Source organism: Sapajus apella, unplaced genomic scaffold (assembly GCF_009761245.1).
Source record: "Sapajus apella isolate SASKATOON/1434 unplaced genomic scaffold, GSC_monkey_1.0 scaffold2, whole genome shotgun sequence".
NCBI lineage: Eukaryota > Metazoa > Chordata > Mammalia > Primates > Cebidae > Sapajus > Sapajus apella.
The window spans coordinates 7,598,387-7,742,565 of record NW_022436942.1 but is presented as its reverse complement, the minus strand read 5'-3'; the positions used below and the strand labels follow the sequence as shown (position 1 = coordinate 7,742,565).

General features: G+C 36.2%; 3 protein-coding genes across 6 annotated transcripts in view; 2 read left to right on the top strand and 1 right to left on the bottom strand.

The window, feature by feature from the left end:
- The window catches only part of LOC116557966 (solute carrier organic anion transporter family member 1B3-like), a 61,982-nt gene extending 29,372 nt beyond the window's left edge, over positions 1-32,610 (top strand). The window contains exons 9-13 of the mRNA XM_032287787.1: positions 456-621; positions 2,787-2,971; positions 11,081-11,145; positions 14,224-14,341; positions 31,991-32,610. Of these exons, the coding sequence (XP_032143678.1) occupies positions 456-621; positions 2,787-2,971; positions 11,081-11,145; positions 14,224-14,341; positions 31,991-32,141 (685 nt within the window). The 3' untranslated portion in view covers positions 32,142-32,610. The remainder of the gene's footprint in view (positions 1-455; positions 622-2,786; positions 2,972-11,080; positions 11,146-14,223; positions 14,342-31,990) is intronic.
- A 13,828-nt stretch (positions 32,611-46,438) lies between these two features.
- On the bottom strand, positions 46,439-107,008 carry SLCO1A2 (solute carrier organic anion transporter family member 1A2). 4 transcript variants are annotated; one of them, XM_032287748.1, is made up of 15 exons: positions 106,873-107,008; positions 106,633-106,754; positions 94,917-95,058; positions 89,740-89,872; positions 82,891-82,997; positions 80,422-80,568; positions 77,009-77,107; positions 76,229-76,450; positions 73,608-73,772; positions 71,445-71,640; positions 69,927-70,092; positions 68,824-68,996; positions 56,114-56,178; positions 55,454-55,571; positions 46,439-51,609 (listed from the first exon to the last, which is right to left on the bottom strand). In XM_032287748.1, exons 2-15 carry the CDS (start codon positions 106,690-106,692, stop codon positions 51,390-51,392), a joined length of 2,013 nt encoding a protein of 670 aa, XP_032143639.1. In that variant the 5' UTR covers positions 106,693-106,754; positions 106,873-107,008; the 3' UTR covers positions 46,439-51,389. The 4 variants fall into 4 exon arrangements, with proteins under 4 accessions (XP_032143639.1, XP_032143658.1, XP_032143649.1 ...); XM_032287767.1 differs by lacking the exons at positions 106,633-106,754; positions 106,873-107,008 and adding exons at positions 98,812-98,960; positions 99,471-99,651; XM_032287758.1 differs by lacking the exons at positions 106,633-106,754; positions 106,873-107,008 and adding an exon at positions 99,471-99,651.
- Positions 107,009-127,086: 20,078 nt separating this feature from the next.
- Positions 127,087-133,521, top strand: IAPP (islet amyloid polypeptide). The gene is made up of 4 exons (XM_032287736.1): positions 127,087-127,257; positions 127,583-127,677; positions 132,286-132,614; positions 132,929-133,521. Exons 2-3 carry the CDS (start codon positions 127,598-127,600, stop codon positions 132,473-132,475), a joined length of 270 nt encoding a protein of 89 aa, XP_032143627.1. The 5' UTR covers positions 127,087-127,257; positions 127,583-127,597; the 3' UTR covers positions 132,476-132,614; positions 132,929-133,521.
- Positions 133,522-144,179: the final 10,658 nt, after the last annotated feature.

Sequence of the window (144,179 nt, the reverse complement as noted above, 5' to 3'; positions counted from 1 at the left end):
TTAAATAAAAGTTTTTTAATTCGACTCCAATAAAAATTATTAACACTCTCACAGAACTTTATAGTGAGCTTGGAGGAACCTCAGTCTAATGCCATTACCTTAATGAGTAGAAACTGAGTCTTGGAAAAACAAAGTTACTTTTCTACTATAAAATTTTTCATAAAATCATAAAGACCTCTTGTCTAAGTCTTTGATTTCTTTCCTAAGTTTTACTTTTTCTAGGTCGTAAGTCATGTTTTAGTAAAGAGAATTAAAAGTAAATAAATATTTTAAAATTTGCCATTTTGGCATCATCAAATCAAATTTCTCTTTCTAATTAAAGAACAAGTCTTTTTTTATTCTCTTTTTTCCTCTTCTCTTCCCTCCTCCATTTCCAGTCTCCCTCTTCTCCTCCTTCTTTACTTCCTTTTTTTCTTTTTCTCTGTTTTTGATATATGTCTATCATATATTTCCAGAAATAATCCGGGAGCATCTCATTTAGAAGTACCACTTTCTTATTGCAACTCAGAATGCAATTGTGATGAAAGTCAGTGGGAACCAGTCTGTGGGAACAATGGAATAACTTACCAGTCACCTTGTTTAGCAGGATGTAAATCTTCAAGTGGTAATAAAAACCCTATAGTGAGTATTAGTTTCTGCTTTTTCTCCTCTGCTTAATCAAAACTCATAGATTTGATTTAATAATTACTTATAAAATTGTTCTATAACTAGGTCGCCTACAAAAAGATAAAAGAAAAAGATTCCAATATTATCTGTCAATTTGATGGTTATCATGCTGTATAAACAAAACTTCATATAAAATTCTGTTTAGGACACAGATTTTTCTGTTATTTGAATTCTAATTTGAGATTATTCTACTTTTTTTCTTGAGATTATAAGAATATGTTCTGTTAGAATTTGAATGCATTTAGGATCACTAACAAGTATCCGATTTTACTAAAGAATATGCCTTTGATTAATTTTGAATTACTTTATCGTTTGGAAGTTGGGGGAAAGTCCTGGGTCAACCTATTGTCAGCACTATCTACTTTACTAGGACAACAATCTATATACAGACTGATGAGTTAAACTAGGGCTGTGGCTTTTGAATTTCCAAGAAATTAAAGTTTCATGCTCACTTGAATGCCCAATTCTCGATTTCCTCATTTGATTTTCCCACAGCTGACACTTCTCTTACCCAGGATAATTTACTATCCTGCTCAACTCTTCCCAACACATCCCATAAAAATGCCATTTCTTTCCTCACTTAAAAGCTTTCTTTACATTCTTTACATTGGGCAAATGTCTGGTTTTCCCCCAATATCCTGGCTAATTGTAAACAGTTAGGAGTGAGGTATAATGTTTCCCATACCACCGATTACCTCAACATTTTGCAAAGTTGGTTAGCTATTTCCCAGGCCCTTTTACTAATACCAACACTGGCAATATAGTCAGGTATGATTATAGCTCTCTGCCAGACATTTCTGTGTTTGATTTTCAAAAGTTTTCCATCTTTCTCTTGCCTTTTGTTCTACCAATTGTGTTATGGAAAGACATGAAGAATAAAGCACCCTAGGATCTTTGAAGACAGGCCACAACTTTCATATGTTTACACAAAATGACCCAATCAAAGACTTTACTGAAAAGCCCACATCTCACATTCATGGCTATAGTGTCTTTCAGGAAGGGTGCCCCATTTAATCCATAGTTTCACTTTGCCTACTAGTGAAAGGCCAGAAAGAGACATGGTATTAGAATACTGAAGAGTACTATCTCTGTCATGAAGATATTATCTTGGCAATGATTATACACCATCTGGGGGCTACTGCAAAGTTCTTTTACTAAATTCTTAGTAATAAAACATCACTTCTTAAAATAATGTTCTCTGTCTCAAAATTTGGTTTTATTGGGCAATATGCTTGTTCCATAAAAGACTCCTGAAATTATTCCTAGTCAAAAAAAATTTAAAAAGGTAAAAAAAGTAAGCTTAGTAGAACCATACAGTTTTAAATTATTTTACAATTTCTCCTTCAGTAATTAGTCTTCAGCACTTATAGGTTCAAGGTGAACTTTCCTTAAACTGGTTTAGCCTAGAATCAGACGGAATTTATTAAAGCCACTTACCTAGAAACACTGCCCAGTTAAATCTCTCAAATCATTTGTTGCTAAGTTTTCCTCTTCTGTGTTCTAACCATGAGTCAGAGCATTCTATTGTGTTGAACCTCTCCTGTAAAAACATCATTACTTTTATCTCATTATAGTCCTGGATGTTGTTTACCTATTAAAATAGAATTCCAGTAGCTCTACCTAGCTTTATCAGCTCTGGACTCTGCCCCATTCTTGAGGGTGGCCCAGGTTCCAGATTTTGATCCCCGCTAAACTGCTATAATTTCTAGATTCTTTGAATAATCCTTCCTCAGGGCATGTCCCTGATACTTAATAGAGACTGCTAAAAAGGAAAAAGTGTATTGAGAAGTAAAAGAGGGTGAAAAAAATATTTAAAACAATTTATGTTAACGAAAAATAAATAGTTTCAGACACTAATTCCTTCAATTTGGTAATTTTTAAATAAAGGATGAATTGGATGTTAATAATGAATTAAACTTTCTTGTATAGAAAGGAATCTAGGAAAATATTTTGCTCTTCATCTATTAACTGTATTTTTAGAATTTTTGACTCTAAATACTTTAGTTTTAATGAATGTGAATTTTTAAAAATATAATGGGATATATTTATAGTCCCATTGTGTCTGAAAATGCATTTCAAATTAGCACTGAAGTGTAATAATTCCAAAACTATTGTTTTAGGTGTTTTATGACTGTCCTTGTGTGGAGGTGCCTGGTCTCAGGAGCAGAAATTACTCGGCCTCTTTGGGTGAATGCCCAAGAAGTGACGCTTGTGCAAGGAAATTTTACATTTATATTATAATGCAAGCTTTGATTTACTTTTTCTTTGGACTTGGAGGCCCCTCGAATATTATTCTGACTGTTAGGTAAGACTTTTGAAAACATTTTCATATATAGCCAACTACAAACACACCTAATGATATACATATTCTTCCACAATAATTGACAACTCAAATTTATATTTTGTTACATTTTAACTTTCTGAGAATGAGGTGTTTTTTTTTTTTTTTCCTATGACTGTGGTCCTTCAATGCCATAATTAATAATTTTGCTTCTGGATTCCATATTTTCTTTTTTTTTTTTTCTTTTTTTTTTTTTTGAGACGGAGTTTCACTCATGTTACCCAGGCTGGAGTGCAATGGCGCGATCTCGGCTCACCGCAACCTCCGCCTCCTGGGTTCAGGCAATTCTCCTGCCTCAGCCTCCTGAGTAGCTGGGATTACAGGCACGCACCACCATGCCCAGCTAATTTTTTGTATTTTTAGTAGAGACGGGGTATCACCATGTTGACCAGGATGGTCTCGATCTCTTGACCTCGTGATACACCCGCCTCGGCCTCCCAAAGTGCTGGGATTACAGGCTTGAGCCACCGCGCCCGGCTCCATATTTTCTTTACTTACTAAGAATTTAAGACACAGACTGATGATTGCCTCAATTGTAGAAGAACCTTTGTATGATTCTAAAAGAACATTTAATTTTTAGTTATTTTCCATCCTAATAAAGCAGTCATGGTAAATCATCTATTGATCTCATTGGAATAAAATATTTGGGAACTGTAAATGTAATCTTTAGTCTATAATGAAATTTCAAAACTTTTAATCCACCTACAGCATGGCTTTTGACCTAGTCTCTCGTAATTCTCCTACAGACTAAAAAAAAAAAAATACATGAAAATAATTTATTCCTGTCTTTATTCATTAGATACATATTTACATAAGATATCATGCTTAATGAAGAAGAATTTCTTAGTGAATAAAATGAATTAGGTACTTATTATCATACAGCTTAGAAAATGACAGGAAAGACTGACATAAAACAAATATACTTTAAATCAAACCCAGAATTAGAAATTGTTCTCAGTCCTCATGAAGAGAAAATGTGTTACTAAAGGAAATAAAAAGGAAAAGCTAAACTGAGAATGAGGCGAAGGGTTGTACAGGAGAGGACTCAGAGAGTACATCTCAAAAGAAGTGACATTTAATCTAAAGGTCTAAAGAAAAGTTAGCCAAATGAAGGGATTTCAGGGAGAGGGTCCAGGCAGGAAAGAGCTAGTATGTTTGAGAAATAAAAAGGTTCACTGAAACATATTGAGACAAGTGTAGCACAAGATAAGAATGGAGAGTTAGTGACCAAGTTGATCATTCAATCACCTAAAAACTAGAAACATATAAAAACGTGCATGTATATCTTCAAAAAAGTACATGAATAAGTGTGTTGACCTGGGTTAATGTCTAATTATTACTTTTAAAACCAACATAGTTGATCACATGTTCACTGTCAGCTAACAGCATGACATCATAGGGGGAAAAAAACCAAAAGTGTTTTAACTTTTGTTAAAATGTATATAGACTTGTAAACTGAGTTTACAGTTGTTTAAATTTAACTCTGCCCTCAGATCTTATCAAATTACTCATACTAATCTATTTTACAGATATAACTTCACCTACATATAAAATATTGTCTACTCAAAAGGAGAATGTTTTATACTTGCCAAATTACAGATTTATTAACTTACAGAAAATCACCTCAAAACTCTTTACTAATTTGCATCTCACCAGGTTTTAGGATCTTAATTTATACTATTTCATGGGACAAAAAGCGTTTAAAAAAAACGCTTGTGTGTGTTCATTGCAGCACTATTCACAATAACAAAGACATGAAATCAACCTAAATGCCCATCTAGGGTAGAGTAGGTAAAAAAAATGTAGTACATATACACCATGGAATACTATTCAGCTTTAAAAAAGAATGACATTATGCCCTTTACAGGAAAATGGATGGAGCTGGAGGTCATTATCCTTAGCGAATTAATGCAGGAACAAAAAAAACAAATACTGCATATTCTGTTTATAAGCAGGAGCTAAATAATGGGAACACATAGACACATAAGAAGGAGACAAAAGACATCGGGGCCTATCAGAGGGTGGAGGTTGAGAGGAAGGAGAAGATCAGGAAAAATAACAAATGGGTAGTAGGCTTAATATCTAGGTGATGAAATATTCTATACAACAAACACCAATGACGCAAATTTACCTATATAACAAACTTGCACATATACCTCTGAACTTAAAATAAAAGTTAAAAATATATATATTGGCAAGAAAAAATATAAAAAAGAAAAAACACTGTTTCATTATTTATAATAGTTATATTTTATTTTTTAAGAAAGTAATTGTCACTTCTCAAAAACATCAATTATTAATCTCTCAACAGCCTTTGATTTTATTGAAAGAAAATTTATGAAACTGACTATAGAACAAAAATATAAACTTTGGTCTACTTATGATTTTAATAAGTAGACCAAATTTAATAATAACAAACACTGTTAAGTCATTGTTAAAACAAGACTACATAGGAGGGAAGACATTTCCTTATTATATATTCATACGTGTCAGGTACAGTTCTATGTACTGAGGATGCCCCTGTGAAAAAAGGTGATAGAACTTCACTAGCTTCCCTGTGGGGATAGGGAATGGGGGAGTGGATGGGTGTAGGAGAACCAACAGAGAAGCAAGTAAATATATAAAATAAGTAATTGTGAAACACTAGAAAAAAATAAATTACAGTAAGAAAAGAAAAAAGTGGGATAGGTAAGAGACACTAGTTCAGATATTGTACATTGGAAGTCCTTTGATGAAGACATGAAGAGTGAAGGGACAAACCATGCTAAATAAGGACAGGGAAGAACAATCTAGTTAAGACAGGGCAAAGACAAAAGCCCTGGTGTAGAGCATACTCCACATGTATAATACAAGGTCAGAAAAAAGTGTATGAGGAAGAGAGAGAGAGAAAATGTACAGCGAGAGAGCTGGAATGGTCCAGATCATATGGGTCACAGGAAAGACACTGGAGTTTATTCTAAATGTGTTGAGAAGCCCCAGGGGCATTAAGCATTAGCATTGCATAGCTGACTTACCTAACTAGATCCCTCTGACTGTGCATGGAGTATGTTCTGGGAAGATAATGAAATCAGAAAAAACAGAGGCTTTGATTCTTTTTCACAATATGAGGGCTTGAATGAGGATGCAGTGTTAGAATGTAAAGTGATTTGGGTTCCGGTCTTCATTTTATTTTGTTTTTTAATGTAAAGCCAATAAGGTTTGCTGATAGGTTGAATGTAGCATTTGAAAAAGAGAAAGGATGATCCCAGGGTTCTGGCTGTATTCTGGAAGGATGGTGGTACTATTGAACAAAACGGGAAACACTAAGGAAGAATAGGTTGCAGCAAGTGGAGAAGCAAGAATTTGTTCTATCTCCAAAAATCTGAGCTGTCTTCTGGATATCTAACAATGCCACATATGCAATCCAACATTCAGGACAAAGTTTGAAGCCACAAACATGCATTTCAGACTGAGAAATATACAGATGGTATTTACATCCATGGAATTAATGAGATCTTCTAGGGACGGAGTACAGCCAGAAACAAGATCCTAGGACCAAGAGTCAGCCACTCTAAGTTTAGAGATCAATAGTATAAGGAAAAATCAATGAAGAAAATTGCAAAGGAGTTCCTATGGGAAAAACTAGGAATGGGGAGTGTCCCCAAAGCCTAATTAACCATATATCAAGAAGGAAGGAGAAGCAATTGCTTCAAGGGTTGCTGAGAGCTTACAGGAGTTAGAGACTAGAAAGTGACCATTGGGTGTCATTATGTGCTGGTCACTTAACCTAAACAAAAGTAGTGCATGAAGATGAGAGATGGGAAAAAGGCTGTTTGGTAAGGAATCGAGAAAATGCAAGAAGGGAAAGTGCAAACAGCCAGTATGGAAAATTCTTTTCAGGAAAAGTGTTATGAAAAGAAGCAGAGAAATGGTATGGTAGCTGGAAGGGTTGTGGCATCAAAAGTTATGTTTATATCTAATTCTAGATATAATAGCATGCTTGCATACTGATAAGATTTATCAGGTAGAGAAAAAGGCACTTGTTAACCCAGGAGAGAAGTGGAGCAATTAAAGAATAAGATGCAGAGAGATTTAAACAAGGACAGTCAGTTTTATACTCTGTAGTAGAAGGGAAGGTTTTCTGTGTGGGTAAAAGGCAAGTAAATGTGTAGCAGTAGTGGTGCAAGAGTATTTAAATTATTTTGTAATTGCTTGTATTTTCTCTATTAAATAAAAAGCATGATAATCAGCTGTGAATAGGGCAGAAGAAAAGAAAGAGGTGGGATGAGATCAGGACACATGAACTAGCAATCTTGAAGACTGGAAGAATATAATGACTGGGAAAATGTACCAGTAAACTACGTATTGCGGAATTGCCCTGGAGCCCCCCTGAATGTTCATGCTTAGAACTTAAAGGGAGTCCTGTCAGCATGCTTGAATTATTTTCTCCTGCAATGTAGCTTTTTGTATATAGGTACAGAAGAAGCAGAGGGTTAGAGGAAAGCCTTTTTGTTTGTTTAGAACAATAAAGGATGAAACGGGAAAAAAGCACTGGATATATTCAGAAGAGTAGCTATAATGAGAGATCACGTTGAGAAAGGAAGTGAAGGGGTGAAACTACAGATAGCCTGTGAATAGTCGGAGGAATCAAGGGCCTGAAGAGCTATATGGGGCTGAGGATTGTTGCAGCAGGTGTATTAAAGGGAGTAAATTTTAAAGTTAGGAGGTGGTTATAAGGACAGTGATGCTCAAAATGTAGAATTTCAAGTGTGTTCTGATGGGCTGACTATGGGTGGAACAGGTAAGATTTCCAGAGAAGAGGTCAAGACACTGGAAGGCCAGAGCACTGGGAGAATGATCTGCATGGATATTGAAACAATAACAAAAAGTGGTGGAAATTTTGACAAAAATGATAGAGACCTTCTAATAAAAATCGTCAGAGATTGGTGGGAGTGGTGATGTGCCTATCCATAGTTAGTTATGTTCAACAGAAAGGTTAGAGTATGGTATATTAGGGTGGTACACCTCTTCCGGGAATCTAGAGGTCTTTTCAGAGGAGGGACTCAGGTATGGAAGTGGTAAAAAATGATCAAGAAGGACAACTACATTTCAGGCCCAGTAATACACAGGATATAGGAGGAAAACAGACCTCACTTAAGATAGTTGCATGGAAAGAGAGTCATTGGGAGATAGGCTTTGTTTACAGCAAAAATATGAAAAGATTGTAAAGAATGTAAATGTAAAGATTTTGCTGGTAACAGACATGAGTTTCCTTAAGCAAAATAGAAGGCTTAAGTGACATGAAAGAAGTGGAGGAGTGAGTGGAATTAAGGGATATACTAAACCACCTGGGATGACACCTTGGTATCCACAGCTGTCTCAAAATCTTGGAATCTTGCTGTTTACAGAGGTGTGGGTATCATGTAAGCTCATGACTAACAAAATGTTAATCTTAAATGGCCCTAAAGAGGGCAGTGTTTTAAAACTTTTTAAAAATTTACATTTCAATGATCTGGCTTAGCTATGGAATGACTTAGAGCTTTTCTTCCATCTTTTGCAAACAATAAGAAAAGCATTCTGTATCTCTATTGCCTATTGATAGGCTTTTATTAGGTCTAACTGGGAATCGTCTCAAGAAACAGCAGGTTCTGATGAGTTATTGTCATTAATGATGATAACAGAGAATCCATTTTAATTACATCTGTTGTATTAAGAATATATTTTTCAATAATTAAATGAAATAGCTTATTTAGCTTCACAGAGTGCTTTAGTGATGAATTCAGCCTGTGAGAGGCCTATCAAAATACAGAGCTGCTCAATATCACATGTAAAGCAGGAGTCACATTACAATGATAAATATCTTACATTATAATGATATATGGGTGTGTGCATGTGAGTGAGCAGGTGAGTATGAGCATGCGGGGAGTAGTGTAAGTGTGCATGCATGTGAATGCAGAAGGGAGTGTGTGTGATTGTTGTTGTACATGTATGTTACTATATCACACGCATCCATCATTTCCACTGAATTGTTGAAGAATTTAAGCCAACTTTTAGGAAAATATTATCTCTATCTGCAAGTCCCCCAAATTCTTCTGCATGATAATCTTTTCCCTGGGCAAAATTCAAGTTGACAACAAATGTCAGCTTGCCTGTTTTGTGTGTAATGCAGACAGGGTACAGCCACCATTGAAAATCAATTACAATGAAATATACATGTCAGCCACTTGTCAGAGAACAGAACCAGGAATGAACTGAAATCTCTCCCTACCCAAAATCTCCCTTGAGAGAGACCTCAATAGATAAGGTAACTTATTCCTGATAATTTCCTCATAACAATCTCCTTATGAAAGAAACTTCCTTAAATAGTAGGCATGGCTTCACTGTCTTCATTGCCCTCGACGGGGCTAGCAAAGTGTTGCTGTCCTGTGCAAAAGCAGAGCTAAAATACTTTCCTTTTTATTTATTTATTTATTTTTGTCTCCTAATAAATAACTGTATGTTTAACTTTTATTATGTTTAACTTAATGTTTGCTCCTTTTAATATTATAAGTGCTTTTGAAAGCTTTTGGGAACCTTAATAAATGGTAGCTCTTCTACAAGATTTAAGGGGAAATTACATGTAAATAAAATTGAGGTTTACAGTGTTAGCTCATCATGTTAATTTTTCATAACTTTCAATACTAATCTCATACATATAAGTATTATTATCCTCACTTAGCAAACAAGGAAACTGAGGCTAAGAAAGGTTAAATCACTTACTTCTAGTCACTCAGTTGAGAGGAAGTATCATTTATCTCTTTATGCTGAAGAACATGACTAGCATAGCATCTCCTAGGAGGTGCTTAGTAACTGTTGAATGATTACAGCTAATTAGTTCTGAAAATAAAATAGTCATCTAGTTTTATTTCATCAGTTAATATTGAATTAACTGATGAAAAGATGTTTTCAGGGGAAAAACATCTTTTCATCAGTTAATTCAATATTTCAGTAAAAATGGAATTTTGAATCTTGGTCATTCTCCCTACCCCAAACCATCCCCTCCACTACTGCACTATTATTTCATTTCACTTGGTAGGTGTTATGTTATCACGGCAATGGTAGCAACATTCATTGAACACAGAAAAACAAAATAGTGGAAATAGCTTTCTAAATGCAGGAGTGAGTGAATTTCTAAGCAAGAGTATAAATGTGTTCCTGGCCTGTCACAGTGGCTCATGCCTGTAATCCCAGCACATTGGGAGGCTAAGGTGGGTGGATCACCTGAGGTCAGGAGTTCGAGACCAGCCTGGCTAACATGGTGAAACCCCATTTCTACTAAAAATACAAAAAATTAACTGGATGTGGTGGCATGCATCTGTAATCCCAGTTACTCAGGAGACTGAAGCAGGAGAATTGCTTGAACCCAGCAGGCAGAGGTTGCAGTGAGCCGAGATTGAACCATTGCGCTCCAGCTTAGGCAACAAGAGCAAAACTCCATCTCAAAAAATAAAATAAAATAAAATAAAATAAAATAAAAGTGTTCCTTACTTTTAAGATGGCAGTGATACATTAGACACTAGAATACAGAAAACATGTTTGACTCCTCTGGATATATTGTGTTATTTATGAATCATATTAGCAAGCTTTTTCATTAACATTGATAACAGAAATAAGGTGGTAAAAAGAGGTCTGCTAAGATCTATCCTCAGAACAAATATCTGATCTTTTCATATGAGCTATAAGGACTGATAGCTATCAGAGTATAAGATATGAGCTATCAGGACTGAATAAACCACACAAAATCTGTTAATTTAATGGACATAGAAAACCTGTTCTGAACTTTCTCATAGGATTTTCATAAGGACCAAATGTGAAAATATTCATTAAACTGTCTTGAAATCATTATGCGTTCAACAAAGAAGAAAGTAATAATTATTATTTATCATTCTAGTGTCTGCCTTTTAAAACAACTGATAATATAACTTTAAATAATGTGGGCCATTCACTTGAGGGATTTTATTCTATCATGAAGACAAATGATACTGAGAAATGTTTTGATGCTTAGTTTAATATTTTAATAATATTTAATATTTCTTTGCCTTTATTTTATTTCAGGCTTGTTCAACCTGAATTGAAATCACTTGCAGTGGGTTTCCATACAATGTTGTTACGATCAGTAGGTATGATGAATACATAGACCATAAATTTGAGATATAAATATTCTTCTCAAAGATTAAAGACCCTAATTAATTTTCAATTATGAGAAAGTTAAAGGAATAAGTAAGATTCATTATTTTTTGCGATCTATGAAAATAAGAAGAGACAGGGAAATTGTGACTTAAAATAGTATTTTAATTGTTAATTCTAGTTCAAGCCTATCTGTTAAGACTAAGGAATTATCTTACTTTTATCACAGTCTCTCTTAATAAAAAACCACCAAAAGACAGGTGGTTCTCCAAGTTTCCTTCTTTCAGAAAGTTACAAATATTTATTCCAGGTAGGTAGAGTGGAGGACCTTCCTTCTAAACTGAAACATTATTCAGGGAAGGCCTAAAGCACCTTGGGAGGCCTGGGAATCTGGCCAGGCTGAGGTTGTACCAAACAACAGGAGCTGACATTAACTGTGCCACTTTACACTGCCTGGTCCTGTAAGGCTGGGCAGCTAAGCTTTAGCAGCAGTTAATGCAAAAGGAAATGAGAACTCAGACTCTATAACTGGTGATTTTTGATTAAAAGAGCATTCTGAATAAAGGAAAGCTAAAGAATCGTGTTTCCGTTGGCAAAGAGTAAGAATGTAGACTCTAAAGGCTAAAGGTTTATTTGTAAATATTTTAAAGTGATGAGAAAAATGTTTAGGCTATTACTACCTTCCTTGCCGTTTACCATTTTTAGCACACTGATGCCTGTTATTGTTAAGCAATATGTAGCCTAATCCTTATGAATGCTCCTTTGTAAGGACTGTAAATGTTATGTGCTTATTCCCGGGAAGTAGGAAAAGGGTATCATTCATCTAGGGATTGGGACTGATCCTGGCAACCTTTGACAGCAGAAGGAAAAGAACATGGGAGGGGTCGATTTCTGGAAACTTCACGAGTAAAGGAAAAAAGTATAACTCTATGGCCAAATTACAGTGGAGAAGTTGTTCAAGTAGTATATTTGATGAGAAGTTCACAAATCCTCAAAGGTTAAAAGAAAAAGAAATATAAAGAAAATAGGCGAGAGGAGATGAAGATGCTGTAGGGGTCCACTGGTTCTCTTCCCAGTATTCCCTTTTCTGTGTCTCTGATCACCAGCCTCTGTATATCCTGGCAGTTCTCTACCTCCAGATTAAATGGAGATACCTCACTCCTAGAAGCTGAGCCACAGAAGCTGAAAATAGAATCTGGGTAGTTAGGAGTCCTTATGATATGTGGAAATGACAGTAGGAGCAATATATTTGGCAATATGAAATAGAAAAAAATGAATTTTGCCATTCAAATTCTGATGCTATTTTGATGTGCTCAGTATATGGCACAACAGACTCTAAATGCTTCTATGGGAAAAATACACACTGAGTACCAAACTTCCAATTCACAAATAATTGTCTTGAATACAATATATTTGTAAATTGTGGAAGGCCTATAATGTATTAAACTCAAAGAGTTATTTATAAAATTGTTTATGAGAAGTTTTTAAATTGCAGTAGTAAATTGTTGGCATATATTTTTCATTTTCTAAAAGACGACTGTGATTTTTGATACCAGCAAATTTCTCACTCATTTTCTTAGTACCAGTTTTCCTCATATTCAATGGCCTCAATTCTTTGTCATTCTAAGATTTCTCATTCTCAGAGTGAGAAAAGTAAAAGTACTGTTAAAAGTACATGGAATTAGTAAAATTGTGATATATGGATCACTATGATTTTTATGTGACAAAATAAAATTATTCATCACAACACAAAAAAAGAACAAAATAAAGTCATGAATATTTCAGTGCTACTATCTGAAGGACAGGTCTTATGTCACTAAAATTTTGATAAGATTACCTATGGTAGGCCAGGTGGGATGGCTTGCACCTATAATCCCAGCACTTTGGGAGGCCAAAGCGGATGGATCACCTGAGGTCAGGAGTTCAAGACCAGCCTGGCCAACATGGCAAAACCCTGTCTCTACTAAAAATACAAAAATTAGCCAAGCATAATGGCACATTCCTGTAATCCCAGCTATTCGGGAGGCTGAGGCAGGAGAATCACTTGAACCAGGAAGTGGAGGTTGCAGTGAGCTGAAATTGCAACACTGCACTCTAGCCTGTGTGTTGGAGTGAGACTCCATCTCAGGGAAAAAAAAAAATACCTATGCTTAGAACCAGGAGTCGATCCCAGAGTTTATTAAAGTAGTATTAGGAGCAGATGGACACTTCTACCATAAACAACACATGTGTTCCTGAAAAGCCCCACTTTTGCAAAATAATGCACTACAAATAAAAATTGACTAAAAGATTGAACACTAAAAACGTATGCATTATTGTGATCAGAACAATGATGAGAACTAACAAATAAAATTTAGCACCATAGTCCCTAACTTGGAAAGCTTTGGTTGCTTCAGCGGTATTTAGAAATCTGCAAAATCAGTAGTGAGAAAATGCTGGATTATAGGCACAAATGACACCAAGAAGGGGGATGTAGAGCTGTGAGCCCAAAAAGAAGTATAACTTGCCAAGAGCTAACCAATCTCTGAATCTGGGCCCGTGCTTCTCTGGGGATGGGGTGCTGGTGGGAGAACTCATATTTTAATTTTCTTAAAATAGTGTTGAAAAAAGTCTTGCCTTTACAGCCTTTAAGCTGAGAATGTTTTGCTTTTAACATAAAGATATACTTCTCCCCAGTTCCAGCTTTCCTTGCCTAAGTAACATCCCGTATGAAACAATATAACATTCTTGTTTTACTAACAACATTCTTCTTTTAACTAATCAGATTGAAGCTAATTGTTATTGTAAGAAGAACAGGCACACAATGTACAGGCACATAATGCTTCTTCTTCCCTATATGTATAAAGAGGAAAGCATAGATAAAAGATGTCTATAACATTACTATATGATTTGGAACTTTGAGATTCCTTATAATCTTGATTCTTGGGCAGATTTAGGCCAAAACAGTAGAAGAATCCTCCAAAATAACTTTGGAGGATAACTTTTACTTTATCCATTATGAATCAATGTGAAATATTATCCAGACATATTTGAAATATGTTATTGTATTGACATCTTCTCTTCTGTTGCAGGAGGACTTCTAGCTCCAATATATTTTGGTGCTCTGATTGATAGAACATGCATGAAGTGGTCCTCCGATAGCTGTGGGAGACAAGGGTCTTGTAGGATATATAATTCCACATTATTTGGGTAAGTTGTCATAAATATATTTCATTAACTTTTTTCCTTTGCCTTATTAGTTTCTAAGAACATAATTATCAGTATGTAATAATATTAATGATAGACACCATTGAATGAACACTAAATTTTGTATTTAATATTTTACCAGGCAATCATTGTATCTCATTTTAATACTCATAGAAAATGTAGGAAATTGATATTGTCTTCTTTTTCTGTGTTTTTCTAGAGAAGCCAGAGGCAATTAAATGTGTGTGTGTGTATATATATATATGTGTGTACACACATGCATACATGTATATACATATATACACACACACACATTCAATTGCCTCTGACTTCTCTTGAAAAACACAGAATGACCAGCTGGAGCCTGGTCATAAGTCAATGAGGAAAAAAGGGAGAAAATATTTCTACACTCTTCTATTCGTAGGGAAAGATATTCTATGAGTGTCATGAAGATGGATGGTCATCTGGAAAGAAAAAAAGCTGAAATTATACCATCCTCTTAAATAAAGTTGATTCCAAATTTATACATTGACAAAATATATACATTTAAATGTGATGTTATTAGAATAAGTCATAGTAGAATTTCTTCTAATTATCTAGTAAGCAGAAATATGTTTGTAAATATGACCCAAATGCCCAAGGCCATGATAGAAAAAAAATGATAAAATAGTTTTAAAACTCTGCATCTCAAAACTTATTTTGCTTAAAGTTTAAAACCAAAAGATAAAATAGAAGAAGAATTTGTAACTCGTAACAAAGACACAGGCAAATGGCCTAAGTATATACAGAGCCATTAAAAATCAGCAAAAACAACATCAAATGCTAGTAAGTTTACGAAGCAATAGAAATTCTCTGTCATTGTTTGTAGGAATGTGAATGGGATAGTCATATTGAAGACAGACTGGAAGTTTCCTAGAAAGCAAAACATAGTCTTATTATATGATTAAGTAATTGTGTTTCTTGGTATTTACCTACATTATTTGGAAACGTACACACAAAAACCTGAATTTCTATGAAAAAATGGTAGCAATCAAGATGTTCTTCAGTAGTAATTAATAATTACATCATGGAGAATTTCTCTTTTTATTCTCTTAACAGAGTCTTACTCAGAAAAGTTTTTTATTTTAAGTCCTGCTTATTAATTACTTCTTTCATGAATTGTATCTTTGGTGTTACATCAAAAATGATAACCAAATTCTAGGTCATCTAGATTTTCTCCCATGTTATCTTCCAGAAATTTTACAGTTTTGTGTTATACATTTTGGTTCATGGTTCATTTTGAGCTAATTTTTGTGTAAAGGCTGCATCTAGATCCATTCTTTCGGATGTGGATGTTTAGTTGTTACAGCACTAGTTGTTGAAAAGACTATACTTTCTCCATTGAATTGCCTTTGTTCTTTATTAAAGATCAGTTGACTGTAATTAAATGAGTCTACTTCTGGGCTCTCTATTCTGTCCCGTTCATTGATTTGTCCATTATTTCACCAAAATCACATTGCCTTAATTCCTGTAGCTTTTTAGTAAGTCTTGAGGTCAGGTGGTGGCAGTCCTGTTACTTTGTTCTATTTAAGTATCGTTCTGGCCTCTTTTGCCTCTTCACATAAGCTTTAAAATTAGTTTGTCAATATCCACAAAATAACTTACTGGGATTTTGATTGGGATTTGGCTTGAATATATAGCTCAAGTTGAGAGGAACTGACATCTTAATAATATTAAGTCTTCCTATACTGTATATGAACATGATATATCTCTTTATTTAGTTCTTCTTTGATTTCATTCATCAGTTTTGTAGTTATCTGCATATCACTATTATACATACTTTATTAGGTTGATACCCAACCATTTCATTTCTGGGGGTGCCAATGTAAATGATAATGTGCTTTTAATTTCAAATTCCAGTTATTCGTTGCTGATATCTAAGAAAACATTTCACTTTTGTATATTAGCCTTATCTCTTGCAGCCTTGCTATAATTGCTTACTAGTTTTATTTTTTTGGAGCTCTTTGTCTTCTTAAAAATGTTGTGTTCTTAAAAAATTTTTTTTAAATAGCATAGCCAGAATTTTGCATATCAGGTTGAAAAACAGCGGTGAGAAAAGACGTTCTGCCTTGTTCCCAACATTAGTGGAAAAGCTTTGATTTCCTCACCATTAAGTATGATGTTAGGTGTGGGTTTGTGCCAGACATTTTTTATCAAGTTGAGGAAGTTCTCCTCTTTCTAGTTTAATGAGAGTTTTTATCATAAATGGTGTTTGATTTTGTCAAATGCATTTTCTGAAGCTATTGAGGTAATTCTGTGATTTTGTTCTTCTTTAGCCTGTTAATGAAATAAATCATATAATTGATTTTTGAAAGTTGAAACAGCCTTGCAAACCTAAAATAAAGCCCTCTTGGTTATGGTGTTTAACATCCTTTATACATTGTTAGATTCAATTTGCTATTTTTGATAGTTTCTGCATCTATATTCATGAGCAATATTGAGAAATATTTGTCTGTAGTTTTCTTGTAATGTCATTGTCTGGTATGGGGATTAGGGTAATAATAGCTTTGTAGAATAAGACAAAATATTTCTACTGCTTCTATCCTTTTAAAGAGATTGTAAGGTATTGATATAATTCTTTCTTAAGTGTTTGATAGAGCTCACCAGTGAACCCATCTTGTTTTGGGGCTTTCTTTTTTTTTTTTTTTTTTTTTTTTTAAGATGGAGTTTCACTCATGTTACCCAGGCCAGAGTGCAATGGCGCGATCTCGGCTCACCGCAACCTCCGCCTCCTGGGTTCAGGCAATTCTCCTGCCTCAGCCTCCTGAGTAGCTGGGATTACAGGCACGCACCACCATGCCCAGCTAATTTTTTTTTGTATTTTTTTTTTAGTAGAGACGGGGTTTCACCATGTTGACCAGGATGGCCTTGATCTCTTGACCTCGTGATCCACCCGCCTCGGCCTCCCAAAGTGCTGGGATTACAGGCTTGAGCCACTGCGCCCGGCGGGGCTTTCTTTTCTAGAAGGTTATTAATTATAGATTAATTATTTTAATAGATGTAGACCTATTCAGATTGTCTATTTACTTTTTTTTTTTTTTTTTTTGAGGTGAAGTCGTACTCTATTGCCCAAGCTGGAGTGCAGTGGTGCAATCTCGGCTCACTGCAGCCTCTGCCTCCCAGGTTCAAGTGGTTCTCCTGCCTCAGCCTCCCAAATAGCTGGGACTACAGGCATGCACCACTATGCCTGGCCAATTTTTGTATTTTTATTAGAGACAGGGTTTCATTGTGTTGGTCAGGCTGGTCTTCAACTCCTGACCTCGTGATCTGCCCACCTTGGCCTCCCAAAGTGCTGGGATGACAGGCATGCACCACTGTGCATCTATTTAATCGTGTGAATTTGAGTAGATTGTATCTTTTAGGGAATTGGGCTATTTCATCAGATTATCAAAATTGTGGGCATAGTATTGTTCATATTAATAATATTCCTATTTGATCCCTTTAATATCTGTAAGACTTGCAGTAATGTTTCTTCCTTCATTTCTATTATTAGTAATTTGTGTCCTATTTTTTATCTTAGCCTGGCAGAAGGCTCATCAATTTTGCTGATCTTTTGAAAGGAACAGCTTTTGGTTTTGTTTATTTTCTCTGTTGATATCCTCTTTATAATTTCGCTGATTTCTGTTCTAACATTTTTCATTTATTCTGCTTCCTTTAGATTTTAATTGCTATTTTAATTTTAGTTTCCTAAAGTAAAAGCTTAGATTATTGATTTTTTCCTTTCTAATATGCATTAATGCCATATGTTTTCCTCTAAGTCCTGCTTTTGCTGCATCTCACAAATTTAGATGCTACATTTTAATTTTCATTTAAATTTTTCATAAAATTTCCACTTTGCCCCATATGTTATTTAGAAGTGTTTTGTTTAATCTTCACATATTTTGAGATTTTCCAATTATCTTCCTGTTATTGACTTCTAGTTTAATTCCACTGTGGTCTGAGGGCAGACATTATATAATTTCTATTCTTGGAAATTTTCTCAGTTATGTTTCATATCCCAGAATGTGGTCTATCTTAGTGAATATTTCATAAGAGCTTGAGAAGAATGTGTATTCTGTTGTTGTTAAATGAAGTAGCCTACATTACTTAGTAATGTAGACATTCCTAAGTAATATCCATTACTTAGGATTGGTGATGTTATTTAGTCCAACTATGTCCTTACTGATTTTTGGCTGTTGGATCTGTTCATTTTCAATACAGGATTATTGAAGTCTCCAACCATGTGTATTTATATATAGTAATTCCTCATATATTATCATTGATAGGTTCTTAAAAAGTGACTTTAAGCAAAACAACATCCTGTATGCCATAGGAACTTATCAATTAGTCTATGGTAAAATTGGTTTTCTTATGTGGAATGCTACTCCACCTAAAGTCACAGTTTTCAATAACCTATTGACAAGATTAAGTGAGAACTTACTGTATTTCTCCTTGCAGTTCTATCATTTTGTTTCTTCATGTATTTTGACACACTACTTTTAGGTGCTTACATGTTGAGAATTGTTAAAAAAAAAAAAAAGAATTAGAGATGCTAAAAATATTACAAATTTCAAATATGCTTAATACTGACTTTCCAACCAGCTCAACATTATGATGTTAGATATTTGTATTTGTGAAGAAATTACGCAGTTTGATGGTGATCCTTAAATTCAGGAAATAAAAATAGTCATTATTAAAAAAAAAAAAAAGAATTGTTATGCTTTTTTAATGATAATAGAAGAATAAACTATTTTATTATTATAAGTCCCTTTTTTAATCCCTGATAACTTTCCTTGCTTTGAAGTCTGCTGTGTTTGAAATTAATATAGTTACTTCCCATTTCTTTTTATTAGTGTAAGCGTGGTATATCCTCAATCCAGTTACTTTAAATTCTAATTTAAAGTAACTATTTCTAATTTAAAGTAACTATAGGTATAAACTGTACATATTCTACCAAAAAATCACTTTAAATTTAAAGTACCTTTATATTTAAAGTGAGATTTCTAGACTACATATAGTTTGTTTTTTTATCCCCTAGCAATTTTAGTTTTTTAGTTAGAACATATAGATTACTGACATTAAAAATGGCTACTGTTGTAGTTGGATGAATATTAACCATATTTATTACTATTTTCTGTTTGTTGTCCTTTGATCCTGTTTTTGTCATCCACTGTGACATACAATGATTTTACATAATAATTATAACTATTAATAACATACAATGTTATATCAGAATTATAGGAGTCTTTTATAATTTTGGAACACATACCAATGACAGATTTATACAAATACAGCCCAAAGAAAGCCAAACACCGTTTCACATTTCTTAATGCTTCCTGTTTTATTTTTATACAAAATAAGCCAAATGTCACTGTTGTATTAGTGCATTATTGATGTCAAAACCAATTCTTAATAACCTTATAGATAAATGTATCCAATCTTAATCAGTTTGACAATAGGCAAGATGTTACAAACCTTTTATAACCCTTTACAAATTTTGCTAAAGAGTAGATCATAAGCATGTATTTGCTCTAAGAAAGCATGTATTTGCTCTAAGAAAAAACCTGTTTTGCTTTTATTCCAATGTTTGATTTACAGAAAAACCGAATAATACCCCATTAACTTTAGCCAATATCCATATAGAGTATCTTACAATTGATTGTTTTAACCTTCCACAACTTGTTCAAACCTTTAGATTTTTCCTATCTAACTTAAAACAATCCTTTAACCTTTTAATCTAGACAAGAAAAAATTCAGATTCCCATGACTTCTTATAATTTTTGTTACCAAAAACATTTCAGCTTGTGTGTTAAACTGTTTATCCAGTAGTCTCAATTACATGTTAACTCTTAGCAACTTTTATTTTTGGTTAAAACCTTGGTAAGTTCTGGATTTTAATTATGGACTAGGTGTGGAGCCTAGCCTAGGACACACCAGGCAGAAGTGCAGATAAGGGCTGACTCTCCAGCATAGCTAGGGCACGTGGCTAACTCCACATGTCCCCAGCCCTTATCTAGAATCTAATGTCTCCAAGGTAGGTAAATTGAACAATTTTCAAAAGTCAAAGAAGCAGTTTTTGACCTTAAAGCATTTAGCAAACTTAATATCTGACCTTCATAATTTAGACCAAATGTCTTTATTTTACCAATAATCTTTAAAACTGTTTTTATTTTCCAAAGATTACTTAAGTTACATGAACTAAAAGGCATTACACTTTTTCCTTTTCTGACAAAATATTTCACGTAAGCTGTTATTATTTTAAACCAATTAATTAAAGGCCTTTTATATTACACACACATAATACATATAAGTACCTTGACAGAGATAAAAGATTATCCCCTAAGCCTGGAATTGAACCCTGAACCCAGGCCACCATTATGATGGCAGAGACCAAGAGAAAGTACTGCAATGTGGTTACACAGTCAAGCTCCCAAGGACATGACTGACTAGTTTGATGGCCTGTCTTGAAAAACAGGCTTACAGGTGTCCTAAGCCCATGTTCTATTATAAGGTACCCCTCGTTATGATAGAACAATACAGAAAGAAACACAAAGCATACCAAATTCTCTAGAGCTCAAGATTAGCCTCGTAAATCCTTTTTTCCCATTAATTAAAACTTTATAGGAGATAAACAATGATTTTTACCATTGATTCAACTGGTTTGCACAGAGAGAAAGATAGATTGAGAGAAAGAGAGAGAGAGAATGGTCAGAAGTCTGACAGGTAAGAAGTTCTTACATTTTTGCCAGCATGCCAGGCTTCTGGGTTCCCTTTCCCTTAGCAGCCTTAGTGACCCGGCTGGCTGCACCACAGCCCTGGGGGCCAAGCCACATCACAAAGGAAAACTATCTTTTTCTCGTCTGGTCAGAGCAAAATATGTGTGACAAAACAGACATTAGCCACTCTGCTTAGTACCCAATGTTAAATCCAGCAAGGCTCAAACTTGCCCCTAGTTGGGCCACGTTATTATCAATCCAACCTCTGACCAGGAGTTTTGACGTGTGGTCTCTGGGCAAGATGTTCACCTTGAGTAATGGGCAAGATAAGAAAGGGAAAGGAGCAAAAGGAAAGCATTGCCTGTGGTAGGGTGGGGAAGGTGAGTCACTCCCCACCCTACCAGAAAAAGACTCACTCATTGCAGTGATACTGAAAAGTTCAGGCAGCTGCTGTTGGGAAGGGACTCCTTCTAGCAGTCTTAACAGCTCTCAAGTTTCCCCTTTTAGGGAGGAAAAAGCTCCCTGTGTCCTACAATCCTGCACATGCCTAACCCTGTCACCTGCAGCCATCAGCAGAGAGTGAAAGGCAGATTATTCCACAAAGAATATTATGAAGAGACCCCCAAACAGGCTTCGTTTGAGCAACGTGGCTGTATATTCACTTGGGTGCGGGTGGGCTGAGTCCAAAAAGAAAGTCAGCAAAGGGTGGAGGAATAGGAGTTGTTTTTTTTAGGTTTAGGGTAAGCAGTGAAAAGTTACAGAATTTACAGTTTAGGGCAGTTTTTGCAAGCTGGGAGGGGGTCATAGGGTCTGGAGTCACAAGGTTGACCAAGGTCGTTTACAAAGTCCAATTGCCTTATCAACTGAGGCGGGAATAAGGAACAAAAGAAGAATGTCTCAAGTTAATTGGGCACCTCAGGGGTTGATCATTCTTCCTCTTTTCATGGTCTTCCAGTTACTTCAGATTTATAATTCCAGGAGGCCATCCAGAGGCATACATGCCGGTCACGGGTGTTGCCGTGGTGTCCATTGCACCATCTGTCAGCCTAAAAGACTTTACATTCCTGTCTTTTTATATTAGTAATATAAAGAAAAAAGAAGTAAAGAGTGGAGGGCAGTGGAATATTAGGAAGGCCGGCACAGAGGGGTGATGGGGCAATGTTTCTCAGGGCTTCTTTGAGTGGGATAGGAGGCAGCGTGGAAACCTAAAATGGAAAACAAGTTAGACTGCCAGGAGATCTTGGGGCTGGGGATGATATTGTGGGGTTGTTAGAAGGAGCATTTGTTGTATCAACTGATTGGTTATTGGTCGTATATGATTTTGTAGGAATTGAGAGATTAATTAGAAAACACAGGGTCCAAATAAGAGAAAGAGAAAGATAGGTATCAGAGGACTAAGGACTGGAAGAAGCTATGACACTTAGAGAGTGTCCAGCCAGTCCAGCCAGGTCCAGAATAACCATTTGCCTGATTAGTGAGCTTTTGGCTCTATCTTTTAATTTATTGATGACATCATATACAAGGCCAGACTGGTTCACATAAAAACAACATTCCTTATTTAGGAATAGGCAAAGACCTCCTTTTTCTGCAGCCAGTAAATCAAGACCACTGCAGTTTTGAAGGATAAATGTAGCTAGGGAATTTACTTGAGCTTGAAGAAGGGATAGCGATTGAGTTAATTCTGCAATGCTAGCAGAGAAATCATTAGAGCGGCGATGGAAGGTGATGATTGAAGTGGTAAGGCCTGCTATGCCTGTGCTGAGTGCAGTAGTAATTCCTAACCCGACAAATAAGGGGACCGATGGAATGACCCAATGTGTCATGTCGGGATCTCAGAAGGAACAGGGAGGCTTTTGTCTCCATTGGCAAACTGAATTCTTGGAGTCAGGAAAACTAGGGTATAAGTGCCTGTCCAGTTGATAGGAAGGCAGGTGTAAAAAGAAGAACCACAGAGGAAAAAAAAGTCCTTGGCTTAGAAAGAACTGGAAGTGTAAACTGAAAAGGTGAGGCGAGAAAGTCTTCTAAGGGGCTGGGGCTTTGAACCCAAATACCAAAGGATCCAGCAAGGGCCACGGCTGTTAAAGGTTGTAGTGGGATTTGATAGGGTAACTGTGTGGAGGGAGAGCTTTCGTTTTCATGCTGTTTGAGGAAGCATGTGGCATCTATAAGTAACCACTCACTTTAATTAACAAGATTGGGTATGAGCAGAGAATAGGAGTGAGAGTAAGAGTGAGTATAAAAGAAAAGCAGAGGACTTCATCAGGGTGGAAGAACTGGAGAGTCCCCTGCCACTGAAGATTATCCACTCTAACAGAGAATTAAGGGTGGCAGCCTGAGGGTAAAACCATGAAATATCAGCTATAATTTCCTGGGGGAAAAGTGTAAATCTGTAACTTAAACAAAAGCAGAGCATATAAAAATAAATGAGTACAGTGAATTTGAGCACAAGTAGACAAAAAACAATAGAAGCAGACACTTTCTGAGGTGTGCTTTAAGTAGCAGAGGTGACTGCATTAAATACTGGTGTTAGGAAAAAGATGCCTAGTGAAAATAAAAGGGATGTTAGGTTTATATAGGGTTACTCTTCCACTTTGGGGATATGAGTGAGTTTCAGAGAAGTGGGGAAGAGTACTTGTGACTTCCAGGAGGAGGTGGAGGAGTCAGGCTGATTGTCTGACGGACACAGCTTTATCCTGGAATGATGGACCCACTGGTGTTTTCATTTGGCCAGGTATCTGGAGTGGGTAAGAGGATATTAGCAGCCTGGCAGATTTCATGTGTGGCCTGTTGGGGAACTGGAATATAGTCACTAAGACTTGTGTCTGGAATGTTAGGCCCAAGAAGAAAGGTGTGGTCATATAGGAGTTCAAAGGGGCTGTGCCCTGTGGGTTATTTAGGACTGGCTCGAATCCTGAGTCCTCTGCAGTGGATAACTCTGGCCTTGGCTGGGAGGAGAGCAGCCTTAAGGAGGGCCTTTATTAAGTGAGCACTGATAATAGAGGACCCCTGTGTGGGGAGAAAATCTTTTTCTGCCCATATGGCAGCATGGTGGTGTAGGATATGGAAGGCGTATTTAGAGTCAATATGGATATTAACATGTAATCCTTTGGCAAGAGTAAGAGCATGGGTTAAGGCAATCAGTTCAACTTGCTGAGAAGTGGTAGAAGAGGGGAATGTGGCAGCCTCAGTAACTGATGAGTGGGATAAAACAGCATAGCCAGCTTTGGCCAGTGCCAACTGACTGGGCTTGGAGGAACTGCCATCAATAAACCATTGATAAACCACATTCCCCTCTTCCACGGCTTCTCAGCAAGCCTGAGTCTGGAATAGAAAAATGAGAAATATGGGGAAACAGGGAGGATGCCATATGGATTATGGAGATACAGTCATGGGGTTCAGGGTTTGTGTTGGGTATTAAGTGAGAGGCTGGATTGAAGTCAGGACCTACAGCAATAGTTACTGTGAGGTTCTCAATGAATAGTGAATAAAGTTGGAGAAGGCGAGAGGCAGAAAGTATGTGTGTAAGGTGTGAAGAGGAAACTAAACTTTGGAGGTTGTGAGAGCTGTAAAGTGTAAGTGGGGCATAGCCTGTGATTTTGAGAGATTCTAGGAGTATAAGGACAGCAGCTGCTGCCATGCATACGCATGAGGGTCAGCCCAGGACTTTGAGGTTTAGTTGTTTGAATAAAAAGACTACAACCTGAGGGCCCGCCTCCTGTGTAAGAATTCTGGTGGTGTAACTTTTTATTTCTGCTATGTAGAAAGAGAAGGGTTGAGAGGAGTTGGGGAGTGCTAAAGTGGGAGCAGTATCTTAAGCCTTTTTTAGAGAACGAAGGAATAATAGGGGAAGGATTTTTGGTCTATGGGATCAGATAGGTTTCTTTTGTAGGTCTTGGACTAGTTTGTAGGATTTGTCTGGTCTTTGGACAGGTAGGATAAGGGAACAAATTTGCGCTTTGGAAGGGGATATGAGATACCCCTTTGAGTATAGATGCTGAAGAAGCAGAAGGGTGAATTAAAAGGCCATGTTGTAATACACAGGTGATAACAGGCTTTTAAAGCCTGTTGTGGGATGGGGTACTGGCACTGGGCTGGGTAAGGGTGGTTAGGTTTTAAGGGGATAATGAGGAGTGAGTGACTTGTAGAAAGGGATGGGGAGGTGGTGTCCCACACCCTAGGGTTAAGGTAGGGGGACATATGGGGAGCTATTGAGGGAGGTACAGGTACAGGGATGAGGACAACAATGAGGTGTGGCTGTACCCCAGAAATAGTTAAGGAGGCAGACAATTTTGTTAGGATATCTTGGCCTAACAGGGAAACTGGACAAATGGGGATGATTAGGAAAGAATGTAGAAAGGGGTGCTGGCCTAATTGACACCAGACTTGGGGAGTTTTGAGAGGCCTGGAAGCCTTGCCATCAATTTCCACAATACTTATGGATGTCAAGGTGACATGTCCTTGAAAAGAAGGCAGTGTGGAGTGAGTGACCCCTGTGTTAATAAAGAAGGGAATGGACTTACCCTCCGCCATAAGAGTTACCTGAAGTTTGTTGTCTGTGACGATCCAGGGGGCCTCTGAGATGTTCAGGCAGTGTCAGTCTTTAGCCGCCAAGCTGAGGAGATCTGGGAAGAATCAGTCTAGGAGCTTTGGGTTGGAACTCCAGGAACTCTGGGAGTAGCCATGTGAGTCAGACAGTTTGACTTCCAGTGGGGGCCCACACAGACAGGGCAGGACTTAGGAGGAATCCCAGGCTATGGACATTCCTTGGCCCACTGGCCAGGTTTCCAACGCTTGAAGCAAGATGGGGTAGGGGTGGCTGGACACGGCAGTCTGGGAGCTTTGAAGTCTTTATGAGCCAGTAGTGTGGCTGGGGTTTGTCTTACGACAGAGGCAAGCATCTGTAGTTCTGAGATGCACTGTCACTGGGTAGCTTCTTACCTATTATTGAACACCTTGAAGGCAAGGTTGATTAATTCCTGTTGTGGGGTTTGACAGCCAGATTTTAATTTCTGTAGCTTTTTTAATGTCAGGGGCTGATTCGGTGATAAAATGCATATTAAGCATTCTTTAGGGGTGAGAGTAGAAGTAAGGATGACATTTAAGTCACTCCAAGTGTGATTATTGAACTGGGTTAAGTATTGGAACTCTTGTATCTATTTAGTAGGATCTGATGAAAAGGAGCCTAACTGTTGGCTAATCTGGGAAAGGTCAGATAAAAAGAAAGGAATGTGCACCCTAACTATGCCTTTAGCTCCACTGTCTCTTGAAGGGGAAATTGTTGGGCAGGGGCGGAGGAGTTAGCCACAGGACTAAACTGTAAGCCTGACTGGGTATGAAGTCAGGACATGACAGAAGAGGCATAAAGAGGTCGGCTGTGGGCAGAGGAAGAGGAGGGAGACTTTGCATGGGTGGTTAGAGTGTGGATTAGGGTCTGGTTCGGACAGGCAGGGAGGAGAAAGGTCAGAAGGGTTGATGGATAAGGAGGACTTTGGGTCACTGGCAGAGGCAGGAGGGGTGGACAGAAGGGAAAGAAGGAAAATTTGGGATGATTACATTTAGAGCAGAGATTAGGGAGGAATTGGAGTGTGTAAAAATGCCTGGACATAGGTAATTTCAGACCATTTGCCCATTTTACAACAAAAGTTTTCTAGATCCTGCAGGATAAAAAAATCAAAGGTACCATTTTCTGGCCATTTAGACCCATTGTCAAGTTTATATTGTGGCCAGGTGATATTGCAGAAGAAAATAAGATGCTCAGGTTTTAGGTCAGGTGATAGCTGGAGGGCTTTGAGATTTTTTCAGAATGCAGGCTAAGGGACAGGAGGGAGGAATGGAGGGCGGGAGATTGCCCATAGTTTAAGAAGAGTGGGGGAGACAAAGTGAATGCATGACCAAGCATCTTATAAGGCGTCCCAGACTAACCTTTGTCTGAACCTAGGGTGAATTGGTCAAAGGGGCTATCCCTCGTGTTGACCGTCACCTACGAGTATGAGTGAGTGACCAGAGCAGATGTCTCTGCAATGATCAGTCACCAAGGGGAGACTGTCTTCCCAGTTCCATGACCTATGTAGGTTTTTTTCCGGTCATGAACCTCATGAAAGTCTTGTCCTTCTTGTCTCTACTGAAAGGAAGAGGAAAATAAAACTGAAAGGAGAAGGTTGACAGGTAGTGAGAAGAGCTAAAGAAGAGAGTTGAGGCAAACTCCTTACCTGATCTGAGAATGGTGAGCGGAAGTGTGGGCTGGTCTGATGAGCCTAGGTCATAGTTAGGTCTCTTCATAGAGGGAGAGCAGGGACAGGGGGCTGGTGTTCCCGACGGAGTACCCCTGTCCTGGTTTTTGGCACCAAATGTTAAAACACACACTCTGAATGAAGAGACCCCCAAACAGGCTTTGTGTGAGCAGCATGGCTGTTTATTCATCCGGGTGTGGCAGGCTGAGTCAGAAGAGTCAGTGAAAGGCAGAGGAATAGGAGTTGGTTTTGTAGGTTTGGGGTAGGCAGTGGAAAGTTACAGAAGTTACAGTTTAGGGCGGTCTTTGCAAGCTGGGAGGGGTTCATAGGGTCTGGAGTCAGGAGGTTGACCAAGGTTGGTTACAAAGTCGAATTGTCTTATTAATTGAGGCAGGAACAAGGGACAATGGAAGAATATTTCAAGTTAAGTAGGAGCCACAGGGGTTCATCATTCTTTTTCTTTTCATGGTCTTCCAGTTATTTCAGATTTTCTAATTCCAGGAGTCCATCAGAGGTATATGTGAGGGTCACAGGGGTTACCATGGCATCCATGGCACTGTCAGTCAGCCTAAAAGACCTTAGCAGGTTCAAACAATTCTTCTGCCTCAGCCTCTCAAGTAGCTGGATTACAGGTGTGTGCCACCATACCCAGCTAATTTGTGAATTTTTAGTGGAGGCAAAGTTTCACCATGTTGGTCAGGATGGTCTTGATCTCTTGACTTCATGTTCTGCCTGCCCTGGCCTCCCAAAGTGCTGGGATTACAGACATGAGCCACTGTACCTGGCCAACCCTCTCTGTCTTAGAAGAGACTCTAACCCCTCTAAGTTGGACCTCTAACCAGATCCCATTCTTTACCTGGATATATGCACCACACTTACCCAAAGTCAGCCAACTGGTGTGTGCAGATAATTTTCCTTTGGGTCTGGGGTGTCTTCAGTATTGTCCCTTAAGGGTTCACCAGAAAGATGTTTCAGGACCCCACCATTTACCCAAAGGTAGCCACTGGGTTGAAGGCTTTTTCACTATAGTTCTTCTGTGGTCACCAAAATGATGTTACAGGACTCCACCACTTAACCAAAGTTAGTCTTTGGGTCAGGGATCCTTACAATGGTCCCTCATGGTCGCCAAAAGGATGTTACAAGAAAGGGGTCCTGATCCAGACCCCAAGAGAGTTCTTGGATCTCACACAAGAAAGAATTCAGGGTGAGTCCGTAGAGTAAAGTGAAAGCAAGTTTATTAAGGAAGTAAAGGAATAAAAGAATGGCTGCTCCATGGACAGAGCAGCACACTTTTATGGTTGCACACTTTTATGGTTATTTCTTGATGATATGCTAAACAAGGGGCATTCATGCCTTCCATTTTTAGATCATATAGGGTAACTTCCTGATGTTGCTATGGCATTGTAAACTGTCTTGATGCAGATGAGAGTGTAGTCATGAGGACAACCAGAGGTCACTCTCGCCATCTTGGTTTTGGTGGGATTTAGCCAGATTCTTTACTGTAACCTGTTTTTTCAGCAAGGCCTTTATGACCTGTATCTTGTGCTGACCTCCCATCTCATCCTGTGACTTAGAATGCCTTAACCATTTGGGAATGCAGCCCAGTAGATTTCAGCCTTATTTTAGCTAGCTCCTGTTCAAGATAGAGTTGTTCTGGTTCACGTGCCTCTGGCAATATGAAACTCATCTCCTTCTACTTATGTGTCTCAGAAACAATTTATTTACTCTCAAGATGCAATGATAGTAGATGCATTAGGTAAACATTACCATTCAAAAAAAAAAAAAAAGAGAGAGAGAGAAATTAGACTAAAGAAAGGGGGCAGTAGGCCTCATACAAGTCTGAAACCCATCAAGGTAGTCATTAAAATTCAAAGCTCCTAAATAATCTTGGACTCCATATCCAGTATCCATGGGACACTGGTGCAAGGGGTGGGGTCCCAAAAACTTGGGTGGCTCCATCCCATGGTTTTGTAGGGTGTAGACCCATGGCTGTTCGCATGGATTGGAATTGAGTGCCTGAGGCCTTTTCAGGTACAGAGTGCAAGCTGCCAGTGTATCTACTATTCTTGGGTCTGGAGGATGGCAGCTCCTTTCTGCAGACCCCAGTGGGGACTCTGTGTCAGGGCTCCAACCCCACATTTTCTAGCACTGCCCTAATAGAGTATCTTGGTGGGGTCTCTGCCACTGTGTCAGGCTTCTACCTGAGCAACAAGCTTTAAGATATATCCTCTGAAATCTAGGGAGAAGCTGCCAATCCTCCTTCACACTTTCATTCTGTGTACTCGAAGACTTAATGCCACAAGGAAGCCATCAAGGCTTATAGCTTATGCCCTCTGGAGTGGCAGCTGGTGCTGTACCTGGGGCCCTTTGAGCTGTGACTATAGCTGGAAGAGTTAGAATTCAGGGAGCAGTGTCCCAAGGTTGTGCAAAGCAGCAGCATCCTGGGCCTGGCCGCTGAAACCATTCTTCCCTCCTGGCCTCTGGGACTGTGACAGGAGTGGTTGCCTAGAAAATCTCTGAAATACCATGGTCTTTCTCCCACTGTAATGGATATTAGCACTTGGCTTCCTTTTAGTCATGCTAACATCTTTAGCAAGTGGTTGCTCCACAGCCTGCTTGGATTCTTTCTTGATCACAGCTCCAGGCTGTGAGTTTTCTAAATGTTGTGCTCTGCTTCACGTTCATATATAAGTTCTAACTTCAAGTTGTTTCTTTGCTCTTGCAACTGACTGGAGGCTGTCAGATGCAGCCACATCACTTGTTGAACACTTTGCTGCTAGAATTTTCTTTTCTGCCAGATACACTAGGTTCTTACTGTTAAGTTCAATCTTCCACAAATTCCCAGAGCAAAGACACAATGCAACCAAGCTCTTTGCTATGGCATAACAAGGGTGACTCTTGCCCTTCTTATTTCCATCTGAGACCTCATGAGCCTAGCCTTCACTTTCATATGTCTATTATGTAACTATTAGTAGCTTGGTCACAATCATTTAAACACTCTCTAAGAATTTCCAAACGTTTCCTCATCTTTCTGTCTTCTTCTTCTAAGCCCTCTAAACTCAACCTCTGCCTGTTTCCAGGTTCCAAAGTTGCTTCCACATTCTAAAGCAATGTCCTTCTTGGTACCGATTTTCTGTATCCATTCATTTGCATTGCCGTACAGAGTTACCTGAGGCTGGGTAATTTACAAATAAGTTTAATTGGCTCACGGTTCTGAAGGCTTTACAGGAAGCACAGTACTGTCACCTACTTCTGGTGAGACCTCAGGAAGCTTACTATCATGGCAGTAGGCAACTAGGAGCTAGCATATCACACTGAGGGAGCCGAAGCAAGAGAGAAAGAAGGGGGAGGCTCCAGACTTTTAAACAAGCAGATATTATGTGAACCGAATGAGAATTTGCTTATCACCAAGAGGATAGTGCTATACCATTCATGAGAGATCCACCCTTAAGATCCAATCACCTCCCACCAGGCCCCAACTCCAACTTTGGGAATCACATTTAAACATGAGATTTGGAAGGGACAAACATCCAAACCATATCACATGGTTTCAAAAGAGCAGTCTGGTATAATTCTTTGCTCTTCTATGAGTAAGATTTGTTCTTCTTTCTGGTTTTCTTTTCTTTTCTGTTGTTTGAAAATAATATATGTATACATAGTTCTTCTAGGATATATTATTTTTGGTATTTACTGAGCACCTAGATCTGTGGTTTAGTGTCGGATACTAATTTTTAAAAAAATCTCAGTAATTATTGTTTCAAATATTTCTTTTCTATTCTCTCTTCCTCTTCTAGTCTTTTCATTACACATGTTTATGTAGTTATTCCAAAGTTCTTGGATATTCTGGTTTGTTTGGGGTTTTTTTAGTCTTATTTCTCTGCTTTTCAATTTGGGAGATTTCTATTGAGACATCCTCCAACTTTGATATTCTTTCTTGTGTTCTGTGTACTGAGATGTCAATTAAAGGCATTTTTTATTCATGCTATAGGGTATTAATACTTAGCATGTCTCTGGTTCACATAATTTTTTACCTTTCTGTTTACATTGATAATCCTTTCTTGTATACTTCTATTTATCCATTATAGCCCTTAACGTATTAATCATAGTTGTTTTAAATTCCTGTTTCAAGAATTCCATCATCCCTGATACATCTCAGTCGTCTTGTAAGGAATGCTCATTCTACTCAAACTGTATTTCTTTTGCCTTTTAGTATGACTTGTAACTTTTTCTTGACAGCTAGGCATAATGTGTTTCGTAAAAGGAATGGCTAAAAAAACCCATTATTAATGTTGTGTAGAATGCAGAAGAAGAGACATTGTTCTATATGATTAGGTCTGAGTGTTTTAGTGAGATTGTACCACTGGACTGTGAACTTTAAATGTTTCTCACTGTCACTCCCACTCTCCCCATTTGGAGGGTCAGGATGACTTGATGGGACTGGAATTGCTTATTTTTCTACTTCCACTAGGAAGAGTAGACACAGCTGGAGTTTAGTTTCTATGGCATAATAATATTTTTAAATAATTAAAAACTTATGCACATGGAAAATAATCACTAGAATTGGCATCTTAAAATTTGTATGTATAATTTCAGGTTTTTCTCCTTTAAGTGCAGCGTAATGGAAACAAACATTATAGGTGATTCTACACAATTTAAAATTATAATCTTTTTTTTTTCTCTTTTTACAGATGGTTCTACTACAGCTTGACTGTAGGCTTAATATTCCTAGCACTTGTCCTACAGATTATATTAATTTATGCCATGAAGAAAAAATATCAAGAAAAAGAGACCAGCTTTTCTGAAAATGGAAGAAAAGTAATACATGAAGCAAACCTCTAATTCATGAATAACAATGCACATTTTGTCCCTTCAGCTGAAGCAGTGAAACATGTAATTAAGTGGAGAAAAAAAAAAAAAAACGTTTCTGCTATTGTGTTTCAAACCAGCATTGTGTTGATTCAGTAATAAGATATTAGTTTTGAGCCGTTCCTGGTCCTTTTACTGATGATGGAATTTTTTCTCATTCTTTACTTATGATGGAACAATAAATCAGCCTTTGAATTTATAATAAAATGAACAATCAATGTGAACACAGAAGTACCTCATTGTTAGTGTATAGCTCTGCATTTCTTGTTAAGATTAAAATATACGATTCATACAACTTTAAAGTGAGAGGCATAGTTATTATGTAATAGAATAAAAAGTATTTGTTCAGGTAATTTAACTCTTAATAAAACCAGTGACTAGAATATGAGTAAAAGTACAAAAGGAGGAGATAGATTAATAGGCTAAATAAGGAGAAAAGTCTAATGTCTTTTGTTAAAAACTAGTTTGGACCATATTACTTAGGCCTGAAATCTAGCCTTGATGTGTACTATAATTATAGTACGTAAATATGTGACCATCAAAGGCATTCTTTATTCGTGTTACAGTGTATTGATATTCAGATGTCTCTTTTGTTTGTATAATTTTTTACCTTTCTGTTTACATTCCCCATCCTTTCTACTATATTTCTGTACATATAGTATACAAATATATGTACTATAATTATATATATTCATGTTAAATCAATGATTTCACAGGCTTTATTAATTTATAAATTGAAATTATATTAAGGTTAAGTAAATTTAAAATATATTAAATACTGCTGAAGAAATATAGATATTCAAATATTTGCAACCTATGATTTTCAGACATGTTACAGTATTTTATTTTTTTTGAGATGGAGTCTCACTCTGTCACCCAGGCTGGAGTGCAGTGGTGTGATCTTGGCTCACTGCAACCTCCACCTCCGAGGTTCAAGTGATTCTCCTGCCTCAGCCTCCCAAGTAGCTGGGACTACAGGCACGCACCACCATGCCCAGCTAATTTTTGTATTTTCAGTAGAGATGGGGTTTCACCATGCTGGCCAGGCTGGTCTCAAACTACTGACCTTGTGACAGGGAACAAAGCATTCTTTCTAGTGGCAAGAAACAGGCTCTGATGCGTTTATCTACTGCAGCTGGAACATGTCCTTAAGGCACAGGTCACTCGTGCTATTGTCTGTGGTTCAGAAGCAACTTAAGTGGTCTTCCACCATAGGGAATGCCAGATATTTCTTTCCCTTGTGCCAGTAAACCGCCAGCCTCCAGCAATGTGCATCACTGCCAACACCAGTATGTCACAGTGCTATAGATATTTTGTTTATGACCAGTTCCTTTAAGGCCAGTTTATGCCAGGCATAGGGCCTGTTACCAGCACACTATTTTACTCTCAACTTTTGAGATTTTTTTTTAGATTTCACATATGAATAACATTATATAGTATTTGTGTTTCTGTACCTGGCTTCTTTCACTTAGCTAAGGCTCATCTAAGCAAATGGCTCATCTCCAGGTAAATGACATGATTTCATCTTATTTAGTGGCTGAATACTCTTCCATTGTTTATGTATATCAAAGTTTCTATATCTATTTCTTCATTATCATTTGTTTCAAGAAATTTTTCATTTTCCATCTTAATGTTTTTATTGACTGTCGTCCTATTCTTGGAGGCTGGGCAAGCTAATCTTGAATTAATTCCCTGCATGCTCCTAATCCTGAACTATTGTTGCAATTTTCTATTACCTATCAGCTACTCTAGTAAATCAAAACACATTGTACCTAGAACACTGAATGTTAGAGCTAAGAAGACTTTAGAGATTATAAATCCCTTCCTTTATTATATTTGTCCCAAATAAAGTATAAATTGCTTAAAGGCACACAATAACTCTGGACTGATCCTACATCAACCATTAGTTCCAAAGGCTTCCTGGATGTTGGGGCAGGCCTTAGCCTAAAGCTGGTTTCCTGAAAACAAGTATAGTAACTATACCACCAATTCAAAAGATGACAGCAAGACTTGTCTGAAATTTGTTTCATTTAATAAAATTTTCTTGAGTCCCTCTTAAAGAAAGTGAAAATTTGTAGGATACATAAAGTCTGTCATGGAACTCATAATTTAATGAGAGCAAAAAATTCAATGTATTCAACATTTATGAAACCCTAGTCACTGGGAAAAGTTTTTGATGTATGAATTAGTACAAACGTCTCAGAATGTCTCCTTATAATTTCCAGGGGTTCCTGGGACTTTATCAAAGGGTCCACAAATTTTACTCTATTTTTACAATAATATTAAGACATTATTTACCTTTAAATTTCATTCTCTCAGAATATAGTGATATCAACTAAGGTTACACAATGTTATTATAGATGGTTAGTAATATTCGTGCTTATATATTTCTGTTTATTAAACATTTCTTAGTATTAGTACAGTCAACATCAATGTCTACAATTCACTTAAACAATAAACCTTTGGGGACGTCAATACTTGTTAAGAGTCTGAAGGACTCCTGAGAACAAGGTTTGAGAATTGCCCTAATTTTTCTTCCAAAAAAATCCCTGTGAGATCAACATTACCATCTATGACTTACAAATGGCAAAAGTGATTTTAGAAAGAATAGTCATGTTGCCAGGCGATAGAAGATCTACTGTGAACACAGGTGTGACTGATTGCAATGTCTGGACTGGCTCATTTTCTTAGTCCATTTGCGCTGCTATCACAAAGTGCTGGATAGTTTATAAATATCCAGAAACTTATTTATCACGCTTCTGGAGGCTAGAACATCCAAGACCAAAGTGCTGGCAGATTGGTGTCTGGGAAGGGCCTATTTCCTAGTTCATTGATAGTCTCTATTCTCTGTGTCCAGACATCATGGACAGGACAAGGAGTCAGTAATTCCCTCCATGAGGACTCACCCTCATTAACTAATCACCTTCTGAAGGCCCCATTAATTCTTGATTGCATTAATCAAGTAGGAGATTAGATTACAATATATGAATTTGGGAGTACACAAACACTCAGACCATAGCAATCATTAGCCATTTTGTTTGACCAGTTTCAGTGTTATGGTTTTAAGCAGAATAAGGTGTTAGATGTTTTTTAATAAAATTATTGATAATGTCTTTTCTGAATATCAAATATACTTCTTTTATGCTTCACCTAAATTACCTGCCCATTCAAACAGAAAACATTAGTCTTCGGTTATTATCAAACATTTACAAAGACGAAAGGATAAATCTTCAAGCAGAAAATTAATCTTACAAATAATACATTTTATAATTTTAGCCATTATAAAATTTTGTTTTGTAATTTATAACAATATTATGAAGTAAATCAGTATAAAGTACATTGTAATCTTGCTTTCAAAGTGTACAGGGCTTTTAGAGCCTTTTTCAGGTAATTGAACGTTTTTTGAGTTTTTATTCCACAGAGGCTCTGCTTTAAACTGCAATGAATTCTTTTCTAACGTAGTATATTAGTCCATCCTTGCCCTGCTATAAAGAAATGCCTGAGCCTGGGTAATTTATAAAGGAAAGAGGTTTAATTAACTCATAATTTCGCATGGCTAGGAAGGCCTCAGGAAACTTAAACTCATGGCAGAAGGTGAAGTAGAAACAGGCACCTTCTTCACAAGGTGGCAGGAGTGCGTGAGTTCGAGAATAAGGAAGAGCCACATTTTGATACCTTCAGTTCCCATGAAAACTCTCCATTTTTAGGAAAACAGCATGAGGAAAACCACCCCTATGATCCAGTCACCTCCACCTGGTTCCTCCCTTGAGACATGGGGATTACAATTCAAGATGAAATTTGGGTGGGGACACAGAATCAAACTATATCATGTAGTTAAAATACACATTTTAAATTTCAACCTAGTTAAATAACATTAATGGATTCATAGAACTTTATAATGAGCTTGGAGAAACCTCAGTCTAATACCATTAACTTACTGAAGAGAAACTAAGTCTCAGAAAAATGAAGTGACTTATGTAATGTGAAGGTTCTTCATAGAATTATAAAGACCTCATGTCAAGGTCTTACCTAACCTCTTTGCTTTCTTTTTACTTTTTCTAGCTTATAAGTTATGTCTTGGTAACGATGGAAAATAAAATGTGAGTAAATAAATTAAAAATTACCAGTTTGGTATCAACAAATTAAATTTCTCTGTATAATTAAAGAAAAACCCTTTCTCTTATTTCTCCTTTCTTATCCTCTTCTATTCCTTTCTTTTCTACTTCCTCCTCCCCTCTCCTTTTCTCCTTCTCCTCTCTTTCCTTTTTCTTCTCCTCTTTTTTTCCTTCTCTTTCTCTCTTTTTGATATATGTCTATCAGTGTTTTCAGAAATAATTCAGTGGCATCTCATACAGATGTACCACTTGCTTAACACAACTCAGATTGCTATTGTGATGAAACTCAATGGGAACTAGTCTGTGGGAACAATGGAATAACTTACCTGTCACCTTGTCTAGCAGATGCAAATCTTCATATGGTAATAAAAAGCCTACAGTATTCATTTTTACTTTCTCTCTTCTCCTTAATCAAAACCACAGATTTAACAATTTCTTACCAAATCTGTCTATAACTAAAGTTTCTATTATAAAGATTTTTTTAAAGGTTTCTAATATTATCTGTCATTTTAATGGCTGTGCTGTTGTATGAACAAATCCTCATATAAAATCCTACTTAGGACACAATCATAGTTTTCTGCTTTTTGAATTCTAATTTGAGATGACCCCACCTTTTTTCCTTAAAATTGCAAGAACATAGCCTTTTGAAAGTTGAATGCATTTAGAATCTCTAAGGATCACATCATTTGATTGAAGTATATGATTTCCATTAAATTGTAACTACTTTATCCTTTAGACGTTAAGGGAAAGTCCTGAGTTAATTCATTGTCAGTTCTACCTACCTTACCAGGACAATAACATATTTGCTATGTTTATATAAATTCCGATGTGTTTAGCTCTGGGCTCACTACTTATTTGACTTGCCAGGAAATGACTCAAGACTTATGCTCACTCTACTGCCCATGATTTCCTATTTTAATTTCTCCAAAGCTGGCACTTTTCTTACCAAGGATAATGAGTATCTTGCTTACCTATTGCCAACATATCCTGTAGGAATCCTGTATATTTCTTCACTCAAATTTTTTCTATCATGTGAACCATGGGTTTTTTTTTCCAATATCCTGGGTAAGTCCCAATAGTTGAGGATAAGACATGGTGTTCTCCATACCTCTATTCCCCTCTACATCTCACAAAGTAGGGTAACCATTTCCCAGGATGTTTTACTATTACCAACATGAGTGGTATAGTTAGCTATGATTATTACTCTCCACCACGCCAATCTATGTTTGATTTTCAAGCTTTTAGCATCTTTCCCTTGTCCATTGTTCTACCAATTGTATTATGAAAAAGCATGGAAATCTTTGAAGAATAAAGCATCTTAAGCTCTTTGAAGATAGGACACAACTTCCATAAACTTACACAAATATGGCCCAAAGACTACAGTGTCCATTAGGAAAGGTGCCCATTTAATCCATGGTCCCACGTTGCCTGCTAGTGAAGGCCTGAAAGAGACATGATATTAGAAACCTAAATAGAACTCTGTCTACTATGAAGACATCATCCTCCTCATACCAGCAATGATTATACCATCCTAGGGCTACTGCAATGTTCCTCTAATAAATCCTCAGTAATAAAACATCTTTTCTTAAAATAATGTTCTCTGTATCAAAGTGTGGTTTTATTGGCCAATATGCTTGCTTCAGAAATATTTTTCCATATTTTTCCAAGTTAAAAATAAGTTTAAAAAAACTTTAAAAAGTAAGCTTGCTAGCACCATACAAATATGAATTTAATTTTTTTTTTTTTTACAATTTCTACCTTAGTAATTAGTCTTTAACACTCATAGGTTTGAGATGAACTTCCCTTTAACTCTAGTTTAGCTAGAGTCCAAACAGAATTTATTGAAGCCACCTACCTACATGCACTGGCTGATTAAATCTCTCAAATCACTTGGTCTTTGTCTTCTATGTTCTAACCATTAGTCAGGGCATTCTGTTGGACTGAGTCTGTGGTAATAATATAATCTATTTTATTATCTGTAATTATGGTATTGGGTATTAAAATAGCACTCCTGTTTGGCTCTATTTTGTTCTGGACTTACTGCCATTCTCAAGGGTGGCTTTAGTTCCAGAATTTGATCCCTTCTAAACTACTATATTTTCTGGATTCTTTGGATGAAGAAACTATTCTGTCGGTTGCTGGTTCACTCTAATGATTGTTTCTTTTACTGTACAGAAGCTCTGGAGTTTAATTAGGTCCCATTTGTCTATTTTGGCTGTTGTTTCCAATGATTTTTGTATTTTAATCATGAAGTCCTTGCCTATGCCTATGTCCTGAATGGTTTTGCCTAGGTTTTCTTCTAGGGTTTTTATGGTGTTAGGTCTTATGTTTAAGTCTTTAATCCATCTGGAGTTAATTTTAGTGTATATAAACACGTTGTCTGTTTACTCTATTGATAGTTTCTTTTGCTGTGCAGAAGCTCTTTAGTTTAGTTAGATCCCATTTCTCAATTTTTGCTTTTGTTGCAATCGCTTTTGACATCTTTGTTGTGAAATCTTTGCCTGTACCTATGTCTTGAATGGTATTTCCCAGGTTTTCTTCGAGGATTTTTATAGTTTTGGGTTTTACATTTAAATATTTATTCCATCTTCAGTTAATTTTTGTATAACATATAGGGAAAGATCCAGTTTCAGTTTTATGCATATGGCTAGCCAGTTCTCCCAGCATCATTTATTAAATAGGGAAGCCTTTCCCCATTGCTTGTTTTTGTCAGGTTAATCAAAGATCAGGTGGGTTTAGAGGTGCAGTCTTATTTATAGGTTCTCTATTCTGTTCTATTGTTCTGTGTGTCTATTTTTGTACCCGTATTATTCTGTTTCGGTTTTTGTAGCTTTGTAGTACAGTTTGAAGTTGGGAAATTTGATGCCTCTAGCTTTGTTCTTTTTTGCTTAGGATTTCCTTGGCTATTTGGGCTCCTTTTGGTTTCAGATAAATTTTACAATATTTTTTGCTAATTTTATAAAGAATGTCAATGGTAGTTTAATGTGAATAGCATTGAATTCATAAATTGCTTCGGGAAGTATGGCCATATTAACAATATTGATGCTTTCTATCTATGAGCATGGAATGACTTTCCATGTGTTGGTGTCCTCTCTGATTTCTTTGAGTAGTGGTTTGTAGTTCTCCTTGGAGAGGTCCTTCGCTTCCCTTGTTAGCTATATTCTTAGGTATTTTATTGTTTATGTGGCAATTGTGAATGGCAGTTCATTTGTGATTTGACTTTCAGCTTGCTTGCTTGTCGGTGTATAGGAATGCTAGTGATTTTTGCACATTGATTTTGTATCCTGACCCTTTGCTGAAGTTGCTTATCAGTTTAATAAGCTTTTGGGCTGAGATAATGGGGTTTTCTAGATAAAGAACCATGTCATCTGCAAGCAAAAATTATTTGACTTCCTCTCTTCCTATTTGAATATCCTTTATTTATTTTTCTTGCTTGATTGCCCTGGCCAGAACTTCTAATACTATGTTCAATAGGAGTGGTGAGAGAAAGCATCCTTATCTTGTGCTGGCTTTCAAGGAGAATGCTTCCAGATTCTTCCCATTCAGTATGATATCTGCTGTATGTTTGTCATAGATGGCTCTTATTATTTTGAGGTACATTCCTTCAACATCTAGTTTATTGAGATGTTAACAAGAAGAGACTTTGAGTCTTATCAATGACCTTTTCTGCATCTACTGAGATAATCATGTGGTTTTTGTCTTTAGTTCTGTTTATATGATGAATCACCTTTGTTGATTTGCATATGTTGAACCAACCTTGCAACCCATGGATGAAACCAACTTGATTGTGGTGGATACACTTTTTGATGTGCTGTTGGATTCAGTTTGCAAGTATTTTGTTGAAGATTTTTGCTTCCAGAATTCTTATGGTTTTCTACATAAAAAATAATATCATCTATGAACAGATAATTTCACTTCTTACTTTCTGACTTGGATGCTCTTTATTTCTTTTTCTTGTTGCATTGCTCTGGTTAAAACTTTCCACTATGTTTAATAAACATAGTAAAAGCAGGCATCCTTGCTATTTTCCTGATCTTAGAGAAAAAAATTTCAGTCTTCCATTATTGAATATGATGATTGCTATGAGCTTTTCATATATGGCTTTTATTATGTTGAAGTAGTTTCCATTTTCTCTAGGGTGTTGAATTTCTTTATCATGAAAGTGTGCTGAATTTTGTCAAATATTTTATTCTGCATCAGTTAAGATGTCCATGTGTTTTTTTTTCTTTATTCTGTTAATGTGGTGTGTGTGTGTGTGTGTGTGTGTGTGTGTGTGTGTGTGTGTGTGTGTTTCATCAGTTTCCCTATGTCGAACTATCTTTGCATTCCCAGAATAAATCCCACTTGGTTATGGTTTATAATCATTTTAATATTAAATGCTGATAAATTTTCTTTGCTAGTATTTTGTTAAGGATTTTTGACTTAATGTTCATAAAGGTCATTGGTCTTTAGTTTTCTTTGCTTGTAGTGTTTTTGTCTGGCTTTGCTAGCATAGAATGAGTTAGAACGTGTTTTCTTCTTCAACTTTTTGGAAAAGTTTTGGAAGTAGTAATGTTAGTTCTTTAAATGTTTGGTAAATTCACTAGTGAGCCCATCACGTCCAAGGTTTTTCTTCACTTAAATATTTTTGATTACTGATTTATTTGTCTTACTAGTTATAGATCAATTCACATTTTCTATTTCCTCATAAGTTGGTCTTGATGAGTTTTGTTTGTCTAGAAATTTGTTCATTTCATCTAGAATATCCAATTTGTTATTGTGCAACTGTTCATAGTACTTTCTTATAATCTTTTTTATTTCTGTAAAATTAGTATTAATACTAATGTCTTCACCTTCATTTCTGATTTTAGCAATCTAAGCCTGCTCTCTGTTTTTCCATGTCCATGTGGATAAAGCATTATCGTTTTTTTTTTTTTTAATTCTCAAAGAATCAACTTTTGGTTTAATTGATTTCTTCTCAACTTATGCATTGTTGGTCTAATTTTTATTATTATTTTTTCATCTAGCTATGGGTTTAGTTTTTTTTTTTCTTTTTCTTGTTTTTTAAGTTGTAAAGTGAGATTGTTAGTTTAAAATGTTTTTAAATGTAAAATTTTACAGCTATATATTTCCCCTTATTATTGCTTTCACAGCATTTCATACATTTTTACATATTGTGTTTTTGTTTTAATTTTTCTCTAAGTATTTTCTAATTGTTGTTAAAACATTTAATTGATCTATTTGTTGTTTAAGAGTATGTTGCCTAATTTCTACAAATTTATAAATTTTCCAACCTTTCCTCTGTTACTGATTTTGACTTCATCTTGTTGTCATTGGAGAAGATACTTTGTATGATGTCAATCATTTTAAATCTGCTGAGACTTAGTTTGTGGTATAACATACGTTCTGTCCTGGAATATGTCTCATGTGCACTTAAGAAAAATATGTATGTTGTTCACTAGAAGAAAACGTAGGCAAAACCATCCAGGACATAGGCGTAGGCAATGACTTCATGACTAAAACACTAAAAGAAATGGCAATAAAAGCCAAGATAGACAAATAGGATCTAATTAAAATTCAGAGCTCCTGTACAGTGAAAGAAACCATCGTTAGAGTGAACCGGCCATCAACAGAATGGGAAAAAATTTTTGCAGTCTACCCATCTGATAAAGGGCTAATATCCAGAATCTACAAAGAACTAAAACAGATTTACAAGAAAATAAACAAACAACCACATTCAAAAGTGGGCAAAGGATATGGACAGACACTTTTCAAAAGAAGACATATATGAAGCCAACAAACATATGAAAAATGCTCATCATAACTGGTCATTAGAGAAATGCAAATCAAAACCATATTGTGATACCACCTTGAGATACCACCTCATGCCAGTTAGAATGGCAATCATTAAAAAAATCTGGAGACAACAGATGCTGGAGAGGATGTGGAGAAATAGGAACACTCTTACATAGTTGGTGGGAGTGTAAATTAGTTCAACCATTGTGGAAGACAGTGTGGCAATTTCTCAAGAATCTAGAAATAGAAATTCCATTTGACCCAGCAATCCTATTACTGGGTATATACCCAAAGAACTATAAATCATTCTACTATAAAGACACATGCACACATATGTTCATTGCAGCCCTGTTTACAATAGTAAAGACCTGGAACCAACCAAAGTGCCCATCAATGATAGACTGGACAAAGAAAATGTGGGACATATACACCATGGAATATTATGCAGCCATAAAAAACGAGTTCGTGTTCTTTATAGGGACTTGGATGAATCTGGAAACCATCATTCTCAGCAAACTGACACAAGAACAGAAAACCAAACACCACATGTTCTAACTCATAGGTGGATGTTGAACAATGAGAACACATGGACTCAGGGAGAGGAGCATCACACACTGGGGACAGTTTGACGGGGGGTACGGGAGGGACAGTGGAGGGTGGGAAGGGTGGGGAAGTTGGGGAGGGATAAGATGGGGAGAAATGATGGATATAGTGTGCACCTATGCAACAACCCTGCATGACCTGCACATGTACCCCAGAACCTAAAGTAAAACAAAAAAAAAAGAAAAATATGTATATTGTTATTAGAGTATTCTGTATATATGTTAGATGTAGTTGATTTATTACATTGTTTAAGTTCCCTGTTTCCTTCTATATCCTCTGTCTGGTCATTCTAACCATTATCAAGAGTGGGGTATTGAAGTCTCCAACTATTATTGTAGAATAGTCTATTTCTCCATTCAATTTTATCCAAAGTTTTTGTTTCATATATATCGATGATCTTCTATTAGGTGTGTAACAATTTATAATTGTTAATCTTGCTGTATTGAACCTTTTATTAGTATAAAATGTCTTTCATCTTTTTAAATCTTTTTTTAAAAATTAATAGTCTATTTATTCTCATAGTATAGCCATCCCTGCTCTCTTTTGGTTATTGTTTACCTATTACTCACTTCCAGTCTATTTTTATCTTTGCATCTTAAGTGAGTTTTTTGTAGACAACATGCAGTTGGTTCAATTTCTTAAATCCATTCTGCCAATCTCTGTCTTTTGACTGGAGAATTTAATCTATTTAAATTTAAAGTAATTACTGATCAGGAGAGACTCACTTCTGTCATTTTGCTATTTGTTTAACATGGTTTTCTACCTTGTTTTTTTGTCCCTCCTTTTCTGAATTACTGTCTTCTTTTGTGTTTAACTTTTTAGTAATGACATATTTATATTTCTTTCTCACTTCTTTTTCTGTGTAGATTTTTGGTGTGGTTACTATGGGGATTACATTTAAAATCTTAAAATTATAACAGTTTAATTTGAATTTATGCCAATTTAACTTCAATAACACACACATCTCGGCTCTTTCACAGCTTCATCCCCAACTCTTTTTGTTATTGACATCACAAAATTACATCCTTATTCATTGTGTACACTGTGTGCCCAAAACATAAACTAATAATTCTTTCTTTCTTTCTTTCTTTCTTTCTTTTTTTTGAGACAAGGTCTGGCTCTATCATCCAGACTGGAGTGCAGTGGCAAAATCTCAGCTCACTGAAACCCATGCCTCCTGGACTCAAGCTATCCTCCACTTCAGCCTTCTGAGTAGCTGGAACCCTAGGTGTGCACTGACATTCTCAGCTAATTTCTGTGTTTTTTGTAGAGACAGGGTTTTGCCATGTTTCCCGGGATGATTTCAAACTCATAAGCTCAAGTGATCCACCCACCTCAGCCTCTCAAAGTGCTAGGATTACAGGTGTAAGCCACCTCATTCTGGCCAATAATTCTTTTGAATACATTAATTTTTAAAATTTCATATAAAACAAAATGTGGAGTTACAAATCAAAATGTAAATATAATTTTTGTATAGTATTAGTCTCTTAAATAACGTAGAAAATTAAAAATGGAGTTACAAACCATTGTTATAATAATGCTAGCTTTTATGAGTGCCCATATGTTTACCTTTATTGAGATCTTTATTTCTTTGTACGGCTTCAACTTAGTGTCCAGTATCTTTTCATTTCACCCTACAAGACTCCTGTGAGCATTTCTTTCAGGGAAGGTCTAGAGTTAATGAACTTGCTCAGCTTTTGTTTATCTAGGAATGTCTTAATTTCTCCTTCACTTCTAAAGGATGATTTTACCAGAAGTAAAATTATCAGTTGACAGGTTGATTTTTTTTTTTTTCTCTCTCTCTTAGCATTTTGAATATACTGGCCCACCGCCTTCCTGCCTCCAAAGTTGCTGGTGAGAAATCTGCTGTTAATCTCACTGAGGATCCCTGATACCTGATGAGTCACTTCTGTCTTGCTGCTCTTAAATGTTCTCTTTGTCTTTCAAAAGACAAAGTATGGACCTCTTTTGGTTCATCTTACTTGGAGTTTTTAAGCTTGGATGTTTATATTCATATCATTAATCAAATTTGGGGAATTTTCAGCTACTTTTTCTTTGAATATTCTCTCTTCCCCTTCCTCTCACTCTTCTCCTTCTTGGATTTCCATAATGTGTATGGTCTATTAAATGGTTTCCTACAAGACCATTAGGATCTCTTTACTTTTTCTCAATCTTCTACTCTTCTGTTTCTCAGACTCCATAATTTCCATTTTCCTGTCTTTAAGTGTACTGATTCTTCAGCCTGCTTGAACCTGTCTTTGAATCCCTCTAGTAAATTTTTCATTCCAGAGTTTGTATTTTCAGCTTCATAAATGTTTCTTTTCGAGTGTTCTGTTTCTTTGTTGATATTTCCATTTTGTTTGTACATCATTTTCTTGACTTTCTCCACCTCTTTCTTTAGCATATTTAAGAGAATTGTTTTAAGATCTTCCATCAGGTCTTTCCCAGGAACACTCCTGTTGATTTATTTTCTTCCTTTGTATAGGCCATACTTTTCTGTTTCTTTATATGCCTTGTGACCTTTTGTTGGAAGCTGGACATTTGAATCTAAAAAATATGCTAACTCTAGAAATCAGATATTTCCTTTTTTAGGGTTTGCTGTTGTTGTTTTTAATACTTATATGCTACCTCTGTGCCCGGGATCAGCATAAAGTGTAAACTTGACATCACTGGTCTTTTCTTAGCCTATGTCTTTCCCTGGCCATGTACAGTCCCTTTCTAATTTTTCTTGTACGTACAGTTGCTGTTGAATATCTTAGTCTTTAATGTCTGGCTCTCAAAAGGGAAAAAATAAAGAAATTAAAGGAGGAAAGGTGGTGCTGACTCTTTAAATCCTCTGGAAATGACTTCAATTGATGAGGAAGGGGATTGCAACAATGAGGCAAGGTACAAAAACAATGGCTGCCCATTTCTGTGTTTGCATCTTTGTGGTTAGAAGCAGCAATCCGCATTCTGAGAACAGCTATCTGAACTGTGAAGAACAGGATGATTTTGCCCACCCAGGCCTTCACACACTGCATGCAAGCTGCTCCTGGAACAAGTGCTCAGCTGCTTGTCATGGAACTGGCAGTGGGAGATGGCTGGTTGCTGCTCTGCTAAGGGCTGAAATTGACCAAAATTAATGTCTAAGCCTTCCCCTGGAAATTGTAGGCCTTTAATAGGCTCCAGAGTTTCAAAATAGTTACATAAGACATAATCTTCCAATGAATTTGTTGTCTAAGTGGGGAGACAGATTTCTGGTGCTCCCTACTCTGCTATCCTTCCAGAATCCTCTAGGATAAATTACTTTTACATAGAAAATTATTTTTGGAAGCTTTGTCTACGTTACAATAAAAATAGAAACAAAACCTTGCATTTTTATTGTCTTCAAAGTACTTTATACATTTCTTTATTTTTCTCCCCTTCTTTCTTTCTTCCTATATTCTCTCCCTCCTCCCTTCTGTTCTTCCTTCAAAGCTAATTTAGTGCTTTTTCAGTTTGGGGAACTTTTACATTTGGTGAATTAACCATTTAATTCCTCCAACTCTGTCTACTCAGTCAGCCTTTGACCATTTTCCTGTTAACCCTTTCATTGCAAGAAAGTGGATGATGAGATTAATTGCTGAGTGAGGTTAGCTATTAACATTGCAGTCAGGTTTCCCATGTTCTCTCCAGCCTTTCTCCCTTTGAAGGAGGGGAGACACTGAGATAGATGAAAGTGGAGAATATTTTTGTGACCTCTAGGGAAGAGAAGAAAAGAAGGGATGTGGAAGAGAGAAGATATGATTAAGCCAATGTACATTGTTAAGAAATTTATTTGCAATTCTTTTTTGTGTGTGTTCATTTGTTAAACAACATCATTCCTTAGATAAAAAAGCAATCTTACAGGAATATGCAATAGTGTCTCACACAGAAATGACTCCAAAGCTCTCCTTGAAACGTTGTCCTTTTGGATTTCATGGCCTTTCTTAAGGGTAAGAAGACACCAATAAAAAGGCCTCTGAAAACAGGATCATTTGATCATTACTAACTCTACAGGAATATTTACAACAGTAAGACTGTGAAGTTGTGGAGTCTAGAGGGGAAGGGGCAGAGATGTGCAGGGATGAGGGGGATGGTGACAATGGAGGCACTGCCCATCTTAATGATGCAGATTGGTTTGGGGGCATGGAGGTGGGTCCGAACAGGAGGATATGAGAGGAGGGATGGCAGAATTTTATCTGAAGGCTTTCACATGGAGGGAAGCTTTGTATGGTAGCTCTGTTGTATTAAGATAAACACCAATTGTATGAGGATAATAGGCATTCTAGTGCTTCACCAACTGGGGGTCGGTCACATTATTTCCTAATGAGCTCATGTGTTTTTCCACAGGTTGTTTTCACCTGCTACCATGACAGACTGCTCCAGACCCGCTCATCCTTTTGTTTCCCACATCCTATTTCAGTGCAAGGCCTCATTTCCATGAGACTCTGGGAGAACAGCATGCATTCTGGGCAGGGTGGGACACAGTGACGGGGTGGAGGGTGGTCTGGCTGCGAAGTCAGGAGATGGATTCCAGGTTTGAAGATGGACTGCAGCTGGATGCATTGATGGTGTAAGGCCAGAAAGTAGAAGATGTTCACTGTGTTTGAGTCACAGGGGATGCCTGCTGAAGGAGCCCTCTGCACAGGACTGTGTTTACCAATCATCTGCCCTTGATCCTCAAGTTTGTTCCCCCAAGCTAGACACTTTTAAACACTGGTGTAGTTTCTCCATGTTGGGAAGTCTTCTCCTGGCTAAGGGCTCGGGAGGATTTCCTCAAGGGGGCCTGAAACCTGTACTCTCTAGTTCCTTGGCAAGCAAACAAGAGCTTAGCCTAGTGCCTGGTTGCCTCTTTTTTCTTTCCCCCTTGGTAATAAATTTGAGGGATCTAAAAATGCCAGAACAAGAATTCTCCAGGCTCAGTAAATAAGAACCATTCTGTCAATTTCTGCATTTTCCCATATAGAAATTATACTCTCTTAACATCTACAACCTCTTCCACTCAGAGCTTTCTCTGGTAATGACCTTGGTTGAAGGAGCACGAGTGATTTTTAGATGATTAATGTTTACTCAGTGTATGATTTATGCCAGAAGTGGCATAGTACCCTTTCTGGAAGGGCTACAGAGTCAAATTATTTACATTCTGAAAATTGGGGTGTATGAGAGAACCCACAAAGAGGGGTTCACCTATGAATCAGCCAGTATCTGATCTAAAAGCTCTGGTTACATAACATTCTGGTTACACATTTCGAGCTTTTGTTTAGCTACTTAGTTTTTGTCTTGTCTTCTTTATTGTTAGTAGAGACATAAGAGGATTTTCATGGAAAATCTCAGCTCTGACTCTACTCAGTGTTAAACTGATTTGTTATTCTTAGTATATTTATTCAGCTGCAATCCCTAGTGTCTTTCCAGAGACTAATTAAAAGGCTTTTCTAATATACCAGAAAGACCAAGGGTCTTTATCACCTCATGTGCCGTGACTCAAATTTCTTAAAATCATTTGAGAAGTTAATGATTTTAGGAGGAGGAGTATCTTCTCAGTATTTATTTCATAAAAATAATAGTTTTTGATGGCACTATTTCCACACAAGGAAGTCATTCTGGTTCTGTCTCCACGTCTGCCTACATAATGATCGCCCTTGGGAGAAGGAAAAGTCTCTTATGTGGAGCTCAACCCCAGCCCTTGAACCTTAAGGGTGTGCATGTTCTGGGGTGTTCCAGCATCTCCCCAACAATGGGAGATCTAGCAGAAATCCATTTACCTGGTATAATGCTAACTGACTCCACAAAGCAACATTTCATTGCTTTGAAATAAAAAATTAATTAATTAAGATAAAACCGTAAGTGGCTTAACACAAAGAAACTGTGTAAGCATCTATAAATACAGGTTAATTTTTGAATTATACATAATATATTAAACCACTGTTTTTAGTTTCATTAACTTTATACTCCCCACAATATTAAGTAAGAGAATTACTGACTCGACTACTCACTACCTGTTCTCTTTTTTCGCTTCTTCATGTCTGTCTGCTATGCCATTATCTCTACCCTCGTGTGGGTAGTACAAGTGCTCAGAATAAGAACTGACTCCCAGGCTTCATGTATGCCAACAACAGAGATCACGAGGGATCCCAAAGCACTCCCAATACTCACTTTCACTGACCTGTTTTCCCCCACTAAGAAGTGTCTAAGGAGAACCCTACGCTTTCAGAGTAAAATTCCATCTCCTCCATGAGGGCATAAAAGTGAGGCCAAGGTACTAAGTCGACATCCATGTCTCTCTGAGCCTGTGATGCTCCATTGAGGGAGTTCAAGTGGATAAATTGTGCACAAAGTAAGACTCAGCTTCCTCAGATCACCTCAAATCTATCAAAGGGGATGATGAATGGGCCTCAGGAGTTTGAGTTAGTTTTTGCTTATTCAGTTTTCCTCCATGACAAGGGGTCACCAGGGAGCCCAGTCACCGCTTCCCCAATTTTGACACTCATGGTCTCACCAACACTATCTGCCTTGAATCCATAAGAACTGACCTCATTATGTCCTCTGCCCCCATTTATGTCAGTCACCTAAATAACCACAGAATTCCAAGCTATCTCTCATTCCCCTTCTTCTAATTTCCATAAGTCTAACCTCTGTATACCTCCTATTCTATACTTTTTATCTCAGATTCCAGTTCATAAATGAGCATTCTCTTCACTGTTACACACTCAGCAAAATCTGATTCCCCTGAAACCTGCTCATGCAGTGGCTGTTAACTTTTTCTTGCTGCCCTATGAATATAGGTAAGTCCTTTCTCCTCATTTTAGTTTCCAGACCATTCTCCTCACTTCCTCCCAGCACAAAGAAAATGGCTCCAAATTTTATGTCATCAAATCTTAATACAATACCTCACTGCTGCAGTCATACCTACATCAAAGTTAAACTCCCCCTTTCCAATGATTTTAATTCCTCTCTCTTGTTTCAAGGTCAGTCTTAGCTTGAACCATGGTTGTTTTTAATATGCCCAGAGATGAAGTCTCAAACTTCATGAAACTGAAACTGAAATTTTCATTCTTCCCTCTAAACCTGTTCCAAACAGTCTTTCTCATCTCAGTTAAACACATAGGTTCGGTCCTAGCCTTTCTATTAGCTCCCAGTGAGATTACACATGCAAGTATCCACAGCCCTGTGAAAATGCTCTCTGATTATCAGAACATGAGGAGCAATTATCAAGCACGCATATGCAGCTCAAAACACTTTGCTTAGCCACGCCGGCTTTCTTGTTTCATATGACGCATCCAATCATTTGGGAAATCATATTAACCTGTAAAGCATCTATACAAAGTCTTTCAATTAACTGGCCTGCTTTCTGTCCAGCTACCAACACACACTCTGAACTGGCAACTGTTTCATACCTCCATTCCAGTCTCCTTCTAGGCGCATTCTGTATTCCAGCTTCCTCCATTCTGTTCTATCCCTGCAGACACTCTCATTCCATTTACAGTACACATAAATAACCATAGCATATTAACACCCACTTCTCCCACCCTTCCTTACTCCAGTCTCTTCATCCAATAGGGATTTATGTCATTCTTATATATTGACGGTCATTTCAGCAGGAGGGAGAATAAAGAGTAGACAAACAGAAATTTGTCTGTTCATTCTACTCTCTTTTACCAGAAGCCCTATATTAATCAGCAAGTCTTCTACATCTAAAATCCTTCAATTTTTAATTTTATCCATAATTTACAAAATAATAATATGAGTAGATTTAGCTTTCAATATTTATCTTAGCCTTTATTAACCTCGGTTTCATAACAGAAGCTGCTTTTTTGAAGTTTTATTGTCTAAGATTATTTTTGGAAAATTAATGTTTGTGTTCTACCTTAGGACACAATGGGTGGAAGAAACATTGGTCTAAAGAGTCCTGAATCTGAGAAAGTGGTTCTTTGACAATATCTGACATTACAAATGGCCTTTAAGAGCTGGAGTTTTTATAATACTGGCCTTTCATCCTTTGATTCAGACACTTGTTTTTAAGAAAGATTTTAGTCCCCAGGTTTGAATTGCTGAAAAAAATCCAACAATCTTTGCCTCATGATTTTTAATAACCTGATTAAGTTTGTCAGTATTCTGTACAAATTGAGCAAATGTATAACATGAGTAATAAAGAAGAGAAAAAAATTGAAAGCAGGAGGGTATATTTATGAGTAATCTATCATATGAGTCATGTCTAGAATGAATGAGAAGAGTTAAAGAACAATTTCTAAATAGAATAAGAAGATCTAGGCTTCTCTCAAATGGAAGTGATAAACTTGAATAAAATAGTTAAATCTTGACATAAGCAGAACAAGAATTTAAGCATCTGAATAATTCCAATATCAAGGCAGAGATTCAATGGAATTAAACAGGCTTTCATAACAGAAAATTTTTAGAACTATTTGGAAAAGATGTAGGAAGTACACCCTTACTTTGCATGAATTAAAGAAATTGCTGTTTCAACATAAAAATAAAGCTGGCTGTAAGGATCTTCTTTAGGGAGTTGTTATAGATGTTCCTCCTAAGAAAACTCGTGTCATTGATACCTTAGAAATATCATTAGTGAATATGTTATTATTTTGAGTTAAGACATTTTTTTGAGGTTCTTAAAGACAAGAAAAAGTTATCTATAGTACCTCTACTAATTTTTGAAACAATTAAGTTGTATAGCATGTTCTCCAATTCTGAAAAAAGTAATATAATAGGGCAATTACAATTTAGTTTTCAATTCATCGTCATTCAAAATCATGGACTTTTGGTATATATCTTTGCACTCATTTTCCTTTCCTTTGACTTTTGTCTCTATAAGCTCAGTTCCTGAAGAGACATTTTTACCAGGTAGATGACACTTCCTCAAAAGAATAAGGATGATTAATCCTGGAATAAAGCTTGATCCTCTTAGTGCTGCCGGCAATCCAAGGTAGATGTATCTATTTTTTAAAAGTTAAAACATATTAAATATTACATAGGCAGTGTGGTTAGTGCAAAGTAACTTTGTATATCTTTATATTTTACTCTGAAAATAAAAGCAGCTGATTGTTTTGTATGTTGATCTTATATAAGCGGGTTTGCTAAATTCTCTTATTAATTTCAATATTTATTAAAATGTTTTTTTTTCTAAATTTCTCATTGAGAAAATCCAAATTTATTTTCGCCTTTCCTAATGTTTTGTTATTGTTGTTATTACTATTTTTCCATTGAATAGGATCTTCACCTTAAAATTAATACTGATAGTGATAGCAGTTTTATTTTAGTATTTAATAAGAATGCTTCCAAAGAATGATCATGAATTATAATAGATACTTTTGTGAGAGTTTCTTTAGATGATCTTGATCAGATTAAAGAAGTTCTTTGCCATTATGAGAGTGCTCAAAGTTTGAGTCATGAATGTGAATAATGTCACCAAATAACTTTTCTGCTTGTAGCTGGAAGAGTATCCAAGGTTTTTCTACCTTTATTGTGTTTATAGCATCTATTACTCCAATAGTTTTTCTGACGTTGAATTATCCTTACATGCTTAAAATAAACCCTATTTGTAATTTTTATACATTATTAGATTCAATTTGTCAATTTTTATGTAGAATTTTTTTCATGTGTAAGATTAGCCTACAAATTTTTGTTTTGTACTGAACTTGTTCAGTGTGATTATTAAGATTGTACTAGCTTTGTGAAATGAATTACCAAGTATTCCCTTTTTCTGATTCTCACAATAACTTGTATAATTTAGGAATCATCAGTTCATTGTAGGTTTTATCAGACTTTCCTGAAAAACATCTGAACTTGGTGCCTTTGGAGGCTGAGCATTTTCGACAGATTTACATTTTTAAGTAACTATAAAAATATTTATGTTTCTATAGATTTATAATAAAATCTGGTAATATATGATTGTCTAGAAAATTATCTATTTAATATGTTTCTAAATTGTTATATCTAAAATCCCTATGTAAGTATTATAATATCTGTACTTATATTACCTTTTTCATCCTCAATGATGTTTTATTCATGCCTTTTCTCTTTATTTGCCTTTCCACAGTATTGTTGTTAGTAATATCTTTTCGCCTTTACAAAAACATAGCTCTTTACTTTCTGACTCCATGGCGTGTTGTCTATTTATTAATTTCTGCTTCTTATTTTTATCTTTCTACTTCTAAAATTTTCTTTTATGAAACATTACTAGAATTCAGAAAAAAAAATGAACACCAGTGACTGAATTTAAGGTCTACTGTAATCCATTATAACCTTATTTTAACTTAACTGGTTCCATTTGTAAATGCTCTATTTCCAAATAAGGTCACATTGTGAAGTTCTGAGTGAATATTAAATTTTGAGAAACACTAAACCCTGTAACAGGTGTTTTACCTCATCAATTGGATTAAAGCATTGAATCTGGATTTAGTCTCTTGACTTAGAGGTACCTTATTCTCCCTTTGGAAGGTGATATCAGAAACCACTGTCCATTTCTTCTTGGAATTTTATAAATTTTTGTTTTGTATATTTGAAGTTATGTTGATAGATTTACATAGGTTCATAATTTTTCTATATTCTTTGAAGTGTTTTCCTTTTTTTTTTTTTTTTCCTGAGACGGAGTTTTGCTCGTTACCCAGGCTGGAGTGCAATGGCGCGATCTCGGCTCACCACAACCTCCGCCTCCTGGGTTCAGGCAATTCTCCTGCCTCAGCCTCCTGAGTAGCTGGGATTACAGGCACGCACCACCATGCCCAGCTAATGTTTTGTATTTTTAGTAGAGACGGGGTTTCACCATGTTGACGAGGATAGTCTCGATCTCTCGACCTCGTGATCCACCCTCCTCAGCCTCCCAAAGTGCTGGGATTACAGGCGTGAGCCACCGCGCCCGGCCATGTTTTCCTTTTATTATTAAGTAATATCCCTGTTTAACTCCATTAGTTTTTTTCCCTTTAACTTATAGTTTGTTTAAATCATTAATATAACTGCAGAAGTTGATTTAGTACGTTTCTGGTAAATCTTTTAAAAACTTTTCTCCAATCATTTTATATCTTTGATCTGTCTCTTATAAACAACATGTAGTTCAAATTTTGAAAAGTCCGATGTAAAAATTACTAACTTTTAACAAACAAGTTTAACCAATTTGCAAAACCACTTAGGCTTATTTTTTAACTTATGTGGAGTTTTTTTTCTCATGCATTACCACTACTGCATCTTCTTCCCTTCTACTGGTTGGAATAAATCTAGTTAATCATCCTCACATTTTTCGTAAAATTTAAAGGTAATCAATAGTTTGTTCTCAAGAATTATAAAACAATCTGAGATTTTACTTCCTTTGTAAGCTAACAGGCTAGACTGCCACAGTTTCCTGGATGCTAACAGAAGATACAGGACCCATAGGTCAGGGACAAAGGACTTTTTTTAGTCACAACACAGCAGTCAGCACAAGCTTCATGTTCAGGCTGGTTTTCCTTACCCCCCCAAGTCCTAAAGACAGAGCAAGAACCAGGTAAACGTTGTACACACAGTGGATTTGGGCCACAGTTAGGAAGTCCTGAGTTTAGAAAGTCCCATCTTTTAAATGGGCTTCAAAAAAATCTGCCCAAACTTTGCCCCAAAGGGAGACATTTTCTTATCATCATGAACAGCAAACTACCTGCCCTCTGTCCTTCTGAGAGACACTATATCTTCCAAGGTCATTTATGGTTCCAACGTCCTTGAAAATATAGTCCAGAAAAAAAAAGCTCTCAGTACCCCTGCTAACAAGAAAAGCAGAGATGTGGGGGTCCATAGAGAATTGTCTACCAACAATATTTCCCCTTTATTTATAGAATATTTACCTTCTGGTAGATTTTCTCATGAATACACCACTTCATCGACCATTCTAATTGGTCTAACTGACAGAGAATGGAACCAAGTCTGTTTAGTGTCTCCAGCACCATTTAATTCAGAATCCAAGCAGCAGAACCAGGCCAACCCTCAATAGTGACCCTTAGGGTTCCTCAACTGTTGTAGAAATCCACTGCATACACAACATGTAGCTGAGCTTGCCTCCACATCACTCCTGGGGAGCTCCGGGGAAAAGGGGGATAGATGCAAGGATGTCTGCTCTTCCCATACCTCCTGACACATGTCCTTTTGCTGATCAAGACAAAGATCTTAGAATGCTTTAAGCAATGCTAAATTGTTTTAAGAATAAAGTAGCTTTATTATTGCCCCATCAAGAGAAGCTAATTCATATTTAAACAAAACTCAAATTTCCTAATGAAAGAGTACATGAAAATAGAAATAACGAAAAGTTTTATTCAAAATTCGATTTGTATTTACCGAAGGAAAAAAAAAAAAGGCATTAGGAGACATGAAGATGATTGCTTCAGCAAAATTTAAAGAGGGAGAAAAATATGATTTTGGAGACCAGAGACTGGTGGTGAGAGGAAGTGAGGCTTCAGACCCATAAAATCATGCAGGATAAAACAAAGAGGCTATAGAAAGTAATATAATTTGGATAGGTATCGGCGTACCACCATTACCTTCAATATTGTGTTGATTGTTCAGAAATTAACAAACAACTTTTGAAAGCCACGGTTAGGGAAAACATGTGTGCTTATATTGACCAAGCACGTGAGAAATAATGAGAAAACAGAATTCTAGTATGCAAATACGGAATGGAGATGCAACATCAGTATCTCTTCTGGAAATAAATATAAAAGTGTTCTTTTCACTTGACAAAGAAAAAGTTAGATATGCTTGGGTCTGCATTATGCACAGCCTATGCTTATAAAACAATTTTAAACAAATTATTATCTTTACCTGAAGGTGGCAGAATCATATATTCTGCATGCCCCTGACTCACCACATTTCAAAGTTCCCCAATGTAAACATGTGGAGTCCATTAAAACACCAAAATATATAGGTGCAGGAATGCCAGCTACAATTAACAGAGAAAGAAAAATCTATCAACAGGAATTAAGCTACTTGATTTACTTGGAAATATTTCAGTTTTCTTTATTTGCACTGCAAAGTTTAATAAAACATAAATCTAATGGTCTAATGAGTTACTTTTACTGTAAAATTTCCAAATTACTAAAAGATAAGTTATACTATGGTTAAAATGCAACATAATCATTAGTAGAGTAAAACATTGAATTAAAGATTCTGAGCTTCATATGTTTTCTTAAATGTTTTGGGCCAATTATATGTACATTTTATTTTGGCAGAGCATTTTCTTTCATTTTATTTTCAAATCTTCAAACAGAAAAATAGTGTAATTAAGGTCAGATAGGGCCTTTTCAAGTAAAAGAAATTCTCTCTGTGTGTACTTCATTCTCATAATATTTATAACATGCTTTTTGCAAACAGAAGGGACATTTGCTAGACTGTTTTTCTGAAATAATTATCTCATTTACTTAGTATTTAATATTGGTCTGATAGAACATTGCAAAAACAAAACAAAAAAAAAACTATTTTTACCAAATACTCTTGTGCAAAATGTATGCAATCCCACACCGAGGGACTTCTCTTCAGATTTGATACACCTGAAAAGTAAATAAGTTTGTAACTAAAAGAAAAATAAAGGTTTAAAATTACCATAATGTCTCAAATGGGCCGGTTGTAAGCTAGTCACACATAATAAACATTCAAAATTTTACTTTCATGCTCACTTATTGGTTATGCAGGGCTTTATTATCTAGCTGGTAGCCTACACAGAAGCCCATTTCTGGTCAGTAGCACTTTATCCATCACTTTTTCTTATTAATTAATACCTGGTTTAGTGGCCGAGCACGGTGGCTCACGCCTGTAATCCCAGCACTTTGGGAAGCCAAAGCGGATGGATCACCTGAGGTCAGGAGTTCGAGACCAGCCTGGTCAGCATGCAGTGGTGGGCACCTGTAATCCTAGCTACCTGGGAGGCTGAGGTAGGAGAATCGCTTGAACCTGGGAGGCAGAGGATGCAGTGAGCAGAGTGTGCCACTGTACTCCAGCCTGAGTGACAGAGCTAGATTCCATCTTTAAAAAAATATTTTATTTGTAATAACACAGAAACTAGATGACAACTATACACTAAAAATCCGCACTAAGAATAATACTTAATAAATAAATTTTATACAGTTCTTATTAAGATTAAAAAAGAAGAAGAATACTCACTATCACAACCATAGTTAAAAAATTACTTGGAGGTTATAATTTATGCTAAAAGGAAATTTTAGAAGTCTAAGATGTGTAAGATTTGGAAGTGAAAAGACAAAACTTGTCATATTTGCACACTGAAAAACCTACATAGAAAACCTAACAAAATCAACAAATTATTGGAACAAATAAGAAAGGAGCTGGATAAAAGGTAAATCTTAAAAGACAGCAGCATTCCTCTAAACAGCAATAACCAACTAGAAAACATAAGAGAAAATGGTACCACAGGTATACATATATGCCTGTCTATACTTATGTGTAGAGATGATAAGGGTAGAGATGGGGATACACACACACACACACACACACACACACACACACACACACACACAGACCTATCTGTCCAAAATAGTGTAAGATTTTATAAGGGAGGGATGGAGCAAGAAGGCTAAATAGAAGGCTCCACCAATCAACCCTCCTGAAGGAACACCAAATTTAACAACTATCTATACACAAACACAAAAAACACAGATGTGAGAACGAAAAATCACGTAAGCACTCACAATACCTGGTTTTAACTTCACATCACAGAATGAGGCACTAAAGAGGGTGGGAAAAACAGTCTTGAATCACCAGCGCCAGCCCTCCCATTCTCCAGCAGTAACCACATGGCATGGAGAGAGAGTCTGTGCACTTGGGAGAGGGAGAATGCAGTGATTCAGAGACTGCATTGAACCCCGTGCTGCCCTACCACAACGAAAAGCAAAACTAAGCTAAACTCAGCTGATTCTTGCCCATGAGAGCATTTAGACTAGTCATAGCCAGAAAGTAATCACGCGGCCCCACAGTTAGAACTTGAGCTCCAGCAAGCCTCGCCAGCATGGGCAAACGTGTTCTCCATAAATAAATTTGAAAGGCAGTCTAGGCTGCAAGGACTACAACTCCCAGACAAGTCCTAGTGCTGAGCTGGGCTCAGAGCCAGTGGACTTGGGGTCACATCACCAACTGAGACACCAGCCAGGGCAGCTAAGGAAGTGCTCGTCCCACCCTTCACACAACCGCAGGCAGCACAGCTTGTGGCTCCAAAAGAGAACCCTTCCTTTCACTTGAGGAGAGGAGAGGAACGGGTAAAGAAGACTTTGTCTGCATCTGTGATACCAGCTTGCCCACAGTAGGATAGGGCACTGGTAAGGGTCAGGAGGTGCCCATTCCAGGCCCTAGCTCCTGGGTGGCATTTCTACACATACCCTGGACCAGAAGGGAACCTAATGTCTTGAAGAGGACTCGGTACTGGCAGGATACATCACCTGCTGGCTAACGAGCCTTTGGGGTCTGAATAACCAACAGCTATACTCAGGTAGCATGTCATGGGCCCTGGGTGAGACTCAGGTGTGCTGGCTTTAGATGAGACTCAGTACATTCACAGCTGTGGTGGCTGTGGGGAGAGACTTTCTGTTTGAGAAAAGCACAGGCACAGGGAGCAAAGGGAATTTTGTTGTGCATCTTAGATAACAGCTCAGCCACAGTGGGGTAGAGCAGCAGTCCCCAAACCTTTCGCATGAGGGACTGGTTTTGTGGAACACGATTTTTCCACTTACCAGGCAGGAGTCGGGGATGATTTTGAATGAAACTGTTTCACCTCAGATCATCAGGCATTAGATTCTCATAAGGAGTGTGCAACCTAGATCCCTCACATGTGCAGTTCACAATAGGGTTCACACTTGGATGAGAATCTAATGCTACAGCTGATCTGATAGGAGGCAGAGCTCGGGGGTAATGCTCACTGCTCCCTCCTGCTGTGAGGCCAGATTTCTACCAGGCCAGGGTCTAGTAATAGTCTTTGGCCCAATAAGTAGGGACCCTTGGGGTAGAGCACCAAGCACATTTTTACAGTCCCAGATTCTGGGCCTTGGGTCTTGGATGGCATTTCTGTACCTGCCCTTCTGGGCCAGAGGAGAGCCAACTGCACTGAAGGGTGAGTCCTAGGCCTGGCGGCATTCACACAGGCTGGCTGAAGAACTCTCGTGCCTTAAGTAAACATCAGTGGTAGCCTGACAGTACTCTCTATGGGCCTGTGGTGGTGGTGTCCATGGGGTGAGGCTCCTCTGTCTTTGGAAAGGGAAAGGAAGAGCAAAAAGGTGTTTCTTGTAGTCTGAGCGTCAGCTCAGCCACAGTAGAATAGAACACAAGGCAGATTTATGTGGTTTGTTTTTTTTTTTTCACCCATTGCAGGCTCCTGGTTGGCATCTCTGGACCTTCCTGGGGACTGGGAAAACTCACAGCTCTGAAAGGAAGGACAAAAACATGGCTGGATCACCACTGGCTGATTGTAATGTAGGGCCTTCAGCAAACATAGGTGGTAGCCAGGTAGAGGTGGGCCTTGGGTGAGACTAGTGCTGTGCTGGATTCCACTCTAACCCAGCACAGTCCCAGTGGTGGTGACCACAGGGGTGCTTGCATCACCCTACCCCCAGTTCCAGGCAGCTCAGCACCGAGAGGCTCCATTTGTTTGGGAGAAATTATGGCAAAAGAACAAGAATCTCTGCCTAGTAATCCAGAGAATTCTTTTGGCTTTATCCAAGACCTTCAAAATGGTAACTCTATGAGTCTATATGAACCACAGCATTATTGGGCTTGGGGTCCCAAGTCCGTTTGAATACCTGGAAAACCTGCTTAAGAAGGAGGGGCACAAACAAACCCAGACTATGAAGATTACAATAAATGCCTAACTCTTCAATGTTTAGACATCAGCAAATATTGACAAGCATAAAGAACATACAGGAAAACATGACCTCACCAAAGGAACTAAACAAGGCAGCAGGGACCAATTCTGGGGAAACAGAAACATGTGACCTTTCAGATGGAGGGTTCAAAATGGCTATTTTGAGGAAACTCAAAGAAATTCAAGATAATACAGAGAAAACATTCAGAACACTATCAGATGAATTTTACAAGGAGGTTGACATAAATAAAAATAAGCAGATATTCTACGGTTAAAAAATGCAGTGACATACTAAAGAATGCCTCAGAATCCCTTAATGGCAGAAGTTATCAAGCAGAAGAAAGATTTAGTGACCTTGAAGATAGGCTATTTGAAAATATATGGTAAGGGATGTAAAAGAAAAACAGAGTAAAAAGGAGTGAAGTGTACCTACAAGTCTACAAAATAGTCTCTAAAGGGCAAATCTAAGAGTTATTTGCCTTGAAGAAAAGGTAGAGAAAGAGGTAGGAGTAGAAAGATTATTCAAAGGGATAATAGCAGAGAGCTCCCCAAACCTGGAGAAATGGATCAATATCCAAGTGCAAGAAGGTTATAGAACACCAAGCAGATTTAACCCAAAGAAGATTACCTCAAGGCATTCAATAAACCCACCAAGGTCATGTATAAAGAAATAATTCTAAAAGCAGCAAGAGAAAAGAAATGACTAACATAAAATGGAGCTTCAATACAACTGGAGACTTTTCAGTGGAAACCTTAACAGACCAGGAGAGAGTGGCATGGCATATTTAAAGTGCTGAAAGAAAAAGCTTTTACCTTCATATCTGGTGAAAATATCCTCCAAACATAAAGAAGAAGTAAAGATTTTCCCAAACAAGCAAAAGCTGAGGGATTTCATCAACACCAGCCCATCCTATAAGAAATGCTAAAGGGAGTGCTTCAATCAGAAAGAAAAGGGTGTTGCTGAGCAATGAGAATTCATCTGAAGGTACAAAGGTTACAGGTAATAGTAAGGAAGCAGGAAAATGCTAAATATTGTAACACTGTAACTGTGTTGTATACTCTTAACTAGAAAGACTAAAAGATGAACCAATCAAATATAATAATAACTTTTCAAGACATACGCAGTACAATAAAATACAAATAGAAATAACAAAATCTTAAAAATCAGGGGGACAGAGTTTAAATGTAAAGGTTTTTTTTTTTAGTTTTCTTTTTGCTTGTTAGTTTCTTTATGCAAGCAGTGTTAAATTATTATCACCTAAAAATAATGGGTTATAAGATAGTATTTGCAAACCTCCTGGCAACCTCGAATCAAAAACACATACAATGAATACACAAAAAATTAAAACGCAAGAAATTAAAGTATATCACTACAGATAATCACCTTCACTGAAAGGAAAATAGGAATTTAAAAAGAAGGAAGAGAAAACCAGAAAACAAATAACAAAATGGCAGAAGAAGTCATTTTTTTTATGAATAAGAATATTTAATGTAAATAGACTAAACTAATAAAATGACATAAAGTAGCTGAATGGATTTAAAAAAAAAACAAGATCCAATTATCTGTTGTCTACAAGAAACACATGTCACTCATAAAGACAGAGACACAGAAAATAAAGGAATGAAAAAGATATTCCATGCCAACAGAAACCAAAATAAGCAGGGGTAGCTATACTTACATCAGACAAAATAGATTTTAAGACAAAAACTATAAGAAAAGACAAAGAAGATAATTATATAAGGACAAAGGATTAATTAAAAAGAAGACATAAAACTTATAAATATGTATTTACTCAATATTGAAGCACCCAGATATCTAAAGCAAATATTATTATACCTAAAGAGAGAGATAGCTCCTAATACAGTAATAACTGAAGAATTCAGCACTTCACTTTTAGCATTACACAAATCTCCCAGACCAAAAAAAAAAAAAAAATTAACAAAGCAACATTGGATTCAATTCAAATTATAGATCAAACGAACCTAATACATATTTACAGAACATTTCATCCAATGGCTACTGAGCACACATTCCTTTCCTCAACGCATGGATCATTCTCAGGAATAGACCATATGTTAGCTCACAAAACAAGTCTTAAAACATTCAAAAAAAGTGAAATAATATCAAGTATCTTCTCTGATCACATGAAATAAAACTACAAATCAATAACAACAGGAATTTTGAAAATTATACAAACACATGGAAATTAACCAATATGCTCCTGAATGGCCAGTAGGTCAATGAAAAAATTAAGAAGGAAATTGAAAAATTTCTTAAAACAAATGATAATTAAAACGTAACATACCAAAACTCATGTGATACAGTAAAAGCAGTACGAAGAAGCAAGTTTATAACTATAAATGCCTACATCAAAAAAGAAGAAAAACTTCAAATAAACAACTCAATGATGCATATTAAAGAATTAGAAAAGCAAGAGCAAACCAAACACAAAGTTAGTAGAAGAAAATAAATGATAAAGATCAGAATAGAAATAAATGAAATTGAAATGAAAAAACAATACAAAAGATCAACAAAACAAAAAAAAATGGTTTCCTGAAAAGGAAAACAAAATTGATGACCCTTTAACCAAAATAACTAGAAAAAGAAGAGAGAATACTCAAATAAATAAAATTATAGATGAAAATGAGACATTACAACTGATACCACAGAAATCCAACGGATTTTAGGACATAATTGTTAAACTATGTTAAACTAAAGGCTATTGTGAACAACTATATGTCAATAAATTGAAAAATCTAGAAGAAATGGATGAAATCCTAGACACATGCAATGTACCAAGATTGAACTATGAGGAAATTCAAAATCTGAACGGATCAATAACAAGTAATGAGATTGAAGCTGTAATAAATATCTCTGGCAAAGAAAAGACCTAATAGCTTCACTGCCGAATTCTACCAAATGTTGAAAGAGAAAATAATGCCCATTAATTCAAACTATTCTGAAAAACAGAAGGGGAGAGAAATTCACTCTATGAGGCCAGTATTATCCAGGTGCTATAACCAGAAAAAGACACATCAAAAAAAAAAAAAAAAAAGAAAGAAAAAGAAAGGAAAGCAAGAAAGAAAAGGAAAGAAAGAAAACTAAAGGCTATTATTACAGATGAATATTGATGCAAAAATCCTCAACAAAATGCTAGCAAATCAAATTCAACAGTACATTAAGAAGGTCATTCATCATGACCAAGTGGGATTTTGAATAGTTCAACATACGCAAATCAATCAATATGATACATCAAACCAACAGAATAAAGGACTAAAATCATACGATCATTTAAACTGATGTGAAAAAAAAAAAAAAAACACTTTACAAAATTTAGTACCTCTTTATGGTAAAAACTCCCATAAAACTGGGTATAAAAGGAACATGCGTCAACATAATAAAGCCATATATAACAGACCTATAGTAAGTATCATACTGAGTGGGGAAAAACTGAAAGTCCTTCTGTGATCTGGAACATGACAAGGATGCCCACTTTAATCACTGTTATTAAAGATACTATCAGAAATTTGAGCTAGAGCAATCAGACAAGAAATATAAATAGAGTATCCAAATTGGAAATGAAGAAGTCAAATTATCATTGTTCATAGATGATATAATCTTCTATTTGGAAAAGCCTAAAGACTCCACCAAAAAGCTATTCAAAATGATAAACGAATTCAGTAAAGTTGCAGGATACAAAATCATGAGAAAGAATGAGTAGTGTTTGCATATGCCAACAGCAAACAATTTGAAAAAGAAATTAAGAAAGTAATTCCATTTCCAATAGGTTCAAGTGAAATAAAACAACTAGAAATTAGCTTAAAGAAGTGAAAGATCTCTACAGTAAAAACTGAAAAACATTGGTTCAAGAAATTGAAGAAGATACAAATAAATGAAAATATATTCTAAGCTCATAAATTGAAAGAAATAATATTGCTAAAATTACCCAAAGCAATCTGCAATCTACAAATTTGATGCAATTTCTATCAAAATACCAACAACATTCCCCACAGAAATAGAAAAGGTAAACTTAATATGGAACCACAAAAGACCCAGGATAGCCAAAGCTACCCAAAGCAAAAAGAACAAAACTCGAGGAATCACATTACCTGACTTCAGCTTATATCACAGAAGTATAGTAACCAAAATAGCATTGTACTGGCATAAAAACAGACACATAGATCAATGGCACAGAATAGAGAACTCAGAAAAAAAAAAATCTATACATCTACAATGAACTCATTTTTGGCAACGATGCCAAGAATGAACATTGGGGAAAAGATAGTCTCTTCAATAAATGGTGCTGGGAAAATGGAATATTCATAAGCAGAAGAGTGAAACTAGACCCATATTTCTTTCCATATTCAAAAATCAAATCAAAATGATTAAAGACTTAAATCTAAGATCTCAAACTATGAAACTACTACAAGAAAACATTCAGGAAAATCTCCAGGACATTGAACTGAACAAAGATTTCCTGAGTAATACTCCCACAAGCACAGATAACTAACAACAACAACAAAAATGGATAAACAGGATCACATCAAGTTAAAAAGCTTCTGTACAGCAAAGGAAACAATCAACAAGATGAAAAGACAACTCACAGAATGAGAGAAATTATTTGCAAACTACCCATCTGACAAGAGATTAATAACCAGAATATATAAGGAACTCAAACACCTCTACAGAAAAAAATCTAATAATTTAATTAGCAAATGAGCAAAATTTGAGACATTTCTCAAAAGAAGAAATATACATGGCAGTTATGTTAAAAAGCGCTCAGCATCATTGATCATCAGAGGGATACAAATCAAAGCAACAATGAGATACCTTCTCACCCCAGTTAACATTTTTATAAAAAAGACAGGCAATAACAAATACTGGTGAGGATGTGGAGTCAAGGGAGCCCTCCTACACTGTGGGTGGGAATGTAAATTAGCACAGCCACTATGGAAAACAGTTTGGAGGTTCCTCAAAAAACTCAAAATTGAGCTACCATATGATCCAGCAATCCCACCTGTAGGTATTAATATATACCCAAAAGAAAGGAAGTCAGTGTGTCAAAGAGCTATCTGCACTCCCGTGTTGATTGCAGCACTATTCACAATAGCCAAGATTTGGAAGCAACCTAAGTGCTCAGCAGTAGATGAATGGATGAAGAAAATGTGGTACATATACATGATGGAGTAATATTCAGCCATAAAAAAGAATGAGACCCTTTCATTTGCAGCAACATGAATGAAACCGGAGGTCATTATGTTAAGTAAAATAAGCCAAGCACAGAAAGACAAACTGCATGTCCTCATATATTTTGTGGGAGCTAAAAATGAAAACAGGCTGGGCATGGTGGCTCACATCTGTAATCCCAGCACTTTGGAAGGTCGAGGTGAGTGGATCTCCTGAGATCAGAAGTTCAAGACCAACCAGGCCAAAATAACAAAACCCCATTTCTACTAAAAATACAAAACTTAGCAGGTGCTGTGGTGCACACCTGTAGTCCCAGCTACTTGGGAGGCTGAGGCAGGAGGATCACTTGAGCCAAGGAGGCAGAGGTTGCAGTGAGCTGAGATTGTGCCACTGCACTCCAGCCTAGACAACAGAGTGAGACTCCATCTCAGAAAAAAAAAAAAAGAAAAAGAAAACAATTGAAGTCATGGAGATAGAGAGCAAAAGGATTGTTACCAGAGGCTGGAAAGGGTAACCTCAGTGTGGTACGTAAGTAGAAATAGTTAATGGGCACCAAAAAATGGAAAGAATGAATTCGAATTAGACCTACTATTTGATAGTGTATCAGAGTGACTATAGTGGAAAATAATTTAATTGTACATTTTTAAATAAATAAAAGAGTGTACTTGAATTTCTTGTAAGCAAATGATAAATGCTTGTGGGAATGGATACCCCATTTACACTAATGTAGTTATTATACACTGTATGCCTGTATTAGACTATCTAACGTAACCCGTAAATATATGCAGGTACTATGTACCCATAAAATTAAAAATTAAAGAAGAATGTATATTTATATATGATTATATAATTATTTTAAATCTGATTTTTACTTTTATTTTATGCATAATTTTAATTATGTTAGGTAATTACAATCTAAATATAAAATTTACATTTGTATGTGAGGAAATGATACACATTTATACATATATATATAAAATACCATGTACAATCACATTAATAATCGCAAATTATTTATAAGCAATAAAAATATAAATTTAAACATATTTACAATCAATACAAACACAAATCAATTTAAAATCGCAAATATACATATTCATATCTAATATAGTTGCAATCACAAATATTTACATGTGTATGCATATATTTGTATATTGTATGTTTGTGATGGTAATGGTACCATTCTGTGTGTGTGTGTGTGTGTGTGTGTCTTATCATAAGAAATATATTTGGTCTTTGTCCCAAGCTCCTGGCACAGATCCTTGGGGTTCTTAGAATTCCCTTGGAACATCCTGAGTGATATTTTGACTTAAGGAGATTAAGATTTTTCTTAAGGAAATTGTTTTGATCACACCAAAGTCTATACTAATGAGACAATAGGGTGGGGCCCCAGATTGAGTTTGGGCCTGGTCACCAGGAAAACCCAAGTTATTAGAAGATTGGAATTCTCAGCCCCACACTCAGACCTCCAGGAGGATGGAGTGGGATGTTTGTGCTAAAGATCGAGCTTCCTAAAAGCTCTTGAACAGGGAGATTTGATGAGCTTCTGAGTTGGTAAACATACCCACATGCCAGGAGAGTGGCACACCCCAACTCCATCCTGGTTTCCATTTGTGTCTTTTATAATAACCTTCATAATAAACCTGTAAATATAAGTAAAGTGTTTCTTCCCTGAGTTCTATGAGCCATTCTAGAAAATTATGTGGAGGAGTCAACCCTAATGCATAGCTTGTCAGTCAGAAGCCCAGGGTAAAAAACAAACAAACAAAAAAAGAAGCCCAGGGTGTCTGGACATCTGGACTTGTGATTGACATCTAAAGTGGGGGCAGTCTTGCAGGACTGAGCCCTTTAACTTGTGCAATCTGATGCAAAGTCTATGTAGATAGTGCGAGAATTGAATGAAACTGTAGAACACCCAGCTGGTGTTGCAGAATCGGTCAGTGTAGAAAAATAATCCACACATCTGGCTGTCAGAAGTGTTCTGTATGAACAGAGAAACCATTTGTTTTTTTCACTATGTGTTTATGTGTAAGCATGTATGTATGTGTCTGTGTGGCTGTAGTATATATGTGTGTGTGCATGTATATACATGTATATGTATACATATGTGCATATGTAAGTTATATATTCATGTGCAGTTCTTAAGAAGCAATCTAATGGCACATCACCTTTATGAAAAATTTTTAAGAATTTATTTAAGGATAGAAAGGAATATTTAAGGTAATGCGAGGATATTGCAAGTTCAAAAATGTTTGATGTCAGATTTTCTTCAAGTAATCTATGGAATCTACAAAAACTCAACTGAAATTCTTATGAAGGTATAAAGATCCACAGACAGCTAAATTAGTTTGAGAAAAAAAGAATAAAGGAAAAGTAAAGGTGACAGGTGGCTGAGAAAAAGTTCCATATGAAAGATTAACATTTGCAAGGCCAAAGTAATTAAATCAAGGTAACACTGGTATGAAAACAGGCAAATAAATCTGTGGAACAGAATAAGGATGAAAAACTTGAGATGGTGGCACCACAAATTAAAGGAAAAGGGATCTATTATATAGGCTACGATTCTGGAAAACAACTTTATTATTTGGAGAAAAATAACGCTGGATATCTATGTCCCTTAAACCACACATAAAAATAGATTTGAGATGGCCTAAAAAACTATGTGCAAAAGGTAAAGCTGGAAATCTAGGAGGGAATAAAATTTAAGGGAATATTTTTATAAGTTAGAAATGTGGAAGCAATTTTAAAATGTAATTTCTCTTCCAAATACACAAACACTAAGACAAGAAAATCATTAGATTTTAGTACAACAAAATTTAAGATTTCATTCCGTAAATGGCATTGTAAAAGTTAAAAGAAAGCAGACAAGTAACTGAAGATAATTGTATCATATAAACAATATTGCATTAATATCTGTAATTTACGTAGTAATCATCAAAATCATCAAGAAAAACATAGGAGATAGGAAATATAATGGGTAAAATTGGCAAAATAAATTGAATGAGCATCATGAATCAGAAGTCTAAATAGGTAAAAAGTTGTTTGAAGAGATGTTTAAGCTCAGTATATCAGGAAATCGCATATTAACACATCAATGAGCTGTCATTAGCATTTTACACACATTGGATTAGTCAGCATCACAAAGTTAGAAAATTCCGACTTTCATGAAGTGATGATATGAAAATTACTCTAAATACTAGTAGGACTGGCAAATTTATCTCTGCATCTACCTTATGAACAAAACAAGACTTAGTAGCACACTTGCTGTTGGTGTGAATATAAAAACACATACACCAAAAAACTTTAATTTTTTACAAATAAAATGCATATTTAATGACTTTTTTGTCACATTTAAGTAAGCATAAGTGAGCACCTATGGGGACTGGGAGTAGGGAATTGAATATAAATAAATAAATAAAGCAAAATAAGAGAGAATCCTTGGTCTGGCCTATGATAATGTTACGAGTTGAGCATTGTGATTAACTCAACTCTACTTTTGAGTTCCAAAAGACGAAGAGAAAAAAATCCAAACTATGTTTAGGATTGTTTACTAGGTGTGAAGTGTGGTGTAGTTGAAAGAAGATTTATTTAATATACCTAAATTTGAAAACTGGCTCTGAAATTTCCTAGTTTTAGAAAGTCCTTCAGCATTGATGTCTGACAGTAGCCTTGTAAGAGCATTTTTTATTATTATGCTCATTATTATTAAAAAAAATTGAGCTCAGAAAGATCAAGTGACCTTGGTGAGAGACAGCTTTGCACTGCTGTCCTATAGGTTGAACCCTAGGAAATGGCTGCCAAGCACCCACTCTTTACCTATCAAAATGGCCATTTTATGTGTCCTACCCTAAGATAAAAATGTGCCTCTTTTGTCACAAAATGAGAGGTCCACTAATTTAACTCTAAGAAATAAGGAAGAAAAATAGGGAGGAATAGGGTGTGAAACGCCAGCAGATGAACATATGCATTGCTAACTTTAAAATTTTCTGAAATTCAACAATCTTTAATACAAAACCCTTAATAAATGGCACATTAGAGCACTGAGTTCTTAGTTACTATGAGTCCCGAGTGACTTTCTTAGAACAAGCTACCTTACTAAATGACCTGCCAAAAAAATCTAAATAAAGAAAATAATTATTATACCTCAAGAGAACCATGTATCCAGGTATGGCAGCCAAAGAATAAATGAAACTGCTTGTTGCTGACAAGATTAGGAAGTACTGGAGCATCATGTAACAGTCAGGTCCTTTGTCACACAGCCCAAGAACTGCAGATGAATTTCCTGATGTTTGAATACAGCTGCAATTTTGGAACACCTGTCAAAAAATAATATATTATATTACCTAAGCAAGAAAAATCTTGAACACAAATTTTAAACATTTTCTACACAGCCAGTTGGATCAAGATGGAGACTGCTTGTTCCCTTTACTCCATCTCCATTATGATGTCTCTCAAGATTACAGCATGTAACAAAACGTGGAAGGGTGATTTCAGAAAATGGTATATTTTTCTAAATATATATTGTAAATTTGTAATAACTGATAAGCTACCCTAAATACACACTTTTTTAAAACACTGTTTTGACACAGCACTACATTCGACAAAATCTGTTCCAGAGTGCTCAATTGAAATATTTAGATGCTTATAAATAAACAAAGCTTTGCTTCAAAAGAAATAGTTTACTTCAAAAACAGAGTTAATTTTTTTTATGTTTCCAGGTCTTAATAAAAATTACAATTTATTACTTAGTCACTAACCAACATTATATGATTATTAATATTGTGGTTATATTGTGATATCTTAGAGGCAAGAGAACATTCTTAATTCTAAATTTTTAAATAACTGTAAGAGTGTGAAAAACACAGAAAGCACATCCATACAAATACACAAGAAAAAAAAATATATATATAGCAAGGCAATTACCTGGATAATTGAAATCAAAACTGCCAATTTTATCTCAATTATAAAAATGCTTTAGCCCAGAGTATTTATAACCCAAGTTATTTGAGAAATATTATGAACTGCTTGGAAATTTCAGATCATTGTTCAGATGCTATGAAGGTTTTACATAAGATCTGGGAATAAAAGGTAATCAAGTGACTATTACAGAGTTATTTTTCCACAAACAAAAAAACTAATTTGGTTTTAAGGAAATATTAATTTTACCTTTATTAAATGCAGGCCCAGTTCATAGTTGGGAAGTACCAATACAACTCAAAAAAGTTCCGTTAAATAGGATGTCTTACCATGTTTATTCCCGCTCCAAGGGATGTCTCACAACCAGCAAGACAAGCCGACAGATAAGACAAGCCATTGTTTCCACACACAGGATCCCATATTTTAGTTGGACAGTTGCAATCCGCATTGCAATTAGCAAAAATGTTATTTTCCACATATAAATCTTGCTGAATTCTGAAACGATTTAAAATAATGTCATGGATACTAAAAGATGATTCAATCATTTTTTTCTTCTTTTCATCTCAATCCCCAACTAGTTTTCCTCTCCTCCCATGAATAGAAAAAGAAATCTTCTAGTCATCAATATGTGGCCTGTGTACTGTAGCTCTGATATTAAAGAGACCTGCTTTGATGACCGCATAGCCTCTGTGATTGATACATTAGGTAGCAAATAACAAGACAGGACTAACATGAGAAAATAAAATCTGCAAATTCCATTTATAATGTAGATAATACATTTAGTTCAAGAAACATAGATATTTGAATTAAAGAAACACATTCTACTAATATCAAGAGTGACCAGTGGTTATAATGTGATTGAAAGAGCATTTGCATGGTAGTTTAGAAACTGAATTCAGACTAGATCACAGTGTGACTTTCTACACATTCTGTCTGTGAATTAGCATCATTGGAGATGGAAAAAATCTTTAAAATTTATTCCAATTTTAAAATCCATTTTTATACTGATGTGGTTGAAGAGATTTGAAATGAACTCCTTTTATCATTAAATCTTTTTGAATCTTAATTTCATTTGTAAAGTAGAGATAACAATGCTTATCTTAAATGAAGTTTATGAGTCTCAAATCAAATAGCATACATAAAATTATGTTATGATTTTACATTTGAAATTATTTCAACCTAATAAACCTTAATAATTTTGAAAAAATATTTTAGGATGTCCTTTATTTCATTTTAACTGATGGCTTGATTATCAAAATATGCCCTGGAAGTGAATTATTTGAATGTACATCACTATGGGAAACCTTTCAATAAAACACAGATAACATTCAGAATACAAAATATGAAACTATTCAATATTTTAGACATAGCAATACAAATGAAATATATGACTGTATATATTAATTAATTTATCACGTATTAGGATTCAGTTATACCAAACTGAAGCCTATTGTGAAAACATATAAAGGTTATTTTGACTGTGTAGTCAGCTCTTAATTTTACTCAGTATGAGAATATAAGTTATATAGATAACATATTTTAATACAACCTAAAACTCTAGGTAGTTTCTTTGATAGGATAATGTCTACTCTGATATCACAAAGACAGTCATACACATACAGCCACATGTACATACAATTATAAATTCACTCACCCTGTGATATGTCCCCAACTCTTTACTAAGCCTAGAGCTTGGATAGATTGGCTTTTGATTGGCAGATGAAGAAGACCAGAGATGACTACCTTAACTCCAATAAGCAAATGATGTGATCATGCATTGCCATTGTAAAAAATATAATATTAACTGTTTGTTGAAATACTCTTACATTCATTAGAAAACAACATACCCTTCATAAGAGGTATTTATTCCAACAACTGAAGAATTTTCACAAGTCATGAGAAAAGATAAAAAATAGAGAAGATAATCAAGTAAGGATAACCAACATCCTATGTGGGCAGCTTGTTTGACAGTAATCTTGAACTTCTTCATAATTAAACCACCAACTATATATCCAACACATATTGGAGGTAAGTTATAAACACCTATAAATGCAAATATAATATGATTTACAAGATGACTTACCAAAGGAACAAATACATTATCACTTTTATGTAATACATCTTACATAATATACTATTTAGGTCCAACTCATAGTGAAGAAGAACGATTTAATTTTATCCCCACTTAGTTACACATTACCCACAGGGAGATTTTGAAATGCCCTATGATGGGGAAGTATATTTTGGGAGACTGCTGCTATCATATTTCATTCATTTAACTCATTGCAGTAGCTTGCAAATTTCTTTTAGGCAGAGATCATGACAAAAAAAAAATCTCTCTTCTTAGGATCCAGGCAGGAGTGGCAAGCCAATGTTGACGAGTAATTTCATTTATTACCCTCCATCCTGTGTGATGAGAATATATATATATACACACACACACACATATATATATGTATGTGTATATGTGTATAATTTTTTAGTTACTTATCCCGCTTTGGTTAAGAATTAGACTCCTCTCAAGGTGCTTTTACGTTTCATTTTTTAGAGGCAGAATTTGACTCTATTGCCCAAGCTGGAGTGCAGTGACATGATCATAGCTTGCAGCCTCAGCTCCTGGGCTTAAGGGATGCTCCCATCTCAGCCTTTCAAGTAGCTGGGACTACAGGCTCACAACACCACAACTGGCTAATTTTTTTAAAAAAAAATGTAGAGATGATATCTTGCTATGTTGTCCCAGCTGATCTTGAACTCCTTGTCTCAAATGATCCTCACTCTTCAGCATCCCAAAGTGCTGGGATTACAGGCATGAGCCACCACACCCAGTTCAAGATACTTTAGAAAGTCACTTTGTTGAGCCTGTTGCTGTCAGGTGTATTTACATTTCATTTCTTGCTGCTACCGGCCAGCACTCTTCCTCTATCAAACCTCCCCAAGAAGATAAAAAAAAAAAAAGTAGAAAAACGAGAAGATAATTCTAGGTTCCATCCATACAATGTGAACATCTGGCTCCCTGGATCATATTACTGAGAGAGCTTGTTAAAAATCCGTTCCAGAGCCCCACACCAGGGAGTCTAATTCAGTGTGTCTGAGGGGGAACCCCAGGTATTTGAAGCTTTCACAGGCACTTTAGGTAGTGTGGATACAAGTAGCCTGGGCTATTGACTTTTCAAAACAGTGAAAAGATCCCAAGAAAAACCCAAGTTAGGGTAAAACCACTAAGGTTAGTGTGATTTCATGAAAAGCCGAATGTGTATGACTGCAGAGACACCTAAAACCGCTAGAGGGACCAAAAGATTAAATTAGGAGGAATATAGAATCTCGGAATTGGAACCAAAAGAGTAAAATTTGGTAATAAAATGCAGACTCCTAATGAGCTAACTCTGTCTTCTTTTTTAAATTAATAGATTGACTATCTGAAAATATCTAATTTTTGCACTCCCCAAGGTTTTCATAAATATTATGAATTTACATTCTGAACTTCAGAGAGCAGAAGAGAAGAAAGTCAAGATACTTCTGACCTCTTCCCTTCTCTATCCTTTCTTGATTTTTTTTTTTTTTTTTGGAGAGTACAAGGAAGAAATGCAGCAGAAACAAAAGATATTCTAAAAGACATCAACTTAGGAATTTGCTACACCCACCATCGCACTGTTCACTACTTCATGGGTAAAAAAAGTGTTACTCAGCCAAGCGCAGTGGCTCACGCCTGTAATCCCAGGACTTTGGGAGGCCAAGGCAGGCAGATCACCTGAGGTAGGGTGTTTGAAACCAGCCTGACCAACGTGGAGAAACCCTGTCTCTGCTAAGGATACAAAATTAGCTGGGCGTGGTGGCACATGCCTGTAATCCCAGCTACTCGGGAGGCTAAGGCAGGAGAATCAGTTGAACACAGGAGGCGGAGGTTGTGGTAAGCTGAGATCATGCCATTGCACTCCAGCCTGGGCAATAAGAGCAAAAGTCCATCTCAAAAAAAAAAAGTGTACTACTAATGCAGAGAAAAACAAACATACCCATTAGAAAGATCGCATCCGAAGATGATTTTCCATACTGCTGTTCCAGGTATTTAGGCATGAAGGAGATCATGTTAACAAATGCATTAAACTGTATCACACTTATAAGTATGAAAAGCATGTAAATTGGATTGCAGGAAAGACTTTTCATGAATGGTAAAAAATCTGAAATGAAAGAATGACAACTGTGTCAAATGAACTTGGCTTTGCATTTTGATTGGCTTTTCCTGAAACATCCACCTCCTCAACAAATTATGCTTTTTACTATTTGTAATGTGTATGTGTTTGTTAATTCTTTTTTCTCCTTGAAAGCTGAAGTCATAGCAAAGTTTTGGTGACTTCTGGAGGTCAGTGATGCAGCTGACTGGGTAGGGATCAGAACACAATAGTTTTTCCCTCAGTAAGTCACTATTGACTCTTAAAGATGAATTAGCAAAACTGCAAGGTGACCAAAATATTGTCTGTGTCCACAGCATTTTATTTCTAATCTTTTGTTCTTCTATTAATATATTCTCTTTTCTACCATTCATTAGAATGAAAGGTGCTTGTTCTGTTCTGTAAAATCTGGAGGGAAATCAATTTGATAAAGAGGCTTCACATAAATATTTATGTTATCACGCCTTGAACATTTGAAATGAAGATATATGTGGGAATTATTGAAATATAAATGTTCTCAAGTATCTGGAAATTTTTTGCTTCTTCAGAACAACAATTTCAGTAGTTCTGCCAATGATTCACAAAAGGACCTACCTGAAGATATTTTTTAAAATACCGACATCCAGTTCCACCCTCAGAGATGCTGATTCATTTGGTACATTCTAAGGACTATGTAAATGATTTAACCAAAAATTATTCCTGTTTGAAAAATCCACAGAGCCAAACGTGTGGCCTGCCTCTTGTAAATGTTCTTGGTCACACAGCTGCCATGTAGGCTCAAGTTCTCACTTTAATTTCCTTTTACTTTTCCTGTCTACATGTTATCTGTCTTGACTTTCTTATTTTATACTATACTGGCTTGTTTAATAAACTGCTCACAATTCATTCTGGAACAAAATTTCAATAAATAAATAATCTGGAAAAGGAAGAAGCACAGATTAATGCAAATAAATAAATTATAACTGTAGAATTTGTATTTGTGAATAGGGACCTGATAGGAGAGCGAAATGTTGTCCAAACTCTGAAGGTTTTTAAGTCACACATGTTTGTTGACACCCCTATCCTAATAGATGCATCTCAGTAACACAACTTTGTTTTCTATTTCTTACAACAAGCTAAGCTCTTTTGTAATTTTGAAAACAGAACTGATTTTGCAGATTGCAAGAGGTTTATCAGTCCATAACTACCCTTTAGGGAAGAGTTTTTAATCTCATCAGAATGATCCTGAGAATTTGCAAGATTCTGAGTTGGCTCCTAATGACCCAAGATGTGTTAAATTATGCTCAATTATGATTTAAGAGAATTTATAATTGTTAAGAAAAATTCTATGCAAAATAACATTGTAATTTATGGGTGATGATAGAAACAGCAACGGCAACAATAAAAGTACTAACATTAGTATCAGTATTAATCATAATGTGTGCTAGAATGTTTTTTACCTTCACACAACAATTCTATAACAAGTACTATCATTATCCCCATTTTACAGAAAACCGAGCCCCTCCCCATCCACCAAATAAACATTTTTATGTTCCAATACCCACACCACATATCCACACTATTTAAATCAGACCTTCTGGGAATACTACAGAACTTTCAGCCATCAGTTGTTTTTTGAATTTTCTAGGTGATTGCAATGTGCCACCAAGTTTAAGAATCAGTGCTCTTGAGTACTAAATACTTAGACTATCTTAGTTTAGTTTCCCACAGAAAAACCTTCTGTAAATTATGCTTTGAGCTTTTATTGAGGTTCTGTACCAAAAAAAAAAAAAAAGTTACATGAAATATACCCCCGCATTTCCTGGAAAATCACTGCGTTGCTCAATATTACCTGTATCACACATCATATGATCATTTTTAAATTTTTTTTTTTTACAATTTCTTTCTGAGAAACTGCTTCTTTTTGTAAATTATTATTCTTCCCACTACCAAGTAGAGAGAGTTGGGTCACCTATCATGGTTTTCTGTTGTGTTATTTGGTTTTGTTGTTGTTGTTGTTGTTTGTTTGTTTTTTCTGCCTTAATTTCTAGGAAGCTCATAATTAAACTAACATGTTAGTTACAAAACTATGCTATCCATTAGGATTAGAGTATATTTTTTCCTACTTTTGTTCTTAATTTAAATTTACTTGTTCATTTTGTTTCAATTCAACCTACGATCTTTGTAACATGGGTTTTTTAGAGCAAATGGGACCATATATATATACATATGAGAGAGAGAGTGCCAAGACTGACATCAAAGTTTACATAAATGCTGATCTGAAATAATTCAGCTTTCAAATTATACTATGTCTTTTCAAGTAGTAGCACAGGAAGAATCAGACTAGTTAGGTATTATTGACTGGTGACTGTTGATGACAAATTGTCTCAACACAGCATAGCATATCATAATGTTAGACTAAAATACAGACATATCTATATGAAATAAAAGGTCAATTTCATAGTATTTAAAATATGTGTATTTGCCTTTAGTGATTCCATTTTTTTCCTTCTTGACCTCTTCTCTTTTTTTCTCTTCATTTTCATTTTTAATGATGTCAGCATTATCCTCCTGTCCTTCCTTTGGAAGTGTTTTGGGCAAAAAGAAAAAAGGAATGGCAGTGAGCACATTAACTCCTGCACAAATCAGAAAGCCAAACCACCATGCACCAACCCAACGAGTATCAGTAGGAGCTATGGTCAGATCATCTGTAAAAAAATATACACACTTTTGTTAGCTTAATCAGTATTTTCCATATGGACTATAGAAAATTTTTTAAATTATAATAATCAGGTCCTAACCAAGTACAAAATTTGCTTATAGTTCAGACACTGATAAAATTTTTCTAATAATATGTGGTATTATATTATTATCTAGTCATAAATTAGGCTGGTTATCTATCATGTAAGGGATTTAAAAGCAGATATTAACTAAACAATTACAGGTTATATTTTGTCATCAACAAATGATTGCTTAATTGAAATAAATTCAAACCTACATGCTTAAATATTTTAAAACCAAGAAACATAGTTGAAGTGCAGTAGATGGGATTCTGTGTCAGATTAGCATTTTATATCTTGCTTTACTGCTTTCTGGTTTGGAATATTTGAAAAGTTATTTAAACTCCTCCACTACAGTTTGCTCACTTGTAAAGTGGTGATCATTTATCAAATTGAGGGCTAAGTTAGGTCATGATTATATATCATAACATATCTGAGATGCTTCATATACTCTAGACACTGTAAAAATAGATTTTATTGAATTACCTGTGTTCACAGATCCAGTGTCAACATAAACATTTGCACAGAATGATGCCAGCAAAAGTCCAATCAAAGGACCAATAATAGCTCCTGTTTCTACAAACCCTAAAAATAAATAAAAATATAAGGTTATAGTACAGTTATATGCCCACAGAAAAAGTTCTAGGCCCATGAAAAACCTGAAGAGTGAATGTTTTTGCCTTAGATACTTTTGACTAGATATACAATTTATACAAAAGTTAAGGTTGATGTACATATAAGTAATGCTTTTTTCTATAAATGTTGAAAAAGAACCTCATAATTTAAGGCCACTTTCCCCAGCCTTCAAATTCTTTTTCATGCTGCATCACGGGTAAAGATTTGCTGTAGCAGCACAGGCAGTCCCAGCTGGGATCATGCCATTAACTAGGTCGTGATATAACCGAGGTCCTGTTAATTCATCCCACAGCCACGTTTTGGGAGCAATTCTAAAGCAATACCATGTTATAATAAATTTCTTATGGCACATTCCTCAGAAAAGTTTCATTCTCAGATCTGCAACTTGAAACTTCCTTCTGGCTATGTCCTCATTATTATTATATGATACAACTCTTTGATTTTATCATATTCTCCTTTCTTTTCTTCCACATTTTTATTTTCCATGTCCATCAGTCCTATGTGTCTTTGTTTAAATTCTTATTCATTAAAATTACATCATCAGCCGTCTCATCATCTGCCCACAATTCAGAGCCTATGCTGAACCCTCCATGATCTCTGAAATTCCAGACACGAACTTCTTCGATTTTCTTCCTGTTCACTTCAAAATGTGGTTTTGCCTATTGTCTCTGCCTTCTCCATGGTTCTGTGGAGAACCCACCCTATACACACCTGACTTTTTGGTTCCAATGCCTTATATCTTCTCTAAGGTCTTGCTCTAACAAACTCTCCCTCTCTTGTGCTTGTTCAATTTCCCTGTAGCCAACGATTCTACAAAATCTCAAATCCACCCCACTTTCTCTCCTTTCACTACATTCTCTGCCTCTACTTCCTTACCTCTCACTCACTTTACTCAAATCCTTTTACATTCTCTTTCAAATACTCTCAGGTAGCACCAGTGAACACTTTGTCACTAGTCTAGTGTCCTCTTTTGGTCTTCATCGTCCTAGCTTTCTAGGTTACTTGATATTACTGGCCAACTCCTCTTTTCACATTTTTTTTTGAGATGGACTCTTGCTCTGTTGCCCAGGCTAGAGTGCAGAGGCACAATCTTGGCTCACTGCAACCTTGGCCTCCTGGGTTCAAGTGATTCTCCTGCCTCAACCTCCCGAGTAACTGGGATTACAGACACACACTATCACGCCTGGCTAATTTTTGTATTTTTAGTAGAAACGAGGTTTCACCATGTCAAACAGGCTGGGTTCGAACTCCTGACCTTGCAATCCACTAGCCTCAGCCTCCCAAAGTACTGGGATTACAGGCCTGAGCCACAGTGGCCAGCCACATTTCTTCCTAAGACTTTCATTAAACTATACATGCATTGTTTCATTGTGTTCTCATGACTATTCCTTTTTTGATTTTCCTTTCTCCTAGTCTATTTACTAAGTAGAACAGTATTTTATCTTAATATTTCTCAGTATGTACATGGTCTTCCACAACAACCTCATTTCTCACTCTTGATTTCATTTATTACCTCTCTATAGATGATTCACAAACTTTTTTTTTTTTTTTTTTGACACAGAGTTTTGCTCTTGTTGCCCAGGCGGGAGTGCAATGGTGCAATCTCTCGGCTCACTGTAACCTCTGCCTCCCAGGTTCGGGCGATTCTCCTGTCTCAGCCTCCCGAGTAGATGGGATTACAGGCCCATGCCACTACACCCTGCTATTTTTTGTATTTTTAGTAGATCTGGGGTTTCATCATATTCGTAAGGCTGGTTTTGAACTCCTGACCTCAGGTGATCCACCTGCTGCAGCCCCCCCAAAGTGCTGGGATTACAGGCATGAGCCACCATGCCTGGCCGATTTTCAAACTTTTAATCTAGCTTTTATGTTCTCTTTTAAACTCCAGAGCCTTACATGGAACTGTTTTCTTGATGTAGAGCTATTTGATTTATAGTTATTTGGTTATGCATACACACATGTACCCACATTATATACATATACATGTATACACACACACTATATATATAGTACTAATAATTACGTAGTTCTTCATTTACTAACCTTATATGAACCATATCATATTCATTTTAATATGTATAGAGATTATCACAGCTACATTTATATATAATACACCCTAGTATTTGTTGAATAAAGAAATAGACATCATAGCAAGGTGTTTGTTAATTTCTTGTAGGAAAGTGTTTGCATTCTTTTAATGTAAGTGTGTGAAGGAATTTGAAAGGACTCAATAGAAAATCACTGGAAAAGATTATTGCAAAATTATTGAGTTGTCAAAAAGTTTCAAAAGTCACTTTGGTTAATGATTTCTCAATATTTTCATCCATCTTAATTATGTATACATCATTTCTGTCTTTTCTCACCCTCTTTGATTTTCTAGTTTTTAAAAGATATGCCGCCATACATTAATAGCAAAGTGTTCTTATACTAAATGTTACAGGTTTATGACCAACTATTGATAAAATAACAAAAAATATAAGCAAGTCATGCATAATAAATTAAGAATATTTCAGAGATTGAAAGACAGCACAAGAAGGTGGGGCTTAAGTTGGCTATTGTGCCAGGTGACCTACGTGGATTTTAAAAAGGCAATTTCAAGAAACGTAACCAAAAAGATGAAAACGTGTTTGTGAAAAATATGATGAAGCCTGTCTATATGGAGGGATCATGATGAAGAGAAACTATATAGAAACTAAGTAAGTGAATGTCATGCAGAGCCATGAGTAATAAGTGGAGAGATCAGATTTAATAAATAAGCAGCCTATAGATGTCATAAATATAGTAGAGAATACATGATTAAAACAATGCTTGAGAAATATTATATTGCAAATATTTTTTAAACTGAAAGAAGAAAACACTGAAGAGAAAATAATCAATACAGAGAAACTATAAAGTATGAGAACCTGAACAAAAACAGAGGTAGTGAAAATAGTGAGAAAGGTTATGAATGTATGGAACATTTTAGAGAAAACATTGATAAATCTCTTAACAGATTGAATATAGTGTGGTGCCAAGCAAATGAAGGGTTCACCTCCAAGGGCACTAGATTCGTGGTATTTCCAATAGCAGAAAGCAGATTTATTTTTTAAATGGCTCATTGTCATTTAGCATATCATATCTCCATTCAACAAACTTTTATGGAAGGCCAACTGTGCCAAGACACTCTACTCACCATTGTGGATATCACTACAGAAATATGACTAATTTCTACCCTCAAGGAACTTACTGCCCTGAAAAGAAGTAAGGTAGATTTTCAAACTTACCAATATATAAAGGGGAATTTTCAGATTTGGCAAAATCTTCTATATAGGAAATACCCAAAGGCATGATGGGAGTTTCGCCCATTCCACGTACAATATTTCCTACCAGGACATACACCCACATTAATGATTTAACTTCCTTTGTACACTCTGCATTAAAAAAAAAAAGACATGACATTAGTGTTTTGATAATAAAGTGTCAATAATAGTAATTCCATGTTTTCTCTAGGCATTTCACAGTTATGTGACCATGGCACCTGGTCAGTGATTTATATTACTACTCCAGCAATGACTTCTTGGGGCATTCCTAGTGCATTTTCTGACAAAGGACTTGGGTATGGACAAGTGTAAGTCATATGCTGAGCCAGTCCCTACTAAGTTGGGAGAGATGAATATACACACCTCCTCCCAACTCAGTGTTCAGTAACACCTCATTAGTAGTTTCATAGCAGTGTTACACCACAGAAATTGGCAAACACTAAAAATCAAGGTTTTTATTCTCTGAAGAGATTCAGTTCCTCAGAAACTCCTGGACCTATTCAGCTGCCACAAGTGCTTTCCCCTTCCTATTCGACTTTGGGGAGACAAAAACACAATATTTTTCTCTAGAATTGATACTATATAAGATTTAAACAAGAGTCTCTCTAAAGTGTGAATTCTCTACAACTCTATTATTTTATAGAAACTAAAAATCTTTAACTGGGTAATCATCATAGGTTCTCTACAGAGCATGTTGTATGTTGTAACCACCAAATAACTTTCAGTACAGAAATCCACCCCAATCCTTGGAGGTGCAGCTGCTTAGTAGAATAACAAAGACGCAACCAAAGGGAATAGAAAGTGAGGATCATAGGGAGATCTCTGAAGAATTCTATCAATCTCTTTGCCATTTATGTTCTAAGCCAAAATAGTTGGTAAGCTGTGAGGAAGCTCTGTGGAGTCCCGTTTTCAGAAAAGTGAAGAACAATGTACTCTCACACTTTATAAACTGGCCAGGTGAGACCTGTGGGGTCCTGACAATGGCTGGGTCCAGGAATTTTTTTGTGAGGGCTATCTCTCCATCATTTCAAGTCAGAAAATAATAGTCTCTATTTCTGGGTATTCAGATTTTTTGTGTGATGTGCAAAGTGATTTGTGTCTAGAGAACACAGGCTAACTCTAGGCCTATTCTAGGGCAAAATTGAAAGCATCAATGCACTTTCCGGGAGATGTGCCAGAATGGGAAGGTTTTCCTGTATCAACAATGAAGCATCTGGGTCAGTCTTTGGCAATAGCTAGCTCAGGAAGAGAACACAGGTCACTGTTAATGTCACTGTTTTTCTTTGTTTCCCCCATGGGGGTTCTTTGGCTTCTTCTGAGACAGATATTTTTCAACTTTTTGAAACGATTTTGGTTTCCTGATTCAATGGTGATCGTTAAATTCCCACCCTTGTGGATTACCGCAACTTCCACCAACATGAATCCAGAAGAAAAATGTCCCCATAAAAAGAGGAAAAGTTCTGGATTGAGTCATTAGAGTCATCTCCAGACCAATTATAACCAGAAGATTATACGGGTCCCTTAGCAGAAGGGATAGAAGGGGCAGAAGCCAGTATGTTGGTGCCTAGGGCTACAGGAAGCTGAAAGAAGCACTACTATTGTGTAGAATTTTCAAGCACCAACTCAAGCAGAGAAAAGAAGGGAGCAGAAAGACAAGTTCCTAAGGCAATAGAAAGGGAATAGAGTAATTCAGAACTGTAGCCTATTTGCCTGTTTTCCCTGCTATAAAAGATCAGTGATAGAACACAAATCTCTTGAACTTTTTTCTATCGTAGGTTCCTATTTACCTAATCATATACATCAAATCATTAGCATAAATCCATCCTTCTAAAACATTTTCCTCTGTGGGATAAACTGAACAGTGGTCCTTGAATAGATGTCTTAGACTCTCTCCTTTTTTTTTTTTTTTTTTTTTTTTTGAGACAGAGTCTCACTCTGTTGTCCAGTTTAGAGTGCAGCAATCTTGGCTCACTGCAACCTCCGCTTCCTGGGTTCAAGTGATTCTCCTGCCTCAGCCTCCTGAGTAGCTGGGATTACAGGCACCCGCCACCACACCTGGCTAATTTTTGTATCTTTAGTAGAGATAGGGTTTCACCATGTTGGTCAAGCTGGTCTCAAACTCCTGACTTCTAGTGATCCGCCTGCCTTGGTCTCCCAAAGTGCTGATATTACAGGCATGGGCCATGTAATAACCATGTTAATAAATAAACAAGGAATTCTTAATAAACACATTCATATATAAGAAAAATAACATTCTTTATTATTAGCTATCTTATTCCCCATTGTGACCACTTTGGAAGTTCCTGGAGAGAGGACATATCTTTGTTTATTTACCTAACTCAACTCAACCCAATAACTCATTTAGAGCTTTAAAGCAGAAAGTGTTCAGTTGTAAGTTCACAGGACAGAAATCAACACAATGAAGTAGACAACCTGATGGATCTTGTGTTGATCTTAAAATCTGGGTTCCATTTTCCATACACAAGAAACTGCCTGAGGACAAGTTGCCTGAAACTGAAACTGTAGATTCATATTCATATCTGTATAAACACAGGGAAATCATGTTTATGTTAAGGAGGTAAAGAGAACAATGTGGGCAATGTACAGATTATTACCTTCTGTTTCCTGTACACCACAACATTCAAATCCAGTAAAAATATCTTTTCATCTTTGCCACCCAGGTTATCGTAAGTTAATATCATCAAAAAAACTTGTCACTTACCGTAAGTGTAAAATTTTTTTATACTTAGCTTTCAATGATTTGCCTGTGGATGATTTACCTTTAGATTATCAAATATCAACCTTCTTTGATTTTTAGGTTATCATTTCCTGGAAGTAATTATTATGGGAAAAGGAACACACACTTGAAAAAAATGAGAAATTTAACAATGCATAATTAAGAAGATAAAAGCTTTGAAGGGAATAATGCAACAAAACAAGTCTTCAGTTTTGCATTTTCTAAAGTTTGCTCAGAAGAAGCAAAACTTCCACTTTCTGAGACACCCTACAATAATTCTTCCATGTATTTCATAAAACCCTAAGACAAATGAAATATTTGCCCATCATAATGAAAGGCATTAGAGAATCTTAATCACCACGACACATAATGATTTTTTCTCTTCTCATAAGAACAAATGGAATAATAAACTGTGACCATTTAATTTATGCTAATTACCACAAGATCCATATGCTTTTCCTCAGTAAGTAAATTATGTGCTGCAAGAATGGGGGGAGAAAAAGTATGTTCAGTAAAGTCTGTTAGAAATTATGCTTGATTGCTTTCTGTGTTTCTCTTAGATAAGCTAACCAGAAGAAAGCTTGCCCTTCTGAGTTTCACAAAAGCTAGTGTTATGCCACTGATAGTCTTAATTTCTGTGCTATAGGATATAATAAAAAGGCTCAAAACACCTTCCTTTTAGAACAATTGCTCAGTGATGCCCAAAGAGTTTGGCTGTGAACTACAGACAAAGGATCTGTCTCCATACTCGTAATCCCATGAGACATGACAACTTCAGGGAAATAACACCTTTGGCAGGTGGGAAAAAGAAATGTAAGTAGTAGCTGAATATTACTTGACATTATTTTGGATAGGATAAGAAATAAAAGAAAAAGAAAGGCTCTTTGCTTAGGAACTCTGATCCCTTCAAAAATACTTTAAAAGAGAAAATACGTTTTGTTAATTTACCCACTAAAAATCTAATAACTCAAAGTCCATTCATTCCCAAAGCACCAGAAAATGACGGTAAACAGATTTTCAAACAGAATAGGAAAAGGCATAATTCCATAAGGATAGAAAGAATGGAGAATTTGACAGTAAAAGCGAGCTCAACAAGATTTTGAAAATGGAAAAGCAGGTGACTGAGTGGTCACTGAAACAGAAGATATGAGAGGTGCGTAAGTGCCTGCAAGGAAGCAATGCCACAAAGCCCGGGAACGTTCAGGCAAGATACTTATAAATTCAAAAGTGAGTATGGTCCAAAACACAGAAGAGTGCAAACATTTTGGTTTAAAGTGTGTTTAAGAAACATTCAACTCCCAGAGACATCCCCTGCCACTCCAGCTGAAAATGTCCATTGACTCCAGAGTCTGGAAGGGCACACTGAGCATAGAAAGGCAATACAAAAAAAATTGGAAGTATTAGATTTTTTTAAAAATCTACCTATTAAACACTGAGATTCCCACTTGCATTTGGCTGGTAGCTAAGCTTCTACTTCCAAAGGAATAGAATCCCTTAGGAAAACAGGTTATGTGCAATTCTGAGCCGTCTATAAAACAGCCAGTTCCTATGCAATGAGTCAAGAAAGAAGTCCTCCATTAACCAAGTCCTACACATGTATACAGAACTTCTAATTAGCTTCTTGTTATTGTTATTCCTCCCTTTGAAGTGTAAACAGATAACAAAGGACCACCAGTTATATGAGAGAAGCCTATAACAATAAAGACAGCTACAAACAAATTTTTTAAAAAGTACACTTGGAGGAACCAGAGACCAAAAAGAAAGATGAACAGAATTTAGATGGAAAGAGACAATGTATTCTTGAAAGAATAATAAGATGTTCCTTAAAAAAAAGGCATTCAAAGAACAAGAACCCTTGAAAATTAAAAATGTGGTAGCATAAGCTAGAAAGCCATTCAAAGGCATGGAAGATAAAGTTAAATCCCCCAGAAAGTAACAAGGAGAAAAGAGAACAAAACATTAAGGATAAAAGATCAGAAAAACATAAGGTTAACATGGGATGTCCAATATTCAAGTAATAGAAGGTCTAGAAAGAGAAAACAGCTGTATGAGAGAAGGCATAGGGCAATATAAGCAAAGAAATAATAAAAGTAACTTTTCCAGATGTCCAGGTTGAAGGCTCCTGGCACAATGAAGGAGACAGATGTATACCAAGATTTATACAATTAGTATAAACATTGGACTTGGAGCTTAAAAGAAAATTTCAATAGTTTTCACTGAAAGAAAACTGACCACAGAGATTAGAATGGTATAGGATTCTGAATAATAACACTTAATACAAATGTTAGATAGAGCCAGAAAACATTAAGAAAACATCTTCAAAATCCCTGGGGAAAATATTTTCAATCTAGAATTTTATCCCAGACAAAGTAACAGTCAATGTGGGAGTAAAATAGAAATTTTTTCAGATGTACGAAGCCTTACATTTTATATTCCCTTATACACTTTCTTGGAAAGCTGTTAGATTATTTTCTTCACAAAAACAAGTGAAGAGTGAAGAAGAAGGCAGGAGACATACCATCCAGAAAATGAATAACTGAATGTATGAAACAGGTAAAAAGCAAATTCTCAAGGGTAATAATGAGGGAAAATTCCAAGAAAACAGCAATGTAGCAGGCCTAGAGAATTCCAAGTTCAGATTGCAGATTGAGAATTGAAAGTGATGTATGAGGAATCTCCAAGGCAAAAATCATGCACTGTGATATGGATCAGAATATTGAGAGGACACTTGCCCGGCCAGTGGGGAATTTGGTAATGAATTAGTGAACAATACAAATAATTAGGTAATTATTAAAATCTAGGAAAAATGAAAAGTTATATAAGAAAAGAAAAATAAGCTCATAGTTCAGTGGTAAAAAATTTACATAATTATATAAACATAGGTGGTAAAAATGATTGTATGGTAGGAATTCAATACATATTGCTAACACTAGTGCATAGGCATACCTCAGAGACATTGCACGTTTGGTTCCAGACTGCCACAATAAAGTGAATATCACAATAAAGTCACATGAATTTTTAAATTTTCTAATGCATATAAAAGTTATGTTTGCACTATATGGTAGCCTACTAAGTGTGCAATAGCATTATGTCTAAAACACAATGTACACACATTAATTTAAAAGGCTTTATTGCTAAAAGTTGCTAACGATCATCTGAGCCTTCAGAAAGTCATAACCTTTTTGCTGGTAGAGGCTTTAGCCTCCATGGTGACATCTGCTGGCTGATCATCGTAGTGGCTGCTGAAGGTTGTAAGCGATGTGGCAATTTCTTAAAATAAGACAATGATAAAGTTTCCTGTGTCAAGTGACTCTTCCTTTCACAACAGCTTTTTCTGTAGCACACAACACTGTTTGATAGCATTTTACCCACAGTAGAACTTCTTCCAAAAATGGAGTCAATCCTTACAAGCCCTACTGTTGCTTTATCACCTTTGTGTCATGTTCTAAATCATTAGCTGTCCTTTCAACAGTGTTCACAGTATCTTCATCAGTAGCAGATTCCATCACAGAAAACCACATTATTTGCTTGTCCATAAACAGAAAATCTTCATTTATTCAAGTTTTATCATGAGATTGCAGCAATTAAGTCACATCTTCAGGTTCCATCTTAAATTCTAGTTCTCTTGCTCTTTCCAGCACATCTGCAGTGACTTCCTCCACTAAAGTCTGTGACTTCCTCCACTAAAGTCTTGAACCCCTCAGGGTGATCCAAGAGGATTTGAGTCAACTTTTCAAAACTCCTGTTAATGTTGAGGTTTTGCCCTCCTCCCATGTTCCTAGTGGAATATAGAATAATGAATTCTTTCGAGGAAGGTTTCAATTTATGTTACTTAGATCCATCAGAGGAATCACTATTTATGGCAGCAATATTCTTACAAAGTGTGTGTTTTAAATAGTAAGACTTGAAGGTCAAGATTACTCCTGATTTATGGGCTGCAGAATGGATGTTGTTTTAGCAGGCATGAAAATAACATTCATCTCCATGTACATCTCCATCAGAGCTCTTGGGTAACTAGCTGTATTGTCAATTAGCAGTAATATTTTGAAAAGACTTCTCCTCCCTAGCTCTGAAAGTCCTAGATGGCATCTTCTTTCAAAAGAAGGTTGTTGCCACTTTGGGAGGCCGAGGCAGGTGGATCACCTGAGGTCAGGAGTTTGATACAAGCCTGACCAACATGGTGCAATCCTGTCTTTACTAAAAATACAAAAATTACCTGGATGTAGTGGCAGGCACCTGTAATCCCAGCTACTTTGGAGCCTGACGTAGCAGAATCGCTTGAAACCAGGAGGCAAAGGTTGCAGTGAACTAAGATCATGCCACTGCACTCCAGCAAAAAATATGAAGGCTGTTTCATCCATATTGAAAATCTTATTTAGTGTAGCCACCCTCAACAATTATCCTAGCTAGATCTTCTGGATAACTTGCTGTAGCTTTGCTTCACCTTCTACTTTTATGTTATGAAGACAGCTTCTTTCCTTAAACCTCATGAACCTAACTCTGTTGACTTAAAATTTTCTTCTGCAACTTCCTAATCTCTCTTAACTTTTATAGAATAGAAGAGAGAGTCTTGCTCTTCTGGCTTAAGGGAATGTTGTCTTCTATTCAGACTACTCAAACTTTTTCCAGTTCAGCAATAAGACTGTTTCACCTACTAATCATTTGTGTCTTTCTTGAAATAGTACTTTTAATTTTCTTCAAAAGACTTTTTCTTTGTATTCACAGCTTGGCTAACTGTTTGGTGCAAGTGGCTTTGCTTTTGGGCCTATCTTGGATTTCAACTTGCCCTCCTCCTGAGCTTAATCATTTCTAGCTTTGGATTTAAAGTGACAGATGTATAACTCTTTCTTTCACTTGAAAACCTGGAGACCAAGAGAGAACTATTATAACAATTGGCCTAATTTCAATATTTTTGTACTAAAGGAATAAGGGGGCCCAAGGAGAGGGCGAGAAGTGGGGCAATGGCCGGTCAGTGGAGCAGCCAGAATGCACGCAACATTTATTGATTATGCTCACCATCTTAAGACCACCACGGTGGCTCATGGCTGTAGTCTCAATATTTTGAGAGTCTGAGGCAGGAGGATTGCTTGAACCCAGGAGTTTGAGACGATCCAGGGCAACATGGCAAAACCCTGTCTTTACAAAAAAAAAAAAAAAAAACAAAAAAAAAAACATTATCCAGGCATGATGGCAAGTGCCTGTAGTTTCAGTCTCTTGGGAGACTGAGGTGAGAGGATCCTCTGAGCCTGTAGATGTCGAAGCTACAATGAGTGAGATCACACCACTGCACTCCAACTTGGGTGACACCCTGTCTCTAAAAATATATATACAAATAAATAAATCATCATCTGAAATGGGCATAAGTTAGTGGCATGCCAAAACAATTGCATTAGTAATATCAATGATCACTAACCACAGATCACCATGACAGATACAATAATAATGCCAAAGCTTAAAATATTGCAAGAATTATTAAATGTAACCCAGACACAAAGTGAGCATATGCTGTTGGAAAATGATTCTAATTGAATGAGTCTAACATTCAACAGAGGGTTGCCATAAAACTTCAATTTGTGAAAAATGTAATATCTGCAAAGTGCAATAAAGTGAGATGCAATAAAGCAGGGTACACCAGGACTCAAAACTAATAGAATAGCATTTACTTAGAAATACAAAGGCAAGGCAGGGCACTGTGGCTCATGCCTGTAATCCCAGCACTTTGGGAGGCCAAAGTGGGTGGATTGCTTGAACCCAGGAATTCCAGACCAGTCTGGCCAACTTGGGGAAACCTCATCTTTACTAAAAATACAAAAATTAACTGGGCTTGGTGACACGCACCTATAATCCCAGCTACTCAGGAGGCTGAGGCAGGAGAATCACTTGAACCTGGGAAGTGGGTTGCAGTGAGCCGAGATCATATCCACCTGCACTCCAGCCTGGGTGACAAAGCAAGACTCCTTCTCAAAATAAATAAACAAATAATAAAAACAGAAAAAAAAAAAAAGAAAGAAATTTGAGGCAAACAGAAGAAAAAGCTAAAAGTTATACGTGCTTGCCTCTGGAAAGTGGTAATAAGCAGCAAGGGAGAACTTTTTATTAATATAAGCCTTTTTGCATACTTTCTATTTTTATGACTTTTGTACATAGTTACTTTGGCAAAAATTAAAAGAAAAATCAACCTTCTGACTGGTCTGTCCCTTGGTGACCTACAATTAAACAGAATCTCATTATAATTAGAAGCATTTACATGGTCCTGAGAAGGGAATAATCCCATTTTAGCTGATCCTGAGAATCTTTTCACCAGACTCAACTCCATGAGAAAAATGTCTCAAATGTCCATTGCGTAAATTGACAAAACTGACTACGTAAGTGGAAGTGAGGCAGCAAGAGCACAAAACAGACAGAGGAAACAGAATGTGCATTTTCCCCTTCTCATTACAATGCTCTGTGCTATTGGAAAACATCTTTCCTAGAGAGGAAAGTGCAAGCTTCATTTCCTGCAAGTGAAATTTGACCACCCAAAAGGATCAGACTGGAATACTTACCGATTCATGAGGAAATGAGGTAGTGATTTTAAGAAACAGCCTAAGCCCATAACCACACATCCAGTGCCAATCATTATAGGTCTATGCAGTTTGGTTCCAAAATAACTCACAAATATAATCAACAAAAGATTTCCTAGAAAAATATTGAGAATAATCATTTTTAAAAATATGAACAAGGTCTTAATTAACAGCCTCACCCAACCATTTACATTCTAGCATTTACTGCATAATAACTATCTTAAATAATGGGATTTGTGCTAGGATTGCATTTAATAATAAATGAATAAAACACAATCCCTGCCCTCAAGAAGGGTTTTATTTTTACAATGTAGACAGATACAGAAACAAATCTCTGTGGAACACCAACATTTATAGAGAAGGAAAAAAGAGAAGCCAGTGAAAGGAACCAAAGAATGGCTCTGGGAAATGTGAAAGGCTCTATTTGTGACTGTCTAGACTTGGAAATGAGGTACCAGAGGTGTCAGCCTGCATGTGACCTCTGGCCTTTCTCTCAATGCCTGCTCCATAGAACACTCTCATGTTTTCCTATGTCCAGAAGGAGAAGCAACAGTCAAATTTAGAAAACTTCATGTTTTGTAACTCCTCATTTAAAAATACCTTCATTTTGACTAACATGATCAAGACGGGGATCTATTTTTTTTTCTACTTCTTTCCCTAGATCAGACAATGCAGATAAGTAAAAATTAGTAGACCCCAACTTCTACTGGGTCTTCAGTGAGTCTGGATTTGAGGAATAAAAATGGCAATGAAAAATGTATCCTCTTGTCTTAAGATGAAGCATTAGAATAAAGAAACTAATGGGGGAAGGCTCATCTGATGGACAGATCCTCGAAGAGTGTGGAGTAAAGAGCTGAAAAAACCAAATATATGAGAAAGGTTTTCGCAAACCATACAATTTTTAATTCAGTAAATAATATCTTCCTTGCTCTCGCTATATATAAGGAAGACCTCTGCAATGCCTCAAGATTATAAAAAGTTCAAAAATGTTTTTCCTCAAGGAGTTAATGGTTTTCTCAGTGGTGTATATTTTTAAAACTTTTCTTTCCATCTACATTTTTCTCTAGTCTGCCTTGTATGTAGAAGATATGTCCATTTGCACATTATTTTATATGGAGAGTGCCCCACCTCTGTAACTATATTAGCCACATTGACCTCTCTAGGTTTCTAACATCTCATCACTAAAGCCATCCATGTTGAAGGTAGTGTCTACAGAAGCCATTGTTTGAAATCCATATCTATTTTTTGAAAGAAGAAGGGAAGAACTTTCCTTCTTCACGTAACAGTGAGTTTATCTTTTAAACTGCCTTGCTCTGTCGGGAAATAATTGTTATGAGAAAGCATGGGAAAAGAGAAGTAAGTTTTTGTCAAAGGTATGGAGAATGCTGCCTGTGAAACTGACTGAGGAAACGTAAGCTAAGTGGTATGTCTATTGGCATTTGTAAAGTACCTCTCTTTTGTCCCTCAACACTATTTCTGATCTTCATCACTCTCTCAAGCTACCTATCACCACCCACTAGTGGTAGAAATTGTTAATATTTTCTGCTTTATCAAGAAATTTGGGACAATCAAACATGAAGGCATCTGAGTTTTCCACCTGATGGCCTGACCACCGTCCTTCAGTTTCAGAGGTTTTGGTGTCTCTCTGATCACCCAACACTAAACACACCACCAGGGTACTGCCATTTTCTTCAGCAACTTATTCTAGTAATTAAAATCTCTCATATATATGTTAAGCCTCTCTCTCTCAACTGAACTTTAGCCTAATTTCTCTAGTTTCCCTCCAAACTTTCCAAAATGTTCATCCATATTCATAGATTCCACTTTTTCCCATCCCTAATCCCCTAAAGTTGTTCCTACCTCTACTGCTTTCTAGTTTCCAAATTTGCTAAAACAAAAAGTGCCCTGGCAAAGATCATCAGTTATCTCCATATTGTGAAACCCAGGGGATAGTTCTTCATCCTTATCTAACTGGATATTTCTGATGCTTTTGACACTGCTGATACATGTGCTTTTGTTTTTGTTTGCAAATTTCTACTCCTTTGTCTTTCACAATACTATTTGCTCCTGGTTCCCCCTCTAGCTTCTCTGACCATTCCTTCTCTTAACATTGCTGTAGACTCCTTTTCTTCCATTTGTGCTTTAAATGCCTGGGCAACTCAGGATCTATTCTTTGTCCACTGTAATTGTCACCCGATGTCCTCTCCCTGAATAACCTCATAAATTTTTTCTCTAGTTTTAGCAAATGCCTACTTACTTGCTAATCAATAGCTCCAGCCCAGATAGCTCCCCAGTGCTTCAGTCTCCTATAACTGCAATGTGAACATATGACTTTGTCACCAATTGTCATCAATAGAAGTTAAAGACATGTTCAGATGACAATATGGCTGTTGCAAATAATTCAAAATATTGACACAATAATTACTTTTAAATTAGTAAATAATTACTTTTAATGAGTTGATTAAAAGTACAAATATTACTATATAAAAATTTGTTTTAATATCTTGATAATTCTACTTCAATATAATTGGTTTCTTTTGCACCCATGTAGTTCTTTTTTATGCAATTGAAATTGTTATTCCAGGGTCACATGGTGTTAGATTGCTAAAAGGGTCCTTGACACAGAAAAGTTAACAACCTCTTTCAATCCTCAGAGACACTTCCTCACCTAGAGAATTAGAAAATAAATACCATAGCAGGCACACAAAGCTCTTCATAACCCATTGCCCACCCTTGCTCATTTCTCCAGGCTCATATCTTAATACTTTCCAACTTTATCTTGGCTAGCCAATGTTATCAGGCTGAATGTTGCTCCTCACTGTGGGTAACACCCACCATGGGCATCGTGGGAGGAGAACTGTCCAGACCCCAGGCACAATTAGTGCCTGAAGAATATCTTAGTCTATAGTGCTATTACTCAGCTATTTCCTTTATATAATCTTTTATATATAATCATATATTAGTTTATAGAATTAGTGCCTGAAGTATAACTTACTGCTTACATATTTCTAGCTTATATAATCATACTTAATAGTTATATCTAGCATACTTAGTTCTATATAATCTTTCTATATAATCATATAGGTATTGTAGTCAGAGCTGACACATTTAGTACCGATTTATAGAATCCATCTATATAACCATATAGTAGTTTGTAGTAGGAAGAATGCCTAGAGAAGTCACAGAACAGAAGCAGTACATGGGAAAACAGCCAGACCAGGACAAGAACCAAAGACCCAGGCGGTGGCATCTCTGCCTGAAAGGGCATATGCTGTATGGCAGGCTTGGAGCAACAGCCTCTACTCCTGATAAAGGAGTTGTAGTACCTTGCATCCAGTTCCTGTGGAAAGTAGACCTCAGGCCTGAGATCCTGGAAATAACTGAGGGAGAAGAACCCCTCTGGTGTGATCAGTCATGGTGGCTATACACCCTTGTCAGTCTTTTCTCACTTCTGTGCTAGCTCAAATCATCCTCCCATAAATATCTTAAGAGAAGAGCACAAGTCTGTCAGCTCCCACTGCATTGGTTTACAAGTATCCTTCTATTAGAAATCCTTTGAAGTCTCCAGTCCCCAGATAAGAAGTGTTGCGCATGACACCTGTTGTACAGAGCCTACCTCCTTGCCTTGGTGACTTAATGGGGGTGGATCCCTTTTCTGTACACGACCCTCTACTACTGCACACGGCATGGCCCCCTACCGCACACAGCCCACCTCTTTGCCCAAGTGACATAATGGGGTGGCCCCCTCACTTGTGACTCACATGATTATGTATGCCCTATTACTAAGCCTATAGATGATGACCTCACTCACGACCCTGCCCCCTGCTTGTATCTAATAAATACAGATGCTCCTGGGGATTTGGGGCCCTCGCTGATCTCCACTCACAGGTGGCATGGCCCCCCGAGTCCAGATGCTCTTCACCAGTTCTTCAGTGTCCTGTCTCTTTACTTCTCGGATCCTGCACCTCAGCACAGCAAAAAGGACACCCCACAACCCTGTGGGGCCCTACAGTCTTACACTCACATAGGCTATTACACTGCATCATTCTTAGGGTGCTTCTTCTTCTATTGGAATTTTATTCACACTTACTTAACCTCATTTCTTCTCCTAGAAAACTTTTAGTTATCCTTCAAGAGTCTGCCTTTCCTAAATGAGTCTGAGTTCCTTTTGTTCCTGTAAGACCTTATACATATCTGTGCCTCCAAACTTACTTCATTCAATTAATGTTATTATCATTTGCATCTCTACCTTCTATTAGATCATGAGCTCAGTCTATTCATGGGCTATACACGAAGTTAGTTCTAACTGTCTCACTGGGATCAGCACACAGGTGATATAGGGTAAGATGTAAGGAAGTTGAACACTGGTAGACAAGATCAAGAATCATCTGTTTCAGTTTTGCTTCTCCTCAATCCTGATATTTTTTTGAATATGGGTTAAGTATATTAAAGACAATTATCACCTTGAAGAAAGCGGAAGCTGTTATAAAACTAGAAGGGAGTGACACTCGTATTTCTATATAACTTTTTCATGGGGAACTCTTTCTTTCCTTCATTCTCACTCTCTGTGTTCACATATTCCCAATCATCCACAAAAACCAGAGTCTACAAGTAGACTTTATTTTTCCCTAGAGGCTGCTTCTGAAATAAATTCAGAGAGATATGAAAGCAACTTTTTCTTCTCTGTACTTGGAAAAAGAATTGTCAACCTCCCAAACCAAATAGCAGAAAAATATTTGCATTTTCATTTGTAAGACAATTTCTTCAGTCTCCAACAATATCTTGTACATCTTCTAGGTGTTCTATCTGTATCTTCTAAATACAAAGACGGAGCCCTTAGCTTCCCTTAGGGTTGTGAAATGATAGATTTAAATATAAGTACTCTAAATACTCCTCCATTCATGCTACATACTAAGAAACTATTAGAATAAAAAGAACAATGGTGGGGTATGTGGCAATATTTAGGTGCTATTATGAGGTAATATTTAAATAAATTATTTCCAAGCACATTATGAGCTTAGCTAATCAATCAGTATTAGAAAACATATAACTCGATCAGGTTAAATAACCTATAACAGCAAATAAGGAGGATAAAATTCAGAGTAGCTCCATAGATAAGACAAAATACAAAAACAAGAAATGCAAAAATAATTCATTACCAATCTCAAAGCTTCCATTAATGAATCCAACTAGAGATGTTGGGATGTTGAATTGTCTCTCTATTTGTGTGAGCATGGAATTCATATAAGATCCAGAGAGTGTTTTGGATACATATGCACACGTTATTGCCAATAGAAACATCTAGGAAAAAATAAGTAAGAAAACATACAAAAAATTATTTTTAAATTGTATACTTGTGGTCTGTTGACAAATGTCTTCCATCATAAGACTGATTGTCTCCAACTTAAGTAACCTTTGAATTTGCAAGAAACTTTAAAATGTAGTCTGCTCCTCTTGTCTGTCATACTGTGATTTATCTCTGAAAACTCAAAGTGAGACTAATTTTGTAGGCAGTTGCAGCCTCAATATTTTCTAAGCACACTTGTGCATACATAGAAACAGTCATTCTACGTAATACACAGCTGATGATTTAAACAAGTTTTCAGAACTACAATGCTATCTAAAGTACAAAAGAGTTCATACATATACTGTAATGAAAAGAAAGAATGCAGAATTATACGAAGACATTATTTTGGTAGCAAATATGCTTAAGTTCTCTCTGCAGGACAACAAGTCCACAGATAACCTTGGCTGACCCACTTTTTTCTGTTCTTGCTTGTAATTCTTGGTCAGAAACGTTCTGCATTCTCAGCAATGAAGGAAATATCAAGAATAATCTGAGTTATGACTTCATTCTTCCTATAGTAGATGCTCTGCAACCCTTGAGCTCAGCAATCCCAGCTGTTTCTAGGGGCTATAAGCCTGGGGCAGAGTGTTTTCAGGGTTTCTCAGCTGCAGTGTAACTGGAGGGCCACACAAAAAGGAGACTCAATTTATTTGGGGAAGCTTTCCTGAATATTAGAGAATCAGCTCACATGGACCCTGGCCTTCCATTTATTCTTACTGCCTGCCTAATATGTATGCCATAAATTTCCATATGTTTAATTAATCATACTTTCTATGAATTGATACAGTTCCAGAAAACAGTAAGGTTGATGTAATTCATAACAACATCAGGGACAAGTTCACAGATAGAACCACTGTAATCACCAGGAGTTAGTATGGTTTTACTAAAAATATGAAAAGTTAAAGTTCTGATAGGTTTATTAAATTTAAAAAGATAGCTTTTAGTAAGAGATTTTAAAGCAGGAGCATTGCATACTTGTAATAGTATAGTTAGGTAGATTAATTACTACTTCAAAATAAACGAATTATAGATAGATTTACATCAACTTGAACAGTGGTCTTGTGTCACATGCCATAGGGATTTTTGCTTCATCCTATTAAAGATACTTTCTGGTGACACTTGCATCCTGGGATACCATTTGACTTACTATCTACCTAGCACACTCAAATTCTTAAAATTCTCACACTTTCCACCTTTCACACCTCCAGTCTTGAGCCAATCACACAGCTTGTTCTCTATTTCACATATTCCCTTCAAGTGAATTCACAACTTTTTCTGTTTCTCAGTCTCCAACCCAGCCACATGTTCTTTCTTCATGACCAGCAAATGATATTAGCAACTTCACCTGCAAACTTACCTCTATCCCTACCTTCTCTAATTTTCCTATGTCTTTAGAAAGATCAGTGTCCCTCTCCTACACAATAAAATACCTCCAATCCTGCTCTCGAATCCATTCTTTCCATTTCTAAGATTCTAATTCATCCATTATTGCTCTTTTTTCTCTTTCTCTCTCTTTTTTAATAGTTCAGTGCTTTTATATAATATTCCTCCAGTTATAATGCCTTTCTTTCCTTTGTTCATCTGGTAAATATATAATTAATTTTGAAGACTCAGGTATTTTATGACTTCTATCGTGAAGCCTCCCTTTCCTCTTTGCTCCCCAGGTAAGCCTTAACCATTCACTCTTTATCTCCCCACCCTATGCTGTGCCTAACTTGATTACAGCCTCTATTACAGTGCACTTTATTTATGGGTTTGGATGTCTATAGGTTCCTCTCTCATTATTCTGTGAAGAAGTCAGAGACAGGAGCCATATGCTATTTACCCTTGTGTCTCTGGTGCCTACTAAGTGCCTGACAAATAGTAGGCACCCAATGCAAGTTTATTGAATTAATGACAGAGTAAGCATCAAAATATCTTGAACAAATTAGAGCTGAAAGGAATATGAAATTTAATAAGATTAAATATAGTGTTTCATCCATCTGGACTGCTACAACAAAATACCCTAAGCTGAGTGGCTAATAAACAGCAGAAAATTAATTCTCACAGTTTCAAAGACTGGAAAGTCCAAGATCAAGGCACTAGCAAATTGAGCTGGGTGAGGCCTGTGAACTCAAAATTGTATCCAAGACAGTTCTCAATCAATTTAGAAAGTTTATTTTGCCAAGATTAAGGTCATGCCCATAACACAGCCTCAGGATGTTCTGACAATATGTATGCAAGGTGGTCAGGGTACAGCTTGATTTATACATTTTCGGGAGACATAATGCATCAATCAATGCACATAAGATTTACACTGGTTCAATCTGGAAGGGCAAGATAACTTGAAGTGGGGGGTTTCAGGTCATAGGTAGATTTTTAAATGTGCTGATTGGCAATTGGTTGGAAGAGTTATTATCAATAGAAAATAATATCCAGGTTACAATAAGGGCTTGTGGGGACCAAGATTCTATCATGCAGATGAAGCCTCCAGGTAGCAGGCTTCAGAAAGAATAGATGTAAATATTTCTTGTCAGACTTAAAGTCTGTGCTGATGTTAGTTCCCGCTAGTTTTTCCTAAATTCCAAAAGGGAGGAAGGTACAGTGAGGTGTGTCTGACCCACGCTGCTTTCCATTATGGCCTACGCTTGTTTTTCAGGTTAATTTTTGAATGCCTTTGGCTGAGAGAAAGGGTCCATTCAGATGATTGAGGTCCTTAGAATTTTATTTTTGCTTTACATTCTTCCTCTTCCAGCTAAGGTTTGCCAGAGGCAACAACAATGTCTACCAAATTTTTATTTTGTCCCATTTCATTGTCAGGGTGGCATGGCTACCTGACTGAGATCTACCTTGTCCCTCAGTGGGACCTCCTATGGCCAAGGGATATAGAGTCAAAAGACTTATAGTGAATTAAATGTTCTAGGCCAGATAGGAATGGACATGGACAAGTATTCATTACCCCTTAATTGTTTTAAGTAAAAAGCCAGCAAACAAAAAGCCAAGGCCAGGTTACAAAATAGACTTATCTTTAACGTCTATGCATTGAGCTACTATAATCTTGCTTTTAGTTACAGACTTATAGCAATTAGATACATAAAACATAAGCATTGCTCTGAAAAAAAATTAATATATACTGGCTGGGCGCAGTGGCTCACACCTATATTCCCAGGATTTTGGAAGGCCAAGGTTTGTTGATGACTTGAGCCCAGGAGTTTGAGACCAACCTGGGCAACATGGCAAAACCCTGACTCTAAAAAAATACAATAAGGCATTGTGGTACATGCCTATAGTGCCAGCCACCTGGGAGGCTGAGGTATGAGGATCACCTGAGCCCAGAAGGTCAAGGCTGCAGTAAGCCATGATGATACCACTACACTCCAGGCTGGGTAACAGAGTGAGACCTTGAGTGAGTCTCAAAAAAGAAATAAATGAAAATAAAATTTAAAAATGCATATATGTCTATCTGCACAACTCATAACTGGGAGTTTTATACCCAAAAGGCTTTGTCACAAGGTATCTTTATCCTCTCAGTAATTATTTTCTTTTAGTTCTACAAAATCATAAAATTCTTTATGATTGGGGTGGATGAAAAGGTGCCACATAATAATTCAGAAGGCAAAATCTTTTGTTTCACCAGCTGTTTAAGCATCTGTGTATTTATCCTTGATTTGGGTGATCTGAACTAACTCACTTCCTTCAACCTAGCCCTCACAATCTCACACACCCACCTCGTCTGCAACAGCCCATAGACCTAGAGGAAGGGTACCTGTATAGTCTTAACAGCAGGGCATTTGCAGTGAAAAATAGATCATGCCCAGTGGGATCCCAAATGAGAGATTTGCATCTCTAGTCTTGAGAATACCATGATTCCGGTTTCCTTGGAAGTAAAACAAGGAGAAATAAATAACATTAATAGTTTGTCAATCAAAAGAGTATTTGTGTGTCAGAATGAAAAAAGGAAGCTATTCCATTAGGGATTCAACTAAAAATATGAAGAAAAAGTATAATCTGCTATTCTTTAGAGGATTATTATAGCCAAGAAATAATTCATGATTCAATCTGCATTCAAAAATAAAAGTTGGGGCTGAAATCTAGTAACAAGTGTTAAACTTTTCCTTTGAAAAAATTATAGTAAGGCCAGTCTGTGTGTAAAAATAAGTGTTAGGCATATTATATTTGGCCTGATTGTTTACATAAAGTGCAGCAAGAACTTGACTTATCATATAGGCTCTTTTTAAGTTGACTTTGCTGGAAATTTACCCGAAAATATGTTATTCTAGTCAAAGGCTTGGTAAAATGACCAGTGTCTCCAATTGTTCTGTTCTAAAACAAGACTCTTACTAAACTTATGCGAATAACTATATTGTCATAAAACCAGAATACTCACGGTTTCCAAATTTTGGAGAACTTGGAGAGAAAGATAAATTTCATCATAAAATCATACTTCACTCAATTGCTCTAAAGAATAAATAATTTAGAAGAAAAATATTTCCTTGACTCTCTAACCAGAGCATCAGCCTTCCAAACAACATGTCCTTTGTTCACCTAGAATTGCCATTTATAGCAATTGGTTGGAAGAGTTATTATCAACAGAAAATAATATCTGGGTTACAACAAAGCAGTTCTTGTCATATGAGAGCTGTTTATCAGGCACTGTAGAATCTAGCAGCTCCTCACAGAGTTAGACTCAGGGGAAAAGAGCACTCTCTGCACATAAGTATCTCCTCTTTGCATCCTCAGGTAGCAAGATCCTATGTAAACAACTTTTATTTTATTATAGAACTCTTTGGGGCACCATTATTTCTACTAGCAAAGGGGTAGCTTCAGTTAACATTCCATAACAAGGCAGTAAATTTCCTCAACTGGAAATACTCTAGTCCAGTATTTTTCATTAGGAAGTGCTCACAGTATTTTACCATAAGCCCTAATAAACACTCCACAAAGGGATATGAAGTGGAGAATTGGTTCCTACTAGCCCTTCAGCTTCTACCCTACATTCTGTAGGCTCAGGCAATCTTACTAGTTTCCATTTAGTGTGTCCAACTAACAGTCCTTAAAGGGCAGATTTACATGACTTCAGTTTCATAGTACTAGACAGGAGAAACGCCCCCTAATCAGATACAATACCCATTTTCACAAGACATTTGGGTAAAGGAGTTAAAATTACCTTTCATAAGAGCTGTTTAGACATCTTAAATTTCATAGTCCTATCGACCTGTATAATTTTATGTTCTGGTCCCAAGAACTTTTCTTTTCTACCCCTAGACCGTTTTACCTTTTCTGGTGAAAAAGGATTTGGGGTCCCAGCAGAGGATTGAGCCAAGGGACTTGGGCTCTTTTTTTAATCTCTGTCTTAATTTACCTCAGCACTGCCCCAGGCAATGTCAGCTTCCTCATTATAACCTTTGCCTTTTGATGTTTCTTCAGTTTCCCCAATCTGGAGCAAATGCAGAAAACTGGTATGGGGTCATTTAATGTGGGAGGACCTGCAGGGGTTCACTTTGGTCCACCCAATCTTTGATAGTGTTGTAAAAACTTTTGTTTCAACCCCATCAATTTTCATTTTATTTATTTCATTTCTTATGAACCATCCAAATATTTTCATCACCCTTCTGGGACAGGAAGATGTGGGAAAGTTTGAAACTTCCTAAAGACTTGTTGAATGGCTTTGACCAAAATGCTGATAGTAATATGGACAGTAAAGTCCAGGCTGAAGTGTTCTCAGATGGAGATGAGGAACTTATTGGAAACTGGAGAAAAGTTGATTCTTGCTATACTTTAGCAAAAAGACTGGTGGCATTTTGCCCTTGCCCTAGAGATCAGTGGAAATTTGAACTTGAGAAAAATAATTTAAGGTATCTGGTGGAAGAAATTTCAAAATAAAGCTTTCGAGAGTTGACCTGGGTACTCTTAAAAGAATTCAGTTTTATTAATTCACAAAGATATGGTTTGAAATTGGAACTTATGTTTAAAAGGGAAGCAAAACATTAAAATTAGGAAAATTTGGAGCCACATGATGTGATAAAAAAGAAAAGCCCATTTTCTGAGGAGAAATTCAAGGTGGCTGCAGAAACTTGCATAAGTAATGAGAAGCCAAATATTAATCACCCAGACAATAGGGAAAATGTCTCCAGGCCATGTCAGAGGTCTTCACAGTAGCTCCTCCCATCACAGGCCCAGAAGCCTAGGATAAAATGGTTTTCTTATGCAGTCTTTGGACTTGGTCCTCTGGGTCCCAGCCACAGTTCCTAGAAGGATCAAACATCCACTCAGGCCATTGCTTCAGAGGGTGTAAGTCTCAAGATTTGGCGGCTAACACAATGGTGTTTGGCCTGCAGGTGCACAAAAGTAAAGAACTGAGGTTTGGGAACCTCTGCCTAGATTTCAGAGGATGTATGAAAACACCAGGATGTCCAGGCTGAGGTATGCTGCATGGGTAGGACCCTCATAAAGAACCTCTGTTAGGGCAGTGCAGAAGAGAAATGTGGGCTTGAACCTCCCACACAGAGTCTCCACTGGGGAACTGCCTAGTGGACCTGTGAGAAGAGGACCACCATCCTCCAGATCCCAGAATGGTAGATCCATTGACAGCTTGAACCGTACATCTAAAAAAGCCACAGACACTCAATACCAGCCCGTGAAAGCAGCCAGAAAAAGGGCACTGTACCCTTCAAAGTCTGAGGAGTGGATCTTCCCAAGACCATGGGAATCTACTTCTTGCATCATTGTGACCTGGATGTGAGACATGCCGTCAAAGGAGATCATTTTGGAGCTTTAAGATTTGGCTACCCCACTGGATTTCAAACTTGAATGGGGCCTCTATTTTTTTCATTTTGGCCAATTTTTCTCATTTGGAATAGGTGTATTTACTCAACGCCTGTACCCCCGTTGTATCTAGGAAGTAACTAACTTGCTTTTGATTTTACTGGCTCCTTGGCAGAAGAGACTTGGTTTTTAAACTACCGGAGGTAATACTGAGATTAAATTTACCAAATTAGTCTTAGCAAAACTACTAAGATCATGTGAATTAAAAAGCATCTGAGGTAGCTTCTATCAGTCTTAAAAGCACTTTTCTTTTAGCCAAGTGATTAGAGATCCTTCATATAATTTGGTAATGAAATATCACTTCTACATGACACATATAAATATATAGCTATAAGAGATATACAGACTAAAGCAGATCCAAAATACTTTTCATTTGCTTGTTTTCAAAAATTCTGTTACTTAGTTTCAACTATTAATTTAAAAAGTTAGGTCAGATGCCATGGCTCATGCCTGTAATCCCAGCACTTTGGGAGGCTGGGGCAGATAGATCACTTGAGTCTACATGTTTGAAACCAGCCTGGGCAACATGATGAAACATCATCTCTATTAAAAGTACAAAAACATGCGTGGCTTGGTGGTGCACACCTGTAGTCCCAGCTACAGGAGGATTTCTTGAGCCTGGGAGACTGAGGGTACAGTGAACTGAGATCGTGCCATTGCACTCCAGCCTGGGTGACAGAGTGAGACCCTGCCTCAAAAAAACAAAAATTAAAATTAAAAGTTAAAAGAGCCAAAAAAAAGTTGAAGGAGAGAGTTACCATTCCAGGCCTTCTCAAAAGAGAGAACAAACTGAAGCAGAAGGGCATAGGTTTTGAGATATCAATCTGTATAATTTCAAAAAGAAACAGATTATAGAATTCAAAAATTTTAGAGTTCTTACATTAAGAGTAAATCAATATTTTTTATAAAATCTTGTTCTAATCAATTCCAGCCTATCTTTTGGTGTTGCATGAGTGTATTTTTAATATCAAATTTCAATTTTTAGAAAAACTATTATCACTCTTTTTAATTATAGCTGATTTAATCACATAACATTTTTATAAATTCCTGTTTTACTAACCTTATTACAACTTACACAGACCATTCTTGGACTTTCTGGTTTGTTCTAAATATTTCTCTTTCTTGAACAACGAGTGATTTTATTTTAGGACAAAAACTCACCACGCAAAATTCTTTCTCATATGATATTACTTTTCTTTTAAGCTTTCTTACCAAAATACGTCTTTATATCTATAACTTTCTTTACATCTGTTATTTCCTGGTCCCTTTTATCTCATTTTATATATAATCCTTAAATAACCCCTGAATTAGACAAAATTATTTACCTTTGAATAAGAACACTTTAAACCTTAAGAAGAATCTGCCCACAACTCTTGAAGCTCCACAAAGAAACAAAGAGTGAGAAATGCCTTTGTTCTGGGTGCTTTAAGGGGTTCAAGTCATTTGATGTCTTTTCTAGACTATTTTTGGTACTACAGATAGTGGAAGGGGAAGAAGGATTAGGGTGGAAAGAAAGTAAATGAAAGAACAATTGTCTTTTTAAGACAGGAAACTACAACAGAAACCGAGGGCATAAGTTGTTTGTTTTCTTTTTTTCAGCTATGAGGAATTTTAGCAACTTCAGAGGCCTGGATCCTCATAATTCGGAATTCTCATTTGAATTTGACCAATTTGGGTAGAGTTGGTCAAATCGGATGAGAGAAATACCAGAACAACAAAGAAACCCAACAATACAATTACCGAGCACTCTAATACTAAGGAGAAATTAAGACTAGCTGGTTATCAATTTTAATTTTTAGTTATTAAGGAAAATCTCCAAGATAAAAAAAACAAAAAACAAAAAACAAAAAAACAAAACAAAACAAAAAAACCAATTCAGGTACTTATCTAGGAATGAGGCCCTGGCTCAAGACTGCTGTCTACTAGAAGCAGGAAAAAAAAAAAAAGCTCAAACTTGCCTTCCCTGTTGGAAATTAGCTGAAATTCCAGAAAGGAGTTGAATATTCTCCACTGTTCATAGAAGCAGGAAAACTTGCCTTATTTGTTGGAAGCAAGTAAAACTCAAAAAGAGGTGTTGTAGAGAAAAATAAACTTCAGATCTTGACCAAATTTTGGGAGATCAGGGATTCCCTGGAGTGGGTGGGGGCTACCAAACCTCAGCCATAACGATAGCTCAAGCTGGTACAAAGCAAAGGTCAGGGGCACCTCCACTCAGAATCCCTCCGTGGTTGTCAATTTTAGTGAACCCAAAAGTATCTGAGTCAGGTCTCAATCAATTTAGAAAGCTTATTTTGCCAAGGTTAAGATGCACCTGCAGTACAGCTTCAGAGAGGTCCTAAAAACATATGTCCAATGGGGTACAGCTTGCTCTTAGACATTTTAAGGAGACATAATACATCAATCAATACATGTAAGATTTATGTTGGTTCAATTGGGAAGGGTGAGATAAAGCAGAAGCTTGCTGATCACAGATAGATTTTAAAATGTGCTGATTGGCAATTGTTTGAAAGAGTTATCAATAATAAAAAAAAAATTTCTGGATTATAATAAGGGCTTGTAGAGGCCAAGATTTTATCATGCAGATGAAGCCTCCAGGTAGCAGGCTTGATAGAGAAGAGATGTAAATGTTTCTTATCAGACTTAAGGTCTGTGTTGTTGTTAGTAGTGGTTGGTTATTCCTGAATTCCAAAAGAGTGGCAATATAATGAGGCATGTCCAACACCCTCTTCCCATCACGGCCTGAACTTGATTTTTAGGTTAACTTTGGAATCATCTTGACCAAGAGGAGAAGTCCATTCAGCAGGGTGGGGGTTCAAATTTTATTTTTGGCTTACAGAACCCACACACTGATTCATAAACTGCCATCTTCTCACTGTGTCTTCACATAGCAGAAGAGAGAATAAATCTTTGTCCTCTTTTTAATGCCACTGAACTCATTCACGAAGGCTTTGCCCCTGTGACTTAACCATCTCTCAGAGGCCCCACTTCCTACTACCCTCACCTCAGAAGTTAGGATTTCAACATGGGAATTTGGATGGAACACATTCAGATCACACAATACACCTAAGCCAAAATTTATCAATTATTTTGGGAAAACCTAAATAGAAATTTACGTGAAAAGGACCTAGGAATTTGAATAGCAATCTTAATATGAATCAAAACTGTGATTGGCTACAAGATAGTTTGGCTATATCTCTAGCTATGTTTATTTTATATTAAATACCATTTGTGGAAATTCTCTCTTCCCATTATAAACATTCTCAGAGCATACTCTTGAGAGTACACAATTTTCACACAGTTTTATAAATCAGGTAGTACAAATCAAATTTGGGAAAATAATTTATTCTATTTGACATTTTAAGAAAGGAAATTAGATGGATCACGATACTATTGCTTTTTCCCTAAAACATATGGGTTGCCTAACTTGTTTGGTTTTATTCACAGAGTGAAAGAAATCAGTGGCTATTCTGACTCATGTCTAGTGCTAAATAATTTCTATATTTATAAAGTTAGTCCTACTAGTTTTTAGCAATAATGTTCTTTAAATTTATTTCAGCAACAAAGTTTAAAGCAGATTTGTTGAAAACGGTTCTTTCATGCTTCATAAAGAATTTTGCTTAATGAGCATATTTCTAAGTTCAGAGAAACATAGAAACCTAACTTGCTATTAAGCAATTGTCTCTCACTTTTACTTGACACACTTGTGCTTACAGTATGTTGTCATAACATCCACATCAATATCTAAACTTGCTGAACTCCAAAGTAATCAAAACTTAACGACCTCTAGTTTGTAAATAACACTTGACTTTTCTCCCCAAGTGCCATTAATATTAATATCTAATATTCATTGAAAGCTTACAATATTCCAGTCATTGTCTCAAACATAAAAGAATCCTTTTAGGCGGGAATGTTGCTATTACCCTTTTCATAAGAGAAAACTGAAGCACAAAGAGTTTTTTATAATGAACATAACATTTCAGGCAAGTCTTTTTTTTAGATTTCTATCATAATTCTCCAATTTTGTATACATATTAAAATTTCCCCAACACATATATAAATAGAAAACAAACTTCTGATAGGGAGAAAATGAGTGACAGTATCTTAGTTTGGAAACCACTTGCAGGCACTAGTTATAGAATCAAGACAAATGTCCAAATCCCTTGGTTTAAAATAAATTCAAATTTTGTTTGAATATAAAATGAGCTAGAAAAAAGAATTTTCTCTAAAATAGACAAAAACATCAGAAGAGCTGACAAAATGATGATTTTTCTTATAGGAAATTATTGTTATGTTGCCAAAGCTTGAAGAAAACATTTGTTTTGCTGGGTAATTTCATACAAATCTTTGCATCCAAATCAACAAAGCATTTATATGCAATAAGCCATTTTCCAAAAGTGACTTCCACACTTATCTGGCTTAGAAGCCTTGTAAGAGTGAGCATCGCCTTTGATCCAGAAAAATAAATCCTGCCACAGTATGTGTGCCTGAAAAATTTTAAGATTATGTCTTCCATTTATGTACCTCAAAGCCTGAATCAATAATCCTGTTTAGGCACTTCCTCAGTTATAAAACCAACTTCTTTAAAGCAAGAAATTATCAATAGATCAGGTAGTATGGCATTAATATTAGACCACTTCACTGCAGATAGGAACAATTTTACCAGGACTGCCTTATTTTAAAAACTAGTGTATATGCACATACATCCACATACAAAAATTCCATACCTTCATCTTGGAAAGACATCTTATTCCATGGGTTTCAATTCTTTTCTCAGTTTCTCCCATGTTGCTCTTCAGAGTGTTCCAAGCTATTTATGTTTTAAATCTTGATATATCTTACTTCTACCCTTTTAAGCAAACAAAAAAAACCTGTCAAATTAACTACAGAATTGTAAAGCATCACTGTTTTGAAGTAAGTGCTGCAAATGAACAACATAATTGAAATCCACTCTATTACAAAAATACCTGGAACGCTTTTAATACAGATTAGAAAATTGTGGTGTTAGAGAAGATTTAGTTGTTGGTTTTCTATTTCAAAAGGTACATCAAATAACTTTAGTTACTCTTTAGTGAAATTAAAGACATTAGAATTGTTTGTTATGATCTCCTTGCAAAATAATGGTCATGTGGTTAAAGCAAGGCTTTTTACTTCTTTAGCCAAAATAAATAGTACCAGAGGACTTACATGAAAATTGCTGCTTTTAATAACACACGTACTTTGATTTGTGTTTGTGCTAAAAATTTGCTTCAGCAAGCCTACCAAGGCTCAAAAATCTTTTTTGGCCAGGCTTCCTTTTCAAGTTCTTTGCATTCCAAGACTTCCCTAGAGTCTCAGGAAGGGAAACACTTTCTGGGGCACTGCTGATAAATGGAAGCCTGGGGAGACATGGAATTTTAATCATAAAAATAGCCTACTAAAAATAACAAACAATTCTTTGATCTGAAAAATAATCCTACAATTGTAAATTAAGATCTAAGATTTAGGAGATTAAACATATAAATGGATATCTATATGTAGCTATAGGTAACAGGTATAGATATATGTGGAAATATATGTAAATATATATAATATACAGGCACACATTTTTATATGTAAAACAAAAAGTTGACTTAAACTCAAATAAATTCTACTAATCCCATCAAAGATTTTGTTTGTTTTACATCTTGAAACTAAGGCAATATTTTGAATCAAAACAAAAGTATTTCATTTTGACAAGGTTTATTCTAGCTTCCAGAATGACTTCTTAAAAGTATCTCCAGCATTAATTAATTAGTCCTATAAACAATATCCATTTAACAAGTGATCCTGAATGGCACTAATTTTTTAAAAAACTAACTGCTTTACCTCTATAAAATGTGCTGAATCTCAAACACACACTTTAAGGCAATAGTCACTGCACTATTGTGTTTGAATTTTGTTATGTTTACAAATTCTCTCACAGATACAACAAGTATTTATTGAACATCTACTCTGTGCCAGTCATGGTACCATGCACCAGCATTCAGCAGTGAATAAGACAGCCAAGTATGTGGCTATGGAGAATATAAACTAGTGAGAGAAGTATGTTTCTGTGGAAGATACTTGGACTCAGATTCCAAAGAACTTAAACTTTTATTGGGAAAGATAAAATTCTTAAATAAAACACATTGGAATAGAACCCGACATTGTAGGAGGAAATGAAATTTGCTTGACATGTAAGTGGTGAAAAAAATTCACAGGTTATTGTTCTCAACTGCCCTCATTTCTTTCTTCTCATTCAGTTGGAACCCAATCTCTCTTCCCTTTTCCTTTCTCTTTCTGCTAAGCATTATTTTAGCCCAATATATCACCCTATCAAACACTAAGGGAGAGAACTTATTCTTCTTCCATGTCAAAACTGTCTTCATTCTTCTCTGTGGCTCAAAATATTACTATAGGCCGGGCGCAGTGGCTCACGCCTGTAATCCCAGCACTTTGGGAGGCCGAGGTGGGTGGATCACGAGGTCAAGAGATCGAGACCATCCTGGTCAACATGGTGAAACCCCGTCTCTACTAAAAAAATAAAAAAATACAAAACATTAGCTGGGCATGGTGGCGCGTGCCTGTAATCCCAGCTACTCAGGAGGCTGAGGCAGGAGAATTGCCTGAACCCAGGAGGTGGAGGTTGCAGTGAGCCGAGATTGCGCCATTGAACTCCAGCCTGGGTAACAAGAGCGAAACTCCGTCTCAAAAAAAAAAAAAAGAAAAAAAATATTACTATATTAAATGTCTATGTTTCATATGCCGCCAGAGGGCATAGAAGATGGAGTTAGTGCCACAGAAAATCACTGCATACGGGAATTCTATATAGTTCTTTCCATGATCTTAATTGTTACTTAATTTCCATGTTACTTAATTGTGACATTAAGTAACCACCTAGAGCAGGTTGTCTCACCATGTCTGGAAGATTTGTTTCAAAATGTTTTAACATATTGAAAAACGTGTTTAAAAACATATTGTCTTGACTGAGGTAAGAGGTATTATTTAAGGCTAAGCACTTGAAAAGAATGAAATGAGATTAAATTAACCCTAAACTTTCCCTAGTTTTCCAATCTATATGGTGAAAATATCTTATATTTTCAGATATATTTCAAACATTTTTATGGAGGAAAATAAACAAATTAACAAAATCTATTCCATCTATTCAACAAAATCCATGAAAGCCAGTAGTTAATATCAGTCATTGCGGTCCCCCTTGGCCCCAAATCAGGAAATCATGTGTGTTGTCTTTTCATCTTCTTGAGGTTGTGCCAGTGCCAGCTATGTGAACAGTCCTCTTTTGTTAGCACAGCATTGTTTACACAGTGACTTGTGCTCCCAGGACCACAGAGTGTCACCAACAAATCCCCGTCAATCATCACTTCTAATGAAAACGACGTGTTGAAGTTTTAAGTGGAGAATCATTTTATTTCTCTAACTCCTTCTCAGCATTCAGATGGGAACAGGTAATGCTTTAGTATGCTTTCTCACACAAATGTTGAATTTCTCCCATGCCTACTGGTCACAGCTCTATTGTGTTGTTTGTTTGAGGTTTTTAAAAACACACAAACAAGAGGAAAGCTACCCTCTTAAACTTTTAAGTGCACAGTACAGAATTGTTAACTATATACACATTGTTAAGTAGCAGATCTCTGGAACTTTTTCATCTTGCATGACTGTAATTCTGGATCCAGTGAATAGCAACACTGGGATTTTTGACTCCTGTTGGTTTCCAGCCCCGAATGACGTGTCTCAATCACAAGATAACACAACATTTTAGAAAACAAATAAACATTCGTGTTTGTGCTCTTGCCCGGTGTTAAGTAGACTGACATAGTTTGTGATTGTTAGAAATCAACTGGGAAAAAAAATGCATGCATTTAATTTTACCTTATTCTCAACTCTTGAATTAATGAAATAAAGGCCTTATTTTACAGAAAAGTTAGTAGTACATACATGAAGAAGACTTAGGAGATCATCCTTTCCCTGAGAAAAAAATTTTTTTGAAATTACCAGCAAAATTTTTATGAAAATCACTTATTTCCAGGATCTTGAAATGGCTCCTAGCTCTGTGAGAAGAGAACAGCCTCTTGGGTGGTATCCAGCTGAAACAATTTCAACCAATATTAATCCAAGCAAGTACGTGCCATGAATTACATGTAGAATCAACAATGGCTTTTTGTATTTTGTCTACCAAGTTGTTTTACTTCTATTGGTTCATTTTCACCAGAAATCAAAGAATAAAATAATGGATTCTGCAAATCAGTCTTACAAATATAAATATTATTTTACTTTCTACATTAACAGGCGGTACTGTACTAAGAATGCATTGCTTGAAGAAACTATGGAAGAAACCTAACTGAGCCATAAACTGTTACCCATACATGTGATTTCACCATGCAAAGCAACGATTAGAACTCACAAAAACACAAGTAAATCCCTTCATCAACAATCCAACAATAAAAATACCTACCCTATCACTTTAGATAATGTGCTAATTCTAGATAACAGACCAAGAAACAGAAACGTAAAGTTGAAACCTGAAATCTGTGTTTAGGGAAATTGGTTGTAAATATCATCAGTGTCACACATCACATTAAGTAATTCTAGAGAATGAATAGATAATCATGGGGATAACCAGAATTTTCCACACTTGATAACAAGATGCCCTTCTTTAACTAAGTAGAGTTCTAACACCTCTACGCCCTCTAGTCCTCAGTCTTGGTGTCCAAACCTCTACTGCCAAACTGTAGTGAGAACCTTGCTAAGTCCGTTTAGAGAAAATCTCTGATTCTTGATATCTGATCATCTTGACATTTGATCAAATTCCATATCCCCCAGAATCCCCCGGGGTAATATCTGATCATCCTGGCTTTTAGTCAGCAAAAATACTGTCACGTTGGTTTATCCACAATCCCTCCTCACTCTGGATGTTTCCTCTTAGTGATTTTCCACCCCCTGACCCTCACCTTGCTCCTTGGCTAAAAATCTCCATCTGTCCAACCTATATTCAGAATTGAGCCCAGTTCTACACTGAGGTCTCTTTCCTCCTATTGCAATAGTTACTGAATAAAATAATTTACCACTTTACTGTCAGCTCTGATCTTAGTTTGGCAGCAAAATTCACTATTTCATTTCTTCAGATTATTATCCCAATTCTTATTTTCCTTTTGTCTGCATAGACTTGGTAAGTATGAATATTTATATTTCCATTCAATGTATGACATGTAAATACTGAGCTGCTACTTTTTCTCACAGAGACAAGACTTTATCTGTTTATAAAGCTCAAAAAATAACTGAAAATTCAATAAAATGCTTTGAGTTTTTTCCAACCCATTTATGTATTTTTTTTCACATAAATTGCTGTAGGGAGGCAGCTAGACATAGTGAAAATAGCAGACCTTGTAATCCACTTACCCTAGGATTAATCCCAGATTAATTGTGAGCTATTTAAACTCTTTGAGCCTATTCCTCATCTCTGATGTTGAAATATTTATGCCTACTTCACAAGATTGTTATGAAGATTGAGTTATGACATTTATATAAGACTCCTTGCAGGGCTGCTGAAATAAAATAGTCACTCTGTCAATGACAGTGATTACTATTCATTTATTCTACAAATATTTATTAAGACTCGACTACATTCCAAGCACAGTAGTAGGTACTAGGGATACAAAGATGAATAAAATGTGCCTGCTCCCAAGTGACCTTATAAACAATTGGGACAGATAGATAATTAAGTTATGATGATAGCTTGCAGACAATTTGAGCTAAGTAATAGAAAGAGGTGATTAATAAAAAGTATTCATTTGGATATTCATTTGAACTATCATTTGAATGCAGCATAGTAGTTCAAGTACTTGGGCTTTGAAATTAAGTACAACTGGTTTAAAAGCCTGTTTTTAAAGTAGCTATGTGCTTTTGCACAAGTTGCTTAATGTTTCTACAACATGAAGATAGTTTCTATCTTTGTCAAGGTCCTGATAGGAAAACAGAACTCACAAGAGATAATTTAATAGAAGGATATTATATGGAAAACTAGTTATAATGATATAAAAAGAGCTAAAAAAAAAAAAAAACTGTGGGATTGTGGGCAAGTTAGAAATTTACAACAGTGGAAAGTCATTCCCACTCCACAGGCTATTATTGGTAAAGGAAAGGGCTGACATGCAGGAAGCTGGGAGAGGCAGAAATACTTTGCTCTTCCCTTCTGCACAACCCCAGTCTCACACCAGTACTTCCCACTGACATACATAAAAGGAAGTCAGATGGCACGGGAGTAGGAAACTTAGTTTGCAGGAGTCATTCTCTTGGGTTACAGAGAGGATCAGAGGATAGGAGAGTGGATGTGAAGCCAGACAAACAAATGATCAATTCAACTGCAATCATTGCAATAGAATTAGATAAGAGAGGTATAGTATTTAAAAGTATAATATAAAACTAGCATGCAATCAACATTCAATGAAGGGTTGCTATTCATTTTTAATAACATAATTTCAGTCCTCCATAGTCCTTTTATTCTCAGTAATAAAAAATTCAGGAAACTTACAATCTGCATAATTAGTCACCTCTCCACTATACATATGTAGGCATTGCAATTTCTATGTCATACCACATAACACAAAATGTCAAATCACTGATTTTTAACCAACTTGTATATATTAACTCATCACTGTTGCATCATGTAAACACAGCCGTAGACACCAAATCTGCACATAGCAAAATAGATACAGTTTGCGTATTTAGGGTATGTGTGTGGGGAAAATTTCCAAGAAGGATCGACTTGATGGTACATACACAGTATTCGTTACCATTAGCTGCTTTGTTGAAATGCTTCAGCAGTCAGATTACAAACGTACATAATTTTTTTAAAGGCACATAAAAATCAATAGTAAAATGTTTCCATGGTAGAAGGAGAAAAAGAGAAAAGGATAAGATGAACATTGTTTCTCATTTTTAGTATTGCTTCTCTCCATACCCCAGTAACTCCTGTGGGTAACACTGACATCATCCAGTGACCATGTGGAAAGTCCGTCTATCTGGATGTTCACTGTGAGGAAATCCATTTGCCATAGGATCCCCTAATAAGCCACATTCCCTAATATGAGCTTGCCTAGTGCTAAAAATGACACTTTGGACTTCAGGTGCCATACTTGTCTGTCTCGTGTTTAAATTGATTGACAATTAGGATGGAGCAAGAAAGTTGGTATTTATTGAGCACTTGCAAAGACCCCAACATATAAAAAAAGAATGAGGAGGCAGATGTTCCTAAAGGGCTAGCACCAAGTTGGAAAAACACAAGCACTGTTCTAGGGGCATTGCAGATTTCAACCCATTTAATTCTCCTAAAATCTTATGGCATAAGTACTATTCCCAGCTTTAAAGATGTAAAAATTAAAGCACAGAGAGGTCAAGTAACTTGTACAATGTCACACAGCTTATAACTGGCAGAGCCAGGATTCAGACCGAGGAAGTCTGGCCCTAGAGAATTTTAACAACTAACCTAAGCTACCTCTCCACAGGTGTATGTGGGTGTAGGTGTGTCTATTGATATAGTCACTTAGATAAAACACTGGAGGACCTAAACCAAAATTTGAAAAGCGGTTATCTCGGGATAACCTATAGTTATCCGGAGAGTGGATAATCCTATGGTTGACTTTATTTTTCCTTTAGGAATTTCTATGCTGTTTTCTACAAGGATCATTATATTTTTTCCAATTAAAAATCATAGGAAAAAAGAATCAATGGAATTGATTCCTTAAAAATGTAGTAAGTGTATAGAATACTTTGATCCATATTAATGCTGTGTTCTTGACTACTTCAGGGTTTGGTATGTTTTCTTGTTTCTCTAATTATTGTATTTTGTGTTCCCCAGGAACCTTTGTCAGTCTCCCATTTTTCTGCCTTTTCTTTTATTATTATTTAGAGTGTAATTTAGAAAACTGGCCTGAGGCAGCCATAATGTTCCTGACTGGAGCCACTAGATACTAGTTAGAGCTAAGATGCATCTAGCATTGATTCCCAGAACTTCTCAATTGGCTGCATGTGGTTCAAGGTCAGGATAGTATCCATTCAGATTTTACTTTGGAACTAGTAAATAAAGTAATTATTTAAATCATATAAAGGGAACAGTTTGGAGCTCTGTGTATGTATAAAATGAGGCACGGAATGAATCTTAATCAGATAAGCATGTGCTCATGACTCACCTCTCCTTTGGTTTGCCACTTAGCTGAATACAATTTCTCAGCATAGTGGTTTGGATCATTAGACAGTTTTAAATGATCTTTATTTGTGGTCATATGCTGTTTTATTTATACCTCTAATGGACCATGGCTAAAGGCAGGAAGCATTAAGAGCACTGATCTCTAAATATCACCTAATGAGGAGCATAAAATGATGATGTTATACATTTCCCTCAAGATTGCCTTCATCTGATCAGTAAATTTCATTAATCATCTATTCAAAATATTTACCTAGCACCTCATGTTATTTTTCCATTGTTTCAAAACCTATTTTTGAAAAAAAGAGTAATAAGATGGAAAATTTTACATAAGCAGGCTTTTCATATTCAGAGAAATATGATGATATAAAACCCACTCTTATTTCTTCAATTTTAAGAAAAACTCCAACATTATTAAACAAGTGTATTGATATTTTACACTTTTTAAATATTTTAAGTATAAAAATTCCAAACATAAAAAAACAGCTTCCTCTTATTTTAACAAATCAAAACATATAATAAACTCAAATCTACAAATATGACATTATGTCATCTATAAATTTATTTCTTAATAGGCCACACTTTTTCTCTTAACATTAATTTAACATAAGAGTGTATGTCACAAATTAAATAGCATGATATATAAGACAAAGATATTGTCTTTATGTTTGTTTAACAGTACCAAATGTCATAAATAAGTAAACTTTATAATTATTATCTGCAAGCATATTGATATAAAATTACACATTTTAGCTAGAGTCATCTATTTGTAAAAAAAAAAAAAAAAAAAAAAAAAACCTTTTTTTTTTTAAATTGTACTTTAGATTCTGGGGTGCCTGTGCAGACCATGCAGAATTGTTGCATAGGTACATACAAGGTGATTTGCTGCCTCCATCCCCCTGTCTCCTATATCTGACATTTCTCCCCATGTTATCCCTTCCCACCCTCCACACCCCCGGAATAAAACCATTTTTTGAGAATGAATTCGTATTTATAACTAACATCTTTAGTGACTTACTGAATATATGGAGGAGGAGGAAGTTTCAAAGATGTTTCCCAGGTTTCTAGCTTGGTAGTACCAGTACTTGAGATTAAAAAAAAAAAAAAAATAGGACAGAGAGCAGCTCTAGGGTAAAAGGTATGCTCAATTTCAACATGAATATTATCATGCTCATACTTATGCTCAGACATGACCTGTGGGTCGCATCCAGGTAGGCATGTTCTGTGGACGGTAGGACATGAGTCTGAAGCTCAGGCAAAAGGCTAGAGTTACACATTCTGGAATCATCAGTTTAGCAGAGGACTGTGGCATCCAGATGTGGAAAGAAATTGGAAAACATCATCATTAGAAATTAAGCTCCAGGAAAATAATGTCCAAGTTGCTGGAACACCATTATCAAACAGAGAACTTGCTACCAAGTCACCACCACGATTTTCAGAGAAGACAAATGTCTCCATTTTCAGCCACTTCATGACTGCCACAATTTCAGGTTGCCTTGATACATTATTAAATTCAAAAGCATTTGGGAAATTTCTTTTCAGGTCATACTAGTTATAATTCTTCCCTTCCATTAGTGTGAAAACATTCAGGCTTTTTAATAGCTTCAAATTCATCTGGGTTCATTAAAGGCATGATATGTATCTCGGTACCATTAACTAACTTTGTGATTTTAGGGTCTTTCCCATCACTGGTTATGAGATAGTCAATCTGATGGAGCATCAAGTTTCCACACAACAGTCTCCTCTTCGTGCTTATTTGCCCCACATTTGAACATTTGAATTCTGGAACTGCAACTCTATGTTCTTTTGGAAACTCCAAAACAAGAACCCAAAAGTTTTTACCTTAATTGGCCTCAGTAGCACCAAGTCTGAAAATAAAAAACAATCAACAAGTAGACCTGGAGAATACACACAAGCCTCATGGAGGGTTTTAACCACCTCCTCTAACTAACATTAGCTATCTCGGGCCCATACTAGAGTAAATACACATAGGGCAAACTATATACTTTTCATAATTTGATTGTCAAAGTAAGGGTAATTGAAACAAGGCTGTTTTTTTCTATCAAGATTGGGAAAACTGTTTTTTTCCCCTGAAATTCTCCCTAATAACATATGTTCCAAAGAGTTGTGAAGTACTCAGTCTCTTTCTCTTCACTACAAAGTAAACAAAATTTGGATTCCAGATACTTCAGTGTCTGTTTGTGCAAGGGTGGTATACACAAAGTGGACCCAAATGCTGAGAAGCCAGGAAACTAAGAAGAAGGCAGACAAATCCAGTTTGTAGGCCTAAGATGATTCATTAGGGAACTTACAGAGAGAAGCATGGTCTTGGGCAGCCACTAGCCAGGTACATTTGCACACTGTAACTCCCCAGACTCAGGCCTTGCGTCTTGAGGGAAAAGTATAGATACTCATAAGGAACGTGTAGGTAGTGACTGCAGGCACCACAGCCTATTATGTATGCAACAATATGAAGGGTTGTTTTGGAAGAAAGGCAAGACTTTCAATAAATAGATGTTACTACAGAAGTAGTTACACATCAACTAGACATGGAGGCATTCCTGAAAACGGAGTTACTCAACAGATTAGCATTTAAAATAAAGTCCCTCTTGTCCCCACCGTACCTATATTCAGTAACTCACTCGGAATTTGACACAAATCTTGGGGCTGTGATGCCTGTGCCCAACTGGGTTTGCTTGGTGGATCAAGAAAAGTGCTTCAATTTGGAAGGATTTACTAAGATCTACAAGATAAGAAAGCAGACAATAAGTACGAGAAAGTACTAGGAATTCAGCAGAAAGCAGAAGGAAGAACTTTTTTTTAATTTATAAAAATTTTCAAGAGATTATGCATCACTATGAAAAAGCATTGTAAATCAAACGAGACTGGCAAAGATTGATTTAGTCAAGTTCTCATTTAGCAAATACGGAAACAGTCATTGTGTGGGGACAAGAGTGACTCTATTTTAGATGCTAAGCTGCCATGTGACACCTAAGTAACTTCGAGTCCAGGAATAACTCCAAGATTCCTGGCTTAGGTATTACTTTTTATTTACAAATTGAGAAACACCTGTTTACTGTAAGTTTAACCTTTCCTCCAAAACAATCCTCGATGCTGTTCCACAGATAACATAGGCTGCGACACCAGCAGAATTATCTCAGCCACCTACACCTTCCTACTTTTTCCTCAAGATATAATCCCTGAGTCAGGGGGCTCACAGTGAGGAATCTACCGTCTTTCAATTGCCAGAGACCATGCTTCTGTATGAAAGTTCCCCAAATAAATCACCCTCTTCGGCTTCTGACCTCCTTCTGCGTTTAGGGGTTGTTTTGCATCTACCACTTTTTCACGGAACACTTTGTGTACTATATACGTAAAACACTTAATAAAGTACTTAGAAACACACATTGTTTTTATTAAAAACTAAAATACCTACTGAAGTTCATGATTCTTAGCCAGAACATGTCTTCACAATGCCTGCTTGCTTATCTTTCTACCTGTTCATAGTATATAACACTCCCAGCAGAAATAAACCTTGTTATAGTACATCTTTCCTGAAGAGTTCTATTAATTTGATCTGCTCCTTTGGGCACCAGTATTGTTTTGGTAACTTTTATTATAATCTCAAACGTAGAGAAAAGTTGTGAATATTATATCAAATTTTCATATAGCTTTTATCCTGAGTCACCAATTGTTTGGATTTTGCTTCATTTGTTTTCTCATTCTCTTCCTCTCTTAGCTGATTAAATAGAAAGGCGGATGATAGACAGCTAGATAGACAGCTTTTTTTCCTGAACCACTTAAATAATTTGGAGATATGATCACCCTGTTCACCAAATATTTCTGTATGTATCTGATCATGGTAGATGATCCTTTGGATTTGTTTAGCTTACGTATTGTGTTAAGGATTTTTGCTTCTATGTTGATCAGGGATTTGGGGCTGCAGTTTTATTTTCGGTTATGTCCTTTCCTGGTTTTGGTATTAGGGCGATACCGGCTTCACAGAATGATTTAGGAAAATTCCCTCTTCCTTTATCTTGTGGAATAGTGTCAATAGGATTGGTACCAAGTCTTTGAAAGTCTGGTAGAATTCTGCTGTGACTTCTTTTGGTCCTGGACTTTTTTTGTTGGTAATTTCTTTATTACCATTTCAATCTTGTTGCTTGCTGTTGGTCTGCTGAGGGTATATAATTCTTCATAATTTAAGCTAGGAGTTTTGGAATATACTCACAATTCATTATCAGCCTTTGTAATAGGGTTTTAATTTCAATTATACAAATGAGAGTAAACTAATGAGAAATAGATAAAACCTTAGCCTGTGTAACTAAGGAAATATCATTTCTCTGGTTTTATTTGGATTTCTTTTGTTAGAGATTGTATTAATCATCTTCCTCTGTAACTCATATTGATCTACACTAAAATAATATATTTTTCCTTTTGAAAAAAAATTCAGATTCTCATATCAAGGTTTTGTTTTCCCATATATATTTGACTTTCAAACCCAATACAGTACTGTTATCTTTACATGTATTTGTCAATAAATTCATGTCCTTTCTTAGTTCATCAATTTAATGTAAAGCTAAACTTCCAGAAGAGCTTATTACCTTTTTAATTATTAGTCAGAGGTAACAAACATCTGTATTTGCAATTGCCTTATGATTTACTCAAGTCTACCCATTCTAAGCCCTCTTTGGGTGGTTACTTCCTGTGTTCTCTGCTAAATAGCAATAGAGAAGTCTTTTTGTATCTTTTTGTTGTGGCTGCCATTTTATTTCGTTTTGATTGTGTTTTTCTATTTGCTTTTTGCTCAACCTTTACTTTATAGATTGTATTAAAGCAAAAAAAAAAATTCCTACTATTTAGCAGAAACATAGAGTCTATTATAATTTCCCCTATCACTATTAAGCACCCATCCTGGAGATAGCAGTTGACGGTTTTGCTGTTTAATTCTTTCTTGCTCATTAGTGAGATGGACTACATACATTAAAATGAATCTTTATATGCTCATGTGCATATTATTCACATTAGGAAGGGTATGTCAGCTATGGTAAAAAGCACGAAGTTGAAGAGCTATTTACATTTTTGATTCACAAATAAAAGACTAAAGTTGATTGAATATCTGAAGAAAGTTTGAGGTAAAAGAAAGGTAAGAGAATATGCATGGAGTGACTATGACATTCTTGTTGAGGAAGGCAAGTTTATCTTCGAAAGCAAATTAGTCATGGAAAAGCTGGAAGAACAAATATAATGAAAAAGTTAAAAATAGTCACCATAAGCATTCAAATAGGAAGTTAAAGAGAATTGAGTAAAGGAATTAGTAAATAGCATTGCTGGCTACTCTGAATCAGATTGTGTAACCTGTGTTCGTAAAGTTTATCAGCATCATTATGTAATTTATGCCAGAAACATTCAATAGAAAAGGGAAAGGAGGAAGACAAGTAGATGTATGTGTTTACCCAGAATTGTGAATTAGCAATTTGAATTTAGTGATAGATTAAGGGAGTAAAGGAATCTATGTACAAAGCCAGTAAATATACACTTGAAATTATAAGCCATGAAGTCAAGTTTGAATGCAGAAAGAAGGGAAAAACAAAGAAAGTGATATTAAAACCACAGGGAGGGTCCTGTGGCGAGTAATACAGGTGAAAGTTGATTAATTGAAAAGATTAGGGAATTAGACAAATAGAACATTATTGTTAAAGAAAAAACATTTAGAAGGATTTCCTGGTGGAAGATATGAGATGGGGAGTAGTTTCTTGAGGTGACAAGGCCACAGAACAGCAACATATGTTGACTGTTGTTGTAAGGCAGATGTGAAAGTCACTGAAATGGAAAAGTATTCAAAAGGCAATGCCAAGATTTAAATAACTTATCAGAATTGTATGAACTTTACCCAGACTAACCTAAAAGGTTTTTTAACTGTGTTGTGCTTAAAATTTTTATAGTTAATGTTTTACAAGATTGTAGGCTTTTCTACATCTTAAAAAATTCCTATGACCAACATTTAAAACAGTTGGTGTTTTTTTCCCTTCCCATGTTCCCATACCTGATACACCCGTTACAATACCTGTTACAAGAAAGAGTGCATCAATATTTAATATTTGACAAGGTTTCAGCTAATATGCTTCCAAAATAACTCCTAGAAACTTAGAAAAGTGATAGCCCACACCAAGTGAAATAAAATTCCAGAACTTCCATGGGAAATGGTAGGAGAAGGAATCAAAAACCTCAAAAAAGTGCATGAGTATTACATAAATCACATAAGGGCCCAAACTCCACTATTCATCCATATTTCCTAGGAGAGTTTAGAGACTATTCCATTTTCCAGAGCAATTGGGAATTCACGCGTGAGTATTGTTGAGAAGCTCAGGAATGGCAGCCCTCCGTAGGCCAGGGATGATATTTGCTATTACAGAATAGGGATCTCTGATAGCAGCAAGAGTGATGAAACAGCAAAGCTATAGCAGTCATCTGGGAGCACTTAGGCGTCAGAAGCAAAGTGGGTACAATTATTGTAATGAGCATCAAGGTTAGGGTGGTAGCCAGAGGGAACTGCACTACAGAAAATTACAGAGATAATTAATAGAACATGACATTCCCCAATGCACAAGACATGTAGATAGCGAACAATAATATTACTTACCTTACAAAATCAAAAAAGATCAAGGAAGTATTCTCGAGGGGTTGAGAGCAGCTGCCCCGAATAAAATATTAAAATACCTTGTTCAGTTTCCCAATCTGGACTATTTTTCAGATTGGAACCCACTGTCTGAAGGAGAGGCAAGGTTTTCAAAAGGAAGGGTGGATAACATCTTAGCAAGTACATGTGGGCTTCCCTTGTCCTATCACAAAGAGCCGTATGGCCATTTACTAGGGTAATACATTGATGGAAAGGATATACTCAAATGTTTCCAGAACTAGTACATAGGGTCTGAGTTTAATTGATAATTAGAAACCATAATAGTCCACAGATACACTCGTGGTTTGATTTGGTTTAGGTTTTTTTGTTTTGTTTTGTTGAGACAGAGTCTTCCTGTGTTTCCCAGGCTGGTCTCAAACTTCAAATGATCCTCCCACCTTGGCCTCCAAAATTGCTGGGATTACAGATATAAGCCACCACACCTGACCCAGGGTGATTTTTTTGTGGTCCTCAAAAATTAGAACAGACATACTTAATAGATGGTAGAATCCCCACATTTGCTCCTTGGCTTGTGACGTAAGAAGTGTCATAGTGATCTATGGAGAACCGCAGATAATTCTATCCTAAAAAGTAAAGAGGTGAAGGGTTTCTTTCCTATTCACCATTTAATCCACCACTCTGACCCCTGCAATAAATAGAAAACTCCTGGAGGATGACAATAGATTACCAAACTCAACCTAGTAGTAACGCCATTTGCAGTTGCTGGGTAAGACGTGACATCTTTTCCAGGAGAGATTTACATAATCTCAGGTAGCTTTTATACAACTATTGATCTGAAAAATGTATTCTTTTCTATTCTTGTCAGAAAAAAAGAACCAGAAATTGTTCATATTTATGAAGGGAAAATAGTATACAACTATGGAGGTATCTATGGTGAGAAAAGACAAACCATTATGGCAAGCCTCAGTGTAAGAATCACAACATAGACCTTTGGGGTTCTAAAGGCCATACTGTCTGCAGCTGCTGGGCCCTGGAAAAGATGGACTTATTGGCCAGGACATATTGGTGACCACATGGCCAGACTTGCATATGATGAGCTGGGTTCCCTAAGACTCACCAAGTCAGAGTGAGGTAATTCCTTCAGTAATCTATCGTAAAACAGAAGTAATATATTCAGGAGTGGGCATAAGCAGGGTCAGAGGGCAGATGCAAGCTGCATGAACAGGCAGACCAGCCTCCATGTCACCCACCAGTATTGCACATGCAGCTCTCCATCAAATTATGACTATCGCACTAACAAACTTCCTTAATATCAGCTCACAGAGGAGACAGAAAAAGACTGAACTTGGATTACAGCTGGATGAGCTCAACATGTGAATACAAGCCACAAATGAATTGCTGCCACTCTAGAGCCTCACTCGGGGGTACTGTGAAAGACCGAGATGACAGGCAATCTTCCCAGTTAGCAGTGCTTCAAGAGGTGCACCTGATCACCTACTTTGTATAAAAAAAGAAGTGGCAGCACACCTGTAATCCCAGCACTTTGGGAGGCCTAGGCGGGTGGATCATGAGGTCAGGAGTTCGAGACCAGCCTGGTCAACATAGTGAAACCTTGTATTCACTAAAAATACAAAAATTAGCCAGGTATGGTGGCACGCACCTGTAATCCCAGCTACTTGGGAGGCTGAAGCAGGAGAATAGCTTGAATGTGAGAGGCAGAGGTTGCAGTGAGCAGAGGTTGTGCCATTGCACTCCAGTTTAGGTGACAGAGTGAGATTCCGTCTCAAACAAACAAACAAAAAAGAAGTTGCTCAAGGTTGCATAAAAATTCAAGGGCAATGGAAAATGGTTTGGCTGCTTAATCAGAAACTTATAAAATAGGGACAGAGGAGCTCTGAAAATGAGGCATGCAGGTGAATTTATAGAAAGGGGTATGAATGTGAAGCGATTTGTATGGCATTTTAACGCCCACCAGAGGGCATCTACCATGTTAGAGGCACTAAATAATCAAATTCATCAGACAATGGCAAAAAGATTCTTGGTTAGACCCAGGAATAACTAATAGATGTAATTTACTCATAGACTTTGTTTGAGATATCATTGGCCCTGCCAAGATGCAGAAAATAAATTAAGCATCTCTTGGTGGTCTAGTAACTCTCCTTTTTTCTCTGTCATAGTGAGTGGTTACCTACCTGCTGGGATGGTAAGTAAACTAACTCCAAAACCTCACTTTCAAAAGGCTGCAGATACGTGCACTCTTCTGTAATAAAGCTTTGAAGAATTCCTGTTAAAAATTCACCTTCATAACTGAGAGAGTTCCAGGGGGCTAGACCACATAAGACCCTACAGGCAACAGAAGAATTTCTGCTTTACTCCTAAGGAGAATTTGAAAAAGTTACTGAACCTTTCTAAACACTCAAATGCTCACTGTAAAAGGTAACATTTCCTACTTTGCAGGCTTGTTTGAAGATTATGGGAGATACTGCATAAGAATGTTCTAATGCATTACATAAAGCAGATTCTGAATAAACTGATATTTCCAAAGTTCACTTCCATGGCCCTAAAACACTAATGTCTCCATTACACTCATGATCCCATTGCCTCTCTGTTCTTTGGGGACACTATGCCAACTATCTTTTTCCTCTCCTTTCTTGCTAAACTCTCCTTTCCTGATGGCTCCTGAAAAATCAACACACGTTCACTGAACATTTGTTTACTAAGTGCCAGGTATTTTTTTTACATGTTACCTTAACCTACTCAAACCTCTCCTGAAGGTACTGGTCTTTCTCCTATCTGCTATGATGAAAACTGTTCAATTAGGTGACAATAAGAGAATCCAGATAAAGATGGTTGTCAGAGGAAATGTGAATATCTAGATACTGCATTCAATATTTAGATTGTATGTGCACGTGAGCATTTTCCAGAAAAAAAAAAAAAAGAATCAGTATCTTCTGTCATAGTATCTAAAGATCCCTGACTCTCAATATGTTAAGATACATTGAATCTACATTAATAGTTTTTCAGGGCTGTCCTGCTACTCCATTGTATCTGTTTCTGTCCCTACCTGAATATTCTAGCTGTGGTTATCAGTAAATTTTTACTTTTAAATTCAAATTTCTATTTTTTAGCCTTCTTCCTATGTTATTTACCTTCATCATGTAACATTCCCTTAACTTTTTTTTTGAGATGGAGTCTTGCTCTTTCACCAGGCTGGAGTGCAGTGGCATGAACTTGGCTCACTGTGACCTCCGCCTCCCAGATTCAAGCAATTCCCCTGCATCAGTCTCTGGAGAAGCTGGGACTAGAGGCGCATGCCACCACGCCCGCCTAATTTTTTGTATTTTAGTAGAGATGGGGTTTCTCCATGGCCAGGATGGTCTCGATCTCCTGACCTCATGATCCGCCCGCCGTGGCCTCCCAAAGTGCTGGGATTACAGGCATGAGCCACCGTGCCGGGCCCATTATGTAACATTCATAACAACATTTCTTTCTTTAATTTTTTTCTTCATTTGATTGCTGACACTACTGATAGCTCCCAATAAGTCATCTTTGAGCACTTCAGACCTTTCTTTGGCTCCTGCTTCTCAGTATGACTCATGAATTCTGGTGTTTCCTGAGAAACACCTTTGTCTTAATTTACTGTTGCACATACACTCCTCGTATTATATAGTCTATGGGCAAAGCTTTCCCCATCTCAGGATCGGACCTATCATAATATCTGCATCTATATCTCTAGGTAACTAAAAAGTAAATTGCACAAATGTCCAAAACTACATTTTAAATCACTACTATCAAAAAAAATTCAACTTAACACAAAGATACTACTTTATGATCCATGTATATTATTTTATTATAATTTCCTGTGTTGGGAATTTTAAGAAGATCAGAGCCATTGAAACATTTCTAGAGGAGTATAGATTATTACAACCTATACAGAGTGGAATTTGGCTATACAGCTCAGAAGTCTTTAAAATGTGCATACACGCTTCTATTTCCTGAGGTATGACTTTATCCTGAAGAGTCCTCCCACTAAAAGACAACTAGAACTTAAAAAAGTTAAGACAATCATATTTTTATGGCTAAGCTCACAAGAAGGAATGGAAATATCAAAGTGTGAGGGGACATGCCCCTGTAATCCCAGCTACTTGGGAGGCTGAGGCAGGAGAATCGCTTGAACCTGGGAGGTGGAGATTACAGTGAGCCAAGATTAGGTAGAACATTTTGCTTATAACATTAAGGTAAGAGAGAACCCATTTTGAATGTTATGTTTGGCATCCGTAACATATTCACGAGAAAAAAAAAGGTTATGAAAATAAAATAAATAACAATGTAGGTAACAAGTAAGTATTTTTATCTAAATGGACACTAGACCATGAGGCAGAAAGCTAAGCTTTGGTCCAGGATTCAGCACTAACTACATTGTTTGAGCCGTATTGTTGAACTTTAATGTCACTGTCCCTCGTATCCTTTCTACATCACTGTATTTGATGCAGGACAGGGGAGCCTCAACGTGGGGCTTAGCGCTCAAAGTTTCTTGGCTTTGCTCATGAAGGAATTCAGGGGCAAGCTGGAGGTTGAAGAAAAGAGGCTTTATTGAAGAGGCGGTGTTACAGCTCTGGCCGTTATAACTCTGTGACTGCTCCTGCAGGGCAGGGCTACCCCATATGCAGAGAGCCGCAGCTTAGGGCGGTTTTGCAGTCATATTTATACCCGCTTTTAACTACATGCAGACTAAGGGGTGGTTTATGCAGAAATTTCCAGGGAAGTGGTAGTGACTTTGGGTCATCCTATCATTGCCAAGGAAAGAGGCAGTAACTCCTGGGTGTTGCTATGGGAATGGTAAACTGACTTGGCACACTAGGGGGCGTGTCTTATGGAAAGCTTCTTCCCATTGGCCCTGTTTTTGCTAGTTCTCAATTTGAGGTCTGGTGTTCAAGCTCTGCTTCTGGAGTCTAGTCCTGCCTCCTACCTCATATTCGCCTTGTTAAGTACATTATCTTTTTACAGGAAATCCATTATCTTTCCAAATCTTTTGATATTTCTTCTGGAACACCAGTAAATTGCACAGAAATATTAAAATTGTAGAATCATTGAATAATTAGAACAAGAATTCTAAACAAAATTGTTTCTTTCCTCCTAAAATCTCTACCAAACACCTTCAAACTATGTTACTAAGCTTTTAAGAAGTATATTAAATCAATAAACTATGTTCCTAGTTAGAAAACTTCAATTTTTTTAAGATTACATAGGCATGCACATTTTTACTGACAATTGAAATTTGTTTGATTTGCTTTACATGACATTGAGTTGTTACATTAATAACTAATATAACAAATATAATTTAGAAATTAAAAAAAGAGCAATTTGGAGAAAATTTTAAAAACCAAATCATTTTAAAAGACAAACTGCAAAGTACTCTGTGAGCCACTCCATTCATCTTTTTCTTCTTTTTTAATCTTGGCTGGATTACAGGGGTACGCCACCATCCCCAGCTAGTTTCTGTATCGTTAGTACAGATGGGGTTTCACCGTGTTAGCCAGGCTGGTCTCAAACTCCTGACCTCATGATCTGCCCACCTGCTTCCTACAGTGCTGGGATTACAGTTGTGAGCCACCGCACCCAGCCCCATAATTTTCTCGTGTAGCTAACGGGAAGCAAATCTGTTCTTTCAAAATAATTGTAAAATTTTTGTATAAGAATGAATGGAAAAAGTCAACCAAAAACTGCTTGACTACATATAGTTATGTATCTCTATTTAAGTGCTGACAAATGAATTTTTTATTCATTTGGTTATGTAGAGTTTTTCATTCTAATTTTGTTTTGTTCACTGCCCTATCTCTGGTACCTACAATAATCCCTACCACAGAGTAGGTCTCCACTACTCTTGTGCCTTTAAATTTTCCCTCACCTCATTGTAAATGACTTTTGATTTCTCTTTTACCCTTTTTATACACCCTCCCCTTATATCTCCTTTTATGTCTGAAGCCTTATGGGGTTCAGCCATTGAGGTCACATGGGTTTAGGTATACCTCTTCAGTGTCTGTGACTTCTCTGTCTGCACATATGCACATTTGTTGTTATCCTTACTCCTTTCTATCAGTTCCTTACCGTAACATGCACTTAATTCTTGAAAATTCATTCATGTGTTACAAAGATGGCAAATTCAAACTTCTGTCATGTATAACACACCATTAACTGCACAAAGACACTCTGTATTTGCTACGTTAATATTTACTGATGAGTTAATGTAATAATGACCCATTTGCTTCTGCTGCCTGTGAGGTACTTTCTATCCATAGGGATGGAAATTAATGACAGAGGCTCTCTGAGCTGCTTGAGCTGAGAAAGGTGTGAGAGGTATATAAGAGCTGGATTACTAGATAGCAAATAAGGGGGTAAATATTCCAGTGGATACAAGTTTGGGCTCTTTTCATGAAGCTTTTTTTCTATCAAAGGCATTTGCTGATATTGCTGACATTGAAATATTAAAAGGTAAAGAATTTACTATTTCTGGGAAAGATTTATTTAGAGAAATGCACACTTGGTGTTAAATTCATGGTTTATTTCAAAGAAAGGCTAAAGGGAGAATGTATTACAATATGCATGTTCAGAATGTTTAGAGAAGGAAATTGGGAAAGTAAAAATCTTGAAATTACTTGAAAAGTGGACAGTATTAAGGGATTATGTCAATAAAAGTTTTGAACCTTGTAAATTACATTAAAAAATGTTTCCTTTAAAAACTAGTCTCTAATTTAAAATTACATCAATTAGAACTGTACGAAATCTCTTGATTTCAGTGCTGGAATATTCTTTGCAGAAAATTTGAGAAGCAATGTGCATCCTAAAGCTGCAAGTATTTCTCATCGTGCTCTCTGTTGCAATAAACTCTCTGAAAGCTACACCCATGGAAAGGTTGGTAATTTTAAAATCTGTTTATTTTGTAAAGTTGGGAAAAATAGAATTAAATACTGTGGCGTAACTAACAGACATTGTGCCATTAGATTTCTGACTATATCATGCTTAAGAACTTGATGGAACTTCTGACAGACAGGAATGGATAATTCCAGTTTTGTCAAGAAATATGCTCTTGGAACTTAGAGGAGCAAAGCCAGAACATGAAGCGGGGAAAAAATCAAAAGTTAGTAATATATCCTATACCAACCTGATACTGAAACAAACTGGAGAAACCTCACTAAAGCATATATTTTTATATCAAGTGGATTTTTTTTGTATATTTACATAGATTTTTTGTTTTCCTCAAATGGCTCTGGAAATATTCAAAATTTTTACATCTTGTGGAAATGGAAATGTATAGAAATAATCAAGAGCAAATTAATGTTTGCAGGAAATGAAATCTAAAATAATTAGTTAAAAAATCATTTGCTGTTTGAGGATTTATTCTATATTGTTAGCTAGCTATTCCGTTAGTGAAACATAATTATAAAAAGTCATTCTTCGTATTACTTCAGTGCTGCTATAAATTTAAATTAATACTTTTTAAAATTATTTTCAATAGGTAGCATGTATGTCAGGATTTCCCGGGAAGGCTTATTATGAAAGGTCATTTAAATGGTAATTAAGGAAGTCTGGATGTTCTTCTCAGAACTAACTGTAATTTTCTATTTGCTTATTTATGGCTAAACATAACTTTTAAAATGACATGAAGTTTCTGATAAACGGAATAACTGAATGATGACAGGAAAATCAGTAGTATTACCTAGTGTATCTATTTATATCTTGATATTTTCTTTCAATAGGTATAGAAATTTACTGAGCAACTTTACCCTCTTTTTTAAGTTTTATTTTGAGACAAAGTCTCTCTCTGTCACCCAGACTGCTGGGGTACAGTGGTACAAATATGGCTCACTGCAACCTTGACCTTCTGGGCTCAGGAGATCCTCCCACCTCAACCTCCTAAGTCACTGGGCCACAGGCAACTGCCACCATACCCAACTAATTGTTTTATCTTTATTTTATAGAGAAAGGGTCTCCTTATGTTGCCCAGGCTGGTCTCAAACTCCGGGCTCAAGCCATCCTCCTGCCTCAGTCTCCCAAAACTCTGAGATGATAAGAGTGAGCCACTGAAACCAGACCATTATGTCTTTATAGATATTAGATTATTATGAGAGGAGCTTCACTTAGAAATAGAGCATTATGTAATATAATATTACTTATTATACAATTATTTTGACGTTAGTCTCACAATCTTTAACTTTGAATTGTTACTGGAAATACTTGTGAAACATTCTTCAAATTGCTTTTTAATGTGTTGCCTGAAATCAGTATGCTTGAACACTTGTTAAAGGGAGTATGATTTATCATGCTGAGGTGTTAAAGCATGTACTATTCTATGTATCTCACAGAAAGCTAGGAAAATCTATGGGAAATGCCTCAAATTTTAAACTCTTTTTAAAAAATAAAGCTAATATTATTCATTGTCATTTTCCTCATAATATTTAGTCATCTCATCTGAGATTTCTTTCAATTTATTAAAGTATGAAGTAGGACAAAAGGATCACATATTTTCCCACCAATTTTTTTTACATTCCCTTGTAAATATCTTCCTGGCACGTAATCAAAGGAAAGTCAAAAACATAATTACATAGATTCCAAGATATAATCACTAGGACCTCCCTGAAAGAGCTCACATGCTTCCACAGATGAATGTTAAGAGCTGAGAGCAGTTACTCACTTTAAAGTCATTTTTGAAACTCTGGAGAGACCATTTAAAAGAGAGGCAATTTAAGAGTTACACGTTGGCTTATTGTCATCTTTGTTTAAACTCTTTTTTTTTTTTTTTTTTTTTTTTTGGGACGGGTTTTCACTCTTTTTACCCAGGCTGGAGTGCAATGGCGCGATCTCGGCTCACCGCAACCTCCGCCTCCTGGGTTCAGCAATTCTCCTGCCTCAGCCTCCTGCGTAGCTGGGATTACAGGCACGCGCCACCATGCCCAGCTAATTTTTTGTATTTTTAGTAGAGACGGGGTTTCACCATGTTGACCAGGATGGTCTCGATCTCTTGACCTCGTGATCCACCTGCCTCGGCCTCCCAAAGTGCTGGGATTACAGGCTTGAGCCACTGCGCCCGGCCTTAAACTCTTCTTAAAGTCAAGAATTTCCATGTGTGAATGTGCCTATAAGTGGTCAAAAGCTTTAATGTTGTTACTAGCTAGTATGTTACCTGTCCAGGTAGTCAGTGAGGGAAAAAAAAATGCCTGAAACTGGGGATGTGCCTTTTATTAACCATTTCAGACATCTTTTTCCATCCTGAAGATTGTTTTAGATGCGCTCTTATCTATGCTGAATAGTATATTTAGATGAAAGGTCTTGTTTAGGAAAGCAATTTCACAATTATGTTACAAACATAAATGCTCTTACTGTTTCTTCTAAGCAGAATGATGGTCCATCTAGCTAACTCAAACAAGGTAGCATTTTATTTATAACAATTTAAAATTCTATTATTGAACTTCCAACCAATTATCAAAATACTACTCAGCATTTAGCATATAAAGTATTTCACACTCTGCTTCAGTCACATGCTAAACATATCTTGAATCAGATATTCCCTTTGAACCTTCTCAATTCGACCCATAATTTTTCTTTATTGCTTTTTTTGAGGTGTTTTGACCAAATTCCAATTTTTCCTGTTTTTCAAGAAAAGTTAGTATTTTAGAATTAATGCAAATGTATGAAATTACTAGTTCAATCCTTAAAGCATTAAGTCTCTCTTTTGAAATGTACATTGGTCACATTTACTGTACCTTCAAAAATAAATAATTGAACAGATAATGTGAATGAGATTGATATAGATTAAATAATTAGATTCCAAAGCGGTTTCGTTTGCCCAGATAAGTTGTCCAATAATTTGTCAGCATACACTTACATTCAACAAATATCCAGTTCACCTGATGCTGTAAGAAATTTTCTATATTTAGAAGGAAATAGAGTAAAAATTTAAAAAAACAATTTAACATGAGATTATTAAACATTTACTCTTAGACTGTCTCTACTTGATAGAGATAATGAAATACTCCCCATACAAGGTAAACACAATGAGATAAATCCATGCATTTAAGTCCCAAATTACGCATATCCACCGGCTCCTGGACATTGAGATTTTAGCCCTATAACTGTCATTTTCCACTTACCCTAAGTTTCACCAATATTTTGATTTCTATGGAGCTGAAAACTAAAACATTTCCCTAACTTTCCTAATAATCACCAAAAAAGAAGCAAGGTTATTATTCTGCATCTATTTCTGCTATCATTTTAAAAGCACATTGAAACAAAAGGCAGTCAAAAATATGGAGATGGCATACAAATAAACGTTTTAAATTAAAACCTAAGTTAAAATCAATAGAATTATTTAATTCATGGTTATGATTTCTGAGTTTATAAATATTATTATGCACTTCTTCCAGGTGGCTAGAAAAATATGGTGACTATTAATACCATTGACATAAAAAGTCTTTTGATTTTTAACACTTAGCCTAGTCTTATCATTAAAATTGTTGGAAGCATAAGATCCAAGCAGGAAAATGTATTTATGCTAAAAGTAAGAAAACTCTCACATTGCAATAGAGTACTTGAGCAGGTGATAAATTTGATTCTCTTTGAGATTTTATGACATTCTCTTTTTTTGACATACTTTTTATGACATTATCTCTTTTTTATTTTATTATATTTCATTTTATTGTGGCAAGAGCAAAGCAGAAGATCTACCCTTTTAACAAATTTTTAAGCATGCAATGTTTTATTCTGGATTATGTGTACAGTGTTGTGCAGCAAATCTCTAGAGCTTAGGCACCCTGCTTGACTGAAGCTTTACACCCATTAGTCAGTAACTCCTTATTTCCTCCTCTCCCTAATAACCACCATTCCATTCTTTGATTCATGAATTCAACTATTTTAAATACTTTATATACATGGACCCAAGTGGTATTTATCTTTCTGTTGCTGGCTTCTTTCACTTAACCTAATGTCCTCAAGGTTCATCCATGTGTTGCATATTGCAGAATTCGCTTCTGACATTTCTTGCTTAACACTCCTGATTCAATTATCTCAAGAACTTAAAGATTAAGTGATACTGCTTTATTCTTGTTGGAAAGATGTAGAAATAATTATTTTTAAATTTCTATTTATTTCAGATTACATATAAATTTTACATTTCTAAATTCTTTTTATATATTAAAACATAAATTCCTCAAGATTTTTAAAAATGTAAGACAAAGACACTGTTATTCTGATTATATGAGATGTATTCTGAATTTCCAAAGGAAGACTTTTAACAGAGAAATGCAACATGGACTGTAACGAAAGATGTTATATGATTTCCAATTGTCATTTCAAGGTGTGAAAAAAAAAATCTCAGTCATCTAGGTGTTTGCAAACCAAAACACTGAATTACTTGTTTGAAAAGTGTGTCTTTAGTTTTCATCAATATAAGACGTTTGATGTCACATGGCTGGATCCAAGTAAAATTCTAAGGCTCTAACTTTTCACATTTTTCCTTGTTACCAGCCATCAGGTGGAAACACGGAAATGCAACACCGCCACATGTTCAATGCATCGCCTGGCAGATTTTTTAGGTCGTTCCGGCAACAACTTTGGTGCCATTCTCTCACCTACCAACGTGGGATCCAATACCTATGGCAAGAGGAATGCAGTAGAGGCTTTAAAGAGACAGCCACCGAATTACTTTCCCCTTTAGAGGACAATGTGCCTCTACAGTTATTGCTTTATGTTCTAGTGATTTCCTGTATAATTTACCAGTGCCTTTTTCATTTCCACTGTGAATATATGGTCTGTGTATCCTACGTTTATTGCCAGGACATATACATTGTCAAAAGATTGTTTTTTTTTTTTTTTTTTTTTTTGAGACGGAGTTTCGCTCTTGTTACCCAGGCTGGAGTGCAATGGCGCGATCTCGGCTCACCGCAACCTCCGCCTCCTGGGTTCAGGCAATTCTCCTGCCTCAGCCTCCTGAGTAGCTGGGACTACAGGCACACGCCACCATGCCCAGCTAATTTTTTGTATTTTTAGTAGAGACGGGGTTTCACCATGTTGACCAGGATGGTCTCGATCTCTTGACCTCGTGATCCACCCGCCTCGGCCTCCCAAAGTGCTGGGATTACAGGCGTGAGCCACCGCGCCCGGCCAAAAGATTGTTTTATATGTAGTACTAGCTAAGGTCCCATAATAAAAAGATAGTATCTTTTTAAAATGAAATGTTTTTGCTATTGGTTTCTATTTTAAAACATAAAAAAAGTATTTTTGGGGCTTATATGTCAGTGGCACAGGTTTAAGAACAGAGGAGAAAATGGTAGTTTGAAACTTGGTAAACTGTAAACAGTTAATAATAAAGTTATTTTTCTTAACATTAGAAAATCAGTAATTGTAAGTACCCTTGTTAAGCAACCCCTTTTTGCACTAGATTTCTAAAATGATAAGGTGCTGTTTTAAAAACAAAGAAATAAAATCCTGCTCCTGACTCAGTCAAAGTATTTTTTAAAGTCTATTGTTTGTTGTGTTTACTGGTACTAAGAGGTCATTTAAAAGTATAAAAGCACTTTGTATCTTTGAGGATTTCATTGTGTGTTAGCAGCAGTGAGCCTTCATTAAATGTTTATATGCCCTTTATTCTGTTTAAGTGGCTTTCAGCAAACCTGGTCCTATTCTTATGCAGGGTATGGCAAACGCAACTTATGTTCTACTAATCATGTCTTCAATTAAAAGATCACAGACTTCTGGAAACTATTTTTTGTATAGTAATTATTTTATTCGTTTAACAAATTGGACATTTCTGGCAAAGATTATTTGTATGATGCATTTTTTTGATAGTGGCTGCAATGTTGGACAGGAGATGAAATGTTTTGCTTTGATTCAGATTCTTTTTTTTTTTTTTTGAGACAAAGTCTCACTCCGTCACCAGGAGCCAGGCTGGAGTGCAGTGGTGCGACCTTGGCTCACTGCAACCTCCCCCTGCCGGGTTCAAGCAATTCTTCTGCCTCAGCCTCCCGAGTAGCTGGGACTACAGGCACACGCCACCACACCCAACTAATTTTTTTGTATTTTTAGTAGAGACGGGGTTTCACCATGTTGGCCAGGATGGTCTCGATCTCTTGACCCCGTGATCCACCTGCCTCGGCCTCCCAAAGTGGATTCAGATTCTTATACAATATCTGCTTTTTCCTGACTTTGAGTTAGGTACCTTTGGAAGTAGCATTAATTCACATAAACTGCTGTCATGCTGCATTATGCCATTTCTAAAAACATTCAACTTGTACTTTTAAAAAGAAAAAATAAGCATTTCAATCTAAGTGGAAATTTGACTCATTGACTTTCATTTCTACATTAAAATTTCCCTTAATGAAGTGTGCCTTAGATTACTAGATTGTAGAGGCTTTTGTTGGTGATGGGTAAGTGGTAGTGGTAGTGAGTATTTAGAGGCAGGGAAATATATTTATAATAAATTTTATGTCATGAATTACATATTGAAATAAATAGGTGTATACATATATTTATGTGTGTGATGTTCAACTGTTGGTCCTTCTTTCAAAGTGGGCTCAAACCCAACATTTCCAACTGAAGAAGGTACAATGAAATTATAACCTCTCAAATTTATTTGAAAAATTTCCCACAATAGTCTACAGTTTAATTGGATATCACATCTATAAATAATATAAATATGTATAACATAATATATAATTTATAATATATCATAATTTATAATATCAACATTATAGTTAGGTTTATAAATATTACACACATGGGTTTATTTAACATTATAATTTATTTCAACTCCCCAATCTGTCTTTCAAGTGTTAACAAAATTTTAATGAGTACATATGATGTTCAAAGACATTGCCCATGGTAGCATACAATTCCCAGGAATTAAACAAGAAGAATTATGAATAGTAACCCAACAACCTCTGGTGGTAGGGATTAAAACACAGAGCAACTCTATAACACTCTATAACATAAAAGTTGCTATATGGATACAGCAGATATTAATTGTGGATTTTATTCTGAAGTTTATTCATTCAATTTCTTATGAAAGTGAAACATTTACACAAATTCAGCATTGTTTCTTTAGTTAGGCTGGTATTTGCAACTCAATAAGGAATCAGCTATACGAAGGTTGAAAATGCTTTACTGCCAGGGAGCTTACTGAGTGTATTCTCTGGTTTCTCACAACTACTTTGTGAAAAAAATAATGAGGATAACTAAATTATTGTAATTGGATGTACCAACAGTAAAATTCTGGTGACTAAGTTTATCTCAACCTTTCTCATTGTGTCTAGGTATGTGAAATCATAGGTACCCAGAGTAACCTGAGTTAGAATGGGTAGTTAGGCAAGCATTAGCAGAGAAGAGAGCCCCCCACAACCCAACCTGCACCCTCACATCCCCACTTCCCCGCCCCCAACCAAGAATTGTCAGGCAACCATCAGCTGATTGTCAGGTGGTTGTTAAATTGTCTCTCTAAAATAATAACTGGTAGCAGCCAGCACCAGGGAAGGGCAGACTCCCAATATACAGAAAACACCTGAAACTGATGATCAGCAGCTTCTAGATAGATCTCACAAGTTGGGTGAGTAGGCTCAAGCATGAACACTAAGAGGCAAAATGATGGAGTTTAACTGGTATATGACTTCAAAAGCAAATGCAACGCAAAAATACATAAATGGGGTGTAATTAAACTAAAAAGTTTCTGCACAGCAAGAGAAATAATAAACAGACAACCCACAGAATGGGAGAAATAATTTGCAAACTACACATCTGATAGAGAACTTGTATCCAGAATCTAAAAGGAACTCAAACAAATCACCAAGAAAAAAAATAAATAACCCCATTGAAAAGTGGGCAAAAGACATGGATAGACATTTATTTAAAAAAAGATATACAAAGGGACAACGACATGAAAAAATACTCAACATCACTAATCATCAGGGAAATGCAAATCAAAACCACCACGAGGTACCACCTTATTCCTGCAAGAATGTCCGTTGTTAAAAACTCCAAAAAAAAGCCAGTCACAGTGGCTCACGCCTGTAATCCTAGCACTTTGGGAGGCCAAGGAGGGCAGATCAAGAAGTCAGGAGATAGAGATTATCCTGGCCAATATGGTGAAACCTACAAAGACACAAAACATTAACCAGGTGTGGTGATGCACACCTGTAGTCCCAGCTATTCGGGAGGCTGAGACAGCGGAATTGCTTGAACCCGGGAGGCAGAGGTTGCAGTGAGTGAGATCACGCCACTGCACTCCAGCCTGGCGACAGAGCAAGACTCCATCTCAAAAAAAAAAAAAGAAAGAAAGAAAGAAAAAAAGAAAAAGGTCAAAAAGCAATAGATATTGGTGTGGATGTGGAGAAACAGGAATGCTTACACAATGCTGGTGAGGATGTAAATTAGTAAAACTTCCATGGAAAACAGTATGGAGGTTCCTTAAAGAGTTAAAAGTTGATCTACCATTTGATTCAGCAATCTCACTTGAGTATCTAACCAAAGGAAGAGAAGTCATTATATGAAAAACACACTTGAATACATATGTTTATTAGCAGTACAATTCACAATTGCAAAGATGTGAAGCCAACCTAAGTCTGCATCAACTAATTAAAGGATAAAGAAAATATGGTATTTATCCACTATGGAATACTACTAAGCTATTAAAAGGAATAAACAAAGTCTTTGCAGCAACTTGGATGGAGCTGGAGGCCATTATTGTAAGTGAAGTAACACAGGAGTGGAAAACCAAAAACTGTTACGTTCTCACTTATAAGCGGGAGCTAAGCTATGAGTTATGCAAAGGCATACAAAGTGATATAATGAACTTTAGAGATTCAGAAGGGGGAGGGTGAGAGGGGCCCAGGGATAAAAAACTATATATTAGATATAATGTACACTTCTTGGGTGACAGGTACACTAAAATCTTAGAATTCACCCACTATGTGATTAATCAGTGTAGCCAAAAACCTCTTGTACCCAAAAACTATTGAAATAAAAAAATGATAATAAGTTTTTAAGAAAGAAAATGGCTGGTGTGGTGGCTCAGCCTGTAATCCCAGCACTTTGGGAGGCCAAGGCAGGCAGATCACCTGAGGTCAGGAGTTCAAGATAAGCGTGGACAACATGGTGAACCCTGTCTCTACAAAAATACAAAAATTAGCTGGGCATGATGGCCGATGCCTGTAATCCAGGATACTCAGAAGGCTGAGGCAGGAGAATTGCTTGAACCTGGGAGGCAGCGGTTGCAGTGAGCCAAGATGATGCCACTGCACTCCAGTCTGGGAGACAGAGCAAAACTCTGTCTCAAAAAAAAAAAAAAAGAAAAGAAAAGAAAAAAAGAAATAGGAACGCTCTTACAATGTTTGTATGAGTGTAAATTAGTTCAACCGTTGTGGAAGACAGTGTGGCGATTCCTCAAGGATCTAGAACTAGAAATACCATTTGACCCAGAAATCCCGTTACTAGATATATACCCAGAGGATTATAAATCATTCTATTATAAAGACAAATGCACATGTATGTTTATTGTGGCACTATTCACAATAGCAAAGACTTGGATACAACCCAAATGCCCGTCAATGATAGACTGCATAAAGAAAATGTGATGTATATATATATATACCATGGAATACTACGCAGCCATCAAAAACGATGAGTTGATGTCCTTTGCAGGGACATGGATGAAGCTGGAAACCATCATTCTCAGCAAACTAACACAAGAACAGAAAACCAAACACCACATGTTCTCACTCATAAGTGGGAGTTGAACAATGAGAACACATGAACACAGGGAGGGGAATATCACACACAGGGGCCTGTTAGGGGGTGGGGGACAGCATTAGGGGAAGTACATAAGGTAGATGACAGGGTGATGGATGCAGCGAACCACCATGACACGTGTGTAACTATGTAACAAACCTGCACGCTCTGCACATGTACCCAAGAAATTAAAGTTGGAAGGACACACTGTGTTTTAAAATGTGAGGACATAAGATTTGGGAGGGACAGGGGCAAAATAATATGATTTGACTGTATCTCCACCCAAATCTCACTTCAAATTGTACCTTCCATAATCCCCATGTGTCATGGAAGGTACCCAGTGGGAGGTAATTGAATCATGGTGGCAGGTTTTTCCCATGCTGTTCTTGTGATAGTGAATACATTTCACAAGATCTGATGGTTGTATAAAGGGCAGTTCCTTTGTACTTCTCTCTTGCCTGCCACCATGTAAGATGTGCCTTTGCTCCTCCTCCTTCTGCCATGATTGTGAGGCCTCCCAGCCATGTGGAACTAACAGTTCATTAAACCTCGTTTTCTTTATAAATTACCCAGTCTTGGGTATTTTTTCATAGCAGTATGAAAATGGACTAATATACCTAGCAATACAACACTTAGTAATTTTTAACTGTAATTATTAACTAGAAGTCTAGAATACTGTGGCATTGACCAAAGCATGAAGTGTTAACAAAAATATTATGCCAGTTCACTACTTGCATATTTGTCCCTTTCTTGATTCTAAGACTTCTGAAAAAATAAATAAGAAATATGTAAGCCCACAGGTCAAGATGTTTAGGAGATTCTAATAGCTGCCCCTATTAGAATTGTTAAAATGCTGCAAGTGTAAGATTTGTCTTCCAGACTATATGCAAACATAGACCTAGACACTTTTGTACCTCATCATTATAAATACCATAATACAGTAATCCAATAGATGCTTAAATGTGACTATTTTTAAGACATAATGTACTGAGCCTCCTCAATAGCTTTAAAATCTCACACATCTGTAGTACACATTGCTCTGTCAATATATGTAAGTTTAGGAGCTGAATAACCTAAAACAGGTACTGTACTATTTTACAACCAAATATGAGCTAGGGTCACTGTGACCAATAATCTGAGGTAAATGGTTTTTTCATCTACAATAAATGAAGGCATCAAAATGTAATATTTACTTGTCAAAAATAGTTACAGTTATTACAAGTACGTTGTATTATATGTTTATATCTGGAAATTTGCCTCTGCAAAGCTCTTGTTATTACCACCTACACATTTTTCTTTCTCACCTTTCCTCGGAAAATATATTTAAAACTTAATTTAGTCTGTAGAAATACCCACAAATATGGCCAAAATGTTATGCAGATAAGATTTATTAACAAGCTAAGACCCAGATGCAGATGCAGATAAGACTTATTCACAAGCTAAGATTTTAAGTTAGCTTAAATCAGTTCCCAGCTGGAAAACAGAAATTCAAAATACAGTATAACCTCTGTACTCTTCCATATCCATATATAAAAGTTTTTTCATGTAAATGTAACACAAGACATTGTAGCAAAATCAAAGATTTTTTGACATTTTAGTACATATTGAATTTAGATGTTAGCCTTACAAATGAGTCCCATCTAGCATGTATTTTAGCGCCAAGATTTACGGCATAAAGAGTAGGCACATATACACAAATCACAAATGGCATAAGTGTCACTAAGAAATGAGGAAAAAAATCATGCACCTACAGAGATAAAAGAAAGTAAATGAATAGAAAAAGGAACTCTCTGGTTTCTTCTTCAGAATAAAATGCTTCCTATGGACTTTTTATTATATGATGCTATTATATTACAAATTATAGTATATAATTACACTATATTATTAATATACTTTTATATTAAGATTAAATTATCTTAATGGCAAAACAAGGCAATTACTTTTGCATCAACCCAATTAATAGTTTACCTACTGTTTTGGTTTTTTTCTTTTTTTCGAGATGTAGTCTTACTCTTGTCACCCAGGCTGGAGTGCAATGTTGTGACCTCGGCTCACTGCAACCTTCACCTCTTGAGTTCAAGTGATTCTCAGCATCCCAAGTAGCTGGGACAACAGGCACGTGCCACCACACCCAGCTAATTTTTTTATTTTTAGTAGAAACGGGGTTTCACCATGTTGGTCAGCCTGGTCTCAAACTCATGACCTCAGGTGATTCGCCCACCTTGGCCTCTCAAAGTGCTGAGATTACAGGAATGAGCTACCATGCCGGGCTACATACTGTTTTCTCATTTTAAAATGCAAATAAGTGTATAGTGTTACACTAGATCACCGTGTCATATTCTTATAAAAATAGATGGAATCACAGAGAGTTACTATCAAAAATGTATAATCTGTAAGACAAAAATGTTGGTAAGCTATGTTCACATTACCAAACTATTTATTACTGGAATTATATAGAAAATTTTAAATCACAGAAAGATATTTGTAGTGTCAAACTTAGATAAACTTATGTAGATTTGAGTTTCTAAACTATTGTTGCATACTTTAATTTATTCAACAAACATTGCCATATAGACCTTAAACTGTGTTTAATGTCCACAAAAAGGAAAAGAACGTAAACTTGTGAAAGATAGCCTTCTAAAAATCTGAAATACAAATACATTTATAGTCAAAATAATGATAAAGTTTGTGAAATGTGGTGCAGGAGGTTGTGGAAGAGTGAAGATACTATTTTTTTGTCCCCCAGCTTCTAAATCCCCCCATCAACATTTTCCTATTCTTTTTCTGTCTTGCAAACACTTACATCATAAAATGGTGAGATTTGGCATCTTTTATAAAAAGATTATAATAATTTTTGTCTATTTGCATTTCCTCTTTTATAAACCCCAGTTCATACATTTTCCCCATGTTTGCTTTTACTTTTTCATTTGCAGTTCTCCATTTTACATTACAGTTATAAAGCTTACCTCTCATATATGTTTCAAACATGTTCTCTATTTAAAAAAAAAAAAACTTATTTATGGTATTTTTTGGCTTTGTGTAAATTTGTACTATTAAAGAAGTAGATCCTACAATGTTTTTCCATTATAGTTTCTTGGTATTGTTTGTCTTTTTAAAGAAGTTTTTCTTTAACCTAACATTATTTTTCACATTTTTTTGTATTTTATTTTAAAATTAAAATCCCTAATGGATTGCTCTTTTTCATCTTTGAATGTGGCATTTGCGGGAATATTACTCTTTTCTTGCTGAATGGGGATCTAATTATTATTGTCAAATCATTTATTAAACAAGCTATACTTTCTCTGCTGAGCAAATTCAAGGAAATGCAATTGAAAAATAGCACAGTACTCTTATTCTTTTCATATAGCAAATTAAAAACTTTTTTGAAAGAGTTATCACGCACAGTAAAATGAGGTGGAGAAGTGATGGGATTGTATATTGTGGTATACAATGTTTCTGTCATTCCACTTTTGGAAATCCATTCTGCAGAAATAGATGTTGTTATCCAAGCAGTTATGGACTAACCATGATTTAGATATACATGCTGACCTAGAGGGACGTCCATCGTTCATAGTTAAATGATTACAGCAACAAGTCAAGATATGTATATAATGATGATCCTATATTTGTGAGCAAAAGTTATGGGAAGCATATGTACATAATTACATAAATCATGTATGTTTTACATGAGTATAGCAAGAAATGTAAAAAGTTATGCACAAAATTGACTTTTTTATATACTATTCTGTTACTTGGCTTGGAAAACATAATGTTCTCATTTTTGAATTTTAAAATGTGTGAGTGTTAAGTGTGTAGATGTTTATGTTACAGACAACTAATGTTCTACGATTTCAGGAGAGAGAGAAATGTGAAGAACACGGGGTTTGATCAGAATTTGAAGGATGGTTGTGGAAGAACTGGATAAACAAAAAGGGACTTTCCAGGCCAATAACAAGGCAGGAGGAAAACATTATCCAGAATCACTTAGATGTACTTCTAACGCTCCAGGCCACTTGTAACTACATATTTGAAAACTCAAAATGTAGATCTGTGTCTGTGCATGCACAAACAAACAATATTATTACTACTGCACAAAGTAAATCCTGCATGAAACATAATTGTCATTGCTATCAGGAATGTATAGACAAGATAATTAGAAAATCCAAAGAATCTTATATTTATTACTAAGCATTAAATCTCCTTATAATTTTCCAAGGAAAAGCGACTGAATTATAGCCCACAACAACCCAAATAAATGAAGGACTTTTACCTTAGCATTCACCAACATCACTGTTCATTGTTGCTTCCATAAGATCATCAGATTTTTTTTTAATTACATATTGCGTAGCCAGTATGAATAAAGCACCTCAAACGCATAAGCTGGAGTTTCTTGTTCATCAGAGAAGCAGAGTTGTAAATAAAAGGATCTTTATTTACGTAAGTTCTAATCCTTTGGTTAAGTTTCTTTGGCTCTGATGGTTGCATAAAACAGGTTATAATCTTGGCAACAGGTTCTAAGATTACCGTAGTCACTTGGAACCAGAGGCTCCTCCTTGCTGTTTTTTTGTGTGTTTGTTTGTTGTTTTTTTAAACAGTTAACTCTTACGTGGCCTTGGCTCCAATATCCTGTTGAAAAACCTCAGTAATGGCTGAGCCTCAGTTTTCTCAGGTTTTTTGTTTGGTGATTACGACAGCTTTAACCAGTCTCTTGTAAATCAAAGATAACATGTTAATTTATTCATTGAGTAAATTGACACACATGTATTTGAGCATGAGTTCAATTTTCAGTGTAGTTGGATAATCTAAGAAAACATGACACCAAAATGAGAATAAACTTGGAAGCAGAGTTGATGTAGACAAGGATATTTATTTCTATGGGATGCCACTGACATTTTTGAACAGCAGGCTGAGATGCAAAAACCAGTGTCTACAGATAATTCTATCAGTAACTTTCTAGCTGGATTGGATGAGTAAAAGATTAGGGGCTATGTAAAGTAATTAGGTGGTCACATCCAGGTGTAATTTGTAATGGAGTGACTAAAATAGTTGGATTGATTTTTTTAAATTTCATTTTATTTTAAATTCCAGGATACATGTGCAGGACTAGCAGATTTGTAACATAGGTAAACACGTGCCATGATGATTTGCTGCACCTATCAACCCATCACCTAGGTATTAAGCCCCACATGCATTAGTTATTTATTCTGATGCTCTCCTTCCCCCCGTTCCCGACAGGCCCCACTGTGTGTTGTTCTTCTCCCTGTGTCCATGTAGTCTCATTGTTCAGCTCCCACTATAAGTGAGAATATGTGATGTTTGGTTTTCTGTTTCTGCATTAGTTTTCTGAGGTTAATGGATTTCAGCTCCATCCATGTTCTTGTCTGCCTGAGAATATTATTTTTATATTATGCTCTTATTTCTAAGAACAATTTGGCTCACATTAAATTTAGTATCTTTTCCTGCAAATTTTAAAAATATTGCTTCATTAATTCTTGACCCCAGTGTTGCAATTAAAGAAACTAAGATTAATATTGTCTTGTCCTTTTGCATGTGAATTTTTCATTCTCTTGGGAAGTTTTTATGTATTTTCTTGTCTTTGTTAGTCTTGAATTTCACTATAGTATTTGTGCATGTGTTTATCAATATTACTGTTTTTAACATTCTATAAGCTCTTTCAGTATGAAGACTTGCAAAATATTTTAATTCTAGGAAGTTAGCACTTTTCCATTATCCTCCTCATCTCTTGGCTCCTCTTTTATATTTTTCTATTTTTTGTCCTTGGTTCTTCCTTCTGGGGGATTTTCTCTATCTGATATTCTCTTGCAATACCTCATTCCTCAAGCTTTATCCTTTCTGCTACTCATCCCATCTGCTGTGTTCATTATGCAATTATTTTTTATACATAATGGCCTCTCCTTTTTAGTGATTTATTGTTCTTTTCTCATATTGTTAACAATTATTCTTTTTCTTTTTCATTATGTTTATTACTTTAAATTTTTTTAACTGTTCTAATATTCTGAGTCTGTTTGTATCTGTAACCTAATCTGTTATTTTTCTATTCAGATGGCTGTGCTCTCAAATGTCTTGTTATTTGAACCTAGGAGCTCATTTTACTTTGAAAATATTGGCTAATCTGTCAAGCAATGCTAGGAAGGAAGACCAAACCTCATTTTCTGTCAGCTACAATAAAATCAGGAAAGGGAAATAATGGACCTTTGGAAATAGAACCTCAGGTGCGCACGCACACACGCACGCACACACACACACACACACACACACACACACACACACACACACAAGATAATAAATCACTCACTCTTCCAAAATAACCCTGCAGGACAAGTTTATATTTCTATTATTTATTCCCCAGGTATAAACATTATATCATTAGGAGAATTATTTTGTTTTTACTTTGTAATTCCCCAAACTTGAGAACAGAGCTAGCTTCATGGGTATGTACCACCTCCTCATGCTTGCTGAGGGTGTCTTGCTTAATTTAATTGTCTGCAGACTGTTCTTCCTTAGCTTTTCTTTTTTGTTTTGTTTTGTTTTGTTTTTAAGAGACAGAGCATTGGACAGGCTAAAAGGCACTGACTATTCACAGGAGCGATCCCACTACTGACTAACACAGGAGTTTTGAACAG

Excerpts from the sequence above, each read along its gene's own strand:
- IAPP (XM_032287736.1), top strand. The coding sequence starts at position 127,598 with ATGTGCATCCTAAAGCTGCAAGTATTTCTCATCGTGCTCTCTGTTGCA. Across the intron at positions 127,678-132,285 it reads AAAGCTACACCCATGGAAAG|CCATCAGGTGGAAACACGGA; the intron begins GTTGGTAATTTT and ends CCTTGTTACCAG.
- SLCO1A2 (XM_032287748.1), bottom strand. The coding sequence starts at position 106,692 with ATGGGAGAAACTGAGAAAAGAATTGAAACCCATGGAATAAGATGTCTT. Across the intron at positions 73,773-76,228 it reads AAAAAATGGAATCACTAAAG|ATTTTTTACCATTCATGAAA; the intron begins GCAAATACACAT and ends CTTTCATTTCAG. Across the intron at positions 71,641-73,607 it reads GGATGCGATCTTTCTAATGG|GTGTTTATAACTTACCTCCA; the intron begins GTATGTTTGTTT and ends TTGCATTTATAG.